The sequence below is a fragment of the Cololabis saira genome, chromosome 6 (assembly GCF_033807715.1).
Source record: "Cololabis saira isolate AMF1-May2022 chromosome 6, fColSai1.1, whole genome shotgun sequence".
NCBI classification, from domain to species: Eukaryota; Metazoa; Chordata; class Actinopteri; order Beloniformes; family Belonidae; genus Cololabis; species Cololabis saira.
Window position 1 is genome coordinate 16,975,476 of NC_084592.1, and position 118,329 is coordinate 17,093,804.

General features: G+C 40.6%; 7 protein-coding genes across 10 annotated transcripts in view; 2 read left to right on the forward strand and 5 right to left on the reverse strand.

Moving 5' to 3' along the window:
* ofd1 (OFD1 centriole and centriolar satellite protein) overlaps positions 1–2,138 on the reverse strand; it is a 9,399-nt gene extending 7,261 nt beyond the window's left edge. For 2 of the 4 annotated variants that reach the window (XM_061723408.1, XM_061723406.1), the window contains exons 1-7: positions 1,859–2,138; positions 856–1,053; positions 702–770; positions 585–609; positions 387–494; positions 144–280; positions 1–48 (exon numbers count right to left, since the gene is read on the reverse strand). The exon at positions 1–48 is cut by the window's left edge and continues 126 nt beyond it. In XM_061723408.1, coding sequence (XP_061579392.1) covers positions 1–48; positions 144–280; positions 387–494; positions 585–609; positions 702–770; positions 856–1,053; positions 1,859–1,951 — 678 coding nt within the window. In that variant the 5' untranslated portion in view covers positions 1,952–2,138. The remainder of the gene's footprint in view (positions 49–143; positions 281–386; positions 495–584; positions 610–701; positions 771–855; positions 1,054–1,858) is intronic. The other 2 variants (XM_061723407.1, XM_061723409.1) reach the window with 2 other exon arrangements.
* Positions 2,139–2,612: 474 nt separating this feature from the next.
* trappc2 (trafficking protein particle complex subunit 2) lies at positions 2,613–4,733 on the forward strand. Its single transcript, XM_061723415.1, has 4 exons — positions 2,613–2,730; positions 2,833–2,975; positions 4,192–4,279; positions 4,377–4,733. The coding sequence occupies exons 1-4, from the start codon at positions 2,638–2,640 to the stop codon at positions 4,473–4,475; spliced, it is 423 nt and encodes a 140-aa protein (XP_061579399.1). The 5' UTR covers positions 2,613–2,637; the 3' UTR covers positions 4,476–4,733.
* A 156-nt stretch (positions 4,734–4,889) lies between these two features.
* Positions 4,890–9,616, reverse strand: rab9a (RAB9A, member RAS oncogene family). The gene is made up of 3 exons (XM_061723414.1): positions 9,428–9,616; positions 8,966–9,150; positions 4,890–6,550 (listed from the first exon to the last, which is right to left on the reverse strand). Exon 3 carries the CDS (start codon positions 6,509–6,511, stop codon positions 5,903–5,905), a length of 609 nt encoding a protein of 202 aa, XP_061579398.1. The 5' UTR covers positions 6,512–6,550; positions 8,966–9,150; positions 9,428–9,616; the 3' UTR covers positions 4,890–5,902.
* A 4,559-nt stretch (positions 9,617–14,175) lies between these two features.
* Positions 14,176–41,636, reverse strand: egfl6 (EGF-like-domain, multiple 6). Its single transcript, XM_061723417.1, is given in 13 exon segments — positions 14,176–14,740; positions 14,900–15,162; positions 15,238–15,333; positions 15,428–15,502; positions 17,530–17,772; positions 18,696–18,818; positions 18,900–19,034; positions 20,901–21,020; positions 21,123–21,242; positions 21,982–22,074; positions 22,296–22,396; positions 35,292–38,401; positions 41,402–41,636. Coding segments are annotated over 13 exon segments (4,590 nt in total). The 5' UTR covers positions 41,405–41,636; the 3' UTR covers positions 14,176–14,632.
* Positions 41,637–41,846: 210 nt separating this feature from the next.
* On the reverse strand, positions 41,847–45,546 carry tlr7 (toll-like receptor 7). The gene is made up of 2 exons (XM_061723413.1): positions 45,482–45,546; positions 41,847–45,059 (listed from the first exon to the last, which is right to left on the reverse strand). The coding sequence occupies exons 1-2, from the start codon at positions 45,497–45,499 to the stop codon at positions 41,913–41,915; spliced, it is 3,165 nt and encodes a 1,054-aa protein (XP_061579397.1). The 5' UTR covers positions 45,500–45,546; the 3' UTR covers positions 41,847–41,912.
* A 1,633-nt stretch (positions 45,547–47,179) lies between these two features.
* Positions 47,180–91,285, reverse strand: frmpd4 (FERM and PDZ domain containing 4). Its single transcript, XM_061723416.1, has 17 exons — positions 91,130–91,285; positions 67,791–67,907; positions 62,070–62,239; positions 61,691–61,793; positions 61,138–61,183; positions 60,110–60,214; positions 59,389–59,496; positions 58,952–59,083; positions 57,397–57,516; positions 57,075–57,211; positions 56,673–56,799; positions 56,362–56,451; positions 56,093–56,275; positions 55,871–55,991; positions 54,803–55,774; positions 52,177–53,340; positions 47,180–48,914 (listed from the first exon to the last, which is right to left on the reverse strand). The coding sequence occupies exons 1-17, from the start codon at positions 91,201–91,203 to the stop codon at positions 47,644–47,646; spliced, it is 5,040 nt and encodes a 1,679-aa protein (XP_061579400.1). The 5' UTR covers positions 91,204–91,285; the 3' UTR covers positions 47,180–47,643.
* A 6,331-nt stretch (positions 91,286–97,616) lies between these two features.
* LOC133446420 (rho GTPase-activating protein 6-like) lies at positions 97,617–117,335 on the forward strand. The gene is made up of 13 exons (XM_061724442.1): positions 97,617–97,848; positions 107,172–107,331; positions 107,538–107,609; positions 108,307–108,557; positions 108,766–108,961; positions 109,806–109,861; positions 109,962–110,112; positions 110,200–110,348; positions 112,247–112,426; positions 113,221–113,318; positions 113,522–113,784; positions 115,985–116,059; positions 116,148–117,335. The coding sequence occupies exons 1-13, from the start codon at positions 97,702–97,704 to the stop codon at positions 116,699–116,701; spliced, it is 2,352 nt and encodes a 783-aa protein (XP_061580426.1). The 5' UTR covers positions 97,617–97,701; the 3' UTR covers positions 116,702–117,335.
* Positions 117,336–118,329: the final 994 nt, after the last annotated feature.

Below are 118,329 nucleotides of genomic sequence, written 5' to 3' on the forward strand. Positions count from 1 at the left end.
TTCTTCTATCCTTACTTTGGCAATTTCAACTTCTTTAAAATGTTGCAGCTGGGGAAAAAAAAAACAATATTGAATCACATAAAATGATAAACAATGTCCATAATCAAAAATAAATTCCTTTTAACATAAGAGTGTGTCTCTACCTTTGTGTTCATTTCTGCTTCCATCTGGGCCTCCGTTTCTTTTCTGTAGCAAGCCAGTTTTGATTGGAAAGAAAACATTTTGTCTTCACTGCAACGTGTGCGCTCATATTCCTTATCAATGACTTTCATCTTCTCAACTAATATTGGGAAGAAAAAAAGGAGAAAGGAAAACTATGTTGAAGGTGACGTGTTTGGAATTAAAATTAAAAAAAAGGGTCAACTTCATTCATCAGTTAATCTCACCAAGAGACTCTCCGTAAGTTGATGATGCACTTGTCTGGACGTCAGCGTCTTGGCGGAGACTGTGAGTATAATGGTGTGTGAGCTGTGTTAAAAGACTGAGCAGGAACCCTGCAGGACAAAAACAATACATGAAGGACAAGAATTTGCATAACAGCAGGTTTTTTATCTTAATCAGAACGAACCAGAACATGAACATACCCTTATTGCTGTTTTCTTTACTTGACTGTAAAAAATCATCACTCATTTAGTCAAACATGGAAATTTAGTAACTTCTCATCATGTACCAGCTTTACTATAAATTGAATGATTCATTACCAGATATGTATACAGGGCTGATTCCGGGCTAATTTTGAGAAGCTGAAGAAGGTCTTCTTTCTTGAAAACCTGCCCAAATGGATGAGAATTATTTGTAATTATAAGTTTTTTTTTCATCCTCACATTGTTAGAAGACATAAGCAGCCATACACACCTTCTCTTTACTTAAACCACTTTCAGGGCAGAACACAGACAGCGTGTACTCGTACCCCGAGCTGCGGAGGTGATCCACCACTATGCTGTTACACGCTGAAACTAATAGTGGTTCGAGTTTCACAGGTATTGATCTCTGATCGTGTCCTGTCAGAGGTGAAAGCTTCAACTCCTGGATGAGCTGATTCCGCATCTGTGCCTGAATCACATGCAAAAAAGGAGAAGGATAACAACCAGAGGTGTCAAGTAACGAAGTACAAATACTTCGTTACCTTACTTAAGTAGAAATGTTGGTTATCTATACTTCACTGGAGTAATTATTTTACAGACGACTTTTTACTTTTACTCCTTACATTTTCATGCAATTATCTGTACTTTTTACTCCTTACATTTTAAAAACAGCCTCGTTACTCTATTTCATTTCGGCCTTTAAAAAAAACTATCCAGTTAAATTGCTCCATCCGGATAGAGTGAATTTGGTTGTGGTTGTTTCAGATGTTCTTGTCCAGTTTTGTTCTTACATCCGCTCCCTCAGATTCCTGCAACTAAACTTGGATGTACATTCCAATAAAGGTTAGGATAAATGATAACATGCCTCTGAAGTTTGACTTTTTGCACCATTACCATACTTATAGGCAACTAGTCATCATATCTCCTGCTCTCTGAAACACATGTTAATGCTCAATAGTACACATATATGGTTCTTTAATATATTTGCATTATACTAAGATGCATTCATTTTCAACGGCTTTTGTCCTTAATGGCTTTTTTCCCCCTTACATTACTTTTACTTTTATACTTTAATTAGTTTTGAAACCAGTACTTTTATACTTTTACTCGGGTAAAAAACTTGAGTTGACTTCTACAGGAGTATTTTTAAACTCTAGTATCTATACTTCTACCTGAGTAATGAATGTGAATACTTTTGACACCTCTGACAACAACCAATGCTGAAGTAAATGGAGCAGACTTTGACTATATGAACAAGCTGCCATATTACTTACTTTGAGTGTATCGAGCACTCCTTTGTTTTTGAAGGTTTGATAGAGTCTCTTCCTCAAGTCCTCCGAGGACAGACCATCTTCCTTAGAGGACATAACTGCCCGCTACACCTGCAAACAAACACCTTGGTTTTCAACGACTTTCATGACATTATTAAGCCGTTAAGTGCTGTCGTTCGTCCACCCTAATTATAATATTCGAGACTTAGAAGAAAAAAGATTAAAATAAATGCTTACTAGTAACCACGTAGCCTGACTAAAAAGAGGTGTGACAACAAAAACATTTAAATCCGTCAACGGAAATGTCAGTTCCGGCTGGCTCATGGTGATGACGTTTCAAAAAAACAAACATACAAACAAATTACTTTATAATATTGAGATATTTATTTAATATAGTGTTCATTTATGAGGTTAGAAATAACAGTTAATAACCTTTCTAAAAATGTAAACTAAATAATAATTTAAATTTTCTACTCTATCATGTCGTCATCTTTGTGCGACATTCTCTCAGTTCTCCGGGAAGCAACATTTACAGGTAAACACACGTCGTTTTTGGAGTTTAAAATACAGATTTGTTGTCTTTATTGTGCTTAATTTGTATACTTGTTACATTTATCTTATATTGTTTTTAACTAATCTTAAAACAGTCGCTTAAAACATCTGTTGAGCTGTGTTTTTAGCATGAGCTCATTAGCATAGGTGGAAAGATTGAATTGTTTGATTTATTATTACTATTATTTTTTTTAATTGCTTACAGATTTGTTAAAAAAAACGACAAAACAATGTCGGGGAGCTTTTACTTTGTCATGGTTGGTCATCGCGACAATCCTGTGTTTGAGATGGAGTTTCTGCCTTCTGGGAAAGTTGAATCAAAGGTAAAACTGCTCAGTTTTCACCGATTATAACATTATTAATTCAATCACGATGACTGTACATCCAGCAACCAAACGTAATCCGATTTGTTTCGTTGACTACAGGATGACCACCGTCATCTGAACCAGTTCATTGCGCACGCAGCTCTGGATTTGGTGGATGAAAACATGTGGCTGTCCAACAACATGTACCTGAAAACTGTGGACAAGTTCAACGAGTGGTTTGTTTCAGCCTTTGTCACCGCAGGACATATCCTTTTGTTTGTCCCTTCTTTGTTCTTTTTCTCCATTATATTCCCTGATCACCAGTACTCGAGTTGTAAAAAAAAATCAGGGAGGATGATGGATTTTATCATATGGGGACAGATAATTTGTGCTGATTACAAATAATATAATATATTACAAATAATAGCACTGACCAAAACACCTGCAGAAATACTGCAGGAATGACATAGCAGAAGTTAAATGCAGCCTTCTGTAAGCTTTAAATATCCACTGGGCTTACATCAAGTACATCAAAACACAAAAATAAAAAACAGTTTTCTGAACTTATCAATATGACTCTGTCCTTCACAGGATAAGTAAAATGGATCACTGCAAAAACTCAAAATCCTAACAAGAATATTTGTCTTATTTCTAGTTAAAATGTCTCATTTTAGTAAAAAAATCTCATTACACTTAAAACAAGACTCATCACTGGAAAAAACAACAATTTTCACCTGTTTCAAGTAGATTTTCACTTAAAATAAGTAGAAAAATCTGTATGTGGAACAAGATTTTATTGCTTGTAATGAGAAGATAAATCTTGTCCCATTGGCAGATGTTTCTACTTATTTCAAGTGAAAATTGACTTGATACAGGTGAAAATTGTCAAATAAGTTATTTTTCTGGTGATGACTCTAAATGTTGAAATAGCAGTAAAACCACATTCATTGATGAAATGACATAAGGGATGGGAAGGGGGGATGATTTTGACCGTTTTTATTTCAGGGGAGATGCCTCATCCCCCCTCATCCCCCCTCAACTCGAGTACTGCTGATCACGCATCTATGATTAACATAATAGATGTGTATATTTGCAAAGTATACTGTAGACAATTACTAATTTTTAAATTGTATGGGAAAAAATAGATCTACCATTGTTTTTCTGCAGTGATATATTGATAAAGTAGGGGGAAAAAAGAGTAATAAGCTCAATAGATGTACAAGGGTAGTTTGGTTGCAGAATGTGATGAGGAAATGCATTTAAAAAAGCTCCATGAGTAATCCAAATAAATAATTTAGTAATTATTCATTTAAATGTTCTTAGTCAATCTGACATATACCCAATTTATTGTTTTTCCACTTTTAAATCATTGTAAGTGTAATTCAAGAATTATTTGAAAACAGGGAGTTTGTTTTTGATCTTTTTGCAGTCATATTCATTTAGTACATTTGAATGGTGTTATCTTTAATTATCTGCCATACATATAAGATTCATCATGCTGCATGATGTGCGACAAGAAGATGGAATCAAAAACTTTTTTAATGATGTGTATGATTTATACATCAAGGTAAGTTGCCTTCCTTGTAAATGAAGTAATTCAGAAACGTGTGCCTTTTTCATGTGTTTTAACATGTAAATCAAATCTGATCTTTCTTGCCTTCCAGTTTGCAATGAACCCATTCTATGAAATCAATGCACCAATACGCTCGACAGCTTTCGAGAGGAAAGTCCAGTTTCTTGGAAAGAAGCATCTTCTGAATTGATCAGTTTACACAAGGCCATGTGTCTATTAGTTGTATATATACGTAACACATTTGTTTGTCCTCTTTCTGTTATATTCTTTTCTAAAATCTAAGATGATTTCAACTGAATGCTGATTTTTGTGTAAAATATATCATGCTTGTTTCAACATTTTTTGAAAGAGTTAATTTGTCATAATATTCTTGTTTTGGCTTTTTATAAAGCTTAACTTTATTGTAAAGTGCTTCACAAAAAAATAAAATAATGGATCAGTTCAACAAACATTGTACTTTGTCATAGTCAGGTTCAATGTTTTTTGTTTTTTTTTCCCCCGAGTTGAGTGCAATACATCATAGCATCATTGCACTAAGATACAGGGTAATCCCTACAATAATAAACTGACTCATTAACAGTTACCAGGCAACAAACCAAACCAATCAGTTTAAGGGTGTTTATTCATTATTTGTTTCAACATACCAGAAGCATAACTTTATATATTAATTTGAATAAGAAAAATTTGAAGGAAAGGACTGCTTCACTCAAGTATCAAGCCGCTGGTAAACACTATCAGCGCTAAAAAATAAAATGATGTTAAGTGTGCTTTAAACATTGCTGTTGAAAGTGATAAATCCAGGAATTAGTAATGAAGAAATCTCAATCCTGAACAATGATCATAACCATCACACTTTCATTAAAGAAAATTAATCCCATGATTCTCAGCTTTGAAGTTGAAAAAAAAAAAAGAAACACAATATACAAATTCTTAGAAACTTAAATATATAAAAATGCCATGCATGTTAAAGTTGCTGACAGGAAACATATCCCTTAAGTGTTTCCAGCACACAGCGTTAATGTATTTATGATGAAAAACAATCCAGACAAAACCTCAGAGTGCATAATCACAAGCATAGATTTGTTAGTTACACATAGCAGTGCCTAACTACTTATTTTTCAGATATATGGTTACCGTGAAATATAAATTAATATGCAATAAATTCCAAATATATATGCATTATGCACAATCACATTTGGAGGTCAAATTTAGAAGTCCCGTAATAATTGCAGTCACTGCATAGAAAACATCTAATACTAATTTAAGACTTATTTTTCTGTGACAATGAAACATTTCAGAATGTCCACTCATAATCTTGGGTCGACAAATAAAGTCCATTTATTCAAAGTCTGACTTTTCAACTGTGGCAAAGCTGAATCAATGCATCAATGCTTTGAATTTATTTGTTAATAAACACAGATGAACTTAGTGTTTTTTTCCCTCTGTATTTTGAGCAGGAATCCAATAATTAGTATCAATGTATCTTAAACAAATCAAAAAAAAAAAAAAAAAGTCAGTAGCATAATTTGTCTGAATAAGATGTTACCACAGCATTGTACAGCTACAGCCTCATCGTATTACAGGCATGACAGAGTGATTAGTAACATCTCCTGGATGTTATGAACAGCAACTGGTAGCAGACCGGGGCTTTCTGTGAAGCTTGACTGTGTCCGTGGGGATGAGGTGCTCCGTTTTGTCATCCATTGCCAGCACTCTCCGTACGGCTTCCTCAAAGGCTATTGCGACATTGGTGGCATCCTTGGCACTGGTCTCATAATAGGGGAAGTCACCATTCTCCTGGCACCATTGCCGGGCTTCCTCAGTAGACACCTGCCGCTCTGTCACATCCAATTTATTGCCCAAGACCACAAATGGGAACTTCTCTGGCTCCTTGACGTCGGCGTAGTAGATGAACTCTTTCTTCCAGTTGCCCAGGTTGAGAAAACTCTGGTTATCATCCACGCTGAAGGTGAGCAGGCAGCAATCGGAGCCACGATAGAAAGGAGTCCTCAGGCTACGAAAGCGCTCCTGGCCAGCCGTGTCCCAGATCTGCAGGGTAACCTGGTGGCCGTCCACCTCCAGGTCTTTGTTCAAGAACTCAACACCGATGGTGTGAAAAAGGTGGGCATCAAACTTGTTTGTAACATAGCGGTTCATTATGGAGCTCTTTCCTACACCACCATCACCCAGCAAGATGACTTTCAGAAGGGATGTCTTCGCTGTCATGGTTGTTCACTCCCAATGGACCACTTTGAAATAACTTACCTAATGGAAAGATAAAAAAATAAGAGATATTGTACCAAAACAAGATTCTGAAAAGGAAGCACCAACAAAGATTAGGCTTTATTTGCTAGAATTAAGGGGTTTCTGTCTAAACTAGACATGGGAAAACGTATTCATGCATTCATTTTCAGTAGGTTGGATTATTGCAATGGCATCTTTACAGGCCTTAACAAGAAATCAACCAGACAGCTGCAGCTGATCCAGAACGCTGCCGATAGATTGCTTACAAACACCAGGAAACTGGACCATATTACACCGGTCATGAAATCACTGCACTGGCTTCCAGTGAGTCAAATGGCCCTTTCGCACTAGTCCCGCCTCAGCTCGGTTCTACCCGCCCCGGCCCCGTCTTGCGCTTTTGCACTAGGGGCGGAGACGGGTAGAGCCGCTCCAAGCCGATACTATTTCTGTAACCATTCTGGCGAGGTTCTATCCGGGCTGAGCCGGGACTATTTCTGACGTCACCACCCTCCACGCCACTGATTGGTCGGGGGGCGGGGCCGTCAGACGTTTGAATCAGGAAGCGGGAGTCAGCGCGAGAGCGACTGGCAGCTTGCAGCGATTTTATTATAAAGCGCAAAACGTCTGTTTGGTGATCCAACTCTGAGGTGCAGATGTTCATAAACCTGGTGGCTGACGAGAGAATTAAAAAAGGGATGTAGACGGGCTGTTTTTTTTCTCAGCCGCTTGCGGCTCCAGCTGATTTCTCATCTGCGCCGACACGAACAAAGGTGTTGCACAATCCAGTACGTCACAGCCGCTTCACCTAAACCCCCCCACTTCTCATCTGGCTGTGGAAAAACACACGGGGACAAAACGGGTGGAGCCGCGACGAGCCGAGCCGGGCTAAGGCGGTGCTAGTGCGAAAGGGTCAAAAGAGTCTAAAATCTTACTGCTGGTCTACAAAGCACTGAATGGTCTTGGACCAAAATACAATTTGATCTGTTAGTTCCTATGAAGCTCCCAGACCCCTGAGGTTCATCTGGATCTGGTTTTTTGTGTGTCCCAAGAACAAGAACCAAGCAAGGTGAGGCAGCGTTCAGTTATTCTGCTCCTCACCGGTGGAACAAACTTCCTGTAGACCTGAGGTCTGGTCAGACTGTCAGCTCCTTTAAATCAGGGCTAAAAACATTACTGAAGCATACCCTTACATTTATTATTATATATTATTATTATTATTATTATTATTATCTTTATTGGAACACCTTACCACTCAATATTAGAGAATGCTCGAGCACAAATAATTTCAAAAAACAAATCACAACTTTTTTGCTAACCCAGCTTAGCAAAACTTAACAACTAATATCCAGAACTTCTCTGCACATCCTCATCAGATTCCTGTTTTTCTAGTAATTTAGCTCATTCTCCTTAGTTGTCCTATGTTTTACATATCTCTGTAGATATTGTTTGTTTCATTATAGGAGGAACCTCTCGACAAGCCCTTATGGGTTTTTTTGGTTCCTCCTGCACATTTTTTCTGTTACATTGTATTTCTTTTTTGTTATTTCCTTTTCTACATACTGTTTGTCTGAATTTTTGGCGGTTGTTTATTTTTTTATGTGCAAATAAATAAATAAAAAAAAAATGAAATACTTACCTGCTGTACTTTACTGCATTTACTTTTAAACAACTTGTGCTTTTTATTATTTTACCTCTTTTCTCATCATTTTATGTTATTTACTGTTTAATTGAGTCTTGCCGCTTTGAATGTTGATGCACTTTGAATTACCTTGTGTTGAATTGTGCTAAACAAATACAGGACTGTCTCAGAAAATTAGAATATTGTGATAAAGTCCTTTATTTTCTGTAATGCAAAAATGTCATACATTCTAGATTCATTAAAAATCAACTGAAATATGGCAAGCCTTTTATTATTTTAATATTGCTGATCATGGCTTAAAGCTTAAGAAAACTCAAATATCCTATCTCAAAAAATTAGAATATTCTGGGAATCTTAATCGTAAACTGTAAGCCATAATCAGCAATATTAAAATAATAAAAGGCTTGCAATATTTCAGTTAATTTGTAATTAATCCAGAATGTATGACATTTTTGTTTTTTAATTGCATTACAGAAAATAAAGAACTTCATCACAATCTTCTAATTTTCTGAGACAATCCTGTACACTTGCCTTGCCTTAAATTAAATACTTATAATTATTAACTGCTGTACTCTACTGCCCTTACTTTTTAACAACTTGTGCTTTTTATTATATTATCTCTTTCCTTATCATTGTATTTGTTATTTACTGTTTAATTGTGTCTTGATGCTCTTAATGTTGACGTAAAGCACTTTGAATGACCTTGTGTTGAATTGTGCTATACAAATAAACTTGCCTTGCCTTTACAACAACAGGATTGCAAAGTTAGGTGTGTGTCCTGCGTTTTTTCTTCTTACCCCAGATTAATTCTGACCTCCTTCACTTTTCCAGATCATGTGCTGCCAGTTCCAGTCCTTGGTCACATGCTCATTTGTTTAATGTTGATGCGAGAGCCACGCAGATAACACTCCACCAGTGACAAGCAATCAGTCTCCCGATAACAGGCAGAACAGGACAGGACAGCTGCTGATGATGACAAGCCCTAGCAGTGAAAGATTAACTATCATCAAAATGCAAAACAAGGAAACAAACAGTAACAGTGGACATGAACAAGATAGGAAGAACTACCAATGTAATAAATTAATGTAAAACGTGACAGCTTTTCGGTTAAATACATTTTTAGCCACAATTAGCTGTCAGCTATGCTACAATAACATGAAAAGGGGAAACAAGGCACCAGTTCCGACAAAATTAATGTAATTTACTGGACTGAATAAATAGCACAAAGTAACTTACAGTCGTGATTGACATCAACCTACCTTACAGTTTTGGTCGGGTAGCTCCTGTTTAAAATGTAAAGAAACCACGAAATGGTTGAGGTAATGATGACACATTCGTTTGACAGCTTCTTGCTTTTGCTCGGCTTGAAGATCAAGTCTGGTGGTTTTTTTCCTGCTCAGCTGCGGAGGCGTGCGGCTAACTGGTGCTAACTGGTGCTAACGCGGCTAGCGGCGTCACGTGATCCATCCAGACATAAACAGCAGGGTGACGTCACCGGCCGGCAGCACTTCAATGTGTAAGTAAGCTCATACATTTCCACATAAAACTCAGTACTTTCTACAGTTATTGTAAATAATAAAAATTGAATGTATACAATTATCTTTAGATGAATTGTCATTATCTACAGTTGACAAGTAAAGGTGACGTGTTTGTAGTACCCATGCATCACCACTAGAGGGCGGTATTTAGTCAGTAATACTTCAACCTCAGATTCGGTTTGAAAACGTGTGAAGAAAAAATTAACCACTTTACAAATGTCAAGGGTGGAATAAAAAAATAAAAATAAGAACTACCACTAACAAAATATTTTATTTTGATTTATGGAAGCAGATAAAATTAAATCCAAACTTGAAAGATGTATTTAAAATTGACATAGATTACCTTGTTGCAGCTATCCTTGTCCAGTTTTTGATATTATTATGTTTTGCCTTTGTTTTATTTTGTCCTTTGTTCTATTATCTTTTTAGTATCTGTTTTTCTGCACTAATTTTGCATTAATTTTTTTAATTTTATTTTTTTAATTATTTTAGGTCCAAGGAGTGGGTTTGGAAGGGGCTGAGAATGCTTGTTTAACATCGTTGTGGATGCCACCATTGATAAGAAAATAATGAAAAAATAAATAAAAATAAGAACTACATTAATTTAAAAAAAACGGCACTGTTAGCAATCCACATTCATTACAATTACAACTACAATTTCCCAGCTTGGGATAAATAAAGTAGCCTATACCTATCTGTTAGGTCTGAGGATAATTGGGACTAACCTCCCATCTATCCAAGACCTGTACATGTCCAGGACCAGGAAACGGGCAGGTAACATCTCTGCAGACCCCTCACACCCAGGACACAGTCTGTTTGAACTCCTCCCCTCTGGACGGCGCTACAGAGCTCTGTACACCAAAACCTCCAGACTCAGAGACAGTTTCTTCCCCCAAGCTGTTGCTCTGATGAACTGTGCAATAATAATAATAATAATAATAATAATAATAATAATAATAATAATAATAATAATAATAATAATAATAATAATAATTATTATTATTATAATTAAAGCTGCAAGCAGCGATGAACGGGCCCTTGCGCGTGCAATTTCCACCAATTACGGTCAAGGATTCAAAACCGAGTCCGATGACACCACCCACGACTCTTTATGTCATACCATTCAAAAGTTATTGCAGAAAAAAGGAGCTATCACATATCGACCAATCAGAAGAAGGGGCGGGGCTAATTTGGAGAGGGACCTGGCTGCAGGCAAGATGGCCGACAAGGGCGCGGCCATTTTTTCCACCCATACCGGAATTCCAGACCGGAAGTTGGTCTTCTTCGTGTATATTATTATTCGTCGCGCTGAACCAGACCGGAAGTTGGTCTTCTTCGTGTATATTATTCGTCGCGCTGATCCGGAGGTTTGTCTTTCCTCGTTTTTTTTTTTTTTTTTTTTTTTTTTTTTTTTATTGAACATACAATAACACAGTATCATAACATTTTCTCGTAAGGACATTAATACATTTTAAACATGACGTGGAATGTTGTCATCAAGTATAAGCCATGTACAAAATATATATATATATATATATATATATATATATGTAGAAATGAATCAAAACAAAACAAACAAAACAAACAGGGGTTGTTATTTTAAAATACTAGTAAAACCATTTGCATATATTTTCAAAATCAGGCAAAACAAAAACCATAACAAAATAGGAGCAAGGTCTGAGGCATGAATCACAAAAGCAAAAAACAAGATATGTCGTCACAAATCTTTTTAGCCAATTTGCTGGAATCAATTTTTTTGAGGGACAAAAAGAACAATTTAAAATCATTTAAAAACCAATCAAAGGAGGGTTTACCATTTCTCCATTTACAGCAGTGAATATGATATTTACCCATGATAATAATTATATTTATCATATCAGATATAACAGCCTTCAAATTGTCTACATATAAAAAAATATGAGAAATATTAAAAACTGGTATGTCATCTATTTTAAGTAATAACCAACTTCTCAATTCTTTCCAGAAGTTTCTGGACACAGGACATAAGAAAAACATATGATCTAAAGTTTCATCTGCTGCATTACAGAAAGTACACAGGTCAACTTCAAACTTAAATCTTTTTTTAAGAAATTCTGCAACTGGGTAGACTTTATGCAGTATCTTAAAGTGAGTTTCTTTCATCTTTGGGGAAATAGGCCATTTAATATATTTAGAGTGAGCTTTTTCCAACATAGATGCTGTTACTTTCTCAAGCCCTTGGAATTTACGTCCTCTGTTGAAATCGTAAAAAAATATTGATTTCCACGCAGCACTAATCACTTTGTTGTTACATTTTTTGTCATTTAAGTTGCATTCATTAATCATCAGTCTTGGTAGTGTTGATTCAACACTTGAAAATAACAAAGTATTCTGGATTAAATGCAGAAGTGGAATAGGAATTGCTTTAAGGATCCTGTTATATTCCCTCTGAGTACAATTTATTTTATATTTTCCTAACTATGTCCTGTAGTCCAGAAGACCTCCACCAGAATCCATCATATCCTTCACAAATAAAATGCCTGCCTCATACCAATCTCTTTTAAATAACGATTTTCTATTTACTATTATCACTCTGTTATTCCATAAAACGGATCCATGAGGGGAAAAATTATGAGTGAATAGTGAATATGAGTTATTTTCCTTTTTTTTTTTTAAATTTAATTAAAAAAAAAAAAATTAAATTTTCATTTAAAAAATGAAATTGAAACTACGGACCATATTTTCTTCTCTTGTGATGCAATACAAACATTCTGGAATAACCTTCACAAATTTATTAAACGGAAAATTGCATCGTTCCCATCCTCTATTTCTAGAGATAATGTAACTTTTGGTATGATCTTGAAAAACAAAAATGATGAACTCTGTTGCAATGTAATCCTCTGCTTGGCCAAATTTTTTATCCACAAGAATAGGACCCTAAAATCATCCCCCAAATTTTGTGTATTTATGAACGAATTTAAAATGTATTTGAAATCTCTAAAACGTATAACAACAATTAAGGCACGAAATTTATATGATCTCTTAAAGAATTTTCCCTACTGAATTGGATAAAATCAGTCTGAATTCCCCCTTATAAATGCTGCTTTTTTTCCTTACTAGTTTTATTACTTTATTAATTTAATTACTTATTTATATAAGTTCCTTTTATTTCATTATGTCTGTTTATTATTTATTTTATTCAGTCTGTTGCACTTTATGTTAAAGCATTTTAAAATATGTCACATTAGGGTCAGTTTTATGTTCCCTTGTTACTCTTTCTGGATTTCTAATGCTGTTTTATTCGTCATGCTCAATTCACTCAGCTGTTATAATCTTTTCTATCAATAACGTCATGCCATTATATGTACTACATTTGTTTAATTGTTGTTTATTATTACTGTTGTAATGGGACATGTACATTACTACCTGCATTGGGAACACCTGAATGTGTTTCACTAATTGTAACGTCTGACCTTTCAATAAAGTTTCTATTAAAAAAAAAAAAAAAAAAGAAGACCAACTCCCGGTCTGGTTCAGCGCGACGAATAATAATATACACGAAGAAGACCAACTTCCGGTCTGGAATTCCGGTATGGTTGGAAAAAATGGCCGCGCCCTTGTCGGCCATCTTGCCTGCAGCCAGGTACTCTTGCTAATTTGCACCAATTTTGTTCAAGGACTCAATACCGAGTCCGATGACACCACTCACGAGTCTTTATGTCAAACCATTCAAAAGTTATGGCAGAAAGTAGGAACTATCAAATATGGACCAATCATATGTAGGGCGTGTATTAATTACACAATTAATTCAAAATGGCCGACTTCCTGTTCGGTTTTGGCCATGGCGCCAAGAGACTTTTCTTTAAGTTGCGACATGATACAGGTGTGTACTGATTTTCGTGGATGTACGTCAAACCGTATTGTGGGGCTTGAGGCACGAAGTTTTCTAGGGGGCGCTGTTCAGCCATTTTGCCACGCCCATTAATGCAAACCATTAAATATCAAATTTTTCGCCAGGCCTGGCTTGCGTGCAAAATTTGGTGACTTTTGGGGCACGTTTAGGGGGGCAAAAAGGCCCTCATTTCGTCGGAAAAATAAAAACGAGGAAAATAAAAGCGAGAACGAGAACGAGAACATCTCCTACAGATACAATAGGGCCTTCGCACTGTCAGTGCTCAGGCCCTAATAATAATAATGATAACCACAATGATATGCTGTAACAATGCACCTATCAATAACCATGTCTACCTCATACTGCTGCAACTTTCTCTTTTTTTAAATTGTATATATGTTAATTAGAGCCATTTGTTTATTTACTGTACAGTGAGTGAAATAACCGGAGTCAAATTCCCTGTCTGGCATGTTCATACTTGGCCAATAAACCTGATCCTGAATCTATCGAAGTATATCTATCAAAGTATAGCCTATCTATCTATTATCTACACAGTTTGTAAGCCTGATTTGTTGAAAAAAATGAATGGTAGACGACGCTAGAAAAAAATGTTTAATGTAATAATACAGTTTCATTTCAATGAAAATTTTGCCACATTTATGCACTGAGATACTGTGGAACAAAATCGTTACTCATCTAAGATTTTAGATTTAATACATCTAAGAATTCACATTATGTATCATAGATATTTGTCCTTAGTTTACTTCAGTAATGCATTGTCACATGCAAAACACGGTCTAAACACAATACTGTTACACTGGCTTACATAGTTACTCTTCCACCTGTACCTGAGAACTGAGTTGTGTGTATCCAATAAGACTATTTCAAAAAATCAAAACAAAAAAAATGGATTGATGTAGCAGCATGGAGTTAAAACTTGCATGCACTAATTGTACATATTCTTCATTCTGCTGTGAAGTTTGAGAACACTGAGAAATTATTCATGGAAGATACAATGATATGGACAGAGAAATGTTGGTTTGAGGTGGATATTCTCAGAAAATTGGACCGGCATCTTCTTCACAGGGCCCTGAGGTCAGTACAACATTGTCCAGCCCAATTTCCCCTCCGACACCCTTCCCACGCTGAGCTTCAAAGATGATCTGAAAGACAATCAGTGGAAATGTAAGCTGCAGGATCTGCAAGTAGGTGAAGACATTTGAAAAAATAAAAATCAAGAGGAGCATTTATGTCAGCACAGTTACTTTTAGCAGTTACTTCATCAATAATATTTCCTTTAGGAAAAAGATTGAATGACTCACGGACTCTGGGGCTTCCTCGGTCCAGGCTACCGTGAGGAGCTCTGTCTGCCAAACCCGACCTTTGCTTTGGCTCTGCTCCCAAACAGGGTAAGCAGTGTTATCCAGCAGCACCCTGAGTGCGCCCACATGGCGTCCCACCACACGGTAGTCAAAGGTGAGGCAAAAGCTGCCCTGCTGGGTCCGATCGCTGAGCAGCAGCTTCAGCTTGGCTACATCCTCTTGCTCCCCTTGGAGCCCGCTCACAGCCATGTAGTACTCATCACCTGAGAATGTTTGAAGTTCATAAATTAAACTATATTCAAACAGTCAAGAAAAGTTTGTTGTGACTATTTTGTTACCGTTATCATGGTAGGCCACAATCCAGTCCATGTCGTCAGCCTTGTCTTGGACCCATTCACACGCTCCCTGATCAAAGTTGCAGTCCATGAAATATTCTACATGATAATAAACAATTGCATGTTTTCAAATTAGTCACATAAACAATCATTATGTAACTGAGACACTAAAATATACTCTGTATGGGATTACCTTCCTGGGGTGGTGTAATCTGGATTTCTTTGATTTCTGTGGCTGGGCCAAACACCGACTCAAAGTCCTCGGATACTGCGTTCAGGATGTGATGAGGAGGGGAAGAAAAGGCATTTTGAGGTATTTCCATTCACTGATTTCCAGTTAAATACACATCTGTTGCAACGCTGTGATGTGTGGTGATATGAAGTCGAACACAGTCCTGCTATAAAGAACATACATCCTGCTGTAGTGGGTAGTTAAATGAAAAACTGAAGAAAGAATTGATGAAAGACAGGTGTAGAAATAAAGTTCAGTCACTCAAATGAAGTATTTACCAAAACAGTTGTATCCAGATGTAATTTAAATAAATTATTCCATTTTGTACTTTGAACTTTAACTTCCCTCCACTTTATTTATCTAACTGCCGTGGTAACTTATTATTTTATAGGTGGCTAGTATAACATTTTATGAAATATTTACACTTCAACAAATCGTCATAGAGAGATTTTAAGTGCAAAATAGTTCATTTTAAGTAGAATATCTAATTATGCTCCTTGCATTTTAGTATTTAAACGAAAATAATTTGGTTATATAGAATATAAAGACTGAGGTTCAGAAGAAAATTCATTGATATTACTTACAACCTTCCAAAATAACATTTCATTCAAACTTGCAACCAAGTATTTTTTTAAATTATGGTGTTTTTTTACCTCCAGGAAGGAGAGGAAATGGGCGTTTAGCCCAGGCAGCGGGGCTGTTGTGTTAGACAGCACCAGTAAACATGTGGGCAACTTCATACATTTGTATCTCTATTTAACTGATAATCCGTAAAAATCAGACACAGGTTTGTCATCACTGCACGGTTGAGAAACACTTGTCAATATGATGAAGAGACTTTTCATGATGACAAAAAAAAAGAAGCTAGATAGGGGCTTTTAACCAACAGGTGTAGACCTGCCCTACCGCCGCTAATGCACTCCCCGACACACACACACACACACTGGAGCGTTTTAAAGGCTCCGCAGCAAATCTCCCAGTGAAAAGCAGCCTTTGACACTCAGATGAGTGACAGCTGGGGTCAGTGAACCTGCTCAGCCACGGGCTGGTGTCGGTGGGGTCTGGAGTGCTGATGACAGACTCTCCTACAGGCACTCGGCTCTGTTCACACAACAGCTGTTTTGGGGAAAACATAATAAAAGGCTGTGAGGCTTTGTAACTTCCCTCCCTTCCTCAACCTTCTCTCAGGGGGATGGAAAGTAGAGAAAAAAAAAGGAAAAGAAAAGAGTTTTAACCTTGGGCTCCCAGATGCCAAAAGAGAAAAATTCCTGCCCGAAGGTGATGGATGTTTGGGGGCCTGTCTCCTCTTGCTGGTTGGGTTTTAACACGGGCTCTTGTGTTTTCACAAAGATCAAGGATGGTGGTGAAAAGCAACTTTAGTTATGGGATTTCTCACTGAAATAAAAACAAAAGCGTGATCTCACTGCCCAGTCCAGTAATAACTCTGAATCTAGTTTTTTAATCTGCTGTATTGTTGATGAATCTTATTTATTTCCTACTACATGCTACACACTTCAGGCAGGATTTTTTTCTATTTTTGGCATTTGAGCGCCCAAGGTTAAAACTCTTTTCTTTTAGGGGAGTTTTTACCTGCCATTGTTTATGTGATGTTTATGTAATAATTGCTCGGGGGTCGTGTTCTGGGTCTCTGGAAAGCACCTAGAGAGAACTTCTGTTGTAAATAGACGCTATATAAATAAAATGGAATTGAGTTGAATGCTCCAGGAGCATCAGGGTGATAATGCATGTTGGTTTTTTTTAAACAAATAATATCTGACATCCCTGTCAGGCAGCAAAGCCCTGCACTGCCACAGTCCTTACAAATGAGTTGTGCAGGTCTCGAGGCCATTGGGGGCTTGAAGCAACATGTACCCGTCTTTACTGGTCAGAGTCTTAATCCTGAGCTGATGCTTATTTCAGCTGCAGGATGCTGCACAGACGCGAGAGCAAAATCTGTAGAAATAGGGTTGAATTTGTTTATGGCCACTACTCGCTCTGCGGACACCCCCCCCGCCTGAGAGTGGATTTACAGCGCCAGCAGCACCAAACAACAAAACACTCACCGAAAACATCTCCTCTTGGATTGAGCTGGTTGTCTTCCTCTTCCTCCTCCTCTCCTTCCTCTGGAATCCCCTCTATCTTCCCCTCCGTCGGGGTGCCGACGAAGACCTCTCCGTCGTAGTCGAAGGGTTGCTGGCGGCTCCGAGGAGGTGGCGTGGCGGCCGACTCGGGGATGATGTTCCCGATGTCCTCGTTGCTCAGCTCACTTCCCAGGACCACGGGCCTCGCCGGGGAGTCCGGGATGGCTGCAGTCAGGGAAAGGGATCAGATCGGACATATGGAAATGCAATGAGAGAAATATCTGACCAGGACTCAATTCTGCAGCTGCCGTTTTTATTAATTACTTCCTCGCAGTTACTCACCAGTTCATAGATTTAATCACTTTCCCACATGAACAGTAGCATCACAATATGAACATGCCAAGACTGCATGTAGTGCTGAACTGCATGCACGTAAAGCATAACTGCAACATCCATTCTATGCTGCTTAAATGAGTGTTTTGAATGCACGAGCATCATGTCATGTAAGCTCTGTCATGCTGAGGATTCCAGCTTGTGGATGCTGTGGACGTAGGACATTTCTGCCAGAGAAAGAGAAGCTGCGGTGGTGTTTGTAGAAGCAGGGGGGGGTGAGCAATAGATCAAAGGGGGTTGCAGGGCAGACATCTAAAGCTGGATTCTGCACAATCTCACCATTCGGGGAATCGTCTGCACTGCCCTTGTCTCCATCCCACGACCTCTGATAAAATGGTTTAACTACAAAAGATAAAGGCATCTTCACATACACTTCCACCCCTGACCCTGCAGTCTTTATGTCACTCGACTGCACAAAGCTGCTCCTGTTCATGTGTGGGCCCAGTTCAGAGAGCGCAGCACAGAGGGCTGGATACAATGCAGTGTCATATTTTCAGAGGTGTTTTTTCAATCTGCGTCTCTCTAATGCTAAAGTCTGCAAAAGAGCAGGAAACCAGCGCTGGCAGGACGTCGGTTTGCTGATGGTTAGAGCCTTCGGATGAAATATTCAGCTGTAAAACTGCTGCTGACCCATCTGTCCAACTACTTTGTCTGGAAAAGTTCGGATACAAATGCTTTTGACATGTTTAGTATAAGTTTGCACTTTTTTTTTTTTGTTTCTTTCATTATTCCGTGCGGCAGAAGTTGGATCTCACCGGAGCATTCGAAGCCACTGCCTCTGAAGCCAGGTTTGCACCTGCACTTGTAGGATCCCTGAGAGTTCACACACAGAGCATGGTGGCTGCACTTGTGTGTGCCGGATGCACACTCATCCAGGTCTGCAAATCGGAAGAAGCACGCTTTAAATCTCAGTAGAAGTAGTCGCAGAAGTTTCCTCTCAATAAACTTATATACCTTACCTACACAATCATATTTTCCGTTGACATACTTCAAGTCGTAGCCATCCTGGCACTTGCAGTAGTAGCTGCCAAAGGTGTTGACACATTGTCTGTTGTAGGGACAGAGGTTCTTCCCAGTTAAGCACTCGTCAATATCTGAAGGGAAGCAAAACAAGGGGACGGTTAAAGGAGCCGCTGTATGGGATTACAGTACTTTCCTGGGGTGGTGTAATCTGGATTCCTTTGATTTCTGTGACTGGGCCAAACACCGACTCAGAGTCCTCTGATACGGCGTTTCAGGATGTGATGAGCGGGAAAAAAAAGGCATTTTGAGGAATATACATTCACTGATTTCCAGATAAATACACATCCGTTGCAACGCTGTGATGCACAGTGATATGAAGTCGAACACAGTCCTGCTATAAAGAATATACATCCTGCTGTAGTGGGTAGTTAAATCAAAAACTGAAGAAAAATTGATTAAAGGCAGGTGCAGAAAGAAAGTTCAGTCACTCAAATGAAGTATTTACAAAAAAAGTTGATGTCATTTAAAGTTATTCCATTTTATACATTGAACTTTAACTTCCCTCCACTTTATTTATCTAACTGCTGGGGTAACCTATTAATTTATAGGTGGCTAGTATAACATTTTATTAAATATTTACACTTCAACAAATCATCATAGACAGATTTTAAGTGCAAAATAGTTTATTTTAAGTAGAATATCTGATTATGCTCCTTGCATTTTTGTATTTAAATGAAAATAATTTTGTTATATAAAATATAAAGACAGGTTCAGAAGAAAATTCATTGATATTACTTACAACTTTCCAAAATAACGTCCCCCTGTTTTGTGTAGGCAAAACAGGGGGATGGTTAAAGGAGCCACTGACTGGATTTCCCATCAAGCCAAAGTACAAGTGGAGCTGAACACCTCTAAAGTTCTCTGTATTCCATGTTTTCATCTTAGAAATATCATTTCTGAGCTTAGTTTAAGAGCTTAGAACAAGAAATGTTTGTTTTTGCCATTTAGTACTGTTTTTGCGCCGCAAGGAAGTGGGAATTCCTATTCTCACCCTGTAAGGAAGAGTGGGAAAAGGAATTCCCACTCTTCCGCGCAGGCACTCATATTTCCGGTTGTCTGTTGTCCTGGCCGGCTGTCTGCCTTGCCTTCTGGCGATGGGGGGAGGCCCAGTGGAGCTATTACCTGCTCTTTAATCTGCAGCTAAACGTGATCCTTCACTGGGTTCCCACCGCCGAACAGTGAGGCGTGTGACCAGCCAGGTGGGAAGCAAAAAAGGAAAAACTGTAAATGTACAAGAAGATTCTTAAACCACCAGGGATATCGGCTTCACTGAACATTTTAGCTCTAGATCTCCAATGTCTGCCTCATAGTTGTATTACTTTACTTATAAATATGGTTTTAGATGTTCCTATTGGTGGTTAATCTGCAGTCTGAGCCTCCGGTTCACATGCATATCTGGCCAGACACTCTGTGTCTAGCCTTGGTTGGCAGTTCATGTAAAATACGGCCAGTGTGTTATCTTTTGTACGGTACATCTGGGTGTAATCACTTTTATTTTCCAGAGTTCGGATGTGTTGTAAATCTATTTTTGCACGTATTAGATCAGTTGCAGTCCTGGAACCCGATGCCGCCGAGCTGCTATATGACTTCCGCCGTTTGATCCCGTCTGTCTGCCTCAGTCGCAGACGGAGTGGCTTCGTGGGAAGCAATGAAACCTAATTGCATACAATGATTTACAAGCCGAGCGCCGAGAAGATATACGTAATAAATCTGGCAGAATTGTTCCAATTCACAAATGCCCCCATCTATGCAACATAAAAAAAAAAGCAACGTCAGCCTTTTTCTCAAAGGCAAAACCCCTTTCTGGACTCATTCAGTGCTTTGATTTGCTTCTCGTGTGTTTTATTCGGCATAAGTTTGTCTTTTATGGTACTGAACACTTACAAAACATTTATGCACTGTTGGTAAGTTATTAATATGTGAGTGTGGCTGCTCACCTACACATGTTCTCTCATCTTGGCCCAGCTGCAGGCCTGCAGACGGGCAGAGGCAGCGGATCTCCCCCTCCACCTCCTCACAGCCATACTGACAGTGAGCAAGGGAGCATGTCCTCGAATCTGCACGCCACAAAACCGTTAACTCACATTTTTAGATATGCAAGTCATTATTTTCAGCTTCTACTCAGGTTGTTGGTTGAATTGCTGCTCGAAGGGACTCACTGGTGCAGGATCCATCAGACATCAGGGTGTATCCGTTGAGGCAGTAGCACTTGTAACTGCCGTGGGTGTTCATGCAGCGATGCTCACAGGGCCGGGGCTTCAGGCCACACTCGTTTAGATCTGGAAATAAGAAATAAGAGTGACTTGTAACACTCTGATCCTAAAAGTCAAACATTTTAAGTTAAACCTCCATTGAAATAAAGCATATTAAGCGACTTCATCAACTGGAAGTTAGACGATTGTGACCAAGTACAGGGTACCATGACATCACAAACCCAGATTACAGTGGAATTACCCAGCCTCCCCTCTTCATATCCACCACATATGTGCTACCTCAGAAATGGCAGCGTATCAATTTCCAGAAAAGTCGAGAACATCAATTTCAAATGAGGTGCTCTCTGCAGCAGAGGGGAGGTGTAGTGGATTTGTGATGCTGAGCCCCTTAAACCAGCTGCAGTGAGCAGAGATGGATGGCTGTGATTGGAAAGGTGATAGCGTCCCTGTGGTGTCTGTGGTATTTGGACCATAAAAATGTCACAGACATTTCCTTAATACCTCAGGAAATCACACCACCTTTTGGAAAAGGGCATCACATGTCTTTTGGAAACTTTTAAAGTCACTCAAATTTAGTTTCTCTGCTTGAAGCATGTGTGTAGCTGCAACACCCACACTCTCTCACGCCATGATAGGAGTAGTTGACATTGCTGTTCCTTTAATTAGCTCTAATTAGCTCTAATTGTGTTTAGTAACTTGAAAAAAGAACAAACTAAAACCATGAAAAATCACGTTTTGTGACTGTTTCAAGTTTTGCTGAGACTGCTCTGCTGTCCAAAAATGTCTTCTGACCTCAAATACCTACCTTGATTACACGTCTTTCCGGTGTATCCTGGGAAACACTTGCATTTGTTGGGGCCAACACACTCTCCGTGTTTGCAGCCGTGCTCGCACTCAGCTGGTAAAGCGTTTAACAGGAAGAAAATACAAACCAGAAATATTAGCGGCGGTGGCTGGGATTGTAGTCAAACCACACAATTTTTAACATTTTTTTATCATGCTGGGATTTGCGAAAATGTTATTTACTTTTCCTCCGCATTTTCTGGCTTAGGAAAAGACATTTACGCAACATCCTGCAAAAAAAAGGGGGATGAGACTTTGAATATCGACAGTTCCTACCCTCGCACTGGCCTTTATTGTTCTTTTTCCATCCATAGCAGCACTCCAGCCTCCTGCCGTAGCGACACACGCCTGGATGGTTTCCAGCACGGACTTGTCGGCTGTGCCTTCGTAGAGGTCACGAGCAGAAGGTCAGGCAGGTAACTTTATTCGTCTTGGTATTTATAAGCCATTCTTGTTAAAACACCGAACATTAAATAACAAACTAGGCTTTCACTGCAAACAAATCCTAATCTCAGTAACTGCAACAGGGAAGGCATTTTCAGGTAATTACAAATTCATGCTTTGCAGAGTCAGACATCCCCAGTCTCATTAAGCGCTCCTAAAAGCAAGCTTCCTACATATATTTTTAATTAAGGACCCTCCAAAAAAAACAACAACAAACCACTAGTGTAAGTGTCTCCTCAAGGCCTGATCGGTGATGGAAGTGTCGCTCCCTGCGGAGCAGCAGCTGACAGGATGCTGACAGGACTAATCACACATGCTTCCACTTTGATCTTTGAGGGACTTTTGCGTCTAAAGTCAGATGTGAAATTCATGTAAACTCCCCCGGACTGGGGCCTAATGAGCCACTCAAGTGGAGCTGACGTTTGCAGGTGCGTATTTTTAGCGCGCTGATTAAATGAGGATTGTAACCTGCCTGCTGGCTTTGCTAAGCGACTTAATTGAAGGATGCAAGTTGCACATCAAAATCTAGCTGTATAGCCTTAGACATCATTATCTTCTCTTACAGGCTCAGAGCCGAGCTCTAATCTCCCAGATGTTTGGTGTCTGTTAGAATCGTAAAGGCAGCTATGGGACTTGAGGAATCTGAGACTTGATAGAAATCCACCAGAATAGCTCACAGGAGAGGGGCTCCTCACGGTGACAGGTGCTCTTCGGTTATTAACAGTTGCTGTGCCACATATAGCTGTCCCTCACACACACACACACACACACACACACACACTCGTCGTCCTCTGTTAGCAGGGGCAGCAGTGTGTTACTCTTCAAGTTCCACTTCAGATGTTATCATGATGAGAATCTACAAGTGTCTAGCTTTTTTAATTGCTCCCTGCTTCATGACAGTCAGTTTAAAGTGCACATACATCTGTCTGATGTCACATGCAAACATCTTTTTGGCAAGTAAAGTTCTCGCTGCAGGTTTAAAGGTTCAAACGCAACACATGGCATCACATATTCCTGCTACGCTCCCCCGACTTACCTGTAAGCCTCGGTGGTCCCACAGGAGACGTGGAGCAGGAGGAAAAGTGCACTGATCAAAGTAAACGGCTGCATGTTTGACACTTCGAGCAACCGCTGTGCTTTGTCTCCCACAGGACAAGCGTTGTTCTGGGAATTCTGACGACTCCTACTCAGGGATTCACTGTCATTAAACAGCTCAGGCAGGAACAGGTCCCGGTTGGGGTTTCACACAAGGCACGCTGGGATTTGTCTGTTTCCAGAACACAAAATAAAAATCCTCCAAGGCTGGAAAAAAAAATGAGGAAGAACATATATATCTTGCGGTGTTTTCAATGCTGCAGCTAGACTCCGTGTCCCATAATATGCTTCCTCTTCGTTCCCCCCTGAAATTCCACAGATGGGTTGACACTGAAATGACACTGCTCTGAGTAGGGATAGGTGGTGACTTCTGGAGGTAGGAGTGAGTTTGTGAGGAGGGGTGGGGATTATCTGTGGGGAAACTCCTTGCTTCACTAAACCCTGCACAGGAAAACTTGAAACTCCTGTGGAAACAATAGAAAAATAAGATTCTTCCTTTTAAATGCTGAAGCCAAAGCAAGTTATTGAAGCCATTTTTTTGTCTAAAAAAAACAACAAAACATGCACTTCACATGCATTTGGTTGTAGATGGTGCACACTTGCAGTTTAATCCGTAGTAATTAGCTGTATCAGCTAATTGTGGAGCTCAGGCATGCATAGACCTGTCATTAGCAGCTGCAGCACTCTTTGATGTTTCTTTCAGAGGTAGCACATAAAGCTTTACTCTCATGTATGTTTACTCTGGGTTCAGTCGTAAAAATGCATTTAATGACTTTGCACACTTTCAAAGTCGAGCCCTGACATCTGGTCCTGCTTGTGTGTGTGTGTGTGTGTGTGTCCCTGAAAATGAGCAGGTCTCGTTTCCATGGGAACGGCAGGATTTTGGTTGCTGAAATGCTTCTTTTATGTTGCGAATTCCCCAATCGGTTTCATTTGCTTCACCCCGTCCGTTCGGTGCACGTCCAGGAAAAGGAGACTGAACGCAGTGATTAGAAAATTGCAATGGAATTAGTTTTGGGATGAGAGGGAATTCTGCGGTTAAACACTGTGCTCGAGCCCTGGAAGTGTGTGATTATTCTGCCAGACGTCCAGTTCATACTCACGTCTGGGAGGAAAAACAGTTTCAGCTATAGCTAAACTGTGGTTATACCTCATTTACTCTAATATATAAAGAGGTCTGAAGCATTTCTTGAACATGAATGCATTCATTGTTGGATTGGTTCTTGGCAAAAATAAAACGAGTTCGGTGGGGTTTGGAAATACCCAATGGTTACTTTAAATATGCAGCACTAAGCACAAATAGGCTTAATCTATTGGGTGACCGGCCCCTGACCAACCCTGCAGACAGTCAAACATCTAGTAGGAATCTGCTGTTCATTAGCGACAGACTGTTGTTGGACTAATTAGAGTGATTCGTTTTCATGTTCAGTTTAATTTAAAGTTGTTATAAACCTGTCATGAACGCTAATGCTTGATGAACGTCTTTAAGAAGTGAAAATTGTTATGAGGATGAAGTTTAAGCTTTGAAATAAAACTGAAGATATCTAATGATCAGAGGTGTCAAAAGTATTCACATTCATTACTCAGGTAGAAGTATAGATACTAGAGTTTAAAAATACTCCTGAAGAAGTTGAAGTATCAACTCAAGTTTTTTACTCAAGTAAAAGTATAAAAGTACTGGTTTCAAAACTACTTAAAGTATAAAAGTAAAAGTAATGTAAGGGGGAAAAAAGCAATTAAGGACAAAAGCCATTGAAAATGAATGCATCTTAGTATAATGCAAATATATTAAAGAACCATATATGTGTACTATTGAGCATTAACATGTGTTTCAGAGAGCAGGAGATATGATGACTAGTTGCCTATAAGTATTGTAATGGTGCAAAAAGTCAAACTTCAGAGGCATGTTATCATTTATCCTAACCTTTATTGGAATGTACATCCAAGTTTAGTTGCAGGAATCTGAGGGAACGGATGTAAGAACAAAACTGGACAAGAACATCTGAAACAACCACAACCAAATTCACTCTATCCGGATGGAGCAATTTAACTGGATAGTTTTTATTAAAGGCCGAAATGAAATAGAGTAACGAGGCTGTTTTTAAAATGTAAGGAGTAAAAAGTACAGATAATTGTGTGAAAATGTAAGGAGTAAAAGTAAAAAGTCGTCTGAAAAATAATTACTCCAGTGAAGTATAGATAACCAAAATTTCTACTTAAGTAAGGTAACGAAGTATTTGTACTTTGTTACTTGACACCTCTGCTAATGATACTGATGACACAAGTCTTTTATATATTCAAATTTACCCAAGAAGCCTTCCACTGAGTGAGGAGCAACAGTCACTATTCTTCCCTAAACCAGTTTATTATGCCAGTCATGGGAATTAAATGCTAAATACAGTAGCATGCACTTGTTTATTGTGCTGTTGTTATCGATGCAGCCTGTATATGACCATTTCATTTGCAACACAGTACAAAGTGCGCTTGGCATGTGTGCTGCGGTAGTTTAACATGAGTCAAGAGTTCACGTTGTAGTCTCAAATCCTGGTTTCCATTTTCCACGTGGTGTCGGTACCAGCTCTGACAGTCCTGGGAAACGCTCCTGTGCCACATGATGACACATTAACACATCTGCACTCTCCATTTCCAGATTGAAATGTGACTCTATGTGAGTGATGTCCCAGGCATGTGGGTCGTGGATGCTGTATGAGTTGTTGGGGCAGCATCATCAGGGCAAGGATGCAACGACAACAGCGCCCCCTACTGGCCTGGAGAAAAGGGATTGTGGTGGAAGTGTCTTTTTCTTTTATTTCTTTTTGCTTTTTTGCTTAGGGAGAGTGATGGATTTATCTATACGGCTTTAGTGAGAAGAACTGATTGAGTTAGCAGAATACAACACACCAATCATAGATTTTATGTCCTTATATGAAGCACTTAAAATAAAAAAGAGTCAAGAAAAAAGACAGAACTATGTGTTGCTTCATATGTTGCCTAAACTAAAAGTCTAATTGAGTTTGAGTTTTAATCTCATAATTAGAAAATCCAATTGAATTTGACCATGAGTTGAGGTTTGCTGTGGATGCTGTACGTCCTTCTGTCACCAGAGGTCGCTGTCTGCACGCAAGTCCAGTCTACTGAAGTCAGTTGCATCATATCCTGCAAAACAGTACATGTAGTGGTAAATGAAAAGAAGTGTCTATTTATTAGGGTTTAGGGTTAGGTTATGTTAGATCGAGGCTTCAATACTAACAAAATTGATATTCTGCACCTTTGTCTCCTGTGTTTATTAAAACATGTAATAATCTCAAGATGTACGCCTCCCAACTCTCCACTTGTTCATTCAGGCCCGTTCTCTCCTCTTGCTCTATTCTGTTTTATACTGTAAATTATACTTGGTATCTAAAATTAAGTCTCTAGCGAGATGCATTTTCCCTTTTAAGTAAATCAGTTGTGTCTATGTGGGCATCTGCGCAGTCAGGCATTGCGGGCCAAGGTGCAAGAAGCGAGGCTTTTACTATAAAAGGAGAGACGCGGGTGTCGAAGAGTTATTTTGAAAGTAATGTGTGTTCATACACAACCACATCCTGTTCTGGTAGGGAGTGAGTGAGTGTGCTGCAGAAAAATAACTAACTGAAATTGGCCAGCGCTCATTTCAGAGTATGTCGTGCACAAATGATACGAGGCCATGTGATTGATATTTGACCAAATCCTTCGTGCATTGTTCAGTTTGAACTCTTGAGTTCAGTGAACGCTAATTTTTGAAGTTCTGCATTGGTTCAAGGAAGAGAGCTGTCACTTCCCCCTGCAATAAAAGATATGTGCTTCCTGCATGAAAGCTGTCACTGAACACACCACATGTGTGAAGGGGTTGTCAATTCAAATGTCACAGAGTTGGTAACGTGGACTCATTTGTCGGAGTTTTGTAGTTGCTGCACAAGTCTGTAGGTCATAAGTTCTCAGGTGCTCTTCCTCAGACACATGCGGAATATACATAACAAACAATAAAAATCAGCTGCTAAGTGAGTCTGAAAGCAGTGCATCTGGACAGACAGACCTCAGAGGATTTGGATGACTCAGAGATACATTCACATAAACACTCAAGCTCCTCATCATGATGAGTGTATGCAGAGATTTGATCTGTTTTACATCGTCTCCATTCTCTTGTCAATAACCGTGGAGCAGTTGTACTACAGCTGTCAGAGTGGCTCAATGCAAAAGCACAAGACGTTTTTAAGGGTGTCGATTTGTGACTCATTGTCCTTATCATGTTTTCAAGGGACACACAAATCTTTTCTTCAGCAATGCATTTAAAAAGAAAACAAAACTAGTGTAAGTAAACATGTTTTTCTAACGAAGGACGGTCCTCTGGCGAGTGCTGACTCGATCACACACACATTAAACACGGAGGAGTTTCTGCCATTTCTTCAAATCTGTTTAGTCAACTGGGTACTTCCCATTGTTCACTTCCTGCCATGTGATTGCATCTAAGTCAGCCTCTGTTGCCCTCATTTCTTTTACTCTTATGGCTCCTGAAGTCCTCCACTTTAGCCGTTTTATTAATAACGCTACCCTGCTTTACCCCCCGTGTCTCCTGTGCTCAAGTTTTACTGGTGCAACAGTTTGCAGGGTACATTTAACGAGTGCATCACTTCTGGATTGAAACCTCGTCAGCCATGCCGTGATATTCTAATGTAGTATGGAAAATGTGCTTTTCCATGGTCAGATTTCTGTCACAGGCACATGTTGCTGTTATCATGAAACCCCGTGTCAAGAGAGGACAGGTTTATACCCTCGCCTCAGTTGGCTCTTTGTTGTCAGAAGGGATTGAGTTTACTGTTCAACCTGGAGGGTGAGAGGTTAAAGTGGCCCTTTATGTCCTCTTTACCGGGGAGGTCTGCGCCGGGTGTAATTACACAAGTATGTCCCCAGAGAAGAGACCCCCACCTCACCTCCGTGCAGAGCTCCTGCAAACCGCATGTCTAACAGGATAGGACATGCTGCAATATGGCCTTTAACGTCCAATATGTCTGAGCACAAGAGCCTCACGTCCCGTGCACTATTGCAGGGATTAAAGGCTCCTGGTTTGAAAATGTCTGCGCTGTTATTTCAGACTTGTGTCGATACCAGTAAAGGTCTACGAAAATGAACACAGGCGGATTTCATTTCCTGTTTCTACTTAGGCTGAGCTCTGGAGCCGTTGCTGCAGGGATGCATGTAAGACGGGGGTAATACATATCTTCACATGGCGTTTTATTTGGTCTTTGGGGTTTTTCTAAATGAACGTGTTCAGGTAAGTTCATGCTGCAGTGGTGGACTGCGACAGCCTGCACAAAAGGAAGAGCTAAAATGTCATAAATAGCAGTAAATTGTCTCACAAAAAGCCATTTCAACCACATGGATTCAGAATACATTTCACAAATTCAGTCACTGAGCACAAATGTAAACCCAGCTGCGAGCATTTATGATGGCTCGGTATAAAACTCTCAACATGTGGCCAGTGGAGCACTCATCCAGTTGAGACATGCTGTATAAAAGTGGTGCTTGCGAGGACTGATCGTTAAGCACATACCTCAGAGAGTTTTCATCGCGGCGCACTGATCTACCTGCAGGCCAGACGGGTTTCTGGCAAAGCTACCGGCTCTCGGTTTACCTGTCAGCGGATCAGCACGCAGACCTTAAACACATTTCAGCACACTAAACTCAGATCATGACTGATGCAAGGTCATGATCAAATTTATTAGCATTCTTACGAGGTACGTGGAGACGGACAGACAGAACAATACAGGCCGTGTATACATTTAATGGCCATTTCATCATGTTCTTCACAAGCGTCTCCCCATGTGCTACAGAAGTGTTCCAACTTGGCCCAGCACATGTCAAAACTTATTTACACATTTTTTTATTTATTCTTTTGATGATGAGGCGATACTTTTTATGCAAGGAACAGTTTACAAATAAGAAGTGTAATTTTAGAAAAGAGGAACTAGGTCAGCAACATCTTCATTTTACTCCTATCATTACCGTACATTAATGCTGTAAGTGCATCGGCGCCCTGAGCCAGGCTGTGAGTCTTCTGCAGCTCGGTAACCACATCCTGTTTCTGAGTCCCACAGTTAAAAAGAAAGCTCTAAAGCAGTCGGAGACACAACGTGTTGCCCAACGTGGACGAGATGTCATAAGTTTGACAAAATAGTAGCTCATTTACTGCACAGGTGTAATGTTGCTTTTCTTCCAGCTTGACTACACGGACAGGCCTGGATTTGCAACTCAGAAGACACATATGATGCCAAGTAGATTATCGAAGTCATATTACGTATCATCTCAGTGAAGCGCTTATCCTGTGCAGACAGAGTGATCGGCGGTTGAGAAACACACACTGTATGTTACACAAACATCGTTCTGAGTGTGGCAGAGAGAGGAGCTGACATGTGGGGTTTGGAGGATTTGTCAAGAGCATTACTCTGATGATACATACAAAGAAAAAAAAGGACTTAACTTTACAGCAGTGTTTGTTAGAATCGCTCTGACTCTGAGTCTGTCAGTTTCCTTACATAACCCTCTGTCATTTTAGCGAGGCCTTGTAGAGCCTGGTGTGTAGCGCCAGGGTTTCTTGCAGTGTTGTGAAGTCAGACCTTGGGATGAACCTGCTGAGACGTCCACTCCTGCTGGATTAGCAACCTAATGTTCTCAAATTGTGAAAACTTAATGATTAATAATCACTGTCACTTGAACAAAGGGACGTCAGAGTGTTTTTGACATCCTCTTACAAGATTGATTGGCAGCTACAACTTCTGATGTTCTTCCGGCTTGACATTGTGATAACTCACAACTCAATTCTCTACCAAATGGAGTAAACATATACTCGTAGAGCTGGTCCCACCTGCTGCTCATCGGTGGATTAAGCATACCTGATTAGCACCTAACTGCCAGTTTCTCTTCTTCATTTCCAAGAAAGCAGTGAGCGTGTGCTTCCCAACATAGCATATAATAATTGAATGAGCGTGCGTGTCTGTCAAAACTCAGCCACAAATCCACCCCACATGGTCTAAATCTGCCATTTTTTTTTGTGCTATTGAGCAATGCCCAGCCCTCACAACAGTTGCCAAAGTCCATCATCAACGCTGGCTCAAAAAAAGAGAGTGGTATTCAAATCTTAAACTCAGTTTGTGCATGTTTGTGGGATTCTTTTGTGCGCGTCAGCGGCCCTGACTGGTCACACCCTCAGCCTTTTGTGTCGAGCTCTCACACAATGACACAACTACTTTTCCCACCAAGCGCATGAAAAAGAAGATTGTGTGCACGCTGACGTCAGAAAACAAAGAGAGAGAAAAATAAAGCCTCTGCTTGTTGTAGTTGAACTAAAAAAAAGAAACATATTGTCCTTAATCATTTACACGTGCAGATTTGATAACTTTGACTCATATTTACCAACTTAAATATGTTTCCCCTTCTGATTACACTATTTTGTGTACTTATTGGTGAATATTACTTATCTGACGTCCAACCTAGTGTGTTTTTTTTTCCCAGTGAGGGAGAAAAAAGGTTTTGTTTCTGTACCAGGTGGGTTGATGGCTACAATAAAGCTGTGAATTTAAGTTAAAAAGTTTTTCTTGAATGGTATTTTCTAAATCTTATTCATGGCACAACAACACTGGATCTCCCAGCACATACCTGGCTCCAAACACGCCTCAGCAGGTTCAATTCAAACACTTTTCCCAGAGGGAAGGTGTCGATTTCCACTTTCAACCAAGAGAGGAGAGATGACCTCACTGTGAGCCACTTTCTCCTGGTTCTTAGCCTTACAGCTGGATTTTAAAACAGTTTTTTCTCACATCTTTGTTTGGCGATGAGGGCAGCATAGTCAGTGTCAATACATTTATTTTGAGTAGTGATACTGATGTATCCCAAAATACATTTTCGTCTTGTGAAAAGCTTCAGATTGAGCAAGACCGAGAAAGAAGCAGAGAGGCGAGCCACTTTCTGGAATCGCTATTACACATACCAGTCGGTAAACACTCCCAGACTTGAATAAAATCAGAGCTTTGAGGGATGGTCTCTAATCGTGTGAAAATGACAAAAGACTGTAAAATGAGAGACTTCTGTTTTTTTACCGCTACCATGGAAACAGAGAGCAAGGAAGATGTCCGGCGCTCTCAGGTTTTAGCCTGAACAGAAGGAAACAGCAGAATCAGATGTTATTTACATCATATTTCTGCGAGCGGCTGTGAGATCATGTCACTTTGTATTTAATAATGACAATAGTTTGCACCTGAAGCAGCCCACACACGCTCCATAAAGCGCATAAAGATACGGTTATAAAACTTTATATATAAAAGCTATATTATAAAAGCTTTTATATAAATGACCCTGGTCTTAAAGTTTGTTAAATATCCTTTTCTTAAGTATTTTCTGCTGCACTTACAGCAGGACAGGAAATCTTTGACGTGAGTTTTTATGGATGCCATGTTACCCAGCTTGCCTTCTCACCAGTCATCTTGATCCACTCATACAATGCAGTTGTTGTACAACGGCAGTGCCAGTGTGGTCGCACGCTCCGAGTGCTTTATGTACCGTTTGCTTCGCTACGCAGCGTCAGAGACATCTGCATCCTTCATCATCAGCCTGAGTCACTGCCTCTGCACCGTGTGCTCAATCACAATGGTGGCGGATGGCCTCCCATCTTACTCAACGCCACCATGTTTGGTTTTGTCGTCATTTGCGTTCTTTCATTATCATGGAATTCAGACTCGAGCAGGGTCACCAATCCTGGTCCTCGAGGGCCGGTGTCCTGCATGTTTTAGAGTTTTCCCTGCTTTAACACACCTGATTCTAATTAATCATCGTCATCAGCTTGTCATTGAGGGCTGCACAGTTCTGTTAATGACAGTCACTTTTATCACGGTGCAATGAAGCAGCAAAACATGTAAAACATGCAGGACACCGGCCCTCGAGGACCAGGATTGGTGACCCCTGCATTTAAGTATACAAATTAAATGTTTCTATTCCAAAAAGGATCATGATTGATTATTCCAACACATTCACTGTTTCTGTAGTTTCCACTTGAATCACTCAGGTTCACAAACCAGTCTTAAGGGCAGTTTAGTGTTTCCATTGAGTAATGGGATATTTTCAGCTATTTTGAGACACGAGCTGATATTGTTTAAAACATGTAAACAATAGATTGCATTCATTTCTGAGGATGAAAAGTCCTGCCAGTCCCATTGCAGAGGCTATTGTTCCCCCAGCACAGCTGCCACACTAAGTACATGTCATTTCAGACTGAAGTTAGTGTAGAACAAAATGAAAACTGATTTTAAATCAGAAGCGAGAGTCATCCCAAGAGAGCTGGTTCAAAAAAAGTCCAAATTACCATCCAACAGTGGATAAATAGTCAATTTGGTGCAGTTTCCATGTTCCCCTACTGCAGAAGGGCGTCATTACATGGGCAATTAAACCAATGAAGCCTGCTACTTTATCATGTTTGAAACCGGGGTGCCTCAGCCCCAGTGAAAACCGGTCTCCAAACTAGTTTGAGTTGTGAAACTATTGGGATCTTAAAAAAAAAAAAAAAAAAAAAAAAACTGCAGAAGTGAGTACATGGCACCAGCGTGGGAAGTGCTAATGAAAAGTTTAGGCAGGAAGCTTTGTTCCTCCATGAAACTGGTGCAGCTGTAAACTTGCAGGAATGCCACAATTACAAGTTCAGCAAGGCAATATACCCAGGAGAGAAAAGCTGCACCTACAGAGCCCGTCAAATACAGACAAGCGAAATGAGAGCTGGTTACTCATGCCGTTGCGGTGAGAGGAAGTGTCACAAGAAGCATTAGATTTACTTTTTTTTTTATTTGCATATTCAGACTTGTGCACTCAAGATTTACACACAGCTTGCTTGGTGAGCAGTCAAGTGGGCAGGAAAGTTACAAATCAAAGTGGAAGTCTTTCATTACTGACACGCCTGCTCCTTATGCAGACAGATGACCAGGACTGATGTGGCCATGAAGCCACCTGATCAAGTTGAAGGGTGTTGAAGAGCCATTGTTGCAGGTTTAAGTGCTTGTTGGAGGACAGTGGGTCAAGCTGGTGGAAAGTCGAGCGCGAAGGTGGGATGATCATTATGACTCTGCCTTCTCCTGGTCAATGGCTGGAGGGGGAGGAACAAAACACCAGTTTTAATGCCCAATCAAAGAAAAGGAGAATAAATAAGTCATTTAGGGGTACATACTCTCTTTAGTTGGCAGTGTGTTTTTCTCTTGCGTCTCCGTCTTCTTCAGCTTGGTCTTGTCGAAGGTTGTGACCTCTTGGATGTCGGGTTTGTCAGCCATTGTAGAAGCTTTAAAAACAGGACAGAAAGCTTGTTAAGCAGGTTTTTTTTTGCCCCAGTTTAAGATCCAGCAGTATAATTACGCGTCGAGTGCACTCAGGTGTGTACTTTTACATGAGCCTTCTCTTGTCATCTTAAGAGCATTACCCTTAATACACAAGAATAAAATACCCCAACACTGAAATTGGAAGCATGCACATGAATTTATGCTACTGCAAGTGAGTTACAAAAAAAAAAAAAAAAAAAAAAAAAAAAAAAGGCACAATTTCCGCCCCCCCAGAATATGTTGCTTTTCCAGTTGTGATGGCGTTGAGCCAAGAAAGACCCAAACAGCGTGGATTAACGCCCCGAAGCATCATTATAAATCCCAAAATGCAAGAATAAATGACAGCCATAGACTTACCAAGATTTTCGCGCAGAGACCAACACAAGTCGCAGTTTGCTTTGCCGCAGGAGCAGAGTAATGTGTCACGCCTCAGTCCCGCAATAAATACCCCCCAGTATGTTAATGCGCCTCTGACGTCACGCCAGAGTGCGCTTTTTGTATCGAAATTGGTAGCTTTTTTTTCTTTTTAACATTTGTTACATAGTGCAAACCCTGATTATATCGTTTTCATAATATTTATTTTCGAAATATGATAATTCAGTAGAAAAAAGAAGCTATTATTGATCAGCCCCAGCTGTGTCTCATTAAGAGACTGAATTAGTTTTCCTTCGACACGACAGCTGGCTGAGCGCATCCCAGCAACGGTGCAGATGTTTCCCCTCCTATAAAGCGAGCATAAGAAGATATATGAAGTATTATCAGGCTGGAGAAATTAGAGTTTAGTTTTTTTAAGATCACACAGTCTACGGTTTCGATGGTTGGCTTGTGGCGACCCCATGTGGTTGATACGAGTAACTGCAAGAACGCAGTGCGTTTTTAGTATTTTTCTTAATAATATTATATATCTTCTTAAAGCAAGTTAGTTGGAAGGAAACAGTTAAATGAAATGGTAATTTTTTGAATTGGATAATTTTTATTTAATATAATTATAAAAAGAGGAAAAAGTCCACATTTAAAGTAATTTATTTACAAAATGTGATGTGTACAAACAAATGATCAAATATTAATAATTACTTTGGTTCACCAAACATTTTAAAACTCTGGACTAAGTTTTCCACTTTTAATCAATTCAATTTTATTTATATAGTGTCTATTACAATATAAATTGTCTTTCCAGAGACCCACAGCATGACCCCCGAGTATCTGCACAATAAAAGGAGACAGATTAAACTAATGTTTACATCCAATGCAGAACCTGGCAATGTACTGTACAATCATTTTAGAGCAATACAGAACAAAAGGTTTGAAAATAAGTTCAAACTATTGTCCACAAGGAAACAAAATAAATAATCCCATTTCACACTACTGATCAAACGTTATCCCGCCTCATTTGCTGGTGAAATACCTTGAATAAGTCTTGTTGTACATCACCTGATTATCTACTCTTATAACATTCCTCAAGTTCTGCCAAAACCAGGGCTCTGCAGCGGCCGTCCGCGCCCACTCGAGGACGCTCTTCTCACACAGCCTCCTCCTCAGGCGGAGGAAGTGAGACTGCTGCAGGACAGGCTCCAGCATCAGCAGCACGATCACATCCACGTTCTCGTCCAGCAGCCTCTGGTGGGCCAGATACATCGCCAGCTTGAAGACCCCGGTCTTGACGTAACCCTCCGTCAAGACAAACAGGGTCTTGCGGCTGTACTGGATGCTCTGCGTGAGGTTGTCCACCAGCGGGACCCCTGGGGGCCAGTCCCTCTCCTCCAGACACAGAGGAAGACACTTCTCCCCTTCCTCTTCCAGTTTCACCCGCAGAGTCCTCATGACCCACTCAGACACGTGAGGATCTTTGGTGTCATAAGTCACAAAGACATCGTACGCGCTGTCCGTCCAGTTCAAGGATCTGTACCCCTTTAACCTCGCTTTCAAGTAGTGAATGACGTAGGAGGCATCCCAGTAGAAAAGATGAGCAACTGTTGCCACAAACATAAAACCGGTAATGAAGGACGTTGTGAGGATGTACATCTGGAACGCCTGATCGTCATTTACGCACTGATTAATGTCAAAGTATATCAGGGCTTTACCCCTCTTGTTTTCTGGTGTGGCGCACGTCACTGCAGTGGTCAACCTGGCAATCCTCATGTGACTCTTCCCGAGCCACACGATGAAGTCTAGTGAGTCACAAGTGCACTGGAAGGGGTTTTTCTCCAAGTGCAAAGTCAAAATCGGATTCCCTGGTTCCTGCTCGAAGGTGGACTGATTGATGATGGTCAGTTTGTTGTAACTTAGACTAAGGGTCCTAAGGTTCTTTGGACTCTTTAAAAATCCACTTTCCAGCTGGGAAATTTGGTTGCGACTCAGATCGAGATACGTCAGAGACTGGGTGATGCTCGAGTTAATCCTCGTCACATGGGACAAGGAATTGAAGCTCAGATCTAAAATTTCAAGTTGATGGAAAAACTTCAGCTTGTCCCATAAAAAGTCCGTCAGGGAGTTGTGACTGAGGCGCAGTTTTGTGAGGTTACGAGGCAGATATTCGTAAACCTTGTCGGGGATCTTTGCCATGTTGTTGTTAGATATGTCTAAAATCGTCAAATTGGTGAGGTTAGTGAAAAGTGTGTCATACGAGCCATCATTTACTTTCCAAAGGACTCCGAGGGAGTTATACGTGAACTGAAGTTCTGCTAAGGATCGGCTGCACAGCTGTTTTGTCGTCAGTGTGGTAATGGAGTTGTGGCTCATATTCAGCACCCTCAGAACAGGCAGTTTTTGTATAAAATTCAAATTATGCGTTATCCCAAATGCTTGAAAGTAGTGCGGGTTGTGACTGAGGTCTAGTACTTGTAATTTCTGCAGCTCTTTAAAGGCATTGTCATAGGCCAGATCGATCTTGTTGAACGACAGGTCCAAATATGTCAGATTAGGCAGCGAGGAGAACTCGGTGCCGTTAAGCGCCGACGAAAATCCGTTCCCTGAAAGGTTGAGACATGCAATATCTCCGTAGCCCTCGAACTGCTTGGGAGAAATGAAGAACAGGTTGTTTGAACTGAGGATGAGTACGCGTCCCGAGTTGAAGCACTCGTCCTTTATGAGGCTGTGCGAAATCTCATAAGTAAAGTCCTTTGAGTGGGGTTGTGTGAACGGTGAAATGGAAAGGCCTGAACTCCCACTGGATCCCAGCATTGGATTTGGGGGCATCGGGTTCACAGTGATGGGATACAGCCTGTTCTCTGCGAGATAAATCATTTTCAAGTGATTGAATTTGCCAAAAATGGACGGATCCAAGTGGATGATGAAGTTAGTCCCCAAATTCAGCGCGGACAGATTCTTAAGCTGATACAAAGGCTCAAGCGTCCCCGGGCCGATATTCTGGAAGACCAAACCCCCCATATGTAAAGTTCTCAAAGAAACCAGATTGGAAAACTCTTTTGAAAGATTTAACGTCTGTGGATACATCTTCAACGCATAGTTGAAAGACAGGTCGATTTTTTCAAGGCTGGGAAGGTGCCTCAGAAATGTAGCCTCGTCAATAATTTCTGTCATTAAAAAGTTAAATGACAGGAACAGCTCTTTGAGATTGCTAAGCTTCTCAAACCAAGATGGATTGAGATGTTTCAGCGAGTTTCCTCCCAGGTTCAGTTGCTCAAGCTGTGTCAGATCATTAAACGCCCCGGGGTCAATTTCGAGAGAAAGGTTACGGCAAGGTACGCAGGGGTAGGGAGCGTTGTGACACCTCGGGCAGTTCCCCTGCAGTTCCAGGAATTGTAAGTCATACAACCCACGGAGGTCATCCTTAAATATGCGCTCTATTTTATTAGAGCTGAGATTAAGCATGTTTAACGAATGGGGCAGTCCTCTGGGGACTCGGCTTAAGTTATTAAAAGCCAAGTCCAGTTTCTCAAGTTTGGCCATGCCGGCAAAACTGCCGTCCACAATGGTGACGGATGCCCTGCACGGATTCCACATGTAGCAGTTCTTGGACAACCACAGTTCCGTCAGGTTTGTCAAGCCGGCAAATGTCTTGTTGTTCATGTAGGTGATGTTGTTGACTTGCAGCGCCAGGATCTCCAAACTGACGGGGAGGTGAGGTGGAATTTGTCTCAGATGATTGCCGGTCAGCATCAGCTCGCGCAGTTTTGTGAGATTCTTGAAAGCGTCGTCATCAACAGTCGTCCTGTGGTTCTTGTTCATCCAGCTCAGGTCGAGCCGGGTCAGATGCAACAGCTTGGAAAACGCCTCGGCTTTAACGTGCCTGATGAAGTTTTCGGACAAGTCCAGATGGGTGGCGTTACTCGTGATCCCATAGGGCACGCGATCCAGATGACGGCCCCGGCAGTTAAACGTCACCTCGGAGGTGTTGCTGGCTGATACGTCACAGGGGAACTTTGGAGACATCCATAACGGCGTGCACGCACCAGGATGCATCTCATGATGGCAGAAGAGACACAGGAACAGCAGGCGTATCCGGCAAATGCCAGCCTGCGGACAAATAATAGAAATAATAGACAGGGAGGTGGGTGGAATATATTATCTGAAAATAATGGTAACAACTACGACTTTAACGTCCAATGCCATGTTTGGCACAAGATTTCAGCAGAAACATCTGGAATGGCCCGGTCAAAGTTTAGTTTAGTTTAGTTTATTTGTTCGCACATATTAAAAACAATACAAATACAATAATTAGTGCAGTGCAGGTGAGAAAAAAGAAACCCAAGGTGGGCTTATAAAGGATTCTCACCAGTGATAAATACAAATAATAAGTAAACAAGGTAATCAAACTTTACAAAAGCAACACATGAAGAGATAAAAAAAAAGAAATTTAAATAAATAGCTAAATACATACAAATACACCATCAAATTTACAAATGAATGATTGAAATGTGCGTGTGTGGGTGCGTGCGCATACACATACTCCCGAGCATGCACACAAAGCTACATCTTAGAGATCGTGTGAAAAGGGTTTATTTAAGAGGCTGGCCCTCAATCTACATTTGAAATTGCAGAGAGAAGATGAGGAGTTAGCAATATTTATGTGTGAGTTCCATAATAAAGAACCTCTGACTTTAATGGAGAACTGACTAAGAGTGTTACGGCTGAAGGGAGGATGAATATTGTCAGATTGTCTAGTATTATAATCATGAACTTGAGAGTTAGTCTATAAGTAATCTTTGAAAGTTGTAGGGAGGATATTTTGACAGTGAGTACATTTATAGATAAAAGAACAGGACTGAACTTACTATGTTAATGTCATAAATAGACAATACATTTAGAGCTTTAAAGAGGGGAGCAGATGGAGCCAAATAGTGAGAAGATGTAGCTGATCTTACAAATTTCTTTTGAATAATTAATAATTTGTGTAAATTTGATGGATATGTACAGGTACTTGCCCAGACAATATTGCAATACATGAAATATGGATAAATCAAACTATAATAAAGGGTTAAGAGGGAAACTTGATGAACCAAGCCCCTGATTCTTCTGATGATACCAAATGATCTTGAAACTTTGTTGGTTACTGTATGTATGTGTTCTTTCCAGGACAAGTTTTCATCCACCAGAATTCCTAGGAACTTGGAGGAGACTTGACTGATTTCAATACCACCAAGTTCAGACGTCAAAACAGCTGAAATGTGGAGACCTTAACAGAAAAGTTCAAAAGCCCCAAAACGTCAGTTAACTGAAGCAACGTTAAGAAAAAATGACTCCACAATGTGAGAGATTGATAACATCAAAGTTATTATTGCTGCTCTCTATGGAGTCTATGTTATTCTTTATTTCTGTTAAGTAAATAATTTGCAGTTACATTATGTTGATTCTCTGAAGTCATAACAGTTAAACCCAGTAAGATCAGGTAGTTTTTACTTTTACATACAGGATATAGTACGAGCTTTTGCATATGAGTGTAAGTGCTATATTCATAGGTTGTTTTGATGCAAGATTATGCAGATGTAGTTTCAGGTCGTCACATGGACCTTGAGTTCAGTTTTATTTCCTCTGGTTCTTATTGAACAGAAAGACTTCTGTTCTTACCTGTCTAGGGCGTACCCCTGCCTTTTGCCTGAAGAGAGCTGGGATAGGCTCCAGCAAATCCCCGTGACCCTGAGTTAGTTAGTTAGTTAGTTAGTTAATATTTATTTCGGTCAATCAACCAGCAAACAAAAATCAACAAACAAGATAACACAGGTTTTTTCCTGGTCAACATTGTGAATTATTTGACTGAAAAGGTCTGGGCTTGAAGCATAAAGCTTATCTTGCCCACCTTTTAACTGAATAGAATATACAAAAAGAACAAATGAAGTATCATAAGTCTACACAAAATAATAATAATAATAATAATAATAATAATAATAATATTAATATTAATAATGATAATAATAATAGCAATAATAATAGCAATAATATGATAATAATAATAATGATAGCTCTGAAAACAGAAAGTGAAAAGATGCTAAGGAAACCGACAAAACCAATTTAAGTTGTCATTTTATCTCATGCATGTGTGCATTCTTCTTTGTTTGCTTATTGTGTTTCTATTTATGTGTCCATTACCTTTGCTTTGAATAATATCTTGTATGCTTTTATTGAATTTGCTAGTTTAAGGTCGTTATCTAATGAGTTCCACAGTTTTACTCCTGGACTGGAGTTGGACTAAGCGGGTATAGATAATCGATGGATGGATGGATGGATTAATAGAGAGAGTTCAGTTCTTTTATGTTGCTCCATTGCAGACAAGAAAAAAACGTGTACAAGGCTCAGCCATCTGAGTTATTCAGAGCAGATACGTGTTAATGTAGGAGGCACAGATGGCAGACAACTTGTGTGACACTGAGCTTTTGTCCCCAGAAGATGGCAGTGACGGTGCGAGAACTATTAATGTTGACCCTGTACGCATGAAAATATACCAAACAACCTCTAAGTAGTAGGTGATAACCGAGATAATTGTACAAAGATACTGTACTACAGTACAAGCAACGTCAGGAAGATCTATGATCATTCATGTCAGATATAATGCAATGTTTATAAAAATCCTGTTGACAGTGATAATAGCCACCACAAGCCATTTGTCACACTCTTGTTATTAAACTTTACAACTGAACCAAACAAGGCGTTAAAGCAGAGACTTTGAATCCCTTGAACGTTAACTGATGTTCTCTAGACACTGAGTATATCCCAGTATGAGGAAGAGCACATGACTAAAGCAGTATTTATGCACAGTTGTGACACAGCTTTAATATGATATACTTTCTGCACAACATGTTTTTACAAAGACAAAATAACTTACAGCAAATTATATGAACAGGATGGTTTTTTAATCAAACAACTGCACACAAGAGTGTTATTGATACAAGGTTTTGGCACTGAATCAGAAAAGCACCCCATTATTAAATTTACATAGAGCCAGACTGTTGGAAAAAAATACATAAATAAGAAAAAGAAAGTTAAACATGTAAAAGTAAAGAGAGATTGAATATAACTCACCATTGTGCATGGACTGTTTTATCCTACGTGAGCTCTAAATGCTGATTTTTAAAGTAATTGACTCGCACTTCAGATGTTTCAGATTGTAAAAAAGGTATTGTCGACGGCAAAATAGTAAGTAAAATACAATTAAGTCCTGATAAACCTCGTTCGTCTTTTTGCTCCACGTGTCATAAAGAAAAAAATCCCTGCGACTGATGACAAACATGAAACACTGTTTGGGTTGTGCTGTCGGCGAGCTGGAAGCATGTAAATTGCAGAAGTACATATGTAACTGTTTCACTTCCTTGATTACAGTACGTTTGCATGAAACCCCCATCGAAGGCAAAATTAACTTCAAATCCTGCACGAGTTCTGGCCACGGGGCAAATAATGACTCTGAAAACCAAAGAGGAATTTAACAATACGGGACTTCTGCTTTTGTGTAAACGGTGCGACATTCACACGTTGTAATTTGTACACAGAAGTACATTATCAGCAGTAGGGGAAGTATTTCTGTCCATTGCTGTTCTCACAGCGTTTCTTTGAAGAGATTGTTGTATTGTTTGTGGCTCTCAGTCGCCAGCACGTTCCTCAGGCTGAACCAGAAGTACGGCTGCGCCTGCGGGTTTCTTGGCCACTCAAGCACAGACCGTTTATACAACCTCTTCCGTAATCTCAGATACTTCGAGTTGCATGGTACTTTCTCCAAGAGAATCAGCACGATGACATCGTTTTTTTCATCCATTAGTCTTTGATGGGCCATGTAGAAGGCCGTCTTGAAATTTCCCCCTTTAATATACGTCTTGGTCAGAATGAATACGGTCCTTTTGCTCCCGTGGATGCTCTGGGAGAGGTTGTCAATCAGCGGACATCCAGGGACCCAATCTCGTTCCTCCAGACACAGTTTTAGGGGCCGGTCCCCACAGTCTTCCAGGCGGGCGCACATTTCCTTCGTCACCCACTCCGACACCGCAGGATCCTCTTTGTCGTAGATCACGCAGGCGTCGTAGACGGCGCTCTGGGAGTGCAGACGCCTGTAGCCTTTGAGCTTAGCCATGCAGAAGTAATAGATGTACCAGACGTCCCACATGAAGAGATGGCTGGAGATGGACAGCGTGAGGAAGCTGACGACCAGTGAGGTCATGAGGGTGTAGAAGATGATGGACAGGAAAGGGTGCTGGCAGGCCAGCAAGTCCACGGAGACCACGGGGTTTCCTCGTTGCGCCCCCGGACTGGCACAGGTAACGTCCGTGCCCAGTCGAGGGATGGTCACCGTGGTCTTGTTGAGCCACCTGACAAACCAGGTGGCGTTGCAGGTGCACAGGAATCGGTTGTGGTCGAGGAGCAACATGTCCATCTGCCGCACAACGTCATCTGGAAAGCTGGACTCTTGAATGTATTGTATGCGATTATAGCTAAGATCCAGGTACTTTAGGCCGAAAGCATCCTTGAGGAAGTTCGGCGTGAGTTTAACAAGTTGGTTTTTATGTAAAATGAACTTCCTAAGCGATTTGGTGCAGTCTGAGAGCATGCGTGGGACAGTGGTCAGAGAGTTCCCACTGAGGTCTAAGACCTGCAGAGAGTGTAGGAGTTGCAGTTTCCCCCATGAAAAGGACTTCAGCCTGTTGTTTTTGATGTAGAGCTCTGACAACTTGTCCGGCATGCCACTGAAAACTTCGGGGGGTATGAAATTGAGATTGTTGTGGGAAATGTCAAGAATCTTCAAACTGATCAATTTCTTGAAATAGTTGACATATCTGATGTCGCCGTCCCTCCACAACATGTCTAAGCGGTTGTCTCTGAACTCTAACTTCTCTAGGGAGTCGCTCTCCATCTCTGTGTTTGTGGAGGTAGAGATCTTGTTGTGGTTCATCAGCAGTATCTTAAGATGATTTAAATTCTTAGTAAAGTTAAGCATGTGAGTCAAGCCCTCAGACTCAAAATAGTGGTTATTGTTGCTTATATCCAAGATGACCAAATTTTTAAGCTCTTGAAACGCCGTGGGATACAACAGATCCAGGCGATTCCTCGAGAAGTCCAGATACTGTAAATTTGTGAGGCTGCTAAACTCTGAGCCATTTAGGCTTTGGCTCATGGCATTTCCAGACAGATTGAGGCATCTCAGCTCTTTAAGATTTAAAAATCTTGAATGCAAGAAGAATATGTTGTTTCTGCTCACGTCCAAGGTTTTACCAAACTTGCTGCACTCCTTTTGGACGAAGGAACTAATGATTCCAAGTTCCTTATCTTTGTACTTGCAACTGCGCGCATACTCGTCATATCTGAAGTAATGAATCTCCCTCACTTCGTTACTTCGGTACTCATCGGAGGCCGACATGGGAGACCAGAGCAGGGGCTCCCCTCCCGTGAACCCGACGCTATCTTGGCCATCAGACGGAGAAGATATTTTGTTATCAGACAGACTGATTATTTTAAAGCTTTTCAGTTCCATCAGGATGCTGAGGTTGGCCATTTTAATGAAGTTTGTTCCAAGATCCACCACCTCCAGCTCGGGGAGCAGTTTCAAAGGACTGATGCTCTCTCGCTTTAGCTGCTGAAACACGTAACCCTTCAGCCTCAGAACTTTAAGAGACTTCAGGTTGGAGAAGCTACAGTTCAGCCTCAGCGTTTGAGGATACCTCTGAAGCTCATAGTTGAAAGACAGGTCCAGTTCCTGTAATTTACCCAGGAACTGCGGAAAGTCTGTGACCCCCACATCCCTTGCTAAGAAGTTCGACGAGAGATCGAGCACTCTGAGCTCTTTCAGGCCGACAAACCAGTCGGATGAGACGCGTGTCAGGGAGTTACTGTGCAGACGCAGCGTCCTCAGATTGGTCAACATTGCGAAAGCGGCCTTGCTGATGTTGAGGGGTGCGTCTTCTGGGCACGGGTTGCACGGGAAGGGAGCATTGTAACATCGGGGACAGTTTCCGCTTATATCCAGGATCTCCAGGTTTGTTAGGTTTTTGAAATCTTCGTCTGTGACTTCTTCGATGTTGTTGTTGTAGAGGTACAGTTCTTTCAAACTTTGTGGCAGTTGATTGGGGATACTGGATAAGTTGTTTGACTTGAGAGATAATAAAGTTAGATTGCTCATTTGCAAAAATGCACCATCTTCTACTTCATAGGAAGTATTACAGGGGTTACGATAGTAGCAGTTCTGACCAAGGTACAGGACCTGGATATGTCGGATCTCAGAGAGGTTTGCTCTGGCGATATAATAAATATGATTAACTTCCAAACTGAGCAGCATCAGATTGGAAGGCAAGTCTTTTGGTATGCTGTAGAGCTGATTTCCATCCAAATAAAGTGCTCGGAGACTCTTGAGAGCAGCAAAGGTACTCTCCTCAATCGTCACGCTCTGCGTACACATGTGGTCCTTGGGGCCGATTTTGATGGGCACACAATTGCACCTCATGTCAATCTCTCTCAGGTCCTCCAGACCGTGAAAGGAGCTTGAATTTAATTTGGGAATATGGTTGATGGTGAGAGTCAGATTGGTCGTGCCTCTCGGGATGCCGCGGGGGATTTCCTTGAGGTTTCTCTCGGTGCAGTCCACCTTCATCTCATTGGTGTCGTTGGCCTCACTCACGTCACACGGTAGAGTTTTGGGGTAGTCAACGGCACTTGTTGACATCACCAAACAAGACCATAATCCCAACAGTGCCACAGACATCTGCACAGAAAGAGGCACCTGCATGACCAATGTGTAGAAAGAAAATACTGTGCATGGCAAGCAACATCATTTCTGAGTTAGTTAAAGATATCTAATTAAATAGAACAAGGTAGTAGCCCAGCCTAACTGGCTCATTTTTAACATTTCCACATCATTTTATACATTTCAGGCCAAACTACCATTTGACAGCAGGGGAATCAGAGACGAGAGGCTCCAAATAATCAGCTCCAACACATCTGATTCAAATGAATGCTCATCCTCAACATGGCATCAAGGTCTGGACTAGTCGTTAATGACGCAGTCATTTGTATCAGGATGTGTTGAAGCATGGAAACATCTAAAACCTGCAAGACAGGGTACCTCGGGGGCTGGAATTGAGGAGCTCTTCTGTAAAATATATGAAAAATAGAGCTCACACTTACCTTGTGGAAGGATATCATTTTTATGAATGTGTGAAAGGGGACCTCCTCCGACGCCTCATGTCCAACTGAAATGATTGCTGAAAGATGTGTAACACCGAGCCTGTTCTAAGGTGATGGGATGAAAGTAGCAGGTGGCTGCATTGCCCCACTGCGAGTATAATTAACCAGCTTCACTTCCTCCTTGTTAAAAACCACACACATCCAAAATTTCCATATTTGAATTGTCTCTAAAGTTTGGACTGATTGGTGTTTGTTGTGTAATCAGGGATATACTTTCCCTTGTACCAGAGTAAGCCGTGCATATGGCGACAGTGTTCCAGTGGTAAAGTATAACTGCATAAAAACAAGAGCACTTGTGGATTATTTGTTCACCACGACTGGAACGTTGGTTTCATTTCTGTATTAGCTGCAGGAGAAAGTGAAACCTATGATCAGGATCTGGGTTAACCATCTCGCTGTGTCAAACATGCAAATTATATTTATGTAATCTGTGGCTGCTTCGCGGCTGAACGCCTGAGAAACATTCAGCTTCGCTGGTTTACAAAGTGTGATGGTCCTTCACTAATCTACAGCAGCCGTAGCTTTTACAAGAAATAATCAGTTAAGACTGCCCAAATGCAGCTACAAGCAGATATTTTGTAGATTTTCACAATTCTTATGCTTTGCTGTGTCTAAATTTGTTGACACTCGGGACTAGGTTAAGTTAGGTTCTTATAAAAGCAATAATAATTTAGTCTTATTTTATAATAAGAAGATAAAAATAGGACTAAAGTATAAAGACAAAAACAAAAACAAAAAATTGAACAGTTTCAGGCTTTTATAAGAACCTAACTTAACCTAGTCCCGACATCAACATCATCTTGTAGCTGGGTTTGGGCAGTCTTAACTCTCACTATTTCTTGTAAAAGCTACCGCTGGCATAGATTAGTGAATTTATATATAAATATAGATTTATATTGTAGACATCGTGCAGCCACTTGAAAAAGAAAATACCCCTTTTTTCACTTGTAAAGTTTACATATTAAAGAAAATAACAAAAACAATAATTTAACACTGTGTCATGCGTTGCTTATCTGAGGTTGTAGTATTAGATCTGGTAAGGAGATCTGGTAAGGAGTAGATGATTCTTGTATTTCCTGAAACCTAAAAAAAAAGGTTAAAAACTTTACAGCAATTCACACTTATTCCATCCATCCATCCATTATCTATACCCGCTTTATCCTTTGCAGCGTCACGGGGGTCTGCTGGAGCCTATCCCAGCTCATTTCAGGTGAGAGGCAGGGGTTACACCCTGGACAGGTCACCAGTCCATCACAGGGCCACATATAAACACACAAACCATGCTCACTCACGCTCACACCTACGGGCAATTTAGAATCACCAATTAACCTACTGTAATATGCATGTTTTTGGACTGTGGGAGGAAGCCGGAGTACCCGGAGGAAACCCACGCAAGCACGGGGAGAACTTCACATTTATGTAAATATTAAAACCATGAATCATTGAACAAACAAACACTATACAGAACTTTTCTGAATCCAAACTTGCACAACTGTGATAATTGCTGTAATCTCCTGAGATTTTAATGCTTTACAGAACCACACGAGGAATGCCGAAGTACAAAGAACCGAAAAAAAGAAAAAGAAAAACAAACTGAAGAGAAGACTTCTTAAGTTTGAATTACTTTAATGATGTTGACAAAAATAACAATTAGTTTCTCAGTGTTCGTGTGTAAAGTATTTCTTAAATTAAGTGACTCAGAAAATGAAAAAGTCGTATGCTTCCTTTAGTTTCATAACATTCCTGTGCAAATGATTTGTCTAGATCTTTATATAGTATATGTATTTCTCCAACATAATGTATATTTTTTAACAATTTAAAAACAAGGTTCTCATAAGATCGTAATAATGTACATTTTAAGCTCCTAACTTAACCAATAAATCATTAAAATAATCCTTATTATGTAATATTTGATAATATACTTGAGAGGAAGGTCATATCTTTTTTTATTAGAGGCCTTAATATAATCTCTTTAAAACTTGGATTCATATATTTTTATACTTTTTTTTACATAATAAAATATTGTATTCACAAGGCAAGGTTTTTTTTTTCTTCACAGCAGTTCACATCGGCTCTTAAACCGATGTCTCTTATGTATGGCTTTAAAATCTATAATCATGACAAAATGACAGTTTCTTGTTGAGCAGTGTTTCCAGTGAGTGAGTTAGTGTGTTTATAATAGCAGACGTGGTAGCAGAGTAATGTGTCAATGCATTCACGCTTTGGTCACTGGGGGAACCTCCTGCAGCCACCTCGGCAGCTTTCAGCAGGCGTGTGTAGTTCATGACGACCTCATCCACCTTGGCCACCACCTCTCGGCGTTCGCTCTCAGCGCTCAGGCCCTCCACGAGTGACACGCAGGCCTGCATTAGGCAGCAGAGGGAGTGGAAGCTGTGCGTCAGCGTGAGCAGCAACTCCTCCGGGCTGCTGGACTCCATCGCCATCTGACTGCAGGCCCCGCTCAGTACTTTGGCCTGCATGAGGAGCAGCTGGGAGAATGTTTGCATGTCGTCCTCCGGGACCTCGGGGACGCCCCCTCTGGATTTGTCTCTTACACTGCAACGCAACACACTGATCATCTCTAAGGCATCCTTCCTTGCTAGTGCAAACCCTGTGTGAAGGCTGTAGGTTTTTCCCTTCATTGAATTTATGTGAGCTAGTCTTTCTTTGAGGCTCATCTCACTGATAGGTTTGGGAGCGTCGCTCTGCTCAGCTTTACAGGCTGATTTTGCAACTGGATTTTTCTTGCCGCCGCGAGAAACAGACCTTTCGGAGAGCAGGGCGTGTGAAGGCATCTCCCTGTCTTCATCACTGCCGTGAGTGTGTAACTTTCTCCTGAGGAAGCAGTGACTGAACGGCCCGTGGCATCTCCACGTTCCCGAATCCAGCCTCGGCGCCACTGGCCTGAGCAGCAACAGTGAGGTTTCCGCCGGCAGCTGTTTTCCAGATGAACAGGAGGCGACCGAACCCTGGGACACGCTCTTGGCTAAGGTCTTGGCAGAGAGTGTCCTCCGCACTTTTGAGGAATCTTGAGACTGTGAATTCTGACCTTCGTTTTTCCCACTGAACGTGGCTTTGGTCTTTTCCAACAGCGCTTCCAAACTCCTGGAACCCGGCATTAAGGTGCTCCAGCTCCTCCTGAGCATGCGAACCCTGTGTGGCTTCCTGAGGCTGCTTGTTTTTGGCTCGGATGAAGATCCGCTCGAGGGGGAAGCCAGGGTGCATGGGTCGGGCTCAGGGCTGGCCAGTGTGAGCCCGCTGGGCTCTGTGCTACTTCGTATTGATGAAGGTGACATGATTGTGGTGGTGGTACTGGTCTCGTTACAGAGAGCTAAAGATGAGTCTTTCCCAACCTTCTTCAGCTGTGTGCAAGCTACACTAGGGGTAGAGAAGGACAAAGAGAACTGTTAAGCATCTCCCTGACTCTAAATACGTCTATTTCACAAGAAATACATCTACTTTTAATTATGTTGCATATACATGTTGGCAGAGGTGTCAAGTAACGAAGTACAAATACTTCGTTACCTTACTTAAGTAGAAATTTTGGATATCTATACTTCACTGGAGTAATTATTTTTCAGACGACTTTTTACTTTTACTCCTTACATTTTCACGCAATTATCTGTACTTTTTACTCCTTACATTTTAAAAACAGCCTCGTTACTCTATTTCATTTCGGCCTTTAAAAAAAAACTATCCAGTTAAATTGCGCCATCCGGATAGAGTGAATTTGGTTGTGGTTGTTTCAGATGTTCTTGTCCAGTTTTGTTCTTACATCCGTTCCCTCAGATTCCTGCAACTAAACTTGGATGTACATTCCAATAAAGGTTAGGATAAATGATAACATGCCTCTGAAGTTTGACTTTTTGCACCATTACAATATTTATAGGCAACTAGTCATCATATCTTCTGCTCTCTGAAACACATGTTAATGCTCAATAGTTCACATATATGGTTCTTTAATATATTTGCATTATACTAAGATGCATTCATTTTCAATGGCTTTTGTCCTTAATGGCTTTTTTCGCCCCTTACATTACTTTTACTTTTATACTTTAAGTAGTTTTGAAACCAGTACTTTTATACTTTTACTTGAGTAAAAAACTTGAGTTGATACTTCAACTTCTATAGGAGTATTTTTAAACTATTGTATCTATACTTCTACCTGAGTAATGAATGTGAATACTTTTGACACCTCTGCATGTTGGATTCCTAGAAATCCCTTCTCTCTCTCCTGTCATCAATATAAAACTATAAAACCACACTTCATGTTATCAGCATGTAATATGCACATGGCCGTTAGAGCCGCTGAGCAGGTCCAATGCCCTTAATTCATAAATCTTTCATAGGATCTACAAAACTGCCACTACCACTTTATCTTCCTTGAGCTCATAAATATTCATTTCTTCTATTTTCACAGTGTGACATTTATATCCTGCAGATTTGAGGTTCTTAACAGGATTAGATCCCTGTCGTGCTCCGTAGAGACCTTTGGTGACAGGAGAAGTCTAATACTAAGTGTGGACAGCTACCAGCTACCAAAAAACAACAACTGTCAACGCACGTTTATGCAGGGCTCATCATTAAAAACCTGTGGTATTTCTGGCCTCTGAGTGCAAATAAAAGCAAAAGTATGTAAAAATCAAAAGTATAATTGTGGTAGAAAATTGAGCTTTGGCTACTTGATTAAACCCAATCTGCTGAGAGCAGCAAAACAACAGCCAAATGTTCAGACTGGGAGTCCGCTCAAAGAAGATTATCACTGACCTTAAAGATGTTTTTATCTACTGGAATCGTAAGAATGAATCACCCTCTGTGCCTTAAAATCAGTAGACTTCCTTTTCTACGTGGTCATTCTACATCAAGACACCTGATGTATGTTCTGACCCTTTTGCATGCAATTCTTAATCAAATCTACTGAAATCTGGGTCAAGTCTTATACTTGGTAACTTAGACACTCAGTTTCAGTCCAGTTATTCACCTAGTTGGAAAGAATGTATTAAAGAGCATTTGATGGGTTTTTCCACAACATAATATATTTGCAGATATTGTTGGTGAAATTGGTGGAAAACATATAGTTTTAATACTTTATATGACTATATTGCTCCTGTAAATGAAGGCAGAGCAGCAGTAAGTTAACTTAAAGCAAAAAGAGTGGAGTAGCTCGGTCTGACAAAATAAAAATGTAGTTCTTAAACATCGTCACTGTTGAACTATTCCAACTGCATGCATGAACGTTGCCTCATTAATAGGTTAACACGTTTTCTTTCAGGAAACTGATAACGGTGAAATCCGGTTCAACTCCTTCATCTGGGAGGCCCAAGTGTCAAGAAATAATATGCGACAAGGTGAGCTTTACCCCTGCATGGTCGCATGGAGAGACTCATATCTGAGGTTTTATAGAAATGTTAGATACTCGAGCAAAAATACCAGACCTGCACAAAACTCTACAAAGTGAGAACATGTCAATTTGCACTTTCCCCTGTTTGCATGCTAAGCTGAGAAAATGTTTTGTTTGTTTTGTTGCAGATGTGAGGGTGTTATCTATCTCATCACAGCAAAACAGCCCTTTTCCCCTAAAACTGAACAAATCCTGCTAGAAATCTGGCCAATAAGACACAAAAGAGCAGAAATATACTAATATGCTTTATCCTCTCACTTCTCCTAATACCTAACAGGGCAGATTAGTCTGATTTTATTTTCTGAAACTTTGAGGCATCTCCATGAGTTAAATATTTCATTGAGATGTTAACAGCAGTAAAAATGACAGTAATCGAAAAAGTCTTTTTTTAAACCTTTTTTCATGATTCTTGACTAATTAGGACAATTCTTTGTAGAAGTATCACATCCAACCAGAGTTGGGTAGTAACGAGTTACATTTACTCCGTTACATTTACTTGAGTACGTTTTGGGAAATTTTGTACTTTTAGGAGTACGGTAGTTTTGAATCACTATACTTTTTACTTTTACTTGAGTAGATTTGTGAAGAAGAAACTGTTACTCTTACTCCGCTACATTAGGCCACGTTGAGCTGTTACTTTTCTTTTAACCCTTTTATCCGCGTACGCATCAATCTCATGACATCACTGAGTGATTCTTTGGGAAAAATGTTTGTTTTTGCATGTTTTGTCACATTTACACAGACTCAAACACACACAGAGTTTCTATGAGTTCATGGGCTTGTTCTAGTTCTGCCTGGTTAAAAAAGAAAAGTACAAAGGCTTGACATTTTGTACTACTTGTGCTTAATTTATTTTTGTATTCTGTTATTATTTTATTTATTTTATTATTTATTAAAGTACTTGCATTTACTTTATAATTTTAATTTATTTTATTATTTTATTGATTTAATTTGCCTGAAGATGATTATTTTGTACTTTTGTCTGTTTGAATGGTTGTGTTAAAAAAAAAAAATCAGACGTTACTCAACAGTTACTCAGTACTCGAGTAGTTTTTTCACCAAGTACTTTTTTACTTTTACTCAAGTAATTATTTGGATGACTACTTTGTACTTCTACTTGAGTCATATTATTCTGAAGTAACAGTACTTTTACTTGAGTACAATTTTTGGCTACTCTACCCAGCTCTGCATCCAACACATATCAGACAAACTGGGAGCCCCCGTTTAGTCTTACCTGTGGTTTCTTTAATCTTGGGCATTCGGTGGCCGCTGTCCTTGGTGCTGCCGAAGCCAGACTCGGCGCTGGTAGCCGCGTGAATCTTCCTCAGCAGGGTGGGGTCCATCGGATGGCCGGCCTTCCCCTGCATCGGGGGCCCGTAACCCTTCTCCTCAGGGGTGACGTAGCCCAGCCCCTTGAGAGAGGACTCCGACAGCATGAGCATGCTGTCAGTGGCACAGAGGGGGGAGTCCATAGGCGTGACACAGCTGCTGCTGCCGGTGCTACAGCCGGCGTCTATGGACGAGCACTGGGAGCTCTGAAGAGAGTGAACACCTTCACTTTGAATGGATGACATGCGCTTGCTCACATGGTATTCATATAAGCGCGTTACATCTTGCTCTGACTGTGGAAGCCTCATCTGCTTCTGCTCATTATCCTGTGAAGTGGCGTCGCTCTCTGCGGGGACGGGCCTTTTGGACTGAGAGAAGAAATGGGCATTTAACTGTTGGCTTCTTTCATCTAAGTCTTGCTTCTCTCCCTTTGCTGCTAGTCTGTCTGCGTGGGAAGCCTGTGAGTCATTCACACATTCTGGAGAGAGGTTCTCTGCCATTTTGTTTCCTTGTACTCTCTGCTGCCATTTTTGTTGCCTCTCTTTACAGTGAATTCGCCCCAGATCGAGTTGGTTCAAGTAATAGGAATCTCTCACCGTGAAACCGTTGTACTTCCCGACAAGATGAGGGGCCTCTTCTTTAGTTATGTCTTGGGAAGTGGTGTGGGGTTTATCTGAGGCTTCACTTCTATCCTCCTGGATCCTGCTCTCGGCCTCCCTCTGCTTCCCTCTCTGCTTGCTCATCACTGAGCCCATGTGCATCTTGGTGAAGTATTCACTGACTGATTTGATTTCCATAGTCTCTGGCTCCATCTCACCGCCGTCAGAGTGAAATATCTGCGAGGAGGAGACGGCGGAGGATTTTGCCATCTCCTGATCCCTCTCGCTCTGCGTCGCCTTTTCCTCATTCGTGGCATGGTATCCTTCCTCCACGGCTAATTGCATTCGCAGGGAGATCTCCGAATGTCTCTGAGCGGTGGCCAGCTCCGAGCTCTCTGTCATCTCGGAGGAGTTTGTCTCGTTGCCCGAATCTGAAGACTCTGGGCTAAATGCGCGTGATATTTCTACACCTGCGTACCACAAGAAAGACAAACACCTCATTAACAATTGCATCTCAAGGACAAATGAGGTATTAGAGTGAGTCAGCCATAATTAACAGCAATGACAATGTCAATAAAACATGTAGATGAGAAAGAGGTGCATGATTGGACAATGATGAATCGTTGCAACAAAAAAAAAGAAAAGGAAAATACACTAATATATTTACAGATGTTGGGAAGAGATTTGTCAATTGGCCTTACAAGATTATTGATGCCATTTGGAATGATCATTTAAACAGATAACTGTTCGGTCACCATAAAAGGACTTGTCAGATTTATAATCACTCAGTCCATTAGTTTGTCTGCTGGTTTAAACAAGGAAGTTGTCATTTTGACATTCGGTATTATCGGAAGCTCCACGTGAGACATGGATCAGGAAAAAGAAAAGGAGAACAAACAAGGAGGATTAGAAGGATTAACAATTGCTAGTTCCAACTGCCAATAATGGCCAGTTGTGGTCCAAGAAAAGTCAAAGCAACCTGGTGTTTCCTGATCACAGCTGCTAACATCCGCAGGAAATGTGAGGTCCATGATGAATCAGCAAACCATCTGCAGTCTTATGAATGGAAGTACGCTCCGTAAAACTATTACAGACCCCAGTCTCAAAGAAAAACGTCAAATTTTGAAGAGTCACGCTGACTCCTGGAGGTTTTCTATCAAACACAATCAGAGCTTTCACAGAAGAAGAATCAAAGTGTCTAAAGAAGATTACATGGAAAAGTGAGACATGGAAGAGGCTCAGTTGTGGTTTGGCGATGCTGCGTCGAGGACAGTGTGTCTTGACTCTGTTCAAGGCAAGAAATGAAAAGTTATAGTGGGATTTCTGCAGCATTTCTTAATTTCAGAGAGCTCTTACTCGGTTTTAGGTTGAGGCTCATCAAGTAAGTCCCAACAACATGCATCTAACAGCACTGCACAACAGATGTGAGTCCAGGTCCTAAACCAGATCAGCATTTATGGAAAGAGTTCAACCATCAAACCTGGAAGAACTGGTGCAGTTTGCACAAGAAACACCCGCACTTCTGGATGAGCAGTGTCTCAACAAGAGTTAGAAAAACAAATGACAACAGATTTCTGAGAAATTTCTATTTTTTCCCTCATATAAAAAAAGGGAGCTAATAATATTGGTCATATCTGTAAGTGGCATCTGTCTATATTATCTATCTAAAGTTATATTTGTGGCGGGACCCGACTTATTACATTACAGTTTCCACAGCTGAGAAAACAAAGGATAATGAAAAGCATGAAAAATACAATGATGAACACAAACGTTTGCATTCTCAAATGAATGATCAGATACTCACAAATGGAAACAGAACAAATACATTTTATTGAAAAAAGAAAAAAAAGAAAACAAACAAACATCAAAAGTGAATGGCAGAATAATGAATAATGTGTTAATGGATGAATGTTACAATAGTATAAGAAGAACCTGTGCTACTCTCTGTCTGTGCCGGACTCTGTTCCTCAGAAGCGGCGAGGGCCTCGAGTGCCTGCAACGTGGACACCACGGCATTGTCCAGGGGCTCCCTGGGGCCCTCCGCTCCGCGGGTGGGCACCGAATCTATCAGGGACACGGGGATATCGCTGCTGCCCCGCTGGGCCTGAGTCCCGGCCCCGTGCTGCTCGTCCTCGTCAGAGCTGTCCCTGAAGCCGGGGGGAGGAGCGGCGATGGCCATGTTAAGACAGTCCAGCAGCACGTCGTTGTCCTCCTCGTCGTTAGCCTCCGGCGGCGGCGGGAGAGAGGTCAAGTCGATGATGTCGTCACTGGAACCCGAGAGCGACAGCAAACTGGGCTTGTCGATGTCGCTCATCACCAAGTCCTCCTCACAGCTGATGTCGTCCTCATCCTCGGCGTCGTCCGTCGTCTCCGCGTAACAGATGTCGTGCAGCAGCGGCTCCTCAATGCACTCGGTGGGGCCGAAGATTTTGCTGGAGTACTGATACCCTTCCTCTATGGCATCCATCATTTTATAGTCCTCCTCGAGGCGCCTGTACATGTGGCTGTGATTGTCTGCAGGCTCTGGGCCTTCGTCCATCAGTCTCTGGTAGCCTAGGTTTTGGGGATTCACACCATCTAAGGGAGGGTCGCCGAATATGAAGGAGACCTTTGCATTTCTGGAGGATTCCTGCAGTTTGGGCCTCGGGATGTTGAGATAAGTTTGGGTGCAAGGGATTCTGCAGCACTCTGCCCTCTCTGCCACGTGCACCGAGTGCTGGGCCTGGTGTATTTCAGTGATGTACACCGGCTGGCCTTCACATCTGCCGTGGTCGAGGTATTCGCACTGCTGGTTGGAGTAATCTTGGCCGCACCTCAGGTTGTTCCTGTCCTCACATCCTTTATGGGGTATGCTGTACGTGCACTCGATGGCCTGGTAGTTTTGCTTCGTTTTTGCTGTATGGCCTGAAAAGAGGAAGGAGAAAATGAAACGACAACACATTCAGACACGACTTATCTGGCTGAGTCATTCTCGCTGCGATGATTATTTCGCCTCCGTACTGTTTGTGTTTTTGGCCACGTTGAAGATGGAGCGCCGGGAGTCCACGAGTAATCTGTAGTAGCCAGCGGTCAAACAGGCGAGATTCATCGCGTCAACAGACTCCATTATGAGAGTGATGGGCTGTAAAGGAAACGGATAATCAGATGAGCAATAAATAAATTAGAAAGTGAAGCTGCATAATAAAGTTATATTAGCTGCTAACCAGAACGGCTGGCGCTAACCTTAACATCCAGAACGTGTAGCTCCACTCGGACCCTGTTCTCATCTTCTGTGTACATCTCGATACGGTTGACGTGGCTGAAATCAGCCAGGAGTGCAACCAGATTGGTTTTGGTGTTTATGACATGACTGATGCCATATTTTGGTCCCACGAGCAAAGTCACCTCCGTGTGCTTCTCAGCTTGCTGTAAAAAGGGAACAGACATTGTACACGTCGTTCTCTAAGTGATACTAGCTGCATAACTGTCGGGCAGCACATAGTTTTACTCACAATTAGAGTTGATTTAAATACACGTCCTCCATAAAGCCTCAAGTCACTGAGATACTTCAGATAATGGACTTTTGCCTGCAAGGCAGTCAGCTGGAAGGGAGACAAGGTGTGAGGTATTGAGACATAGGATGAGATATAAACAAAAACAAAAAAATAAGGAGGTTTTTAGTAGAAAATGAAGTATTAAAACATCACATTGTCATGTTAACATGCATCTTGTGCCAGTACTTAAAACCTCCAGTAGGTGGCAACATTGAGTCCAATATTGAGTTAAAAAAAAATACCAGAGAAAAAAAAAGGAAGAGGTTTACCTTTTTACCAGGTGGCACCAGGTTTTGGTTTGTTTTGAGGATGTGAGTGAGAGCTTTTTTGATATTCTTCTCCTTCATGCTAGACAGCACTGCAGGAGGCAGGAACAGCGCCAGACCCCACTCCTTCCTGCAGATACACAATTCATACAAAAACAGGCTCTATGGAAACGTTTTCATCCTTGAGTGATGACTGATCACGCAGAGTTTGTGCGTTAGTTAACCCATTAAAGCCGTAATAATGTCATAACCCAATGTCAGATCCGAACCCAAGTTATCAGATACCAGCAGTCTGGACTTAACTGCATCCTCTATGGCTGGGATGCGTTATTAGAAAGAACAAAATGTTAAGAGACATACAGTAGTTAATTCCTGCAAGCTCAGCACACTGTGACGTGTACTTACTCAATATACTTCAGGGAAACTTTCTGGGACTGTTTGGTATTGATGGTTAGAATATACATTTGCAGGGCAGCCAGGCGGAGGGCCGTGTCGTATTTCAGCTCTGACCCAAATCTTTCCAATACCACATCATTACAGCTCTGGATGAGGCAGAGAGGAAGGAGAAGACAGCAAGAGGTTACACTTTGTCATTTCTGTTGTCATAACATAAAAGACAACAGCGAGCTTAGAACGAGTGTCTCCTACACATCGCTCTCAAAGCAGGATATACATTTTCAATATTTTCTTGATAATAATAATCGAGTGTGGGTCTGTTCATAGTCACCTGAACGTAGAGATACTCGAAGGCTACTGCGTCTCTCCTCAGCAGGTCCAGTGGATCCTTTGGGACAAAGGTTAGCCGAAAAAAGCACTTCATCTTGTGTGACCCCGGTCTCTGTGTCACCTGGAGCAAAAGCCGGAGAAAAGGAGTGTCCATTTAGTGTGAGGTGTTTGCATTCGCAGCATTTCTAAAAGCTTTCTGGGGACAGTCGAACCTGGAAGGTGCATCACTATCAGAGGTGTCAAGTAAGGAAGTACAAATACTTTGTTACCTTACTTAAGTAGAAATTTTGGTTATCTATACTTCACTGGAGTAATTATTTTTCAGACGACTTTTTACTTTATTCCTTACATTTTCACACAATTATCTGTACTTTTTACTCCTTACATTTTAAAAACAGCCTTGTTACTCTATTTCATTTCGGCCTTTAAAAAAAAACTATCCAGTTAAATTGCTCCATCCGGATAGAGTGAATTTGGTTGTGGTTGTTTCACATGTTCTTGTCCAGTTTTGTTCTTACATCCGCTGCCCTCAGATTCCTGCAACTAAACTTGGATGTACATTCCAATAAAGGTTAGGATAAATGATAACATGCCTCTGAAGTTTGACTTTTTGCACCATTACAATACTTATAGGCAACTAGTCATCATATCTTCTGCTCTCTGAAACACACGTTAATGCTCAATAGTACACATATATGGTTCTTTAATATATTTGCATTATACTAAGATGCATTCATTTTCAATGGCTTTTGTCCTTAATGGCTTTTTCCCCCTTACATTACTTTTACTTTTATACTTTAAGTAGTTTTGAAACCAGTACCTTTACACTTTTACTTGAGTAAAAAACTCGAGTTGATACTTCAACTTCTGCAGGAGTATTTTTAAACTCTAGTATCTATACTTCTACCTGAGTAATGAATGTGAATACTTTTGACACCTCTGATCACTATACATGCAGCATCTTACAATTCAGGATTTATATCCAAAAATGTAAAAGTCTGTCTGGATTAATACATATTTACAGGGATTCAAGGAAATGCTTGATATTCTAGAAATTAAGTTTTAAGGTCTGCATTTCTTTAGTTAGTGGAGATGAAAAGATTATCATTGCTCTTAAATACTGTATGTACATATATGATGTAGACTTAATTTAGCTCTGCATAAAGACTGGGAAAGAGAAAAAACAGCTTCCTTTGCTCTTTTTCTAAATAATAAAAAATTCTCCACACTTATTTTGTGCTTCAAACAAAGCCAAAGTGCAAAAATAAGAAGTGGTTGTCTCGAGGAGAGACTATTACTTGGCTGCGAGAGAGGACTTGCTTTATGTTATCAAGCTACTGTTGACTGGCGTCATATTTTAAACTGATATACATACAGTATAAAAGAGATGTATTGATCCCCTCTAACCCCTACAATAGACTGAATCAGCACATTTTCGATGGTCAAGCTCGTAAAAGAAAAAAGCCTTTTGTTCCTTGCGTATACGAAGCCAGAAGTGCTGCTGCTTTTTTTTTTTGTGAGTGTGTTTTTAGTGACATTGAAAAGAGCAGTTTCACCTGAGTTAGCATCTCCTGCTCGTGCAGGAGCATGAGTTTGCTGGCAGATCCCTCAGCTCGCTGCTCCAGCATCAGTGAGAAGTGCTCAATGCTCTTAATGGATAGCTTTTCCTGCAGGGTCAGGATGACGTCCTTTCACACAGACAATGTCATAGTTAATACAACATGAGAACTGTGCAGATGCAGCAGGTTCCCTATGCTCAGCTGCCAAAAGTGTAAATCATTATTCACAGTGAGATATGCATCGCTAAGTTCCCCCCTGCTTTCTATCTGACTCGTAATTTCAAATGTTGGGTTGAATGCCACAGTGAAGGGGAAGAGGTTGCACTTGATAATGCACAATGCAAATGTGAATATCATTCAATATTTAAACTGAACATCACTTAAAATTATGTAATAGCGTTTCACAGGGAAAGGAGGTACTTTCCGGCACCTACCTTAATGGATGTGTTGCTATCAAATTTAAATGATTTAGTCTGCCCGTTCTCCAGGTACACCTTCAGAACATTTGGCATGAAAAGGAGGGAGTTGTCCTTCACTGTTTCCTGAGGAGAGAAGCATAATCACATGATTAGCATCTAGTATGTTGCTCCACATCAGATGAGAAGTAATATTGAACGACACGTGGATGTGAGTTAACGCTTCGTATGAAGGAGCCATCAAAGTGGGCTCCCTACTTGCTGCAAGCTTCTCTGCAATGTTGTCATATTTAATTAATTCATTTTTCAGCTGTTTTTATCCAGTATTAATGGATGAAAATGCTTCCATAGTGCTGTAAATGATATTATAATAATACATACATACATACATACATACATACACAAGAATACTGTGTATTTCAGCTTGTTGGCTGTATCATTGTACGAGCAATCGAAGGAGCTCAAGCTCACTCTGTTCTTCCTCTTTTTAAAATCTTTTCTTGTGTGTGACTCAGCAAATAATGTGAGCAAGCACTTTGCAATATGGTTCTCCTTTTCTGGTAATGTCTCCCTCTTTTTCTAGGTATGACGTTCAAGAGAAATCAGAGTGATGGAGAGGCACAAAAGAAAAAAGTGCACCCTCTTCGCTCATGATGGTTTCACTCGGCTCCAGCTGCGATAGTTCAAGTGTTCTGTTATCTTGTGTTTACAGAAAAGAATCCGGATCGGTTTGACTTACTGGAACCTGCCCGTTGATGATGACCTCTTCGGCGAAGCGGACTTTTACGGGATTCGTCTTTAACTTGGCCTTTTTGGCTGCGCTGATGAAGGCTGATTTGGGCGACTTGCGGAGGGGAAAGAAAGGGAAGATTAAACAAAACAAAACAGGGATTTGAGAGGACAATCAGCTCCTTCAGAGATGAGTCATGTGGTTTTTTTTTCACCACACATTTCATGGGCACTATTCCCACTTGAAGCCTCCCATTATCCACTGATACAATTAAGGTGGCACTCTGTAAGGGCATGAGAGGAAGAAAACCCTCCCCGAAATGCGCCATTGAGTCTGCAGAGAAACTCCCAGTAAACAGAAGTAATTACAGGCTGGATTATAAGACCTTTGCTCATGAAGTGCCGTACTTCTGCATCTCTCTGCAGCTGAATCCTTATTCGTGTTTATCAATTTCTCAGCTGCTGTTTTCAAAGGCTTAACACTCATCAAGCTGAGAATCTGAAACAACTGAGTGAACACAATGTCTAATTGAAATCCATGCTGACTGGCGGATGCCGTGAAACACGAATGTTACTGTGCGAGTTCAGACTTTGTCGTGCAAGAATCAGGACGGCACACGTTTTATTTTTTTTTCAGTAATCGCCGATGTCTATTTTTGGAGGGAATTCAAGCATATTTCCATTTACACTGACTTGTCATGTGAACTGCAAACAAAGGCCGCGTAGAGTGCACGCTCCTGGCAATGTGCATTGACTGCCATCTGGTGCTCTGTGACTCGAGGAAAATGTTGCTGCTTCAGGTTCACACGAGGTTCTGTGAGATTTGACTCAACGTGAAAAAGGAGTTGAAAAGGCCCGGGCTCCCTCTGAGTTACCCGGGCTTTAATACTTAGCTAAGAGAGGACTGATACTGTGCCGGCACAAGCAGATGGCATGATTAATGACTTGGCTTTCATAGAGTTGCCGAAATAATCAGCTCCAACTGCTCAAACAATATGACGAAAAGCAACCGAAATCCTTCGTAGAAGAGACACTTACTGGGTACGGCTGAACCACTGTCAGTAGTATGGACTCCTTGCAACTCCTGAAAGGCACAAAAACAACAAAAGAAGGTTTATCTTTCACAATAAAAATGATTAAATAAAAAATAACAGCCAAAAAGGTGTATGGTAACAGAGTTCCAGCGTTGCTCCTGGCAACGCAGTCTCAGCATCACAGTGCTGGTTTTTACAGAAAAGACAAAGCCTATTCAAGGCCACGAGAGCGGTGAAGGAGTGCTGTTTACAGATTACCACGCGGGTCATGCAAGGACCAAAATCTCACAGTCAGCCGCTCGGCAGAACCATTATTCCAATGAAACACATCGGCGCCGGCGTGCGGCTAAATCACAGTAAACGGAGAATGTTGGTAGAATAATGCATCGCATTCCTGCGGCTGAAATATATATATATTTTTTTCTTAATGTAGTGTTTTAGACTAAAAAGAGAAAAGATAACAGGAATGGATGTTGCCATCAACAACATGTCGGAAAGTGTTCCAGTTTCTGGAAGCTGTAATGTTTTTGCATCATCAACAGGCTTAAAAGTCTTACCTGACAAGGTCAATAACCCTCTCCCTGGGCGCTGAACTGACTGGCTCATCATTAATCATGATGATCTCATCCCCTGGGACCAGCCTGCCTTCTGATGGACCCCCTGCTCAAAACAAAACAAAGCAAACAAGACTTCAGGCACAGATATTTCCTCGTATTTCAGCATTTTTTATGCCTTTTTTTCACCCCCTTGTCTTTTGGCTCGAAGCTTTAATGAATGGTTTAGCATCGAGGGCTGTAAAAATCAGTGAATCATCAACATAAGCCACTTTGCCAGAGGGTTTTACTCATAGTTACGTTTCTGGAGGATTTCATCTTGTGGTGATTCAGTAAAGGCCATGAATCGAGGGCCTGTTGTAGGAGACCTAAATCCCATTACCTGGTGTGACTGAGCGGACGACCACGGGCTTCTCGCTGCCGGCTACGAATCCAAAGCCGAGCACGGGGTCCCGCCTCATCTCCACTTTACGGGGCACTGGTGGCACAAACTTGTCTCCGTCCAGACGGACTTCCTCCAGGGAGCTGCTCTGGGAGATGTGGCTGAGGGAGCTATAACGACACAATTTCAGGTCGATTTTCCTTCTTAAAACAGACGAAACTTTTCTGTGATGCATTTTCAGGCAGTTAGAATAAACACCTTATTTATAAGTATTTATAAAGCTTTTTAATTCAAGCTACTGCTGAAACAAATTTGCTAAAATAATTGACTCATTAAGTAAAATGTTGAAATACAGTTTGTTGCTTTTCTTTTGTTTGTTGACAGCTGAATGTCTCCGACTACGCAGACCGCTTAAAGGAGCATGAGGCAGAATTTATGAAAAAAATTCATATATGTTTTAGGTTTTCTAGTAATAATGTCAGATGAAGCGTTCCAAACCAAAAAGAATGAGCCCTCTAGTGCAGTGTCTCCCAACCTGGGGTCCGGGCCCCCCCTGGGGGGGGCGCAAAACTTTGTCTGCTTTGAGGATATGCAGTTGTAAAAATTATATTTGCGCATGTTAAATAAATAAAAAATAATACAACACCTAATGGAATACTGTAATCCAAGTCTGTATAAACCCACGTAGTATTTTAAAATGACCAAAATATATTTCTAAGTTATTTAGCAGGATAAAAACTTAATAACTTATTATTATATCAATATTCAACATTTAATCATACTACTACTCCGACAGGCTGTTAAAGGAAAAATGTTAAAAATGTTTGCTCTCATATTAAAAGAGACATTTTTCAGAAATTATTTTATGTCCTTGCAATTATTTTCTGTGCGTATTTTATACATTAGTGACACAAAATGAAGGTGAGAAAGACAAAGTCATCTGTATACAGGGTAAACCAAAGAGAAATGTATCACAAAAACAAAGTTAATGTTAATTTTTTCAATTAAAGATTTGTAACGAATCACTTTACTCTTTTGGTGCCAGTACGTACGGGTCGGGGGGCCTGGCTGGTCTTAGACACAAGTAGGGGGGGGCTCCAAGGAAAAAAGGTTGGGAACCACTGCTCTAGCGTATCTCTCTGTCACCTTGAACAGGCTGTGTGCTGCAAAATGTGCTGCAATTGATACCGGAATTTCCCGCGCTGTCCTGCGGATGTGACGTCAAATGAAGCTGCATGCGCGTTCTCGGCGGCGCACGAGTAAACATTGGATACGCGTTTGAGTCATGGGGGCATCTTCAACTTGAATTGGGACTGAAAACAGATGCTGACATGGCTCATTTCCTACTGACCAGGTAAGATAACATTGTAACTCATATTTAGAGCTTGATTTGAACGGCGCTCCCGTGCCGGCTTCGCTGTTGGCTGCAGGAACCCCGACGGTTGTCGTGGCGCTAATGAGTTTCATTTCTTATTCTTGCCTCATGCTCCTTTAAGCAAATAAACAAAAAAAAAAAAAAAAAAAAACAACCTAAAACTCTCAAATGTAAATATGAAAATGAAAATTGCAGTTTGAGTCTTAAATGTTGATTTTGAACCAATTCAGCCATCTCAAAGAATACATTTGAAAACAAAAGACTGATGATATAAAAATATTTGATATCACACAAAAATAAGACTAGATTGATATCTAAATCCGACTTCAGTATTTGTGATCTCACATTGCTCCCGTCCAGTAAGTCTTGTGTACTTCTCTCATTGTTATCTCTCAAATAACAGGCTTTTAGGAGCAGCTCTAATGCCGCGCCTCCTCATTGAGAGTCTGGGTCACCCATTCACTCATGCCCAGGAGTCGTTTGTAGCAGAGTTTTGGACATTTTGTCACCATTAACGATGTCACTGCTGCGTAATGATTTAACACACAGCACAGCTTCCAGGATGTATTTAAACTTTTTACCGTACGTAAGTAAATATAAAATGCTTTGAGCCGTTTATCTTTTAAGTTTCAGTTGAAACTCATATATCGGTGGTTTTATATAAGATACTTCAGAATCATAAGATACTTGATTGCAATATAAACATTTAAACATTTTGAAAAATGGTAAAGCATTTAAATATTTTTTGAACATTATTTGCATTTCTGTGACAGCTTTTGGTGAATATCCAGGTCTTCCTGATTGCAATCTATTTTTCATTTCATGCAACGCATTATGGGATGTATTTTATGGATCACTGGCTGTCAGTCCTACACATCCACTCGTCCATCATACAAGGTGAATAAAATCTCTCCGATTCCCTCTATAATGTTTGTTATTTTACGCCAGCTACCTGAAACAGGGCATTAATGCTTGCAACATTTTGAGCTTGAGAATTCTGCACAAACTGAATTCAGCTTGAACACTTTTGTCTGACGCTATTGTTTCAACTCTCGCTCCACGGCTGCAGAAGCAACAGCAGCAGTAACTCAGTATGGTGCCAACAGTGTTGGTTAATTAGGGACGTGGGCAGACAGTGTGTAATTCACAGTTATTCTTAACACACGTTCTATTCACCGCTAAATACCAACAATTAATCTTTCATGGCACAGAGAGGCAGTGAGATCTGTCAGTTGGATTGGCGTTGGAATGAAAACAACTAAAACAAGGGCAACAAGTTCAAAGTTTTAGAGAAAGATTCAGCTACTCCTTCCCAGAAACAAACATTAATCACAATAAAGTGCCGAACAGACATACAAATCAAAGTTCAAGCCTTCAATAAATGTAATCTAAAAGACCAAAAATGACCACTTACTAAACTTGATGCTTACTTGATGTCACAAGCCAGTGCTCCATTGTTTGAATGACTACACAATCACGGCAGGGACAGCCTTTAAAATAACAAGTTCATTCCTTTTCTACATCTGCTGCTGCAAAGACGCTCTAACTGAACCGTGACGCTCCATCTTTCAGTCCAAAGTAATTCTAAAACCTAAAATAATACCCTTCTTAAATCAAAATGTTTAACTATGAAAACTATTTTTCTCACATCTGGTATGTTTTGCTCCATACAATGTTATTATCCATCTCTTTTTTTTGTACATTAAAGCTCAGATGAGAAGCCAATGAAATTTGTGCTGGAAACATAACTATTCTTATTATTTTCATCAATTTAGTGAAAAATTGTGCAAGATGCAACCCACTGGCACGTAAATCCTGGCCTACAGTAATTAAACCAATGCTTAATCGTGCCACTGCAAACGTAATGGATGCTAATATAATATAAGTAATTTGTGAGTGTAATGATAATGGGCCTATTTGCAATGAATTAATTATTTCATTTAAAAATGACACAAACTGTAGACATTCATAGTCATGATTCTGCATTCGTGCAGTCAGAAAACCCCCCACAATCTCTTCCATCGCTGCATACAAGACTTTGTCTTCTAGCCACCTCCTATTTGTCCAAACTCTTGATTGTACCGCGTTGAATGGAAACTTTTATTCAGAACCAAAAGTAAGAGAAAATGAACAAACCACAATCATACATTTGATAAAATGTTCACATTTTTCCATTGTTGTATCTGGAATAATACTGTAGTGTTAAACTGACCCCCCCCCCCCCCCACCCAGAAAAACTGAATGTAGTGATTTGCAAGACAACTGTAAATAGTGCAAAGACCAATGTTGATATGCAGAATATGTATTTATTTTTCTACTTTTTAACACATGCACCTAATGTCTAAAGTTAACCACATGTTTTTAAAAAGAGTCGTGACAGGGCTGCATCGCCTTTGCTTCTAAAACAATCTGTAATCGTTGGTAGCCATGGTAACTGCATAGATCATTAAGGGCAGTTTTGAAAGTGAAATGTTTTCCAGGTCTGGTTAGAAGAAGGATATCACCCACTCAACAGTCCAGTCACAGGTCTAAAGACATTTAGTTTTGTCTCGAGTGTCAGGTTTTTTTACCCAACAGATTGTGCACAAATCAAAAACCATATGGACTCGTGCATTTGGGAAGAGCGCTGTCCCTTCCCCTTCACAGGCACCTGCTGAACATGGCCGCTTTCCCATTGTGCAGAAAGCCATGCATCTAATGCTCCCTAATCATACCCATTAGCTGCAAGCGTAGCTCCGCAACACTCGATATAGAATTTGCACGCCGCACAGAGAGCTTAAGAGCACACAACAATGAACGAGCAAGAAAATTCTGGCCTGATTTTCATGGCTTCAGTTGTATTTCCAACATTCTTGCAGCATGTTTTCGGATCATGTTGAGTAAGCCTATTACCAAAAGCAACATCCTGTTACTCTTGTTCCAAAAGCCTGATCTGATGATCCTCACTATATGAGAAGTGATATTTGCTCCACAAGGAATCCAAGTATGTAATCCTCCCAAATATGTTGATGTTGTGAGCACTTGTCAAGTCAGATAAAGCCATGAGTTCTGGTTCAGTGTTTATGAGAGTCTGATTCATTGCAATATCAATTAGCTTCATTAATTAATTAAAACAACTTACTTAGCAAGTAGTTTCTGTTACATTTTCATTCATCTAATAAATCTAATACTAAACCCAGCTTATTATATTTTTATATTAATCTGAAAACTGAATTGCACTTAAAAAAAACAACAACTTTATGTCATGTAATTGTAAATATTAAATGCTTGATAGTTTATTCATGACCTCCTGTCACACAGACTAGGCATGTGCTCGTCTAAGGGATGCAACAATTTCCTATCAGCATGGCGGCACAACAACAAGACCAACCCAGACAAACACAGGAAAAGCCATTGGATTATTCACGAGTCTTTCCCAAATTTAGAAAGGGACAAGACTGAAGCCGAACAGCCCCCATGATCTGCCTCTCTCTGCATCCAGCGCTTTTCCCTGCTCCTTGCTTCTTATGTAACCGCTCTGACATCACGCTTCTCATGCTATAACCCGTGTGTGACAAGTGCTCTCTTACTCAGTACGCCGTTCAATTCATCTGCTTTTTTTTTCTTCTTTCCTCCCTTTTTCGTTGTTGTTCTGGTACGTAACATCAAAAATGACTTAATGAAAATCTTGTGAACCAATGTGAATCTTCTTGTGAACCAACTGCAAATTTGTGGGAGAGGAAATGTGACCACGCACGGCAACGCTCCCAAGTATACTGGGGTTTGCGCATCATAGTTTTGAGGGGAAAACTTGGCGACCCACCAAAATCAACACAGCAGAATAAAAATGAAGTGAAAATTAAAGAAGCACACTCACTTGTTACGCCACTGCAAACACACACACGCAAATTGAAAGTCTTTTTACCTGCCTGCACAGATTCCCAGAAGTGCCACTTAGGAAAGGATCAATTATGCTGATGGCTTGTGATAAGACAGTAACCCCGCATCCTCTGAGGAGCACGTAGACTCACGGATCAAAACAAGCCTCCATGTAGGTGAATGTCAGCAGCAGCACTGGCAGCAGCGGCAGCGGCGACATGCACACTCACGCTCTCTAAAGTCGTCTTCTGCATTTAGGAGGCTGAACGAGGAGTATTGTGGGTGTATGAGTGTGAGAGAGAGTGAGAGCCGGCAGGGGCAGAGAGTGCGCAGCAGTGGAGGGAGCAGAAAATCAGTATTCTGAATGCACCGATGGAGACAGCGTGGAGGCAGTGACGTGGCTGGAATAATCACAGGTTGGCAAAGCGTCTGAAACATCTGGGACAGAGCGAGCTCCCCCTCAGCTCCTCTAAACACAGGGCACTTACTTGATGTAGCAGTCACGCCCCTCTCTGTTGGTCCCCATGTCCCATCCATTTGGGGGCCCCTGCGAAGCACTCCAGGTCCCCGAAGGGGGCGGCCAGCCGGAGGATTTGGTCCTGTGGCTGCGATGCAAAAGCAGAGACGGGATTCAAACACAATTTCAGAATAGCATTTGAATCATTGCGGAAGTGACTGAACTGCTCGGGCCAAGTGGAGCGATTGTCCGACTCCAGGGTAATAAACAATGCTCCATAGACACAGTTCACTCAGTGAATACAAATCAAATTAATTACATAATCGAGACATGCAGGCCGAGTCACCATGTCTCACTCGTCTGCTTTGAGAGGCATGAAATTGGTTTTATTTTCTAGATGTCGTCCCATTTGTATAAAAGGCGCCGAGAGGATTTCTTCTTTCAGTCTATCTCTGGCAAGATGATCCGATAAACTTTATTCCAGCCTATAACCAGAACCATCAGCCATGGAAGTGTTAACTGTAGCCTTTTGTATAAAAGAAAAAGAAATATCTACTGTGTAAATCTCAGTTTTCTGATTGTGCCAACATTTCATGACTGTGCATCGTCATTTCGCTGCGCCACAAGTTGGGAGATTGGGGGATTTGTGGAAAACTGTGATTGGCTGAAACATATTCCTGTTTTTTCTTTTCCCCTGCACCCCTCCCTCTCCTTTTGTTCCCTTTATCTCCGTCTTTCTGTCTGCACACTGGTGATGCTATGAAAGCGGTGGCAGTAAGTTATGTCACTTCAAAGGCTTGTCTGCCCATGTAACGGGGCTCTTCGCATTCATTATTCAAAGCCCCTCTTTCGCTCCCTCTAAATGTTTCCACAGTTACTGTACTGATGGTGATAAATGTTTTGCAGTGTGCTCGCACATGTGCTCATCACTTTGTCTTCATTTGTGTGTGGTCACGTGTCCACATCATTAGAAAATCGTTTCATATTTGCAATTTGTCAACATGATCTCTAAGCCTAAGTACTGAGGACAGGTAGCTTCGTTAGAAAATAATGGAGCCTAAGTTAAAGCCACCCAGAATGATGAAAAAAAAATCCTTTTAAGTCCTAGCAGATGCATTAAATCATCATTAATTCATGACAGGATGAGCGCTTTAGTGAAAAATGCTGTTTTTCCCCCCCTTTGTGCACAGCATTTGAAGGGCTCTGAGCACATTAGACAAACTTTTCCCCTCCGATACAATGGTGCGTTTGGAAGATATTAGTGTTTCCACATGGATATGGATTTATCTGACCTACAGTACATCAACTGGATTCAGGCTTCGATGTTTTATATTTAGAAACATTTCCTGCAGGTCAAATGATGCTGTCTGACACTGTTCATCGCTTCCACGAGCCCCAACGCTCAGCCAACAGCCATGCAAGCAGAAGCAGTGTCCGTTGTCGTGGATTGTACACTTTTAATCAAAAGGTCTGCTGACTCTTCTTTAGGAATAACATTCCACACTTCACAGCACTTTTTCGAGCAAGTCTGCAGCGACGTGTTTGGTATCTCTCCCAAAGACTACAAGATAATAACATATACAGGTGTACTTACAGTTTAAGATGTAGCACTGTCAAAGTATGTTTCTGAACTGACAAACTGTTCCAAGAAATCCATTTTGTGGCCCTCAGCCTCCATGACTCTGTGTCAACAGCAGAGTCGCAGGTACTGTGATCTTTGATTTCTTTTGTCTGCAGATGGCAGCTGCATTATGCTGCCGAGTTGTAGCATTCCGGCTCGGAGGGAGAGCGGAGAGGGTTCACCCGCTGTCGGACACTGAAACCGATCCTCCACATCAAGCATTAATAAATGATGCCTGCACAGTCACATCGGACTAAGTAATCAAGTGCCAAGTACGCTGCACAATTCATGAACCGGTTACCCAAGAGTCAGAGGAGGATGATTAGAATTAGAAACAAAAGGGACCGTTTTTTGTATGAAATACTTAAAACTACAACATGCATGATGATCTTTAAACACTTCTTTATATTTTTTTTCTCTACATCTACAGAATTAGCAACCAAACCAATGGCAATCTTTATAAGATGAAAGAAAATAAAGGGAATAGCAACTAACATTTTATGTATTTTATCTATTTTGGCCAATAACAACATGGTTCTCTTCACCTGTGCATCTGTCTTGGTGTCTTGTCCAACATTGAGACATTTTGAAGTGAAAAGAGCTTAATTGTGCTCTGAAAAGATCACTTACAGTCCTTCATAAAAAGTGCATGAATAATGTGGTCCTTGATTTATCACAGCAGTTCACTTTCACCTGCATTTCTGTAAATACGTGGCAGTTGCAAAGAAGCATTCTGTTGTCATACGAACACTGACATGCTGATAATGTAAGGGAATTAATCCATTATAGACGAGGCCACGGCTAACATGAGCGCATTCAAACACGGACACTCCAGCACAGTGAATAATTTACATAGACAATCTCCACGAGGGCTGGCGAAGGCCTGCGGAGCCACATCCCGGCAGCACATGCTTGTCATTATGCATAGAGAATAAAAAGAAATGCATATTTTTCATGATGTAGCCACATCATTACTTCCTTTGACAAGTTTTTTGCATCAGTGACTCCCGTTTGAAACGAGGTTGCAAGTTTAAGTGACGTCATGTGCTACATGCTGAACAAACTGCCTTCACTTTTACTGTTGTTTTCTTGCAACCGTCCCAGCATGCACTGGGCAGGACACAGGAGAATTTCTCCAGGTCAAGAAAACCATGATATTTTTAATGCTGTTTTGCTGTCTGGATGCCAATCCTGCATAAAACATCACACCAGCTGCTTTGTTGTGACATGACAATCATACATTTAAGCAAAATATTCAATGTAGTTTCTGTGCCATGAATACACAACTACACAGACGCAGACACACTTATAGTGTTTTGAAAGAAATGTACACAAAGAACAACTTTGAAATTCAGGAACGTCTACATTGCTCCTTATCCTGTGGATCTCTCCATCGGGGTCTCCATCAATAGTCCATGAACACTGCTCCGAGAGCTGAATAAGAAATGAAGCGCTGCTTAACTTAGTTTGGAGGCAGTATAGGACTTTTTATACATAGTGATGAGTCTGTGATGTTGCTTTCTCCGTGCTCTTGAATTAAACAGACATTTATGCAGAGAAAGGCTGCTAATGTGATCCTGTCTGGATATGAACTCTGCATGGAGACAGAGATGACCATCTCCTGGGAAGAGGTGCAGATAAGTGGCTCAGACAGAGAGGAACCTCTCCGATTGAAAGCGTTCTTCCTCTGCTCCGTTTCTAGAGGCCGCCCCCATCCTGCTGAGGGCACATGGGCACTGGCTTTTGTCTGAAAGAGCACCTGCCCCCTCCTTGACTTCTCCTATCACTTCCACGACTGTAGGCCTCGGGTCAGCATGGCAGCAAAATAGAGCAGAATCCAGTCCACTATTTGAATGTCACTGTGTGTAAATGTGAAGTCTACCAGAGATTCAGGGGATGCTGCAGATAGTGAAAATAATACTGTGGAGTCCCAGAGTTACTTCACATCCTATGTACTTTATAGAAGGGGGAAAAAAAAGCTCAAATGTGCAAGAAGCTGCTTCTGTAAAGCAAGGATTGCATGATCGCCTCACATCAAACCAACAAAACTGAACGCCTGCATGTCTAGAATTTGCCCCAGATAACATCAATAAACAATAATACTTCAATCCCCTCCACAGCAACACTGACTTCAGAATTAGATGTCTGTTTTTCCCCATTACTTCCAACTGAATATTGTACTTCTGTGTTTGCCTCAGTAAGCACCGATATTGTTGCCACGGGCAACCACACTATATTGAGCAGCTCTTTGGTCTCTGTGTGTATAAAGGTTTTCGGTTAGTTAATCTCTTCTGGGTGGAAATAAAACAGCATTTGGGAAACGGCCCAGCCACTATGATTCTCCTGCTCTTTTATGGCGAGCGAGGGAGTCTTGGCGTCCCACTGTGTCTAGTTTACCTGACAAACGGCGAAGCACCATCATGTTACGAAAGATGTGCTGTCTGGAACCCAGACGCATAGTCAGTCTGTCGCACCCCGCGAAGGAAGAACAAAGCGAACCAGTGGGAGCAAATCACAAAATAAACATGCATGATTACAAGTCCCATTACCTCAATGGGGGCACTTCCAGTTCAGATTAAAGAGGACATATGAAAAAAAATGAAACAATATACAATATATTAAAGGAGCATGAGGCAGGATTGAGGCAGGATTTATGAAAAAAATTTGTATACGTTTTAACTTTTCTAGTAATAATGTCAGATGAAGCGTCCCAAACCAAAAAGAATGATCCCTCTAGTGTATCTCTCCATTGCCTTGAACAGGCTGTGTGCTGCAAAATGTGCTGCAATTGTGACCGGAATTTTCGGCGCTGTCCTGCGGATGTGACGTCAAATGACGCTGCATGCGCGTTCTCAGCGGCGCACGAGTAAACATTGGATACGCGTTTGAGTCATGGAGGCATCTTCAACTTGAATTGGGACTGAAAACAGATGCTGACATGGCTCATTTCCTACTGACCAGGTAAGATAACATTGTAAGTCATAATCTCAGCTTGATTTGAACGGCGCTCCCGTGCCGGCTTCGCTGTTGGCTGCAGGAACCCTGACGGTCGTCGTGGCGCTAATGAGTCTCTTTTCTTATTCTTGCCTCATGCTCCTTTAAAATTTAATGTAAGCGTCTGAAGTGACGAAGGGATCAAATACTCTTAACACAACCCTCTCATTTTATGTTTTCCTGCTTAAATTTAAAAACATGTCATCCACTGAGTTTTCAGATGAGCAGCATACTGTGACATCACAGACTCTGATTAAGGAAGCATTACCCCCACCTCCTCAACAAATGTAATCTCCACTCAACTTCTGCCTGTGCTTTACGTCAGAAGTGGGAATCACAAAGCGTGTGTCGCACCCACACTGATGTGAAAAAGTTTTGAACTCTTGCCATTTGTATGCCTGGCATCTACCCCGGCCTGGCAGGAGCGTTGCCCCAAAACAGAAACATCTCCAATGAGCTGCAGACCCCGTTACGGTTCGTAAATGCTGGGCTTGCAGTTTAATCTGGATGAGCAAGACTAAAAGCCCTTAAAAATGATGACGTAGTTGCAAGAGATTTGCTCGGTGATGGGTCACAGCGCATGTTTCTCCAATTTCCCAAGCCTATATCGTGTGACCGTTCCTAGAAGATAATCGACAGAAACACCTTAACGACTTTGTAAACCAAATCACGGGGGCAAAACAGCGAGCGCTGCTGACTTTGTTGTCCTCGGGATCAGCAGTTATGTAGCCAACGTCTGTATTTGATAATACTGCAACGAAGAGAAAAGCCATTTTAAGCACAATCTGCAACAATCTGCCTGTTGTCAGTCATGCACACATGCCAAGTTAGCATGAATGGATAAAGATCTTTTCTGAAACACCAATGTGGGTGCAGAACGCTGTCTTTTTATAACTTTGAAACAACTGTGGCCTAAAACTTGCTGCTATGAAAGGTGCCCTTGAAAAGGGAGCTTTTGTACTATATATCTGTTGCATTTATACCTCAACATATTGGGTAAACATCTAGAAAAAAAGTGTAAACTGAACTGTGCATTGTGAGAAATTAAAGATCTGCATTTGCATGTTCATTTTCATTTTCTCCAGGTCTCCTCTGCTCAGCAGCCCACCATTGAAACATTAACCGAATACAGTGATGAACCTGTCCTGGGGGCACTGAACTAGACACAGATTCTCTTCAACCTCTTTTCTGCTACTCACTGCTTTTATACTAAAAGCTGCAAAGGACAGGACAAAATTAATGGTTGCGACCTCATCCGCCGGCCAGCTGGCTCATGTTTCTGACCCAGAGTCACTTCTGATCTACTCTTCCCTGAGAGCTTCTGATTTCAACAGCTAAGCGTGACAGATCTTTTGGTCTGTGTGCATTCTGATGAACATTTAAGCTAATCAATTTCTGTCCAGACCAGTGACTTCCTGTGTAGAAAGTTTGCTGTCAAAACATGTTGAACAATGGATCAGCTAATAGATTTTTTTTTTCAAAGAACAGGGCCTGGAGTGACCCAAGTCAACAGCACCAGCACAGAGTTACACAGTCTATTTAAATCTGCTTCAGCTGTTCTTCCACATGTATTATTTTGAAAAACTCACCACCTTTCTACATGTCTATATTTAACAAACATTGCCATCTCTTATGTAAGGTTGACTAAAAATAACTCAATGAAAATCCAATTATACTATTTGTGATTGTTTTCTTTCAAATCAACAAAGCATGAACGCTCAGCAACCATTTACATACCACTTTTCATCAGATCATCTGAGTCAGATGAGCTCTGTGGATGAATGATACTTGACGCCTTGTATATTAAAACCTGAGCTTGACACTCATTATCAATACCACAGGCAATTTAAAAGAGCAATAGTACTAGATATAAGCCGAAGTTCCTCATAGCAAAAACATAGCAGCTTAAACAAATGCATCAGAAATGTAAATACACATGAAACATGCATGCAAAAATACAAAGAAAGCATACACACATAGTACAAATGCATAGATTAGCTCCCACGAGTGGAATATTGTTACATTTCTGCACTGCAGCCGCACAGAACAGTATTCTTGAATAGAGAAGTGTGCTTGAGAGGGTGCACAGCTGCTCTGTGTGCACAAATGTGGTGGTTTTCTTCTTTCTTTCCATTTCTTTTTAGCTCCGTTTTTGGCTGTACAAGCAACATTTATGCAACATCTTTTGTTTCCAGTGGGCAAGAAAGAGCTGCCTTGTGCAGTAATGTTGCCAGAGTGGTGCAACAGCACCAGAACATGTATTTAATGCTATATGTGATGTGATGTTTGTCATTTTAAGATTGATTTTAAGAAGTGATAAGACAATATGTGTATGTATGTTTGTATGTATGTATGTATGTATGTATGTATGTATGTATGTATGTATGTATGTATGTATGTATGTATGTATGTATGTATGTATGTATGTATGTATGTATGTATGTATGTATGTATGTATGTATGTATGTATGTATGTATGTATGTATGTATGTATGTATATCATACTATTGTGTTATTTTTGTACGTTTTGAAGAATGATATTTTGGCATTAATGTTTATAAAATCATAACTGATTAACTTGGTGATATGATTTAGTTTAAAGAATTATACATTAGTTGTATACTGTTATTACTCAGTCAAACAGCTAAATACGCACCAACCCAGACCCTTGAAAACAATCAGGTTAACAGAGAAAAACATATTTAATCAACAATTTAAAGTTCACATACAGTATTGATGTCATGCTGATGTTTCTGAGTGACCTGGAGTGCTAATGACCACTTTATGTTGAATGATATATGAGACAACACATGGATACTAATTAAGTGGACAAAAAAAACAAGCTTTTATTAAAGTGTGCTTTGAAATGATTAGCATGCAGAAGCTGAACTAACATTATCATTCACACATTGTATGTTTGCCTGGTCATACATACACCCATTCACTTGACAGAAATTTTCTCTTTTGAAATGAATCTGGTACTAATCCCATTTGCAGCCATTTCCATCGGTACAGATGTACTGAAGCAATCGCAGGTCAGGGGCGGGCTCTATACCATGACTGAGAGGAGGAGTCTTTCTTTTCCTCTCAGCTGTTCCCTTCAGGCCTCGCCACAGCGAATCCTTCATCTCCATCTAACTCTCTCCTCTGCAACCTCATCTGTCACACCAGCTAACTTCAACGTCTTGCTGAAATGACTCCCAGGGGAGTCCAAAAACCACTATTCAAAATAACCAAGATGGCTGCAGAATTGGTAATAACACTGCAATAATGAAAAGTTTTTATTTTAAAACTTACGATAGCCATTCACCAGAATGAATACTCCACCGCACAACATTCGCTTCGCTTTGTTTCTGTGATTGGCTGAAAGCACTACCCAACGGCACCCAGAGGACCACAACTAACCGTTTCCATCAAAAGAGGAGAAGAGTTATGAAAGCTGGCCTGACTAACTCTAAGTTAATCAACAAAAATAACCACAAAAGGAAGCCCTGACATTTCCACTTTAAGCAAATAAATCAGAGACTGCGAGAATGCACAGCGTTTAGTGTGTAAATGGCTTGATTGTGTTCCTCTTTCTTGTAAGTCGCTTTGGATAAAAGCATCTGCTAAATAAAACAGAATGTGATATGAAGTAAATCAAGCTAGCAGTTGCATAGAAGCATAAAAGGAAGTGATGTTTATACCAGTCTGTTGTCTGTTCAGGTCTTTTCAGCCTTCAGTTCCTTTTGCTTCATGATAAATAGTATAAGGTATAATTGTTTTATAATTATACCTTATACTAGCAGCACCACAAACAATAGCCTATCACTGACATCACTTTTAATTATACTTCTGCTGCCGTTACTATTACAGCTATCACAAATCATCGCAATGACATTAACGTACCTGGTTCAGGTACCATTATCACTTGATGTCTGTAAACACTGTTCCAACTCTGGCTTCTGTTGCCAGCGATGGATGGCCAAAATATTATCAAACGTCACGGTAACTTCTGAAGCAGGATTACAATTTACAGCAGGGTTTCCAGATCTCACGTGGAATGATGCGCCCATTCTCAAAACAAACCACAACTCTGAAAAATTAAGCCCAAAAACCCCAGAACCCGGGACTTCTGATATTTCAAAGCGACTTAACAAAAAGACAAGCCCAAAGTTGCTCATGATAAGCAGACTTGGTTGCTATGGTATTCATCATTTACTCGTTTACTGTTAAATAAAAGTGCAACAATAGTGTTGGTAGTTTTGTTACCAGAACATTTACTCATATACAGTATCTTCCCTCTAGTATAATTTTACCACATCAGATACAACTACTGCAACTCTCACTGTTGAGTAGAGATGCTTCCTTTATTTGAAGCTGCTAGATTGGGATGTGGAACAAGAGATTATACATTTAGAAGCTGTCTCTGCCATGTCAGACAATATGAAGTAAAATAGTTTATGGTTTGTTTTATCACATTCATTATTGCATTTCAGGTCTCCTGCGCCATGAAAAAAAAAAAAAAAGGGACCTGGTCATTTTATAGCTTCCAATATGATGACGGAGGAACAAAGATGGATAGTTGATCTCAAAAATATTTGAGCAAAATAGTTTTCCTCAAATAGATCGGAAGTTAAATGGATGGATTGATAGATGGATTTGAAAATAATGGCAAGTTTCTCTCATCCGCATCAAAAATGATCATTAAATGACTCAAAAACAGGATAAATCTCAGTAGTAAAGGGCAAAGGTGCAACAGGGTTCACAGGAGATCCTGAATATTAAACGTATCCTTTCAAGGTTTGAAAAGCAGCTTGAGTTTTGGACAAAGTGCTTAAAAATGCTTGAAATCTTATTTAATTGAATATTTTCCTTGATTCTGCTTGAGCCTTGCGTGGGTTTCCTCACTCTTTCATGCGTAAAGACACAGTCGGATATAACTGCACTGGCAGGTTGCCGTTTTAATGACCGCTGGCTAGAAAGTGACAAACAGAAGACAGACCTTAAATCAATGCACAACCTCCTTCAAAGTCTGCAGAAAGGTTTTTATGTTTAGTTTTTGTTGCACGGTGGAAGAGTTTGCACTCACATACAATAAAATTTAACCTGCAGTGGAGAAATTTTGAAGCAGCAAACTGTACTTTAGGTGAGTGTATTTTCTAGAGAATATGCAGGCTAAATGATTGACATCAGTGTGTGATATTGTGCGGCGATGGTAGTCTTGGATGTCAATAATGGATCTACAGCAGTACTCAACAAATGTCAAATGTACTCAACATAACAGTGATGTAATGTTAGGATGGGACTGTGAGCACACATTAGCTCAGTGCACCCAGTTAATGAAAAAGCTACATCATTACTTTATGTTTTAAAGTATGTTTTCAATGAATAAATAATGATAAACTGCACATTAAGTCTGTGGGTGTTGCTGCTTGATCGGTGAGTTAAATTGATTGTGGATCAGCACAAACTAAGTCATCATAATCATAATGATGATGTTAGACTGTTTTGCATTTTCATCTGTTTTAAGGTGGTATAATGGACAGAAAGATTTGTCATAAACCTGAAGTCATATTTCTTCTTAATATATTAAAATGTTACCTTAGCGTCAGGTGTTTAGTTTTAGTCATATTTCAAATCATGGTTAATTACTGTTAGAAACTATGCAAAGCTGCCTCTTGTCGTCTGAAACCATGGGGGATATGAAGTTTGGCAGAATTATTAGGTCTTGCCAAGTATGATTAGAGACAACTGGCACAGAGCAGAATGTTTTAGTTTTACATTACCACCCTTTACAAAGTGAAATAATCTTTTTGAATACATTTTTTCATAGAAGTAAAACTTCTAGTGAAATGATGGAAAAATTTGAAAATGAAGCTCGACAAAGCTTGATAAGTGCTTGAATTTTCTTTGGGAACCAGATGCAAGCCCAGAAAAGACTCTAGTAGCATTCTAGTAGTGTTGCCAGATCCAGCTTGTGGTTTCCTGCCCAAAAGCAGAGCAAAATGCAAACTGGTTCAAAACTGAACTCAGTATATTTTACTACCTTATCCAACTTGATTGACTTTCATTAGTGGATCATTAGTGGAAAAAATACACTCAAAGCACGAGTAGAAATCCTACAAAAACAAGCCACAAGAGCTGGCCACCACATCTCACGACTTCTGCTCAATCGTAGTCGTGTCTCTGGGGTGTATCATCCAATCTCAAACAGGGTGAAATGCAAGTTAACTGGCTCTGAGTAGTTGAGTTGCTCAGGAAAGGAAGAGGCTTCTCATTTTGAAGGAAGAAATGCACTTTGGGTTTTGATCTGGATCGTTAAACAATTAATTACAAAAAACTGACATGCTAATTGCAAACCAGCCCACATTCTATTAGCCTTCCCAGCTCTATTTACGCTTGCAATATTTGAAACTGCTCAGATGGATGTAAATCTGTCCAAACTAGCAACACTGATCTCAGATCCCTTAACCAGCAGAGAATCAACAACAGTAGCCTGTAAACACATGGGCAAGGCCTGGGATTGCTTTGGTCAACAATTTAGAGCTCTGATTGGTCTATGATGGCGTGGAACTGCTTCAGCTCCCTTGGCAAAGTTAATTAGCGCTTGTGTTTTGGACGCATTATTGGGCAAAAAAATACATAAAGACTTCAGTGCAACATCTGCTGCCTTGAAGAAAAACATCTTTTCAATGGATTCCCATGCATTTTTTAACAAGACAATGCAAAAACATCCTGCACACGTTTGTGCCTGAAGCCCTGACTCGTTCCCAGCAGCAGACGCGCAGAGAACTTTGAAACAAAGAAAATCTGTAATGAACCTGAATTGTTAAACTGGTTTATATGAAGGAATGAGGATAAATAAGACAGACAAGGTTTAACCTCAATATCAGAACATCTGGCAATATTACAAAGTGATAAAAGCTTTAGTGTCCCACTTTCTTTTGGAATGTGGTTCTGCCCTAAAATACAAGGAGGCCTGTATTAGCAAATTAAATTAAACGATAATGACGATATAAGTATAGGTTCTAAGAATCTTCTCCCTGCTTCTTTCTGATTTCAGGCTGTAAAAGAAACAAAACAAAAATAATGCTCAGATGGAAAGAAATGCTGGCTAGGTTCTTACATAAAGAATTTTCTTTCAGGTCAATAAGACATTAAAATGAAGCCCTCCATAAGCAAACAGCGGGTTCAGCTGTGAAACCCTTTATCAAGCTTAACGAAACAGCATCCTGCTGACTTAAATATCTGCTGGCAGCTGAGAGATAAAATAAACAACAAAAGATGAAAAAAATGCCAGTGTAGCAGTGGTAACTCATAATCAGGGACATCAGAGTGCGGCGTTATTAACAGTGACAGGTTGCAGTGACGTTGGTGGTCCACTGGGAACCACATCACACATGCTGTTGTAGAGGGACACTAACTGGGAAACAATGCTCCTGTTACATAATGGAAAATTGCTGCTACCTGTAGCTGCTACCAACAGGAATGTCATGTCATTTCCACACAACACAAGCAAACAACTGCTGCCAAATTGTTCATTTTCATGCGACATGTGTACAGTATGTGTTTTTCTTGTTTTCAAATGAAAAAAGAAACATTTCTAGTGCAGTGTGTTGATGACTCATAAGCGAGATTATATAGTCCTGTGACACAGAGTAGATTTGTCACGTTCAATATCTTTTGTTTATGATCATCAATTGTCCCCACCAGCAGCCAGTGATGATGGACACAAATTTCCCGGGAGGATTAATGTGCACTGGCAGACCCACGGCTGCATAAAGTGAGCTGGCAGTGAACAAATGCTTCATAAATTAGTTTAATGTCCTGTTTTCAGATTCCTCCTACACTAATATTCACCAAGTAAAAAGGAAATAAGAATGAAATCGGGGCTAGTTTCTCCATTTGTGGCTGTTGTAGATTTTCATTTTCATTGCATTTTCAAAGGTTTGTGAACTTGACCAGTTGTTTTCATACTGATTCTGATGACCAATAACCGATTCTGCAGACAGAATTAATGAATGAACAAATCAGTGCTAATATTATTGAAATACAGGACAACGCTTCAAAACACATATTTTAATCACGTTACAAAATGCTTCAACAATTAAATGATAGCTGCTTTTAGTCTTATATAAGATACAAATGAACTTAGATGCAAACAGTTCAGACGGATGGGTTCAATCAGCTTTTGCATCAACCACCAATCCTGCTTATCCTACTTGCTCATTCATTCATACATGACTGCAAAACTTGCCCCCTTGAACAATCAATACCTCAACATTTTCCTTCCCTGGCACCACATGTGATTCCCATGTCACTGACGGAACATACGAAAACACCTCCCTCCAGAAAACGGCCCGGCACAGCCGCACACAGGCAAACACACAGCAGCATCCGTCAGACTCACCCTGGCAGCTTTGGCATCTTCACAAAGCTGAACACATCCATGTGTGCTACAGACTGCAGTCAAGGCTACACATTCAAATTCTCCTTCACTCCGGCTCCATTGTCCTGTACTGTATTTGGCGATGGGGGGAATAAATAATTCAGAAAAAAGTGAAGCTTCCACAAGTCAGGTGGAGAGATTAGTCCTGTTGTCTGAGCCTCTGCATGGCTGAGTGATTGCTGTGTCCTCGCCTCGGCGGCACAAATCCACAGCCCATGGAAAAGGATCTGGCAGCGCAGCTTCCCCCGGTTACATCCTTCAAAGCATGCCTCTGTTAGCTGCGTTAAGCCACCTTCATTTAATTTCCATCGCGGTGGAATGATGTGCAGGAGCCGCACAGTAACAACAGCTTTGGAGAGAGGCAGAGACAACCCGAGCAAAAGGGAGGGAGGTACCGGGGTGGCGATGCTGGTGGGAGATGAGAGTGGAGGAGAGAGAAATGGGAATAAGGGTGTTGCATTGTGAGTATATGAGGAGCACAGTTAATGCAAATAAGGAATGCAGTCAGCTTCCAGGAATTTCCCCCTCAAATATTCTGGGATCAAGTGTCATGGATGTGGTATCTTTTCGGGAAATAATGTCAGTAAAGGTGACACACACACACACAAACGTCCTCACGAAAGCAGCAGGAGCAGCCGGTGAGACAGGAGAGCCTGATGTGTTTCCCTCTCCAGCTGAGGTCTCTGCCTCACAGCTGCATGCCGGGACGCCCGAACCGTACGTTTGTTTAGAGCTTTCAAAGCAGTTCAGCTGATAAACTCCTGATGATGTAATTCAAAAGAGTCTTCAAAACATATGTGCAATCCACCCGGCACGGATGGACACGGCACTGATGCAACAGTACTAATAAAACTGGGAATGTGAGGGACAAGTCAGAAAAAAATTAAAAAGAAATGCCTGAAGCATCTGATTGCTTTTGTGATAATTCTTTTGAAATCTCGTTCAAGATGTAGAGCCATTTCAATTAGTTCAGAGTCATTGAAATGAATCACAGAGCCAGTTAACCTCATCTCTGATCCAGGGAGGTTACTTTCATCTGACTCTGACAGTGTAGATAAAAGCGGCCTTGCAAATTAATCAAACAATTGGCTCTGATATCCCAATCGTTCAAACACATGGCTTCACAAAGCCGACATCAAACACATTATTTAAAGTCATCTGCTTTTCCTGTGAAATAATGTGTTTGAATATAACTATCTGTCACGAAAGGAAGGGCTTGATACAAAACAGTAGGATAAATTAATTCAATTGTACAAAGAGTAAAAACGTTGTTTTGACAGCTGAAATGGGCTCCGGCACCTCGTGACCCTCAATGTGATGAGGGAGGTGCACGGAAATGGATTGTAGATGAGTGTCGTTGAATTCCAAGCTACAAGTTGCAGCTATTTCTTCATCTTTGCAGCAGCCAGTCTCTGATAAAATGTCACAACTTGTAAGACTCTGTAGAGTGAGTCAATGTGCCTTTGCTGAGAGTGATACATAGAACAAAGAAAGTTGTCACTTCTGCTCAGGGTCAGGGTTGGATGTGTTTGCCAAAATAGAAAAAGAAATTGGAGACCGATGGTCTGAATCTGGGAGTGCAATGATTTAATTATTGTTATTCTTTTTTTTTTTAAGTAAAGTAAAGTATTATGGTGACTCACACTGTTTTTTTTTTTTTTTTTGCAGTACACAGTAAGACTGACGGATGCACTGAGGAGAAGGAGTGCGTGTCGAATGATTCGTTTCGAATGAAGCCACAGTGTCCAGTGGCAGGGGGATTGAGAGAATCAGCGTATTCTGGACAGTTATGTCTGCCCATTTGGGTGTGTGGCCCAGAGGCTGGCATGAGTGGCAGAGGATATTAGGGTCAGACCGAAACGTGATCTAAGGCGACTACGGCTGAAGCTTTGACCGATAAAACCTTGCTGTGCTAAACTCGCTTTTCTCTTAGTCCGATTTGAAACGGCTGACATTAGTAAGTTGTAACGCTCGGGCATTTAAAACTCAACAGTGCTGAAATTTTGTCAAGAATAATGTTTTTGGATTATGTGGCATTTAAACTTGTATTGCTTGATATTTGCAGGAAATGCTTTCAAGAAGCAACCGTGGGATCATATGTCATATAAGCTGCACTGCAGACAGCATCACAGGCCCTGTTTAGACCTGGCATTAATATCTGTCCAAAGGGAGCCAATCACAAGTGGGCAGCCAGAAATGCACATTATGTAACCATACCACTCCAGATCGAATAAGGGAAGCATGAACGTTTATGTGTCAGCTCCTAGCATGAAGGCTTCTGCAGACTGCACCATTTTTGCAGTCTCATAAGATCATTACGTCTCAGGCTGCACTTCTTGGATCTGCTTAATCTTGGGTAAGACGTCTGTCGAGAACGGTGCACACAAACTTTACGATGTTTCCTCCTGTAAAGCACTTTGAATCACCTTGTTGTTTAATTGTGTTATAGAAATAAACTTGCCTTGTCTTGCCTTGACTTGCCTTGTAGGCTACGACCTGATGTGGTGGGATGTTCAATCATCAGAATGCGGGGCGGTAAATAAATAACAAATGAAAATGAACCTTTCTTTAGTGGCTTTTTTATGTGCTAAAAATGCTTACAGACCAAGGAGGTTAAAGCGACACTACGTAACTTTTCCACCTTAATATCATATTTCCAGAGTCATTGTGATGGTACATCAACTTACAACAGGTTTAATGACACCTCTGTCATGGTCTGGGGGGGTCTGTATCGCCTTCACTGGCACTATGTAACTTTGAGGTGGATGGTAGGAACCCTGCCACACTACTGGTAAAGCACTACCGCTTTTGTCCAAAGGAGACGCCAAACTCAACAAAAGCTGAAAGTTACGTTGTGCTGCTTTAAGGAAAATGTGTTCCTGGTCATGACTCAAGAGAAGAGACCAAGTTTGGATGTCAGTCATAGCGTTGACTTTTGTCACAGCAACTCCACCATGGCGATTCTTTCAACGGTCATCTTTCTTCTTAGACGTCAAAAAGCCTTAAGAGACGACAAAGTGCACCATCCTCCTCCTAATGTCACTCTACAAGGCATATTCCATATTCACAGCAGCAAATCTGAAATAACTAGCATTATAACTTTAGTGTAGCTATTAAGATATGTTCAAAACAAAAGTTTGGCCTACTTATCAATCAAAAAAAAAAGCTTCATATTTGATGCACTGAGACGGAAATGAGTTACAACATCAACCTTCCTCATACGTCATAAATAAAGCACTAGAAAAATAGGCTTTGAGAGGGGCACGGTGGCGCAGCAGGTAGTGCAGCCGTCTCACAGCAAGAAGGTCCTTGGTTCGATTCCCGCCGGGGACGCTGTGGGTGCTGAAGTGCGTGTTAGTTCCCCCATGACTTCAGTGCCCGCACCATGGGTGGGGTTGGCGAAAGGATCTTTCTGTGTGGAGTTTGCATGTTCTCCCCGTGTTCCCCTGGGTAGCTAATGGGAGCTACCCTCACAAAAACATGCACACAGTCCTGGGCTACACATGCCCCCTCTGGCCAACCGGGGCGCCAGATGGGGTGGGGAGGATCTGGCCGGAATAACGTGATCCTTCCACGCGCTACGTCCGGCCAGAGAAACCCCAAGATGCGGCCTGCTCACTCCTCAGGTTAAGGAGGAGACCTGAGCTCAGTGCAGGGCCCTCCCGGGGTTGGTAGAGGATGGCAATGCACAGGACTGTTAGGTAGGAGCACTGGGTGATAAAATGGGGAAAAAACCGGGATAAAAATATAAAAAAAAAAAAAAAAAAATAGGCTTTGAATGCATGTACTTGCTTACATAATTTAATCTGACTATAGTGTATATGTAATATAGAGGTTATATTTAGTGATCGACTTGTGACAACTGATCGAATCACAAGTTGTCACTTAGCTAGGGATGTAATGTCTGAGAGTTTACAGTATGGTACGTTGACGGTACAGTATACCGTGGTATTTCACGGTGATAGTACTTTAGTATTTAGTATTAAGTATGGACAAACTAAAACAACCTATATTTGGTTTATGCTTAAGTGTCAGCTAAATGTAATTATTTATATTTAGTCATTAAAGTCTCTCTCTCTCTCTCTCTCTATATATATATATATATATATATATATATATATATATATATATATATATATATATATATATATATATATATATATATATATATATATATATATATATATATATATATATATATATATATATATATATATATATATATATATATATATATATATATATATATATATATATATATATATATATATATATATATATATATATATATATATACTATAGTAGAGGCCTTATCTGAAGAAGTATATAGTCATACTGCCTCTATTATGCATCCATCTATTATAGTCCATCTTTCTCTGTCTTTATTTCATTTTTTTTCTTTCTTTAGTCAAATTCAAGTTGCACTTTGGCCTGACGTCACTGCCATGCGCCAAATAAACCATTAATCTACAACAAAGCATTGCAAAGCGACGTAGAAATGTCTTGTACATCTGCAGCTACTGTAGACATCATAATATTAAAATAATAAATTAATTGCCGTCACCGTGACCTTGGGAATCTCACGGTGTCACCACCATGGCTTTACACCACCACGGTATACCGAGATCCCGTATACCGCTACATCCCTACACTCAACACACGTTAATGCCAGGTGTGAACATGCTGCTTAGAGCTGTACACTTGTGCTTGGATCGCTGGGTGTGCTTGTTAATGCCAGGTCCTAACAAGACCATGCAATTTAGAAGCTTCTACTACTTTCTGAAAGGTAGCATTTAGGATTTTTGCATGTGAGCCACTGTCAGGCGACACCCTGACCTAGCCACTCTTCAAGGTTTTGTTTTGTGTGTGTGTTTCTGTTTATGAACCTTTATCTTTGAGTGTGTGTGCAACCTCAGCATCTCCCCCCACTCCCCAATCTCTGTGGCAGTAATTATGCCAAGGCTGCGGTTGATTTATTCATTGAATTAAATATCTTTTAGGAAAGAGTTTAAAGTTCTGAACGGTGTGGTGCCATGAATATTCAGCGGCGTGACTAATTGGGATAAGAAGTGAAGTACTACGCCATGCCTTGAAAAGATTATGGATTTGGTTTTCAGGTTTCACAACACCTGCTGATGACTTTCAAAGCAGAAAGGCTGCAGCCCATTCAGTGTGGTGCCTTTAATGGAGGCACCAAAAGAAAAGAAAACACCCAACGCCATGGCAACTGTGTGCCCGCCTCACCTACAGGTTATTAAACATGCTCATTGACAGGTCATGTTTGCTAGATCCATTTATCCAATCATCCTCCTCAGCAACGCATCCTGTTCAAGGCTGCTGCAGGTTGAATATATCCCAACATGCAACGGGTAATTAGCTGTGCACACAGAACAATCCGGCAGTTTCACAGCCTTGCACTTTGTTCTCGTTAGGTCCACTTACAGCCACCGCATCAAATAGAGACCAAACAGCACATTTTCAAACAAAAATTTTTTTTTTTGATTTGATACCACATGAGTGTTTTAAATAAGTTGGCACAAGAGAAAGTTCACCGACGTCTTGCTGCTTCTTCTTTTGAGAGCTTTTGATGCTTTCAAAGGAACATGTTTTTGTTTTTTTGATCTCATCTTTGTTGGAGAATCTGAAATGTGCGTCATTTCCGGGTCTCTTGTGCTACATTATGATATTTCATAATACATCAAAAATTGGTGACAAGTCGGGACTGCAGCAACAGTTGATTTAGCAGCTGCATGAAAAACATGTAAAATGTACTTGGGAGTTTGTCTACCTAAAAAACTCAATGCATTTAAAGAAAAATAGGACACTTTGAACTGATGTAGCCATCACAAACGAATGCTTCCTGTCATGGATTTTAAACTGTGCAATGATAACAGGCCGGTTTGTCCTTCTGCTCTCACCTAGAGGACATTTCGTCCATTATTTTATCAATATAAAATGAATTTCGAATTTTGATTTGACAAGTTTCCCACTTGACCTCAGTTTAAGCTGAATAAACTTAGATTGTGTTATCTTAGGGTTCCTGGGTCTCTATTTGCCTGCTGGGGATGCCTTCTAGTGCCCTAGACAGTTTATTAGTCTGTCCCAGGACTAACATTTACACATTCACATCTAACAATTTAGAATCCTTAATCCACAGGACCTTCGAGATAATCTAAACCACAACTGGAGGAAAATGCAAAGTCCAGGTGAAAAGGCTCCTGCCTAAACCCCCACAAGCTCCTAGCAACCAGTGCTTTTAGCACAACAAATATATCAAGTGCATGCTTGAACATGTATTTGGTGCACATTGAGTTAAAATAGTGCATACATGAATATTTCCATTTCTTGGTGTGCATCAATTAAATGAATAAACTTGTCAGATTGCAGTGAAAGCTATTTACACGGCTGTTATTGAACGAGTGGCCAGAAAAATGCACCTCAGGGGCAGACATGCATCATAACTAGTCATTTTGGTTGCACATGAAAGAAAAATGCTATTTTTTTTTCATCCAGTTGTGTCATTAATCACGTCAGATTGTTCCAGAGGCACAAAGAGTCGATTATTAAGTCAACAACCACTTTCTTTTCCAGTACCTATTTGCAAAACGTGATAACTGAAAAAAATATTTCCTCATATTCATCGTTTGATGCAGACTTTGCACTACTTTCAACTTAAGATGTTATTAAAGGCTTGCAAGTTACTGTGCCCTGTTTGTCTTTACATGACTTAACTATCAATGTTGGCTACCAAATGCTGATAAGTGGGCCAAGCACAATAACTGGAGCCTCGAACGGATGCACATGGAACGATGCCATAAACTGAAAAGTTATTTTTTAGGGCTGTTTTTTTCTGTGACAGTAGGGTATCTAATAGCATAACTTTAACAGAGTAAAAAAACTCACTGGGGCAGTACATACCACGTCTCCTGAGCACATAAAACAAATACATATATGTTTAATACAAGCTGTAGTAACAAATTATACACAGACTTATAAAATGAACACAAACGCACATCATTATGGCAAATCAGTGGGAATACATGTTTGAATTACCAGTAGCCTTCATTCAGCCACTTCCATCATAACAAGCACAATAAATTCACTGTTCCTCATGGACATTGACTAAGAGTCATTAGAGCTGAAGTGAGAAGCTAAAATACGACTTGCATTAATCACCCTCGACTGCATTTATTCCCAAACAACCAACCCTCTTGCTATTAGTAGCATTGATGCTCTCATCATTAGTGATATGCCTGGCTGAATTATGAAGGAAGCACAAAACATCATCTGACAGCACACTACTCACTGAATGACTGTGAAGATGCCCAGATCGTTGTCATCGTGGTCCATCGTTGTTGACAAGCCTGCTCAAGTTTGCTGCGGTACTTGAGTCTGTTTTTCCCTGTCCAGGCTTTTTTCTCAAGCCCTTTTTTCCACCGCTGAAGGCCCTTGTACTCCCCCCAGACTCCAGACTTTCTCTCTGCTTTGAATTTGACTCGGCAGTCAACTGAACTCGTCCAACTTGGCCATACAGTTATTATTACATACAGTGCGCCTGTCCAAGTGAATAGCCCGTGCCCTGAGGGAGGAGACCGTGCTTGTCGCTTCTGCCTCAATAATGAAATAACATCACATTCCGGGCCAGTGCATTAGAAAACCCAGAGAGATCAATGTTGAACAGCTGCACTTCAATGGATTGCTGTGCTGGTTAAGACTATCTCCATCAGCTCTCATGAAAGGGATGTTCTGTTTGGACGGGATTCAACAACACTGCTGCTTTCCTAAACACTTTTAGGGTTGTAATATTTTTCCAGCAAAATGATTTGAGCAATGAGTATCATAAACATCACCACTTATTGTTTAATAAATACAGTGCAGTTTTTGTTTTTTAGCATGCAATTAAATTACAATGTCTAAAATATTTGACCTATCTACAATGCAAATCATTTGGAAATGCCATGTGTTTTATCATCCATTAGAGCTTAAAAATTAAGCCTTAGCCTTAATCCAGACTCTATCACTGTCTGCCTGCCAACTGTCACCCCTACCCGCCAAAACTAAATCCTATATAAACCAACGAATTAGGTTTTAACCTTAATATTGCACAGTAGCATCAGGTATTGCCTTTTTACTTTGATTTATTTTAAAAGCAGTATATTTTAAGCATTTTCTCTTATTTTTTTGTATTTAAATTATTATTGTTATTCTTATTTTAGTGCATTTTCCCAAAGCTATTTTAACATCATGGTAGTTGACACTGGATTATACCATGCTGATTCTTTCATGCATGAACGGCATACACAGTCTTCCATTAGTTATGAACTGAGGCACGTGTCTGCCTCTGCAAGCAAATGGAGCTGCTTGCATAACGCAGCGCATGCCATGTACACACAGGAGTTCATGACAAGTGAAAGTTCAGCTTGTTCTGTAAGAATAAGGCGTCCTACCCGAGAGTCTGAGCTTGTTTTTCAATCAAACGTCTTCTTTTTTTTTTTTTTTCATGCAAGGCGTACACCTGAATAAAGCTGCGCCATGCAGGCTGCGCGCCGCACTAATCACGTAAAACGTCTCGGTTTATTGGGGAACTGGCATGACCATATGGCCACATGGCCACAATGGAGTGCGGTTTGATGTTAATGCAGACCTTTCAGTAAGTGAAAACTGCACACGAATCCATCCAATCATGTGGCGCAACACTCGCCCCTGGGCCAAAGCGCGCCGCATTGGTGGCCTGTTTTTCTGTGTCACACAGGTCGCAGCACTTAGACTGGGGACAGAGAGCAATAACAGTGCGCCGCATGTGCAGCTAAGAGTCATGTAAAGCGTGTTCTCTTGGGTTTATAACGGCGATGACATAAGATTGTGATAATAAGAAGTGTGCGCTCTGAATTTACGCGTTGTTCACCGCATGTGGGCGGACGGCTCATTAGTTTCCTTACAACAAAGTAAAGTGGCATGCTTTGAAAAATTCATCTGACAGCTTACATGACTGCAACTGTTTGCTTAGTTAAATACATTCAAGGGGCACGTGAAACAAATAAGGCAGGCTATAGCATCAAAACTAAAAAATACATACATTCTGGAGTTATTTCTACCGTGAAAAGACTTGAAAACAAGCAAGGAGTTGGTTTTCAGTCCATCAAAGCAGATTTGTGATTCACATAGCACTGGGAGGGACTTTTTCATTACTTTATGGAGCAGAACAAACAGTTGATGCAGTCATTTGCATAAAATGATGAGAGTCGCTCCATGCGGAACAGAAAAATGCACATCAGTATATTAATAACTACTGCCGGGCCCACACCAGAGTTAATAAATGTATTTGTAAAAGCTGTCAACTTCATTTATTCCACGTGACTCAAGCCTTTTGTCTGGGAAATATAAAGCAGGATGATTATCTGTGTTTTCATTAGAAAAATACCGATCATGCAATAAGTGATTGAACGGTTTGTGAATGAGCTTAATGGATCTGGAAGACAGTACATCCTTATATTTTCATAAAAACAACTAACTGCAACAGAACAGGGCACAAATATCTGCAGCAACCATCTATCGAAGCAGGATGCGCGCAGAAGTCCACAGACGTCACGGTCACTGAGATCCCAGGATCACATTCCTCAAATCAGACGCGCCACTCCTGTGTCAACACACAAGCCCAAGCTCCTCCCTGCTGCCCTGGGAGGATAGGATTCACAGCATCCAGCAATTATCCGTAATGTTGGAGAAAAATCAATGTGCCCGTGGAAAGCTGCTAAGGTCACCAAGTCGGTCACTTGCAGCAGAAGCGGCGCGTCGCTGCAGGCGCGGCTCCGAGCGAGAGCGCGCATCGCTTCTCATTGCGCGGATTATGGCAATTATCAGCCCGCAATATGGAAGATAATTGATTTTCTCATGTGGATGTGGTCATCTAATAACACAATTGAAAGTGTCAGTTTGAACAAAACTATCTCGAAACTTAAACTGATTTCCTTTCTCCTGTTCTCCAAGTCAACCATGTTCTTTTTGGTGTATTTGCAGTTTTAATTGATCATGTTGTTACTTTACCTCAATGCTCACACCTCAGGCATGGAGAAAATGTGTTTTTTGGTATTGACAACACATTTTGAACTTAACCTTAAACTCTAGATTCACCTTCAACAATTGAAATTGCACATCTGCAGCAATACATTTTATTTGTTGCACATATTCCCAAGAGGAAGTAAAATACAGTCAAAATAGGACACAATTTGACCTGAAATAATATAAACTGCTATTGTGAACTGATTTTGATAATATAAATGATAAAGAAAGAAGAAAGCAGGAAAGGAAGCAGCTTTAGACTCACCTTTGCTGCTCTTGGCTGTTGTCCAAATAGTTACCAACACAAATGTCTTTTTTGTCTCTGTTGTGAAGTTGCATGTCTTTCTTTCTCAGGTACGTACTCACAAGTGGGTCTAATGAGGGACAAGCTCAGAGTGTGCCCTCGATGCAGCTCAGAGGATCCGGGCCATGCAGCATGGGGAGGGGAGGCCTTTGAAACGTTGATAGTCTGGTGTAAATTCTTTTAACTGCAAGGCGATATGGAGAAGGATGAAAAATCAATATGGTGTGGCCAGTAATGTTTTAGGGATCAGGCAGAAGGGGGGAAAGTGAGATGGCATAGCTTAGCTTAAACACAGACACTGTGTCTCTAAGTGGATAATCAAGTGCTTGTCTGACATTTAGATTGCATTTTCTTCTCACCATTACTCCCATTTTCCTCCTTTATTGTAGGAAAGAGGCCCTATCAGATGTAAGAGGCGGTAATCACGCTGATAATTGCGCCCACCAATCTGATAGAAATGCACTCATCTCGGAGGATTGAAAATTACGTTTTAGTTTTCATGTCTCAGTTTTCCAAAGATTAATGTGCTGTTTGCCAGCGCCGTGCTAAATGCATCGATGCTTGTGAGCATGCCAAGGGCATAAGTTGGAACTTCAGGGTGTGCCGCCTCCTGGAAATTATGGGGCGTCTGTGATGAGTCACTGAGTTCAAAACTCTGTATCCACAACCTGTTAAAGTGAACCCCCACCATTTTTTTGCCAACTGTATACAGACCAGGAGACGTGCAGTGCATGTGCAGCACTGTAATAACATCCCATGTCTAAATAACAGGCTTTCAGAAATAAATTCTTCCAGAAGCTACGATTTGAGGCAGAGCACTGCCATCCCAGTAATAAATATGATCAACACAAGAAGCGGGGAAGCGTTTCCAGGGCTGGTGTGCCAGTCGCTTTTGGTGGCCCTTTGGGATTTATTTGATCTTATTAAAGGTTCCTAGCTCTGTAGTGTCTGTTGCCTGAACAACAGCGCCGACAAGTGTCTGAAAGGAGGCATCGCATTTAGATTAAATGAAGCAAACGTCTCTGTTTACACTTGTTCTTTCAATACTTGCTGCTGTATTTTCTGATGGGTCACACAATATGGACTTTACATCTGTACATGTGACATCTTGGATCTCCTGGTCCTTTATGAGCCAACCAGGGTCACGCCCACTTTCTGTACCCAGGGTTAGAACCAAACAGGTGAGGCAGCGTTCAGTTTTTATGCTCCTCATCTGTGGAACAAACTCCCAGAATGCATCTGGGATACTGGCACTCTCATTTGCTTAAAGTCAAGGCTGAAAATCTGTTAATTTACTGCTGCGTTTCAGTACAATACAATACAACTTTATTTATAAAGCACTTTAAAAACACCAACATGGTCCAAAGTGCTGGACAGGCAAATAAAAGACAACACACCATAAGGCACAGGGCACATAAATGAAACAATCATGATAAGTTAAGTCAATAAAAAGGATAAAATAGAAGATAAAAGAATAAAATACTAAAAAGGATAAAATAAGCACAACTGTCTTGCTAAGTGTTAAAAGCCACGGAGAAAAGGTGGGTTTTAAGAAGAGATTTAAAAACAGACAGAGAGGAGGCCTGTTTTATTTGCTGAGGCAGGTTGTTCCAAAGTTTTGGAGCTGCAACAGCGAAGGCGCGGTCCCCTCTGAGCTTCCTCTTAGGCTCTCTCAGGAGCAGCTGATCAGCTGACCTGAGAGAGCGACTGGGGGAATAAGGGTGTAGGAGCTCAGAGAGGTACAGCGGGGCAAGACCATTCAAGGATTTAAAAGCAAATAAAAGAATTTTAAAATGAATCCGGGACTGTATGGACAGCCAGTGGAGGGAAGCTAAAATGGGGGAAATGTGCTCAAATTTGCGAGTGCCAGTTAAAAGGCGTGCTGCAGCATTTTGGACCATCTGGAGACGGGAGATGGAAGAAGCACTAACCCCCACATAGAGGGCGTTGCAGTAGTCCAGTCTAGTGGTGACAAAGGCATGTATTACTGTTTCAAGCTGCCGTCTTGAAAGAATTGGCCTTATTTTAGCCAGCTGCCGCAAGTGATAAAAACTGGATTTGACAACCGCCCTGATCTGGCTGTCAAGCTTTAGAGCTGCATCCACTTTGACCCCTAGGTTGGTGATGGTTGGCTTTACATGCTGGGCCAAGGGCCCCAGATCTGGAATGGGTGTTCCAGTGGTGCCACCAAAAACCATCACTTCAGTCTTTTTCTCATTGAAGTTTAAAAAGTTCAGAGACATCCAGGCCTTTATGTCGTCAAGACACTTAAGTAGGGCAGTAACTGAGTAATTGTCTTTCTTTTTAAGTGGGACATAAATCTGACTGTCATCTGCATAAAAATGATAAAAAATCCCATGCTTCCTAAGTATGGAGCCAAGCGGGAGCAGATACAGGGAGAACAAGAGAGGGCCGAGGACCGAGCCCTGCGGAACCCCACAAGAGAGAGGAGCGGAGGAGGACACAGAGTCGCCAAGGCTGACACAGAAGGTTCGGTCTGCCAAGTATGACCTGAACCATTCCAGTGCTACGCCCCTGATGCCCACCCACTGCTCCAAGCGAGAAATTAAAATGTTATGGTCCACTGTGTCAAAAGCTGCCGTTAGATCTAAAAGCACAAGAATAGCACAGTCACCTGAATCTGTGGCTAAAAAGATATCATTAAAAACTCTTAAAAGGGCTGATTCGGTGCTGTGCAAAGATTTAAAACCGGATTGGAATACCTCAAGAATGTTGTGGTCTTTCAAAAAGGCCATTAACTGACTGCAAACTATCTTCTCGAGGATTTTTGACAGAAAGGGTAGTTTGGAGATCGGCCTGAAATTGGCAAGAGCTGCAGGATCTAGTCCAGGTTTTTTAATCAGGGGTTGTACAACTGCATGTTTAAAATGTACAGGGACCACACCTGAGGACAGACTACTATTTATAACTGCAAGAACAGAGGTTCCAACAGTGGGGAAAACCTCTTTAAATAGTCGAGGAGGGACAGCATCATTTGGAGAACCAGAGGGCTTCAACTGACCAACAATCCCCTGTAAACCGGACAGAGTCACAGGGTCAAACTGGTGAAAGGCAGCAGAGCAGGTGACAGAGATTGAGGGGTCACGAACAGTGAGTGGAATGAGAGCCCTAGCAGAAGAGACCTTATCAATAAAAAAGTGAAGAAATGTAATCCACCATAATGCACTACAGCCTTTATTACTTGCATCTAATTTGTTTAATTCTTTTTAACTTATGTCTGTCTGTCTTTAATTTCTGCTTTTAAAAACTCTATTACTTACATTTAAAAATATATATTTGCATGTAAAGCACTTGTACATGAAAAGTGCTATACGAATAAACCTAGCTTGCTCTGCCTTGCCTTGGCTTTGGGATGTAGTGTGGTAGATTTGATTTTTATTAGAACAAACTAAAAGGAAAGGCAGATGATGGAAGTTGTGAGTCAAAAATGACCCTTCTACCAAACGAACAATGAACTTAGAATGAAAATAAGCAGGTATCCTTTTACAATGGCAACACAAGTAAGTTTTATGCAGCCATTCTCGCAGTACAGTCATGATTTCCATCAATCTTTAGTTCTTATGAGTCAAAACCAGATCCCAACAAGCAGCCTCATCCTCAGTGTTGCCCTTCAGTCAACCACAGATGAAGACTCAACCGCTGCATTTATCCCATCATTTCCATAGAGACTTATCAACTTACCAGTGTGTCAGCATAAGTTTAGCATTTGGTTATCCACAATGTCATATTTTCATTAACTGTCATGGAAAACCTGCAGAAAAGACACTCCTAATGCCACTTTCTTTTCTTTTTTTTTTTTCAAATAAAAGAGCATTCATTTATTACATACGTGTGCCACAGTTGCCATCACTTTGTCCCCAGAATTCAACCATACGACCTTTGAACCAAGTCAAACTGGAAACCTCTTGGCTGCATCTCTGATCAGTCTTCTCCTTGTATGAGCTGAAAGTGTAGAGGGACGGCCAGGTCTTGGTAGATTTGCAGTGGTCTGATACTCCTTCCACTTCAATATTATCGCTTGCACAGTGCTCCTTGGGATGTTTAAAGCTTGCTTGGGAAATCTTTTTGTATCCATATCCAGCTTTAAACTTCTCCACAACGGTATCTCGGACCTGCCTGGTGTGTTCCTTGTTCTTCATGATGCTCTCTGCGCTTTAAACGACCTCTGAGACGATCACAGTGCAGGTGCATTTATACGGCGACGTGATTACACACAGGTGGATTCCATTCATCATCATTAGTCATTTAGGTCAACACTGGATCATTCAGAGATCCTCACTGAACTTCTGGACAGAGTTTGCTGCACTGAAAGTAAAGGGGTTGAATAATTTTGCACGCCCACTTTTTCAGTTTTTTATTTGTTAAAAAAGTTTGAAATATCCAATAAATTTCGTTCCACTTCATGATTGTGTCCCACTTGTTGTTGATTCTTCGCAAAAAATTACAGTTTTATATCTTTATGTTTGAAGCCTGAAATGTGGCAAAAGGTCACAAAGTTCAAGGGGCCCAAATACTTTCGCAAGGCACTGTATTTCATTTACATGTCCTGACTGAGGTGACAATGAAAAAGCAAACATGGTCTGGTATCGCCATCTAGTGGTCTGTTTTTAAAATTATTTTTAAATCCTCCCTCCAACAAGAAGGGTGCAACAAATCTCCAGACATGGTGACTCATACTAACCTGTTGACTAAACATTTTTATGTCATGTCTCTTTCAAATTACCAATATACCTGTCCTCAGGTGACTTGGGAATGTGAGATCTGAATAACAAAGCTGGATCCTGCAGAGATCTAATTACCCTCCAGACCCGAGCTAATGAATCAGCAGGAATATGAACTACGTGTATCCTCGGAAACCTGTTTGGATGACACAGAGGTGTTAATACCTCATTTAGCAGGCTGAGTGTTATAATCCTGCTATCCACACTGTCTGACACTGTCTGAACAGTCACCATTATTCATGTTTAAATGTATTAAGATTTTACAAAGGGTGAAACAACTTTCTTTTTTTTCCTCGTATGGATAAATAAACCTGACAAAATGCTCTATTTCACAAGGGATTCCAAAACCCAGTTGCACATTGTCCGTTCTGTCCTCCTTCATGAGTTTGATGCATGTGTGAGCTCCATCTATCCCTCCGAGAAACAAATTAAGGGGGAAGTCTGATGAGAATCTTCCGGGATTCTTTTGCTCCAAACTTCACCACAACCAAATAAGTGGATCAAACGCAGAGCCGCCCACTTATCACTACTTCCCCTGTCTGTTTAGTGGACTCTTGTATCTGATGAACCCTTATCGAGGCCTTACAGTGCTGGTTCACATGTCACGTTATCACAGCGGTCCCTTCCCCAGGGCTCCCACAGGAAGGGTCCCTTCAGAGGGTATTGCATGCCATCTATCTCAACACCCTCATGGTGAACAAGAAAAAGAAGAAGAAAAAAAAAACTCAATTTGAATTTTTTGCAGTGGGATCTGTGCAACATTTCCGTCACCGTGAGCATTGCATGTGACCAGTCATTCACAAAAGTTATCCTTAACTGCTGTACTCTACTGCCCTACTTCTTAACAACTTGTGCTTTTTATTATTTGACCTCTTTTCTTATCCTTTTATTTCATGTTGTTTGTTATTTACTGTTTAATTGTGTCTTGCTGCTTTTAATGTTGATGTAAAGCACTTTGAATTACCTTGTGTTGAATTGTGCTATAAATATTTAATAAAGAAAAAAGTGGGAAATAGTGAAAAAAAATACACAACTATATATGTTGTGTATATAAATACACAACTATATATACATATATATATATATATATATATATATATATATATATATATATATATATATATATATATATATATATATATATATATATATATATATATGCAAAAATACACAACTATATATATATAGTTGTGTATTTTTGCAATAACATTTTTTTTTCACTATTTCCCACTTTTTTCTTTATTAAATATTTATTAAATTTCATTGGCAAAGCACCTAAACACCTAGTTTTGTGGGCAAAAAAAAAGAAAGTATCAACATTTCAGTACACACAGAAAGTTTTACGTCAATTTTTTTCCTTAGAAAACTTAAAATTTAGTTTTTGAAAAATACATTCTCATTGTGATTATAATGTGAGTCATCATAATACATATTGTTTTCATCTTTTAGGCTTAATTGGTCTGGCTGAGTCACAAACGAATCCTTCAATCCTTCAGAGAGAGAAAAAAGTTTCTTAATCCCTGTGTATGTTGTTTGTCCTGGAGTTTTTGGGAAATGAGCATCCTTCGTTAAATCGTTCCTGAAATGCTGGGAGCAGGAAGTGTGAGTCAGAGCGTCGGGAGGCGGGGGGAGTGACCGGAGCGTGCAGGCGCGGATTTCATAATAGTGGCTGCATTGATCAAGCGCTGCATTCGCGCTGCTGTGAACGGTGCTCCCCGCTCGGACCTGCGGCAGAAGATATGAGTTGGTTCCCACTCTTCTCTTTCCACCCGGAGACCAACTAATTGAGATATGTCCGCTCAGGGGCTGCTGAGCAGTGTTTTCTCGTGCTCGCTAAGCCCCAAAAGTATTTCCAAGCGGAGCCTGAGGCAGACGCGCAGCCTGGACTCGGGCTTGATGCGTCACTATGGTACCAAATCTGAGGAGGCATCCTTTCAGGTCAGTGACCTTGTCATCAAATCTGAACGCATTAAACAGACTAAGTGAGTAACCTGATTCGGTCATTATACCGGGTGACAGACAATCAAAGGCTTTTATGCGCTGAATCACTTTATAGGCTACTTACAGGCAAATTGACATCGATCTTCTGGGAAACTTTGCACAACTAAAGGCTGATTTATGGTTCTGCGTTACACCAACGCAGAGCCTAGGGTGCGCGTCGCCGCGTACGCTACGGCGTAGGTCTGCGTCGATTTAACGCAGAACCATAATTCAGGCTTAGCCCTTCCAAATGCACAGAGGTGGAAAAAGTACTGAAAAATTGTAATTGAGTAAAAGTATCTTTACTTTGCTTAAATTCTACTCAAAGTAAAAGTAAAAGTACTCATCTAAAAATGTACTCGAGTAAAAGTACAAAAGTACTTAATTTAAAATGTAATTTGAGAAAAAGTTACTTTCAGTTATTTAATGCAAAAAAAGGATGAGTCACGAATCAAATCCAGCACAAGTTGTTTTAATCAATTTCGAGGCATATTAAAGTACACATCCACACTTGTAAAAGCTCAGCTGAGCTCAGTAACATGATCCTTTTAGTAGTATTCAAGTATTCAAAGACAAAATAAAGTGCCCAATGCCCGCAGGATCCTGCTATTCACAATAAACCAAAATAAAATGCCCACAAGATTTTCACCATAAATTTTGTACTCAGTAACGTGAGGGGGTTCAAATGTAGCGAAGTAAAATACTTGGGTCAAAATGTACTCGAGTAAAAGTAAAAATTACATATTTCAAAAACTACTTAGAAAATTACAAATTACTCATAAAAAGTACTCAATTACAGTAACGTGAGTAAATGTAATTTGTTACTTTCCACCCCTGCAAATGCATCTTTCTTGACTCATTTCAGACGCGTCATTAAACAGTGTTTACAAAGTTTTAAATCCTCGTGGGAAAACAGTGTTCTCCGTTTGTAAAAGTACTTTTGCCAACTTTTACTGATGCTGGGTAGTTAATGCACACCTATAAATACCGGAAAGTCGAGACGTGACCACCACGGCGCCTCGGCTTGCAACATGTTCTCTGACTAAAAAGACACCTCTCCTTCACCCACGATGCTCTGTGATGGATCACTGGGTCCCTATACGTGATTCAGCGCATTCCTTTCCAAACAAACTGTGTCACCAACCTGTGCCGTGGCAAAGATGTTGAAAGTTGCGTCACAACTTTCACGAGGAGATTGAACTCCCTAATTGACTGTTTTGACCTCGGGAAGAAAGTAAAAAGCTATCAAAGGTACATCCATGTGCAGAATAATCAAACCTGCAAGACCAAAATATTATTATGTCATTTTTTTAGACTCCGTGACGTATTTACTTTAGCTCCAACACAACAGAGATGCTCTTAACTTGAGGAAAATGAAGACACTGAAAAAGCTGCAGCGTTTGTGCAGAAATAAACCAAAACACATTACAAAGAAAAACAAAAGACTGAATATTGGAGCCAGAGACTTAATTGTATTTGTCATTATTATGATTATTATTATTGTTAACAGCATAATATGCCTGGAACTGTGATAGGCTTTTAGTGAATTATATTGTGTTTACAGTCATCAAAAATAACTACAGCCAAACCCCTTAGAAAAATGTTAATCAAAAGTAAATGAAGCTGATTATGTCTGGATACAATCTGTTAGAGAGAATAATTAAAGGTATTTAAGACTTTGAGGTGCTTGTGCGTGAGTTAATATCAATCTTTATTTATTCATTTGGATTTGGATTTTGGATTTCCAAAGCACATATGTTGCAAATAGCAGAAAATGTTCCACCACAGGTATTAATAACCATTAATTTAGTACAACTTTACTTTTTCTAACTCATTAGATCATTTGAAAATGGTGCAGCTGTACTGTGTTTGAGGCTCCTTGAGGCTTTTTAAAAGCTAAAAGAAACTCCGGCCACTTGAAGTGAAGTGAGGTCTGAGAACCTTCCTGGAGACTCGCACAACCATGCTGTCAGCTTACAGTCACACTAAGTAAGTGCTTTTGTATGCAAACCTTGCTCCAAGTCAGTAATCAAAGTCACATTTATTTGGGTGTGCGCGCTTTCGAGCAGTGCTTCATTCAGGCACAATAGTATCCAAGAGACGGTCGAAACAACAGTAGTGAAGTCAGCGTTACAGCATTCTCCCATTTCCACAGATGCTGCCTTACCTCCATCAAGTCACGACCCCGAGACGCTGCAGGAAGCCCATAGCATGAAATGTTTGCAGTCCTGTTATAAACACGAGAGAAACCTGCTCTGTTTAGTTTTCACTTGGTAACTTATTACGCTCATCGTCACCGTACTTGTGTAAGGTCTGCCTGTTGCCATGTTGTGGTAATGAGAACATAACTTTTTAATTTGCTGTAGTCGGTGTGTCTTAATTAAGGTGTAGCCTCAGGATTTCTTTTTGAAAAGCCTTGTCCTGGAAAGCGAATACATCCTCTCCTTTGTTTAGAAGGACTTGTCAGAATGGCATTTTAGATCGATTGCCTGTTATAAACTACATTATATTTTCCATAGGTCGCCCGTCACCGTGCTTTATTCGTGGTATAGTCATTCTGGATCTCTGCAGTCGGCGCTGGGATACAAAGCAGAGACATCTGGTTTACATGAAGAGAGCCTCAGCTCTCATTTCTCACAGCACAACAGCCTGACCTGATCCTCGGCTGCAGTCCCCCAGGCACATAGTTCTTTCCACCAGAGACCGTCCGCTCGCATGGCGTGGGGTCAGATCTGCCGGCTTACAACTGCAGTCCCGTTGCCTCGGCCTCGGCCGAGAAATGACCAAACACACAGCGGGTTAGTTTATGAACACTGGAAGGGGGGGGGGTCATTGTTTTGTACCAGTTCATTTAAATGTCACTTTTGAACGAGCGTTGTGCGGTTACGTAACCAGTAGGATGTGTTTAGATAAAGAGGTTCCTCTGCCAAAACAGCAAGATACTGGCTGACTCTGATTCAGTTCATTCACTTTTTGAGAATACGGGAGGATAATAAAGTTGTCATATGATTTAAGGTTATAACTATGCTGGAGTATTTCCCAGTTTTCATCAGTGTGTTATCTACGACAGAACAACTATTAATATTTTACCCACAAACACGATACGTCACTGATCTACACCGACTATCTGTGTACATCTACTCAGCACGTTGCACATCAACCCTCATCAAGTTTTCTGCAACAAATACGGCCACTCAGCTCCAAGTCTGTTTATTTTGAAACTAGTCTTTTATCTGATCCACAAAAGTGCCTATAACATCTTTTTGCAATTACATGCACTTTTCCTTTACTTTATTTCCAGCTAGACTCTGGTTACGACTTTGTGAGATATATGAAAATACTCACTTGAGCATGACTCTTTGATTTAAAAACTAAATGTATTAACTGTTTTTTTGTACAATTAAACAGGAAAAAAAATGTTTCCATAAAGCCTTGACTGAGGAAGATGCCTAATCTGAATGTATAGGGATATTTTTATATTATGCTCTAAACAGGTATATTGGATCTGGCCCTGCAAAATGTATTTCCATCCACTTTCCCTTAGGAGTTTAGTAAATCATAGAAATGTGTATGAGCTTCAGATGGTGCTTTAATGATATAGTAGCAATCTGATCTCTATGCAAGAATTGATAAGACATAAAGATGTCAGCATTCCTTTTGAATAAAAACTCCTCTTGTGTTGTTGGCTAAAGGAGCACTGTTTTTCTATCGCATTTCAAAAGCAATTTAAAAATCTTATTCTCCTGAGGAATAGGTGGGAGTCTGGATAGGTAGTGATGTAGAATGATAGATTAAGGCGAATATATATATCTCTGAGGATCAGAATCCTTCTTATTCTTTGCAAATATCGCCAGCCAATCTATAACTATAGACCGATGGCTTATTTATATGCCAGAAAGAAAAGCTCTATATTGTTCTGGAGGTATTTGAGAATATGAAAATGAGAAATCACGATGCACCACGGAACACATTTGAATGCCGCAGTGCTCTCTAGGTACGCGTTTTGAATGATGTGATGTTTTGAAAGGGAACTTTGAGAGTGCTGTGCTTCCGGAGGGTTCAGTCAGAGTGTCTTCTGCATTCCTCTGAGGACCATGAGGAGCGATGGCCAGAAGGAGCAGGAGCTTGCAGGAAACTGCAAGCGCTCGTTGGGAGCTCAGGAAAGGGGGCTTCTTTTGTGAAATGCATAATGAGCTGTATTCTCACTGAAGTCGAGCGTTTATAAAACATTCATATCAGGCAGTCGTTAAATCAGGGCAGTTTTTCATCCAATGAATTTTTATTTCAAACAATAATAAACAGTGGGACTCCAGTTAAAGGCTGACTAAAGTACAAATACCTCTGACTGTGGCAAATATTGTGCTGTGAATATCAAAATAAAGCATTAACATTTCAGACCCCAAGGGACTAAATTACTTCTCTGAAAGACCCAGGCTGTTAAATTTGTTATAAACTCTACAAATCAATCGCAGAAACAGTTGGTTTTCAGGAAATATAAATGAGGCATTTTCATGGACTTTAACAGAACCCCGACGTTCTAACTGAAAAAGTGGAAAACTGGTATTGTGCGTCTAAATATAGTTGGCCGGAACATGTTTTAGTTGTACCCACGGGGTGATGCAGCTGTCGCTCTGATCACAGTTGCACAATATGAAATAATTCAGGCTTTACTCCAGCTGCTGTGCAGAACATCGCTGGGTGTTGTTTGTTTGTGCAGGCCAGTAATTATAAAGTATTGTGTGTTCTGACCAGGGCACTGTTGGCGATCTAAAGGGCATTGGGTTTCACAACAAACATGTAAATAGTGTATACTTAAAAGCAGATGCAACTCCATTAACGACAGCTGTTTAGAGGTAAATAGCCGTACTCACCTCTTTACCAGAACGATATCTGGACGATAGAAACATTAGCTCACCAAGCTCAAACCCAAACACCACAAACCTATTTTCACTCTTCTTTAACCTCCAACCTGTTCATGTTTTGATCTTTACCACAGATGTTTTGGAATTTACCCAACTAACTCTCCATAGCAACAGTAACTGAGGTTTCATGGGTAATGTAATATTATGAGCGATTTGATACGGGTGAGCACTTTCTTCCCCACAGCAGTCTCCTTAATCAGACGATAACTGTTAACGGCAACAATCTTTGCACTACGTTGCGCCGTTATTGTATATATATATATATATATGTATATTTGTGTATTTTTGCAGTAAAAATTTTTTTTCACTATTTCCCACTTTTTTCTTTATTACATTTCATTAGCAAAGCAACGACTGCTGGCAGAGAACTCCTTGTATGTGTCTATGTACTCGGCGAATTAAGATTATGTTGTCAATCTGGAGCTCCTCCCATCAACCTTCTCCCTACCTTTGACATTATTGCATCTCTGTGATGAGAAAAAGTCATTATACTTGGCTTCCCTTTTGTCGTCCTGACGTCATGACAGCTGTTGGCCAAGTTTAATCCACAAAAATGTGTGGGCGTCACATCTGTGTGGCGATGGTTTAAAACTGCATGATGTCAAGTAGTCTGGAAGTAAGTTTGAGCATCTCAGAGGAGACTCTTCGTCAGTAGAAAGGGACTTTTATGTGAAGGACGATCCCCTTTCTGAAGCAATAGGATCAAGGCTCTTTGTTAATAACCTCTGATGTCGGCTTGTCTCAATAATGCTGCTGTCAGTGCTGAACATGAGGTTCAATGGTTCAAAAACTTTCAGAGGTTCAGGCAATAATCACAAGCAGAAATAAACCAATTGACTGTGAAATACATTGAGATGCCCTAAACAGACTTGGAAGGGAATCAATAGCTTCATTTTGTAGGTCATTTAGTTCACGCAGACCTGTCAGAGCTATTTTACCAAAGTTTCATGCATTTGCAATGACTGTGGAAGTATGTGCTAACATCGGTTAGCACACGCAAACACTGGTTCAGTGGTCCAAGGACATCTTCCAATTGCTTCATATAAAAATGACAAGGCCAAGGGTGTCATGTCTGTTTAGTTTCAATTTGTTTTGTTTGCACCTCAAGGCGCGTAACGTAGAAAACAAACAATTCACTTCCAATGTATTCAGTAGAAATAACAGTGGAGCCCTGAAACCAAACTATTTCTTTTCCACGCGAGGGCTCATGTGGAAAAGTCTTCCTGTAATGTGCTGTTGAACATCTTTCTGAGCACCAAGGAATATTCATCACCACGCTGGATCCCACTCAAGTGTTCCGGATCAGTGTAATCTGAGCTTTCCAATCTGGCCATATTGTACGAACTACCCTGCACGTTTCCTCTCATTGTAGTCTAGGAAGTGCAGTGGTGTTTCAGCAAGCCTTTGAATTAAAGTTAATGCACAGCCAAAAGCACCTGTATTCACTGGAACAGGATGGGGTTTAGACGGCTTATCACGAGTTACATTTAAACAGGATTTCTCACTCCATTACTTCTTCGCTGACGTAGTTGGAAAATGTGCTATATTGGTCCAATAAATCCATCAGGGCTAAAAGAACGCCATATTTCAATCAATTTGTAAGCAAAAGTCATTGTGAAGTGATTTAAAAAGCATAATCCTAACAGGCCTTTCATAGTATGATGAAATACAGGGTGAAAACCTGTCCCCCAATGGCAAGTCTGAGCAAAACACACTTAAACCTGTTCTTATGTAACATGCGAAGAGGGGGTTGCTGAGCACAATGCTTGGAATTCCACAATGAAGGTAATTGGCTTTTTTTTTCGTCAAATTGTCACTTTAGTGACGGAGAGAACGGGTGGGAACTGCGCCCCCCCTTTCATCAACTGCAGAGAAACTTTCCACTCACATACGTTCATGCAACAAGAATGTATGCACAAGGACGGCCGTTGAGCAAGACATTTTTTCTTTTTCATAGGTTCAGTCCACTTCAGAGATAAAGAAAAGTATAAAAATGCTGAACTGGGAGACTTCTACCATGTGCCACACCGATTCTTTCCTGTCTGCCAGATCTTTAATAGTTTAGTTAGTTAGTTGTAGGTCAGTAGAGTTAGTTTCTTTTCTAAGCTAAAACATTTGATATGCTCTCAAATCCCTCAGTCCTGGGATATTTTTATCTTCTAAAAAATTCCCTGCTGGCCTTTGTCTGATACCGTGTGATGTTAAATTTAGTGTCTATAATTTTCGAGTTGCTGGAAGAAACAGAACAAGTATTTTGATACTAAGTGAGCTTGTAAAATTGATCAAATTACGACCGGAATAATTGAATAATCTTTTTTTTTTCTTATTCTTTTAATCACAATAATGAAACACACCACATATTGAGTGTTGCTGTTTGTCAAGCGGAACATATTTTAAAATCTTATGTTGAAATCGGAGCATCTTTATCAGTGAATTGATGAAAAAATACATTTAGAGATTGATTGATGGTGAATATATTTTATATTTAAGTATCATTCAGCCAGTCAACTGGAGGCTGCAAATACTTAATTATATCCTTGAGGTTTCGGTGTCTTGGCTCTGATTATTCTCCATTTATTAGGCTTACACAGAGATAGTGGGGTAATTAACTCAACTTTACCCTTCTCCAAAGATTGGCTGGGGGGGGGTGGGGGGCTTTTTAAGAGCGGCAGTGAGCTCGGCGGGAGAGACACATCAGAAGGCATCAGAGAGACTTCCTGCTCCTTATACAATATAAGTCTGTGAAAGTGTGAATAAACACTCCTCAAGCTGTCTTGCCTGAATGAGCTCCCGAGAGTCATGTCATTTTTTTAAATTTTTTTAACAAAACAATAATGAGATTGATCTATAATGAACATAGTCAAAGTCTGACGGTACAGACAGTAAATAATTTGCATGGTGAGATGCAATTCATCAGTTAAGTTCACAAAGTACAGCAATGGGAAGAGAAATCTTCCCCACTGGCTGCAGGTTGGCTGCTGCAGCCGTCTAGAGGACTAGCCAAAGTTCTTTTGGGGAATTTGACCTTCTCAGTTGCTTCAGTCTCTTACTATAATCCCAGACTGACATGATGATGCTGAAATCAAGGCTCGGTGCGAGTCGCACCATTCGTTGCCGGCCTCCTTGCTGGTCTCATGTTTGGAGACGGTTAAAGATCTGCTCGGACTCACCTCGATGCTGCGGGGTAACCTTCGGGGGCCAAGCAGGTGTCTACCTGAATTTGCATTGTATCTATCTTGCACTTTGTGAACTTGTGTGTGTTGGAGATCATAGCACGCTACTGTAGCACAGCCCTGATTCTCTTTTAATGGAAGTGAGCCACTTTAGTGTAAGCTTTATCCCGATAATGAGTTACTAAGCCTCTTTGGAACATGGCTCATATGATTGGCTCAACAGTAGTGGATCAAAGCAACGGTAATCTCCAGAATGGAGGAACTAAAAGGTTGAGAATTTCAGATCAGATTTGTCCACTTATTACTACGGTGCTACATCTTTAGGATGGCCGGGAAATGCTGTTTGATTTACTTTAATGACTGAGTTTGACACGAAAAATCTGCAAAGTAATCACTAAAATAATGTTCAGTGAAACAGATATATAGAGTTCAGGATTCAAATCAAGAGGATTCTTTTCACTTTTGAAAGGTTATGTAACGCATGTGTCCACTTCTGTAAACTGTTTGTAAAATAATCTGCAGGATCTATTTTGTGAGTCTATCATGCTTTTGGGCAAATACTTCTTCGAATTCCTGCACAAATGAAGCCAGACTGCATCATTAACTTTCTATTTCCAGACATAAGACATAATTAACAAAAAAAAATCTCTTTTTTAAAGTGTTTATTTTATATTGAAATAAAATAACACCTCCAATTGAATCTTCTATAGTTTCAAAATAATCTTTTTTTTTAATCATTATCAATACATTTGATCATTTTGCTTTTATTTATTTGTTTTATTCTTTATTATTATTTTTTTTGTATAAAACTTTTTTTCTTTTTATCATATCTGGGTGGAACAGATGCCGCAGAAATCCATAAATCAAATATAATCCATTGGGCATTAAAGTGTTATCAAATCCTCCCAATAACTGATTGGGAAAAAAAAGTATTGAAGATGAAGTGGGAAAAGAAAAACAGATATTTTGTGAAACATCCAGTACCAAGGCGATGTGGTGGCATCAGCATCATCATATCAGTTCCACCTCACAAACTGTTTCAACAGCTGTCAGTCCTCATCAAAATCAGCGGCTATTTTTAGCTGGCAAGTGAAGCAGAGGTATCTGCTCGTGTTTGCAGGGGTTTGTAACGCCCGTGCTGTGTAATGAGCGTAATGTGGTGTCTATGCTACGTCTGTGTCCTCAGGGTGACTTCACTTGGAAAAGCCCGTCGGGGTGCAGCGTTTGCTTGAAGCCCGTCCACCTGCAAAGCCTCTCGGAGCTGGAGAGGGTTCGCCTCCAGGACGTGGCCTACAAGCGACTGCTTCGGTGTCATGACCTGGGCTGTCACATCACCATACCCAAATGTATTACACCTCCCACATCCCATCCACACTGTCACACACTTTCCTCGTTTCCACCACGTTGAACGGCTTTGCTCCTGAAATCAAAATTCACTTGTCTATAGACTTTCCTCGCTGAAATTTGAAATGTGTAATCGATTGAACAATGAGCCTAAGTGGTGGAGCGTGAACAGCCTCCTAAACTAGATTATCTTTATTTTACATTTCAGACGGCCACAAGTACAAGAAGTCTCTCAGGAGGAAGTTGGATTCGCTGTCGAAAGAGAAAAATAAAGACAAAGGTAAACAACATATAGCTTCACCTAACTTGCTTGATTACAGGGTTTAACTTTTTCAAAAAGGGATTTTAAGTCCTTTTGCAACATTTCAAAACCAGCGAAGATAAAACGCAGGCTTGTGGGAGAACGAGTGAGAATTGAGCGACTTTTCAAGCCTTGTCTGTTTCTGACATCTTAAGAACTGAAGCAGGCACTCTGTTTACAGTCGTGAAGCTCGGAGCGATCCGATGAAGCTGTGATCTCGGACCAGCGCTCGGCCCCACCCGCTGCAACAATGTCACAGGAAAGTGATCTTCTCTGGCTGACAGAGGCAGTGGAAGAAAATAACTTAAACAACCTTAAGTGGAGGCTCACTCGTTGCGGCCTATCCCCCCCGGCATGCCCAGCCCCCTCTTTCCTCTCGTCCCCTTTTTGTTTACAAAAGGCACTTGTGAAAGTATGCGCCCTACAAGTATAAAGTGCATACTGCAGAACCGCCAACTGCTCTCGTCTTCTTTAGTTAGAATAGGATTTATTAAGAAATTCGAGGTCGAGTGATTCCATCCCAACTCAATTTGAGATGCTTTCCACAGAAAATGATCCGGCGGTAGGACGGAGCGGAGTAAAGAGGGATTCAGAATGTTTCTGCTGATTCAAAGCTACAGACAATTTGTCAACTTTAAGTCTCCTTGTCTTGCTCTTACCTCCCCCCCCCACACAGAGTCTACACCACAGGCGTTTGGCATACCGCTGCAGCATGTCATATCCAACGACCGCATGAGCAAGCTGCGGCACGATCACCTGCAGGAGGAGGAGCACGGCAATCCCAACGAGGTGCTATCATACCTCCACCTGTCCTCTGCTTTCAAAAGGGCAAACAAAGAGCTCTCCAGCAGCAACTCGTCCCTAAGCTCTGCTTCTGAGTCGCCTCTGCCCAGCACACCGGTCACCGCTCCGCGGACACGCAGGAGGGTAGGCCTCTCTGTGGATAAACCCGGCACACCTGAGTCTCTCTGATTAGAATTAAACAGATTTGTGTGTGTCTTTTTAGATATGCACCGCATATGCAAGTGCCGGTGGCGAAGCAGCCCTTAAATAAAAGTGGCAAACAAATACGCTCAATGCACAGGGTCACTTGGCTATTCTATTCACAGTTCAGTTTTCTCCATCTGCTTGACAGGGTGGAGTGTCTGTGGATTGCATCACCGACCTTGATGACAACCAGTCTCGGCTCTTGGAGGCTCTCCAGCTGTCTCTGCCAGATGAGGCGGCTGGCAACAGAAAGAAGCACCACGACAAAAAGCTCAGCCTTAACCCTATTTACAGGCAGGTGCCAAGGATAGTGGATCTCTGCTGCCAGCACCTGGAAAAACATGGTACAAAGATCCAAAATCAAACTCCACAAAACAAGCACCTGCATGCAGCTAGGCCTGTGTTGAAAAGATCGATTCTCCGATTTTAAATCGATTCTCATATTAATTCCTAAAAATCGATTCATATGTCTAAAGATCGATTAAAAAAATTATTATTACATTACAACTTTTGGTACTTTTTTGTTTATGCCCAAAAAAGGAATATTTTGTTGGACACGAGAATAACTGGTGCCATGTTTTTGCCTTTGAATATGTTTAAAGGTATGAAAATATTAAAGTTTTCAGTTATAATTGCATAAATTGTCTATATTTCTTTGCTTTATATACTGTCTTGGGGTTACATTTGCATAAATGTTAAAAACCAAATTCTCATAAATGGGGGAAAAAATAAAAGCGATTTCTTTCGTATTCTGTTTGCTGCCCTGGATCGGTTTGATAATTCTGACCCACACGATGTTTCTGAAAGCAGTTCTATCAGCATTCTGGGAGCTGATTGGTCCTTACAGCATCATTAGCTGCCAATACTTGCTGTTGAATCTCAATATAATACTAGTATTAATATGTTGCATAACTAGACAGTCATATAATTCATGCAACAGCTGAAAAAACTGTTTTATTAACAGTAACCCAAATCAATATCGGATCAAATCGAATTGGATCGAATCAAAGCGTGATAATCGATTCTGAATCTTAAGAATCGGAATCGAATCGATTGTTGATATTTGAATCGATCCCCAGCCCTCCATGCAGCCTCAAGTGGATGAATTCAGTCCTTTTTTTTTTATATTTTGAGGTTAAATATGAATCAAAATAGTGGCTTTAATGGGGCTTCTTTGTCTTTGTTCAGGCTTGCAAACGGTGGGAATCTTCCGCGTTGGGAGTTCCAAGAAAAGAGTACGACAGGTAAGAATTTGTCTGGGAAACCTCTGAGCTCCTCTGGACTTTGATAAGTTGCCTTATAATTAAGAATATGTTCAATAAACTGTCACAATATTTAATTCAGCTTCGCGAGGAGTTCGACCAGGGCTGGGAGGTACACATGGACGAGGAGCAAAGCATCCACGACGTAGCTGCCTTGCTGAAAGAGTTCCTCAGAGACATGCCAGATCCACTGCTGACGAGAGAGCTGTACACAGCCTTCATCAACTCCACGTGTGAGGAACTCATGCTGGATGCTGCACGTGTTCGTTTGCTGTGAAGAATCATTCGAGCCTAAAGTGGTGTCCGTCCTTCTTCTGCAGGGTTGGATCCTTCAGACCAGCAGAGCGCCATCCGGCTCCTGATATTTCTGCTCCCTCCTTGCAACAGCGACACGCTGCAGCGCCTCCTCGGCCTGTTGTCCACTGTGTGCACACACGCCGAAGACGGCCTGGACAGCGAGGGACAGGAGGTAAAGAAAACGTACAGATGACGCAATGCTTCATTTGTTGCTTTATGATCTGCAACAGAATGAAACCTTCGAGGCTTTGAGTCTCTCTGTAAAAAAGAAGGAGAATAGAGGAGCAGATGATGTGATGAAGCCAGTCAGCCATCAGATGGCAGCAGGGCTGATGTGTACTGCATCTGCAATCTGAAAACGGTGCTTTGATAGAATGCGGCACCGTTATGCACGATGATCTTTCATCGTTGTCTTTAGTGAATGATTCATGATCGCTCTCAGCATGTTGCACCACCAACACGCAAACAAGCTTCTCTGAACAGCACCCCGTTCTGATTTGTGTACTTTGTAGCACTGAAGTTGTAAATTAGTGTCTGTATATGCTTTAAAATCATATATATAATGCATTTTTGTAAGTGAACAGCAGGATGGCTTTGGTTGTAAGTGCTGGTGGCTCACAGCGGGAACATGTCTGGTTCTGGCCCGCCAGTGGAGTTTACATGTTCCTGCTGTTCATACATTTAAAGTGCACTTTATTCTCAACCCCAGTCTTAAAGCGTACATACTGTAAATACGTTTCTTTGAATAAAAATGGGCAGACAAGCAGCCTTATTGAAGGGGGCAGACCTTGGATAGGTGCCCATTCCCAAATGTTCCAAGAGGCGTGTCTATGACAAAATATTAATTCATATCCAAATTATTTAGAATTATTTAGGTCTTTTTCTTATTTTCTTTTTTGATTTTTTAAATACTGTCAGAGAAGATTTTATGAAGACTGCAGAAAAAGAAAAACATAAGTGTGAGATTCATGAATATTTGAAATGTAAGCCAGAGACTTAAAACAGCAGCAGCAATAAAAACACAACATATAAGATACTGTATATATCTATACATGTATATATACTTACAGTCATGTGCAAACGTTTGCTGGTATGCTTCAAAATGTTGTCCTCTTGTCTGACTGTCTCTAGAATAGAGTGACTGCAGTGCTGGGTGCTCAGGTCCAAACACATAATTAACATCTCATACCCGCTGCCATGCTTGGCAGCGGGTATGAGATGTTTCAGCTGACATGCAGTGTTTGGTTTTTGTCAAACATAGTGCTGGCTATGAAGTCCAAAAGACTTTTTTTTTCCAATGCATTTTGCAAACTTCGCCTGTGCTTCACTGTTCTTCTTAGACAGAAAAAGCTTCAAACCTCAAAAAGAGAGTGTGCTTGTTCAGCTGTCTTATTTGCTCTTTTGGACTATAGCAATTATAGTCCAATAGCCAATTAACTTGCTCAGTAAGGTCTGTCCTTTGGGAAAAATGATTGGGATGGGGGAAGACTGTCTTGAAGGCTGTTAATTTGTGAATTATCTCTTTCACTGTCGTATATAAACTCCACACTGTTTGGAAATGGCTTTATAAACTTTTACAGGATGATGTACAGCAACAGTATCTGATTTTACACAATTACTATTACAATAAACTGCCAATTTTTTTTAACTTTTATGGTGACTTGTAGACCTACTGCACATCAGTTTATTAAGGGATGGTAATTAGCAGTGACTGAATGCAAATTACCCCCTCAAATACTATGAAAACATTAAGGTGATATTTAGTATTGCCCACATTAGGTTTTTTTTTGGCTTCTATTTTATGAAATTAAAAATGCATCGTGAAAAAAGTTGCTTGTCATTGGTTGTATTTATCTAATACCAAGACCCAGTATGATCAGATCATTGTTTTATGTTTTTGCACAAGGGTAAAGGAATTAAAGAGGGGGAAATCCTTGAATACTATGTATCTGCAGGAGAACTTTGTATTCCTTCTGTCCTCCTCAACACATTTATGGCTTATCGAATGTTTAAGGTTTTTTTTTTATGGTTTATATGAGGTACAAAACTTCTGTCTCCTGTTTTGCTCAGATCACAGGGAACAGGATGACGTCCCTCAATTTAGCCACCATCTTCGGCCCCAACCTCTTACGCAAGCAGAAAAACTCCGACAAAGAGTTTGCAGTCCAGAGCTTTGCCCGTGCAGAGGAGAGCACAGCCATCATCAGCGTGCTCCGGAAGATGATTGACACATACGACTCCCTGTTTACGGTAATCCGCCTCACAGCAGCAGACGCTACAATATTTAAACCTGTCCCAGGGTTTAATCCAGGTGATGAGCTCTTTACAGGGAGTTCTTCAGTGTGATTCACTGCAAAAACATCCTTTCAAGAAATAAGCCTAATATTCCATAAATTCAGCCAAAATTGTCTTATTTTAAGTGAAAATATCTTTGCCATTGCCACGGTCTAGAATTGTTAAAACCAGCAAAATCATCTAAAATAGTCTTACTTTCTTGAGACAAGGTTTTTTTTTGTGTGTTTAACTTTCTTAGTAATGAGTTTTGCAGTGTAGAGTGAAACCAACAAATTGAATATAATTTAACCGAAAGAGACACTTTCATTGACCCTTATAAACCAAATTGAATACAATAAAGTGTTCCTATAATTTCCTGGAGTCTTGTAAAATTAGATTTTATTGACAGTCTTCACTGCTTGGCAAATTAAAAGCATCACTGAATGGTCAGTTTTATTCAGGTCTCAGTTTTGTTGATGTAGTTTCTGCTTTTCAATAAATGGTTATTCATCTTTAAAGTATATAAAGAACAAGGACATTTACTATGCTTCATAAATCCAGAACTCAAGCGTTTGGGTATCATAGATGCTGACTCACGACTGAAAAATCCTTTTCTTATTAAAGAGCATCCACCAAAGTTTCCATAATGTTATTTGTAAACAGTAAAAAGGCTATAAAATCAATATGAAAAACATTCAAGTTATACTACTAATACGTTTTTTTTTTATTTAGACACAGTAAAGGAAACCACACTTTTTTTCTTCTCCCAGGTTCCCGCTGATCTGCAAAACGAGGTGCTGATGAGTTTACTTAAAACTGATCCTGATGTTATAAATTATTTGCTCCGGAGGAAAGCCTCTCAGTCCACGTGAGTTCCCCATTTTTATCTTGTACAAGTGCCCGAATTATGGAACTGAAACCTCCCTCGTGTCCAATGGTTATGTCTTCTTCTTAAGTTCTTGGAAGATTGTGTGCTTTTCTCAAACTCTACCCAATCAATATTTTTGACAAGGCCAAGCAGGCCATGCTTGTATCTGCGGACGGCTGCTTGAAATGTATTTGTTTCTGCAGAGAACCGAACCTCCTTCGATCAGAGAACTCATTCTCCCTGACTGAGAGATGCTTATCCGATGACTCCCTGAAAGCATCCAGTGGAGAGGTGTCACCCTACGACAATAACTCCCCCGTGCTATCAGATCGACTGCTCTGTAAATACCCGGGGGACAACAGTCTAATCTCAGAGAGCCGTCCCAGACATTCCAGGCAGTCCAAACTCCGCGGCCATTCAAAAGATGGATCTGGCAGCTCCTCTCCCACCTTCTCCACTGATAAAGGTGAGCTGATTGCATTCCAACACCTATTAGAAAATACTTCTTTCAAGATTTGACACATTATAAATACAGGTAACTGAGACATCATTTGCAGCATTGATCTGTATAAAAACTACACAGGAGGAGGAAATAGCAGCTGGGTCTTGTTATTCATTAAGTTTTTCCAATTTTGTTGCCTCCAGACAGAGTGGACAAAGATTTATTGGTGTCCTATGTTTTGAACTAATCGTTCAACCATATTTGAGCGCAGCCATTGGTTTCAAAGTAGATGTTTGTAAGTTTTGGCCTCGGGTCAGATTCTCTTGTTGTCTTTATGTTTAACATTTCACACATATATTGTACAATTCTAGTAAGTGTATAAGTTAGGGGTATTGCCAAGGACCTCACGATACAATACACATCACGATACTTGAATCACGATACAATATTGCGATATCCAAATTTTGCAATATGTTGCGATGTTATACATAGTTTGCTGAAAACTGCAAAAACGCATTACGCATCTTAAAATCTGAGTTGCATGATCATCAGATTTTAGTGATAATTCATGGGACAAACAAAATCAAAACAATGTAATTTAGATAATCCATGCCGTTTTATTGTAACTATACAATCTAAAGTTGCTACATATTTGTATAGGTTTTTCATATTATTTACATTATATGAAATGAACATTAACAATATTATTTAGGCCCATGTGTACAATAAAGTCATACTGGATGAACAACACGTCTAAAACATGATTTGGTATTTGAAAAAAAAAAAATCAATATTCCAATTTTGAATATCCATACATCGAATCCACCAACAAAGCGATATTGCGATATATTGCCATATTGATATTTTTTCCCATCCCTAGTATAAGTCTTTTTTTATGAAAAAAAGACAAACTGAGAGTAAGAGTCATGATCCCTGGGTACATGTTAAGGCGTGACTACCTCATGATCTGCCAGCAACTATCCGATGGTCATGCTCTGGTAATGTCTGATTTAAGAAAACAAAACATAAACAAGGTGGCCAAAATTCCAAACTTGTGGCTTGGAAACATAATACATAAACTAAATTGAGATAAAGGATGACATGATGGTAGCTACGCCTGTCTTTTATGATTATGGGCTTTAATTCTCCAAACTGGCTGCACCGATCCTCTCAAATGCTTTCCTTGACAAGATGTCTTTTTCTAATGTTGAGTTTCAGTCCTGGTGAAAAGCAGTGAAAAATCTAATTTTTTTAAAAATATGAGAATATTTTGTTGCCATTTAATCGCATCTCCCATGAGACTTGGCAATGTGTGATAATGCACCAGAGGCCATAACAATAAACATCAAAAATATGTGTTTCTGTGTTCCACCTGCGCTTACCATCCACTAAAGTCCTGTGAAATCTAAAGCGATCCAGCAGAAAAGCTATTCCATAAACTGTACGCTTGCAAAGCTTCGATATTATCAATTCTTCATGGCCTTGTTGAAAAGGTGATGATCCCGGCTGCGTTGCATTAAGTGGTTGGAGGACACGAATGCAGACAAGCAGGATGCAGGCAGATGTGGTTTTCGACCTTTAATAACCGTAAAATGGAACTGCAGGTACAGGAAAAGCAGGAGGTTGGGAACATAAAACTCAGAGAAATAAATTCCAAACAAACAGGGTAAACCAGGATAACCAGTGGCTGAACATCGACAAGACTCAGAAGAGGAGAAAATTAAAACCAAGGTGTTTGTATGCTGGGAGGCGTACGGCAATTAGCTGAGTCGCAAATAATTAGTGAACAGATTGTGATAGGACTATCTGAGGACATCTGAAGAAGATATGGGGGAACTGAGGGCATCGGGGTAAAAACTAGGCACTGACATAGAGAAAACAGACAGCCAAAATGGTGGGAAGACTTCACAAAGGGCCATAATCTCAATGAAAAATAATTTTTCTCCTTGAAATATGGCAGTGAAAACAAGCATTTTAATGTTTTACTGACTAAAAGACAAGATTGGTGAAAGCCTTCAGGCTTTACTACAACTGATGTTGAAAAAATACACAAATACATGCATATATATTCTCAGAATATAGGTCGTTATCATGTGGAACAAAGCAAACGCCAAAGGGGAACAGAAGCCAGCTTGAAATGGGAGGAAAGACTGTCACATTTTTCACTTATAATAAGGTATTGACCCAATGTATCTAATTGTCTCATTTCTTTTGCTTCTCTCAGATCCCTCTTCTGACTGTTTCTGGGACACCTGGCAGGAACTGTTTGGGAAGGATTTTATTGGCCATCAAATTACTGGTAAGAGAATCCTCTTATATGCTGCCGTAGACGGCCTTGGGAACATGAAATTGATGCGGGATGCTCATGAGTGATGTTTTCCTGCAAGGCTCTCTCGGAGACACATCAGAATGCGACTCGTATGGATCATCGGAGGGACTGAGCAGTCACCAAGGTAACAACAAGCTGCCCATCAGACCAGCACAAACGTCATTGGCTATTTTGGAATCCCGGCCACACCTCCCAGTGACTCGCAGCTGCAGCGGTCCTCACAGCCGGAGAGAGCCCAGGCAGCCAGAGCCCTCCGTTCATCTGCCAATCAGCCAATCAGGAGCCATGAATTCAGACAACAGGACAGGATGCCCCGTGTTCCCATTACTTACAGACAGGACAAACAGTTTGTCTTCCCTTCACTGTTCTGGGCCTTTGAGAGAAACTTTTATTCCCCCCTCTGCAACGTGTGATTCCAGCCATCAGCCAAATCCCCAAACCCCACCGCTGCCCCGGCAGAGCCCTGCTCTCCAGACTGTAAAGGCGACGGATGACTTGAGGCCCCGGGAGGAAAAGCGCTCTGATACCTCAAACTTGCAGACAGAGAAGAAGCACGTATGGCAAATGTTGTCAAATGAAAACCCAGAGGCCCTGCCAGAGACCTTGGTGTGATGGACACAAATTAAACCGTGGACACGTTTTACAAACGCTTGCTGTGACATCATCAGATCCACGTCATCTACAATAACTTGCTTCACATTTTATGCAGTCATAAAAAAAAAACACCTAATTTTCAGGGATGTTTTATTCTTTTTTGGCTTTTATTTATTTTTCATGTGTAAACTTAATAGATTCAGATATTATGAGCAACTTAGCCTTAAAAAATGCATATATAAACTTGAATGTCAAAACTACACTTGAACATTTTATTTCATCGTTCATTTAAGGCTCAATGTGTATATAAATCATCTTCAAATTGTAAGATAGCCTTATATTTGTCGTATTTTTAATGTTAACAATGGGTTTTATTGAAAGCACTCGGATGAAAATGATGCAATATGTTACAGTGCATGTGTTGATTTTAATATTAAAACTTAGAAGATGATTGATTTCACTATTGTAATAAAATTCACCTTTCGGCGCTAATTTTCCACATATAGACTCCCTTTCCTGTATATTTTATACAATAGAATATTTTACATTGCTTGCAGGGTTAAATTTATCAAAATTGTATATTATTTGTACATTTACTGCATTAAATCAGTTATATATGTGTGCTCTTGGTACAACTTGGCTAACAGATTGTCTGATTTGTCCTTTTTTTGTGTATTTCAAAATAATCTTTGCCATTCTTGCCTTGTGCATCGAAATTGCAAACAAAGTAATGTTTTGTTCCATTTTTGCTAAAGAAATCTACAATCTGCATTTGCATTTACAGAAAAAATGCTGGTGCTTCAACGTTTGTATTGGCATCGTGATTTTAAGTAGCCCAGTTACTTCTACTTGACTTGTTGTTTGATTTGCTCCTAGTGGGGAGTCATTTTCTATTTTTATTTCCATAATTGCCTCTCTTTGAAGAGTCGCCCTTCGCCCCCACCCCTCTGCCCCCATTTTTATCTTTGATCCTGATGGCTGCGGAGGCGATGCATTTGTCAGGCAGCCAACACCACATACTGACATGACCTTTGTGTGGATGGGCGAGGGAGAAGGCGTCACTCAGTGCTCACGCGGTGAAACCAGCATCACGGAAAAAAAGCCTCCCGAATCTCTGGAACGATCCGTAGAACAGCCACCGTGGGTATACACTAGCAAACGCACGACACTGACACTAGTAGCTCCCCTGACAAAACCTACTTTTGCACATTTGTGCTGTGCAAGTCCAAAGTACACACGGTCTACACTGAAGATGTGAAAATTCAAGAAAATTCAGAAGTTTACAGCTGTATAGTCTTATTTTTCATAGTAGTGCTGCTATTTTCTGTGATTTTATTTGTACTTCTTGCACACATTGATTTATGCACCTTTGAGGAATTGTTGCTTTAATGACATGGAGATGCTTTGCAATTGAACACATATCTTAGTAAAGAGAATTAGTCACACATTTGCTTATTGAAATCTTATTAAAGATATCATGCCTTCTGCCCTACATCATAACTGAACCCCTCATATGAGTTCAATAAGCAAATAATTTATAAGCTTCATCATCTCTTTGAGGTGGGGAGAACAGATGTCATGTTCACTGTAAAGTGTTTGTTATATCAAAAATGGCCACTAGGGGGGAGCATGAGACCAGGAAATGA

What these genes read in the sequence shown, in the direction of transcription:
- trappc2 (XM_061723415.1), top strand. Translation starts at nt 2,638, where the DNA reads ATGTCGGGGAGCTTTTACTTTGTCATGGTTGGTCATCGCGACAATCCT. An exon ending in TCAGCCTTTGTCACCGCAGG is followed by an intron (nt 2,976 to 4,191) that starts ACATATCCTTTT and finishes ATTATCTGCCAT; the next exon opens with ACATATAAGATTCATCATGC. An exon ending in TGTATGATTTATACATCAAG is followed by an intron (nt 4,280 to 4,376) that starts GTAAGTTGCCTT and finishes CTTGCCTTCCAG; the next exon opens with TTTGCAATGAACCCATTCTA.
- rab9a (XM_061723414.1), bottom strand. Translation starts at nt 6,511, where the DNA reads ATGACAGCGAAGACATCCCTTCTGAAAGTCATCTTGCTGGGTGATGGT.
- frmpd4 (XM_061723416.1), bottom strand. Translation starts at nt 91,203, where the DNA reads ATGCAACTTCACAACAGAGACAAAAAAGACATTTGTGTTGGTAACTAT. An exon ending in GGGCGTGACTGCTACATCAA is followed by an intron (nt 62,240 to 67,790) that starts GTAAGTGCCCTG and finishes GTGTCGTTATAG; the next exon opens with CTCCCTCAGCCACATCTCCC. An exon ending in TGGTGCCACCTGGTAAAAAG is followed by an intron (nt 56,452 to 56,672) that starts GTAAACCTCTTC and finishes TCTCCCTTCCAG; the next exon opens with CTGACTGCCTTGCAGGCAAA.
- LOC133446420 (XM_061724442.1), top strand. Translation starts at nt 97,702, where the DNA reads ATGTCCGCTCAGGGGCTGCTGAGCAGTGTTTTCTCGTGCTCGCTAAGC. An exon ending in CCAGCACCTGGAAAAACATG is followed by an intron (nt 108,962 to 109,805) that starts GTACAAAGATCC and finishes GTCTTTGTTCAG; the next exon opens with GCTTGCAAACGGTGGGAATC. An exon ending in TATTGGCCATCAAATTACTG is followed by an intron (nt 116,060 to 116,147) that starts GTAAGAGAATCC and finishes TTTTCCTGCAAG; the next exon opens with GCTCTCTCGGAGACACATCA.